General features: G+C 43.4%; 1 protein-coding gene across 2 annotated transcripts; it reads left to right on the top strand.

Moving 5' to 3' along the window:
• Nucleotides 1–8,599: 8,599 nt before the first annotated feature.
• Nucleotides 8,600–112,010, top strand: GAS7 (growth arrest specific 7). Of its 2 annotated transcripts, none has more exons than XM_065748622.1 (14): nt 8,600–8,832; nt 52,397–52,517; nt 63,753–63,824; nt 64,869–64,954; nt 67,513–67,566; nt 76,305–76,394; nt 79,061–79,176; nt 87,091–87,165; nt 91,954–92,032; nt 95,675–95,803; nt 97,755–97,878; nt 108,798–108,877; nt 111,109–111,207; nt 111,847–112,010. In XM_065748622.1, the coding sequence occupies exons 1-14, from the start codon at nt 8,650–8,652 to the stop codon at nt 111,958–111,960; spliced, it is 1,422 nt and encodes a 473-aa protein (XP_065604694.1). In that variant the 5' UTR covers nt 8,600–8,649; the 3' UTR covers nt 111,961–112,010. The 2 variants fall into 2 exon arrangements, with proteins under 2 accessions (XP_065604694.1, XP_065604696.1); XM_065748624.1 differs by having other exon boundaries at nt 111,851–111,921.
• The last annotated feature ends 12,953 nt before the right edge of the window (nt 112,011–124,963 follow it).

The following is a 124,963-nucleotide window of genomic DNA, read 5'->3' as shown; positions in this document are numbered from 1 at the left end:
CATAAAGGAAGAAAAATGCAAAGATGGGAAACAGCATCTGCACTGGAGTTTTTTTCTGCAGGAGTGGTTTAAAATGCTAATTTTCCTTTATCATGATGAGAGCTACAGGTGTGTTCATGAAGTTGAAGGAAAAGACTTGTCTGAAAATGTCTTTGCAATCCCAGAAGCTTCTAAACATGTGATGTTGGCTGTTATCTGTAAAGCCCTCTGTGTTCTTTGCTTGTCCTAGTACATCAGGAAGGGAGATGTGATGGGATGAGCAGATGTGTTACCCATGAGGCAGCACCAGCTTTTTCTTGGCATACTGGCCAGCAGTAAGAAATATATTTTGTGTGATCAGTTGTCTCTCTGTGGCTCTATTTCATTAATCAGCCTATCTGCTGTTTTGGTCATACAATAGCATCAGTTATCAAAGAGCTTCACTCCCTGGCTTCTTTTTGTGACCACTGATCATGACACCTTGCTCACTCAGTACAATTCTGGAAGAGAGGACAGGGTGAAGGGAAGACTTAGTCCACATCTATACCACTCATCACCTCCATACAGAAGCAGAGTGCACCGTCCAAGCTGACAATTGGCACAATGCTCAGGCCAAAGGCTCAAATTGGTTTTAGACTGAGAGGTAAAAAATCAGGACAGACCTTTAAATTTGCTATTACTGTGAAAATAAAAGCAAATGTTTTTCTCATCTGATCTTCAGAAGTTGCTCACTGTTCAGCTAAGTGTATCCACACAGAGAGGGACTGTGAAGACAGGACAGTGGCAGTGAGCCACACTGGACAGGCAAGAATTTGAACACAGTCTATGCCTACCAATTCTAGTGAGCAGCCCTATGCTATGCTCAGCTCAGAATTTCTTGTATCTCTGTGTTTAGCTCTTGCTTCCAAATTTGTAAGAGATGCATGTATACTAGCATTCTGAATAGAAGCGGTTTCTGGAAAACAGTATAGAGAGTAAAAGGGACCAAAAAAAAAACAAAAAAAAAAAACCACGAAACACAAACCAAACCAAATAAACAGAGAGTTGGAAGATGACTGAATGAAGACAGCTTTTGAGGATTTAAAACAGATTTTATTTATTTCTTTAAAAGCAGGAAGCCTACTACTGTTCCTTCAATTTAACAACAGGTAGTGGTGGTTCACAGATAGTGTCAGTGTGAGATGTACTTAGAAAGTAAGGACAGACTCTTCCTTTTAGGACAGTAACAAAAACACTTAGTAAGGTAGCCAGAGTTCTATAAACGTCAAGGTGTATTAGGAATAAATCCTACTACGTTGCCTATCTGTGAAGCCAGAAGGAGGATTTAAAGTACTGTTGTGGTTTTGTGGTTTTGATGCCGGTATTCCGCACCAGAACATCACGCAGGCGGTTAAGGAGTTAATGCTGTGCTGTGGGGCGGCAGAGGGGCGGAGCCTCGCCACAGGCGAGGAGGCCGCGGAGGTTCAGCACTTGTGCTGCCCGTGCAGGTTTACTAACGTAAGCTCTCGAATTTAGTTTGGAAACTTTGTCTCTCCCAATTGTTCGATTTTGTTGGATTTAGTAAAGTTACCGTTCCTCCTCAAATCATACGAATCATCTATGTGCATGTCCTCATCTCCACATGTAGGTAACTCTCAGTGGTTCAGGTTTGGGCATCAGTGCAGCTATAACAGTATGAATGCCATTGTGACAGTGGCCCAGGCAAGGGATTCGTGTTGACTTTTTCATTCACCAGTACCACCAAATCACTCTCTGCAGGGTTGCTTTCTATCCACTTGTTTACAAATCTTTACCCATATTTGAGATTGCCCTGATTCAGGTGCAGGACCTTGCTCTTGGCCTTATTCTTTGATACCAGTATGAATCACTCCTTAAGATAGTCCCTATAGCAGTTTTATCAATCTTTTGGGCAGCTCCAGGTCTAAGTATAGCTTGTTGAGTGCAAAGAACAGTGACACTAGCTTTTTCCTGCTCTCCCGCTGCAGTTTGCAGACATGTGGAGTAGTGTGGAAATATAAGAGAAATGGCTGGAGAATGTAATATGTGAGGGTTAAGAAAGATTTGGAAGGTGAAAGAATTGCTCGGTGCATCTGTAGTGGAAAAAAAGAGAAAAGAATACGTCACAGTAAGCAGTGCAGTACTGGGTCTTTGTTAGGTTTATTGAGGAGGGCAAGCAGAGGACCAGCAGTGCCAATTTGAAAACACAGTCAACTGCCAATCTGTTGTTTGTAAATGTGTGTCAGCAAAAACATATTTTAAAGATTAAAGCCATCAAGGGAAAACTAATGCTGAGTTTTCAGGAGTTTATGGGATTGAAATTCCATGTTCAGTTCTACTCAGGATGAACAGTTTTTGCCTAATTCTTAGAGACTTTCCTGTATGAGTCATTGTTCATGTGAGAATAGCAGCTTTATACACAGATGGTTGCAGAACAGAGTCACCATTGAGAAGAAAACACTAAGGCATCTATGTCCTGCAAATACAGGCGCACACATATTCAGAGATCAACGACTTTATCCACAGAATGAAGACAGTCAGTCCTACTCAGTATGTTCAGGCAGAATCTCTGCTCTTTTAAGACATAAGTCCCTGATGGAATTCAAGTCACAAGCAGAGCATGGTGAAAAGGGAAGTTTAGTGTCAGTGAAATATCAGCGCTTTTCAGGCCTGCACATCCAGGAGGACGTGGGCTGGAGGACTGCCTGGCTGTATTGCTCTTTTCAGCTGGCTAAAAGCCTAGTTCTCTGTGGGATCAAAAGAAAAGCTCAGATGCTCTGGGATCCACCAGGCTGTCGTAGATGTGTCACGGAGTTATCTTTAGATCTGAGTCTGTGACAGGGACACAAAAAAAAAAAAAAAAAAAAAAAGGAGAGAGGGAAAGAAAAAAAACTGCCCCGCCTTTTGCAGCGCTGCCGGCCCTAGTGGATCCGCGTGCTCCGGAAGAGGGGGAAGGCTAAGGAGGTGGCAGATGGGTTTACGAAAAGTTGACAACGACTTGAGGAGCAACGGTAATTTACTAAATACAACAAAATCCAACAAAATGAGAATGCGAACAGTATTTTAAAAAATAAATAATAAATAAAAATATATAAAAAAAAAAAAAAACCCCGAGATCTTACGCTCGTAGACTGCAGGTGAAACACAGGTGCTTCCCATCGTGGCAAAAAACGAAAGCAGCAGCGCACCCGAGAGAGCCTCGCTGGTCTCCGGCCAGGGCCTCCACCCCTCTTCCTCTGTCCGCCAGAACATTAACTCTTTAACTCCCATTGTTATACATGGTGTTCGAATACGGACAGCAAAAATCACAAAACCACAAGATGATCTGGCAAGTCCAGATCACATCACTAAGAATTATACTAAACAAGAGAGAAAGCTGTCTGAAGGAAGGTTTATCTGCTTTCATCAGAGACCTCTTGGGATGTTTTCCTGCTTTTTTGATGCTCCTTCATGTGATCTTGGACAGGTTCCTTAAGACGCTTAAAGCAGGTGAATTATGTATGTGCATGTCCACAACTCCACATGTAGGTAACTCTCAGTTCAGTGGTTCAGATTTGGGCATCAGTGCAGCTATAACAGTATGAATGTCATTGTGACAGTGGCCCAGGCAAGGGACGGGTTCCAAATCTGGAAAACCAGTCTACAGAATCGTATGGATACCAAAAGTTTTCATGGGCTCTGAAAATTAATACCTGGGATAATGAGAATGAGCTATTATAAATACAAGATACCTTATCTTGTACAAGGTATCTTGATACCAGGCTATCATTTTCAGGAAACTGTGGGCATATTCTATAGAAATAGCTTTCTGCATGGGTCCCTTTTCCTATTCTTCTGTTATTAGACATTACTGGCAGCAGGGTAATAAGTCAGACAGACCTGTGGTCTAACCTAGAACTATTTGTCTTATATAAAGGTATAAAGCCTAGAAACTGAAAGGCCCTTAAACAACATGATTTATAGGTAATGCCTTTCTTCCTTTCAGTGGTTTTTCAGTTTTAAAAGAAATAGTTACACTTTCAATAAAGAATTGCTTAAAATTCTGGTCATAGAGTTCATCTGGAAGAAGAGAGGAGAAGGTTATAGCATCTACTTTAATGAAAATAAATGCACAACAGTCATTGAAGTGGTCTAGGATCAGATCCCTGTGAGTATTCTCACCACTGTGAAATGTCCCAGCCCTTACCCAAAGCATATGCTTCTTGCACCAAGAATTGCAGCAAGACAGACTGGTAGAAGCTCTCTTCTGGAAGTCTGTTACCATGTGATTAGAGCATATTTTTGTGACTTAGATATTCCAGAGTCTCAGGTAGAGAGCTGAACTGCGGGAGAAGGGGCATGGCATCAACATTTCAAGCTAGGGGCTTTGCAACAACAGCATGTTACTAACACCTAACTCAGTTATGAGTCACATTCATATGACCACATATGTGCCTGCCATGTAACAGGGTGGGACCCGCTCTGCTGCTCCACAGGGAATAGGTTGACTGATGTTACCAGAACAGTTTGTTGTTCTCAGCTTTCAAGACAGGAGGTGAATGGAAGCAGTCAGTACTCCAGGTGAACTATCCTGGCAGGCAAATCCAGTTTAGTATTAGGTGAATCACCACAAACTTTGTTCACTGCATATCACTGTCCCTTTATGGACAGAAACTGTTTATGTCTGACTCTAAAATAGTAGGTACAGCTCTGGGTGATGTTAAGGGACAGATGACTAAACATGCTCTGGAACAACACAGGTTCTACAGCAGCCATAGTAAGGCAGTTTCAGAATTAACTATGTACAAGAGGAGTCAGGCTAAATGCAGACTCAAAGGTAAAGCTGTTCTGTATCACTATTATTATCGTTTTTTAAATGTGTTAAAAACACGTATTTGGTCATATTGATAGGAGTCATGAATCTAACTCCTTTCTCTGGAATGTCTGAATTCCTGGGCGCCTGAGTTTCCAAGTGTGATACTCCAGAATATTTGGCTTAGGAGGTCCCTACACTGCAGTTTGGTGGATGATGGGATAGTTTTCAGGGGAAGCACTGTTATACACTGTCCCGCTGTTTCACTCTACCTCGTGTATTCTCTAAGTTGCTTTCAGAAAGTCTGTTGACTAGATTAAATTTTGTTCTGAGCTCGTGTATCTGTTCTTATGTCTTGGCTGTTCAAAGCACTGAAAATGGTCCTTTCTCATCAGAAACTAAAGCATTTAAACATGTTAAGAAGTGTATCTTTTCTATACAAACTCAGAATGTTTCCTCTCCAACAACAGAAGTAATTTCTGCTGGAGAATTAGATTACAAAGGTCATTTAAAGATCCAGTGCTACATGTGATTTCTTTTTAGTCTCTTCTTGGCCTCAGGAGATCTGGTGTTCCTGTGCCTAGCAAACAGGAAAAGCCAATCAACTATTCATGTGATCCTGGACTGTCCTGACTGAAGAGCTTTCCAATTCCAGCTCTGTCATTTTGATCTCTGCAGGATTCTCAGCATTTCAGTTTGCTAGAAAGTTAGAAATCCAAACTTGAGGTCTTTACAACTACAGATTTTGATGGCAGACAGAGAGAAAAAGGTCCTCTCAAGGTGGGATTCATCTCATCCTAATGCAGAATGTGCTCATGCAACACTCATTCTAGAATCATCTTTTCACCACTAATTGGGAAAATCTCCCAGATCAGATGTCAGAGTATAACAGTTGTGACTGCTCAGGAAATAAAATCTGTAGGGATGTTACTGCCAGAGGTACTGTTATGATTGCTCGGTCAGACCTATAGAGCACCAGCTGTATAGAGCACCAGCTGGAGAACACCTGCATCCTGACAAGATGCTTTAACAGAGCTAGAACAGATGATAGAAAACAAGATTGAATCTAAAAGCTGACTAGTGCTCTTGCTGCTGCAAACCTTCAGAAATGGTTTCTTTATCTTTCCCACTGACTCTGGCTCTGATGTGTTATATGAAAATGCTTTCTATGCCCATAACCCTTCTCTTCCTACAAGGATCACAAGAATATCTGCAATAAAGACAACACCTGATTTAAAAGCAAACATAGATAAGATAAGCCTTTGATAAGAGCTTCTCTCTCTGCAAGAAATGAAGGCATCCTGCAAGTTCAGGAGAAGGACCAGACATATCTAAAGAGAAAATGGCTCTGTAATTATCTGCAAATTGAAATGACTGCTTGTGGGACCTGATCAGGAGACATGCACTTCCAGTGACTGAAGGGGATCCTTTGTAGCAATCAAAGCCCTTATTTACAGGTTGGACATCTGTACACAACCAAAGTGAAGTTGTATTGATAGATTTAGAAAAATATATATAAAATATGATCTTAGTGTTTACACTGTGTCTTGTCTTCTACCCAATGTGAAGTCCTGAAAAGCTGAACTTGGAATTGTTTCAGGAAATGGACAAACTCAGGAATAAAAACCTACTGAAGACTTTCTCACTGATCAAATTTACTGACAGAACATATACCCCTGGAAAAAGAGAAAGCAGAACAAGCTGGAAAGCATAGAAATAGCAGAGGAAAAAGTATCATAAACTAACAAAAGACAAAGAATGGCATTGTCAGAGAATTCTGCTGATAGATGTACATGGATATATGCCATGATATCAAGTCAATTGCTTTTTGCCAGACAAGGCATGGCTGATGTGCTAAGAACACATAATGGACCATAGTTCAATAGTTCTGAGACAAAATGCTTTTCAAAAATGATTTTAAGCTATTTACCACAAATTCAGAGAATCCAAAATAGAATTGTGGATGTTAGTCTCAAAGTATCTGAAAGGATAAGAACTCTGCTCATTAACCCTGCTAATTGAAGAATACTTTACTGAAGGACAACTTCCAAAATGCTCCTTGATTGCCCATTTCATAGAAAAAGGTACCATAGTTTCTTAAAACCAATTAAAAGAGAGAAGGAAAAATACCATAATCAACTGTCATATGAATTAAAGCCTGTGCAGCCCTGGACCAGGAGACATGCACATGGTGGTCCGTGATGGGCACAGAAGGGAGCCGTCTGTTCTGAATGTACTCCTCATTCCTATGTACTGGTTGTAAAGCAAGAACCAAATAAAACAATAAATGTGGGGCTACTCCTCCTCCTCAGAAAAGGATGGAAGAGAAAGGAAACCGAATCATAGAAATAGGGCAGACCATAGAGGATACAGTGGCCTGATCAAGTTAGTGAAAAGAACAGAGCCCATAGAAAAATGTTGTAGGTTCTGCACACCTTCAGGTGACTCACAGAAGCACACCTGTGTCCTCTCCACTGGAACAGAATGTGACGCATGAGCCAGAAGTTGCAGAAAGCAACTCACAGCCAAAGCCACACACATGGTGGTATCACACACATGCAGGAATGTCACACAAATGAAGGTGCCACCATGTGTTGCACCAGATGCACACACAGAAGTGTCTCATGCGTGCAAATCACACACACTGAGTGCATTTGGAGCAAGTGGAGTGCTCAGTGAGTGCCACAGACATACACTTGGGAATGGGTCACCCACACCTGTATGTCACTATTGCAAGCCAAAGAGGCTTGTGGTTTGTTATACTGATCCCAATCCCTGTGAATTAAATCTCGGAATGGACTCAAGATGTTGACTGAGCAAGGGTGTGCCTTTATTTATTCAAAATGGGAAAGAGAGAGGAAAAAGAAAAGGGAAGAAATGGAAAGAGGGGGAAAAAAAAACAAGTCACTACTGTGGATCTTGTCATGCCCTGAGGTCTGTCCTCCTCCTCCTTCTCTTTCTGGGCTGGTCAGGATGCAGTGAGGCTTGTGCTGCCGGCTGTGGGGCTGGCAGTACCTGTGATGCCATGTGATGGTCCTCTCCCATCAGTCCAGGAACTGCTGCCAGGTGGAGAGTTCCCAGAATCAGCAGTGTGCACATGCTGTAGCACCGTGTTTATTCCTATGCATGGTCGTCACCTCCACATCACTCACATCTGTGCATCACTCACACCTGCATGTCACCCATGCCCATGTCACCCACACCTATATGCCACATTCATCCATAGGTGATGCTGACCTGTATGTCAATCACTCCTGTACACCACACTCACACCTGTATGTCACACACACATCTGTATGTCACACTCGCCTGTGCCACTCCTATACATCACACACACCCATATGTCACTCATACCCACGTCACACTCACCCGTCCATCACTCATCCTGTACATCACACACACTCCTGTATATCGCTCATGGCCCTATGTCACAAGCACCTGTATGTCACACACACCCGTATTTCACACACACACGTGTTCCAGGTGTGTCTCTTGGTCAGGCAGCACGGGTGTCCTACACAGGTGTACTTCACAAGCACACGGGTGACGCCATCACACGCGCGCGTGTCACAACCGTCTCTCAGACAAGTGCCTCCAGGAGCGCGTTACGGCTTCCCTCAGAAGCACGCACTCTTCGCGCTGCCGCACACCCGCGGTCCCGCGCAGGCCCTCCTCCCGCTCACCGCCGCTCCGGGGCCGCCGTGCACGCCCCGCCCTTTCTCTCCGCGCTCGGTGCGCGCCGCGCCCCCGCAGCGGGCGGAGCGGGACGAGACGGGGCGGGCTGGCTCTGGGTGCGGCCCCTCCCGCAGCCCTCGCTCCGCGGGAGGGCGGCGGCGCCCCGGGTGGGCGCTGAGCTGGGGCCGCGACGCGCTGCCGGCAGCATGTCGGGGTCGCGCTGCCAGACGCTGTACCCCTTCTCTGGGGAGCGGCACCGCCAGGGGCTCCGCTTCGCCGCGGGGGAGCTGATCACGGTGCTGCAGGTGCCGGACGGCGGCTGGTGGGAAGGGCAGAAGGAAGACGGGCTGCGCGGCTGGTTCCCTGCCAGCTACGTGCAGCTCCTGGAGGTAGGAGCGGGGCCGAGGGGCGGCGGGGCTGCGCGGGTGGGAGCGGCTGTCGGGCCAGGCCGGGCCGGGCCGGGCCGGGCCGAGCACGGAGCGCTCCGCAGCGGTCCCGTCCCGCGAGGCTTCGAGCGCCGGCGACGCCCCGTGCCCGGAGCTGGGAGCGCTCCGGGGCGCTCGGTGCTGTTGATCTGCGCTACGTGACGAGGGCTGCTCCGGACGCTTCTGTTTTCTCACTGTTGCTCAATGGCAGCAGTCAGAGGTGGTGGTGCTGCGACTCCCGGCGGCCATACGTGTCGGCCAGGTGCCGCACGAATGCCTTCCCTCTCCTCTCCATTCACTAAGCGTCTCCTGGGTTGATGCTCTGGAAGAAGTAACCCAGATATGTCCTTTCTGCTGCAGCATCTCCTGGCTGGCAGGGACGCCCTTCCAGTGCATGTTGTCTTGCCCAAGCACCTCAGGGACCTGCGCAGCACAGAGGCCGTCACCTCACCACCAAGATTCCTGGAGGTGCCAGTTGTCCTCACAGCCCTGTGGTTTGGGCAGCAGCTCCATTTGTGCAGCACTGCTTGCTTCACAGGTGGCTTGTTACTTTCTTTTCTGTGTAAAAAATATACCATCCAAGTATAAAATTCGTGTCCAGCTTCACTGTCTTTGCATTTGTGAAAGTGAAATCTGCAGCATCTTGTAGTACTGCTGGAATCTGCCATGAGCCCATCAGCCCTCCTGCCTGTGTCACTCGGGTCATTGGCATGCTGCACTTCAGTGGTCAACAGCACAGTGCTTCTCAGTCACCTCTACCTTCCAGGTTTCTGCTGGGGTGCATTCCCTGCTGTACTGCATGTTCCCCAGGCCTTCCCCTCTGGGACATGGGGAGGGCAAGGATACACAGCGCTGAGTAGAACCAGATGGCCAGGTGCCTGCAGAGCAGTGTTCTGGGGCAGGTCGTTTGCTTATAGATTACAATCACCCTTCCATTTTGCCAGTCCAAACAAATAAAAAAAATTGTGGTGTTTCCATGGAGTTGCTGTTGCTCATTCTTAGCTGTTGTACAGGAAAGCAGAGGCAGAATTTCCCCACTCAGCATTACAGGAGTGAGGCCAGGGACTTCTCTCTGCCTCTGAAGCACTCAAGAACTATTGTGCTATGGTTTAGGAGCGTGAGAGTCCGTATGTTCGTCAGGTGTGCCACGTACAAGATCATTTACTGAGATACATGAATATTTGTGGTCTCACACATTGCCAAACATTCACACATCTAACCAAGAATTTAGAAATCATAGGAGGCAGAGTGGATCATCCAGTGAGACAAACCTTGCTAAGTAAAAAGTCACACTTTGACTTCGTTTTATATAATCTTCCTCTTGGAAACACCTTCCTTCCTACAGAGGTCTGAGTGTGTCACACTGCACATGGTGTAGCTGACCCAACTGAAGGCACCATGGGAACCTCTTGTCTTCCATTCTCTAATCCTGCAGACATTGGGACTGGCACTGGGGACGTAAGATTATGTGGAGGATAGAGCCATGAGTATGATCCTCTGATCAGCATCTGTGCTTTGGGTGCCTCATTTCTGTGGCATCTGGCAGTGTTCAGCACTGTACTGGGAGCAAAATTTACCCTCACAGTGCTGTCGGAAGAGGATACAAACTCCTATGGCTGTCCTAATAAGGGGCTTACACCAGCAGGTACTGTGGCTTGTATCTCTTTGCCCTGAAGGACAGCTGGCTGTGTGGTGTGCTGAAGCAGGAGGGTGCAGGTCGTGATCCTTGTCCTTGTATGCTTGCTCACACTGGGTGATAGAACTTGTCTCTTGCAAAGAAGAATAGGTGTTTGTGCCCAGTGGCTCACCAGGGCTGGTTTGAATGGCACAGGGAGGTAAGGAACTCCCAACTGAGCTCAGGAGGTTCTAGCTCTGTTGTGGGGTTCCAGATGTACTCCCTGAGGCACACAACTGGTTAGTAGCAGTCAGTGAGGCTGCTGTGTTCTTGCTGTCTGGAATATGTGTCTGGAGATCACTTGGTCTTTTTTTCTCTTGACTATGACCGACTATGAGGTTTTGAATGCATTCAAAGATTAACAGCCTTTCTAGGCAACCTCTTCTAGTCTTTTATGTTTCAATGGGATATGTTGTGTTTTAATTTGTACCAACTGCATCTCGTGCTTTTTCTGGATATCACTGAGAAGAGGCTTTTTTTTTTTTTTTTTTGAACTGCCCCTCATAGTTATTTATATGTATTGATAATATCCCTCTCAGGTCTTCTTGTCTTGAGGCTAAACAGTCCAGTTCTCTTAGGTTTTCCTCATATGGCAAGTGCTCCAGACCCTTGAAGGTCCTTCTGTGGTTATAGCCATGTCAGCAATGACTGACGTGACTGGACAGTCTATAGCATGAATGTCCAACCAGTTGGCTTGCATGTGCCACAGTCGAGATAAATTTATATTTAATAAAACAAATTAAGAAAACTTCTTTAATTTTTTAACATTTTATATTAAAACATAGAAAGAGGGTGATAAAAACATGATTCAAGTGGGATGTTTGACTTTCTTTTCATGAAATGAACGCATCAGTCTGGTTTGTTGGAAGTGGCTGCAATTCTCGGTGAGCTCTCAAAGTGTACAATAGAGATTTTGGATTAAATTTTACTGTTCCTGTGATTTGTCCCTGAAAACAATTGTTCACTGTTGCACATGCTGCCAAAAAATGCTGACATGAATGTGAAGTGAGGGATATCTTTCTCTGATAAGAGAGGGCTTGATCAAATTTTTCTTCAACTTGAACGTCTGACTGCAACTCTATACATGCCATTCAAAAATTCACAGGTAATATATTTATGTTGCCTGAAAATGGAGTTGCATATATGCAAAAAAACTGATTTTTTGGGCAATCTGAAAACCTATTCTCAAATTTCTTTATCAAAACGGAAATCAAGGCTACATATTCACTGTTCACAGGACTGTTTAGCTAATGTGTCAAAATGCATAACATTATTTTTCATAACTTGAACTTGCCACAATTTAAGTTTCATTTTGAACATTGTCATAGCTTGAAACGTAGCATAGATAAGTTGATTTCCACCTTGAAGACACATGTTTGACTCATTTAAATGAGTGGTCAAATCCAGGAAGCTGAATCTTTGCAGTGAACACAGGTGCAGAGCAGGTGGAATGTGGTGTGTGATACAGTGAGTGGCAATGTGGGGATTTCTTAACAGCTGTAGGCAACAGCACAGTACCTGTCCAGAGGCTCTGCGTCCCGCCTGCAGCAGCGATGTTTGGGATGATAACGTGCACAGACAGGTTTCTGTGCAGCTCCATACCTAGGAGCAGCCTTGGATAAGTTTCAGGTGTGTTCCAGTTTGCCACAACCAGTGTTGTTGCAGAGCAGTGGCAGGAGGGAGAAGATGGGATGGGAGGTGGAACATACTTCAGGAGGTGCTTTGTGCGGGGTCCTGTGGAAAGATGGTGGCTGCTGTATCTTGCATCTGCCTTTTCTGAGATGTGCCTTGCACAAGGATGGGGAGATGTGTCATTCAGTCACATTTGCAAGTGGTTTGTTTTAAAATCTATTTTGGGTGTTGCTTTTTGTATTTGTGGTTAGCTAGAAATCACTTATATAAGCAGCACCAATAGCAACATATGCATATTTGCTGATAATTGTCAGCAGTTTTTATAGCTGCAGCCATCTCCCAGTTGTGAGCCTTTGTGTGAAGCAGTGTGTGCTTCCAGCCTGGCTGGAGGTGGCTATGGGATCTGAGTGAGCTGGATTGAGTAGAGCTGATCTTGTCTGTGCAGCATGGTGTAATGGAATAGTGAGGCATTCTGGGGGAAAGGAGTTGCACACTGTCCCCAATGCCTGGTGCACATGCAGGCAGAATCACATTACTTCCACCACCATGCAGCATCTTAGGGGAAAGGACTCATCTCACGTAGCCCAACCTGTGACATGTAGGCATGGGAAGTGCCAGCGGCAGAGCTAGGAGGTGGGGGCATGCTCACTCTGGGAGCCGCGTCCTTCATGCCAAGGTAGTCACAGGAACAGGAGTGAAAGAGATCAATGGAAGCAATAATACCTCTGATTTATTTTGTAATGGCAGAAGAACTGTGGGGGATTTCTGCACCAAGCTGTATCTTGTTGTAAGCTGATGTGATCTGGGGAGACACTGTGCTTACGGAGGAACTGGAATCTGTGAGCTGATTAGCAAGGAGTGCATGCATCCACTGCATGATGAAATTCAACTTTCAAACATTTCCGTAAAACAGAATTTCAATAAAATCTCCACTTTTACAGAAAATAGTTTTTATTTCTCTACCTCCAGCTCAGTGTTGGAGTGTATTTTGATCAAAGACCCCAAAACATTATACCAGAAGATCTGCAGTCAGTGCTGTGTGGGTGGCCATGGGCTGCCAGCTGTGCTGAGTGTTATATAAGGTGCATGGTGCAGTAGGGAGATGCTGGCAGCTACTGGAGTGGGAAGATGATGCTGGCAACCATATACATGACAGTGAGGTTGCATGTGGAAAACACCTGGCTGGCTCAAGGTACCTGAGGCCTGGGCTTTTTATTGAGGTGTCTGATTCCTCTGTGCACAGTGATGCTGCTTTCCTTTCTAAGAAGGTCCTTCTTCATCCTGGGTATGGTTACCTGCTGCCTTCATTCCCGTATCTGTTCTCTCAAACATCAGCTTGATGTCAAAAGGCACAGAGCACAACATGGGGGATGTGTGATGGTTCCAGGGTACCATACCAGTGCTGCTGACACTGCTTCTTTCTGAGCAGTCCTCAGCACGGGGATGAACACATAGGAGGGTGTGTGCCATGCTGTAGCTGGAGGCTGCAGTGTATCAGGGGCAAGGGAAGTGTTTTCAGAACTCAGTGCTCACAGCTGTTTCAGCTGCTATAGTTTGTGTGATTTGACAGCCAACCTTTGCCTGAAATGGAATCTTAGAGGTATTTGTGGCAATGAGAACAATATGACATCTCTTCAAAAATTGAGAAAGTGACTGAGACAACTACAGACAGACGTAGAGCATCCAGCTCCCCTCAAATGCACCACAGTTCAGCCAGTGTCTTTTTGAAGTCAGGATACATGCAGCTGTGTCTTGCCCAGGCACTTTGATTAGAAAGGATCATTTCTGACATCTGTGACTATCTGCAACTTTTCACATTCAAAACTTTTTGTCATAGGAGCACTTGCATTTCTGGAAAATGAAAACAGAACTAGGTAGCCTATTTTCTCCTGCTATAAGGGTGAAGAAATGATGTTTTGCTATGGGAAGATCACTTTTTGATGGAGAGTTTGGAGATTTTAAAGCCCTGTGAGAATGTGCAGGTTGCAATCCCTTGCTTGTAAGAGTATCTGTTGTGTGTCTGGTGGAAATTATCTTCAACTGTAGAAGCTGCAGGAAGAATTTCAAAAGTGAATAGCACTGTAAATACCCCAGAATGTGTGAAAGTGGAGTTCCTGTTGGCAGATGGGGAATTTTGGTCAGCTCTTTTCCTTCTGGACAGGTTGAAGTGTTACAGGAGCTGGGCTCACAGATTCTGTAGCACATGAGAACAGTCAAACCTCTTGCCTTGCAGAAATTGCACAGAACAGAACTTTAAAAAATGTTTTTATTTACCTTCAGCAAAAAGATGAAAGTGGGTCACAGGAGACTTACCTGGAAGAACCCGTTTCTACCCATGGGTTGCAAAGGGAGTCTGAAACCCGTCACACTGCAGGGGTCTGCCTTGTAGATTGAAGATCAGAGTTGCTGTTCACCTGCATTGTAGGGTGTGGGTATTTAGTGAAGATGAATAATGTAGATCATTTAAAGACTATTTAGTTCACTGACAAATTCCCTGTTAATTCTGTGGAAGAAAACTAAGAGTAATTTCTGTAGAGATGGTGTGTCTCATTTTCTGGCGTGGATGCAAGATTAATGTTCAGTGTCATGAGTGTTGCACTGAAAACCACATCCACTGAATATATTATATGGTGTATTATACTGAATACTTTTAAAGGAGTAGTGGGAAGATGCTGAATACTGAATATTTTCTAAAATGACCTTTATTTTGATGTCCAAATTGGTAAATACCTGAAACCTGAATTGGTAAATACCTGAATACCTGAAGATTCTTACAGATTTTCTCTACTCATTTCACTTTTACTTGTGTGATAATAAATGACCAGGTGTAATTAACTGATCCTTTTAATAACTACATTAAATTCTTGTTTTGTTTTGTATTTTTTTTTTAATCTCTGGTTGCTCATGCTTTATGGACCACATTATTATCATTAATCATTATTAATGTACCTTCATTCTATGTTAATAGAGTCTTGAATGTCTGTATGTATCCAGAACTTGTTTTTGTTCTTTCACTGGCTACTGACACTAAGTACATCTTCAAAAATAGGGCATTCTCTGTTTTGAAGAAGTCTCATAATAATGGTAACAAATATATGGTTCTGCAGCATTTCAGAGTGTGTCTTTCTTTGGAAATATTTGGGACTCTTGCAGCTTTCACAGTGTCCACATTATAACTCAGTCCAGCAAGAGTGATACTTCTCAAGTTCCTTGAGTTAATCCTGTTTGGATGAGGAACCATCCTGATGGGCCTGGCAAGCAAGCAGCACTGCCAACTTGTGTCTTAGAATAACTGAAAGAAGACACTGATATCTCTGTCTTTGGTTTCTGGTGCTTCCAGGGAGCACTGGATCTATGCAGCTTTGTCATAATCCAGCACTTACAGGAATGCATTACACATACATGGCTGACTTGGTGGAAGCTTTCCAGAAGCTTGGCTTGTTGCAGTGGCTTTTCCCTACTGTGCACACTTATTGACGATGTGAGGCTTTGTGCTGTGCAGAATTTGCAGACTGGTTTGCAAACCTATTGGGGAAACCTGAAAAAAACATGATGGGATTGATGGTTCCATTATGTGCTCTGCTCACTGTCAACTGTTTACATCAGTTTGAAGTGTCCTTGGCCATGTTTAATTACTCACTGCACTTCCTCGTGTTGGTATGAGCCACTCAGTTCAGAACTGTGTAAAATCAATGCCAACCATTTCTTCAGTTGTTTTTTCAAGAGCAAGGTGCTTCAATAAGTGTTTGCATTGAAACATGGGGGTATGGTATTGCATAGCTGGAATATTTATGTCATGCCACTGCCTAAAACATTACTTACTAAGTGATCCTCTTGTAAATGAATGGTTTGTGGCAGGAAGCCCCAGCCATCAGCCATGCAGGTCTATACTGAGCAGTGCAGCACAGGGGCCAGGCCTCTGCAGTGTGCGGCGACAGTGCACTTCTTGCTGATAATACTGGCTTTGGTTCAGGGGCAGGGCAGGTTGCATACGGGCTGAAGAGCTGCTGCTGTGTGCTGTTGGCCAGAGGACTTTCTGCACACTGCAGTCACTGTCTGGGAGAGGCTCTTCTTGATTCTGCTAGTAACCCAGTTTTGCACATCATGTTGTTAAGTAGCTTTTGTATCAGTCTTGTACATTTGAGGTTAGCCTTTTTGCTGGCAAATTCTTAAAGGAGGATACCATGGGTTAGTCAGGAACCACCACTCCTTATTTTGTAGAACTATAGTAGTGACACAGGCCAGCACCTTTTAACATGTCTTTTTCATGCTTGTGAGCAGTCCCTCCAGTTTTCAGTTGCTGGTTATGGGCTGCTTTGGAATGAATTTAGACAGATTGACAGGTGACTTTCAGAGGACTTTGGTCACTGATTTTTTGGCTCCTATGCAGGCAGAGAACTGAAGGTCAAAACTACTTCCTTGGCATTGTTGGAGAGCAGTCTGGCACTTTCTTGTGTAACAGTAGACTCTGTAGTTCCATCTTGAGCCACAGATATCCCCATTGTGATGCTGGCAGCAAAAACACCATGGTTTTCCAGATTTGCTTACTGTACAGATTTCCCAGACCTTGAAATAGCCCTCTGCACCTTGCTACTGCCATCTCTAAGCTGTAGAAGAAAAGAAGTAACTTCAACATAACTCATTTTGTCTTGTATCACTGTTTTCACCCATATTGATCAGTTCTGTGTCTTGTCATTCTTTTTCCATAGGGGAAGAGAGACCTCAGTGAAACATAATTAAAAATTTGAGAAGACCTGATATGGGTCAGGCCAAGGTCTGGAAGGAAGATGTGTGAGAGAGCTTTCCATGGCTGTTTCACAGAGTGCTCTGGGGCAAGGAAAATACACAGCTGATGTAGAAGCTGTAGGATGGCTTCCTGGGCACAGTTGTATTTGCCACTCCAACATCAAATCCAGAGCTGAACAGCACTGCTGGTAGTGCTGCTTGAAGATAGGTGATGCTGCAAGTCATGTTACATAGAAAAAAAGCAAAAACTGTCTCTAGGCTGCTTTCATAACCTGTAATTGACAAGTTATATCATTAGCACTGTGTCCTAGTCTTCAAAGTATCCTCTCTCACACAGTCCAGGAATAGATAAAAGGGAGAATTGCTTGAGAAGGCCACAGAGATGCTCAGAGGGCTGCAGCACCTCTCATAAGAAGACAGACTGAAGGAACTGAGCTTGTTCAGCCTGGAAAAGAGAAGGCTGCAGGGAGATCTCATTGTGGCCTTCCAGTATTTCAAGGTAGTTTGTGAACAGGAGGGAAATCAACTTTTTACTTGGGTAGATAGTGATAGGGCAAGGGAGAATGGTTTTAAATCAAAGGAGAGAAGATTTTGCTTAGATGTTGGGAAATTTTTTCACCAGGGGTGGGGGTGAGGTGCTGGAACAGACTGCCCAGAGAGGCTGTGGATGCTTCATCCTTGGAGGTATTCAAGACCAGGTTGAATGGGGCCCTGGGCAACCTGGTCTAATACCAGATCTGTAGGTTGGTGGCCCTGTCTTTGACAGGGGGGTTGGAACTCGATGATCCTTGGAGTCCTTTCCAACCCAAGCCATTCTATGATTCTGTTAGGGTGAGGGAGAAGCACATCACAATTTAATGAAGAGTCTCAAAGTGCTCACATTATCAAGTATTTGCCCCTTTCCTTTATTTGAGACTCTTGTATGTATTCCTTGCCTCTCAGAGACATATCTGTTAGCTCGGAGTTAACTCAGATCTCCAACTGAACCTACATTTTCCTTTCTGGCATTTCAGCATTACTTGCTGCCTCTGTTACCTACTCAGGCTGATTCAGAAACATGGTCAAACAGCACCAAAACCATCAAGGAAGAAGTAGTAATTGAATGAACAGCAAGAGAGAGGTTAAAATGAGTTTCCGCCATCACCTGAGAGCTTAGTGGGCTGCCAGCAGACCATCCTTTTTAGTAAAGAAAGGGGAGGAGCAAGGATCTTTGAGCTGATGGACATGAAAGATACACGTGGAACTACAGTTATTACTCCCATATTTAATACTTCGCTTTTCTCACTAGTGTAATTTGTTTGCTAAGATGTTACCTGTTTATTGTAGACTTACCAAAATGCTTCAGGCTTTTGACTAGACTTGCTTCATATATCATGAATTCCTTGAGAAATGAGCTGCATCTCCAGTCCTTTGTGGTTGCATTGCTAAACTTTTGAGTTGATGGAGACTTTCTCTTTTGTTTCTTCTCATTGATCTCTATCTCATTATTTTTTGACTTCACACAGAAGTTTTATTGCTCTGTCACTGCTTATTTTCCTCTTGAAGTCTTCACAGAATAATGGAGTTCATTTTGACAAACCAAATTGTGTTAGTTGGTTTAATGCAAGGTACCAGCTCTCTCAACTGTACCTAACACAGATGCTTATGCCATCATGGCTACTGTATTGCTATCCAATGTGTTCTGTCATTCTCCTTTTTTCCCCTGATAGTCTCAGAAAGTTACTTTAAATTGGCTGGTTGGATCTATCCTTTCTAATTCACCTATTTAGCACTCATTTAGGTTTCAAAACAAAACTGCTGTTACTGTGTAACCACATGCTCCTTCTTGAACCACATACCACAAAGCCAGATCTACAGTGACAAGCTGCTGTTTAACAAAATCAGTTGCAAAGTGAGCTTCGTGCAGTTGCTGCAGAAGTGAGGCTGGGCTGTAGAAAGGCAGTATCATGAGCCGGCAAGTTGCTAGGAAGTGAAATGGAAATTTGGAGGGAAAGTGATTGCAGGGGATGGCAAAGAATAAAAGATTAAAGAATGGATTTGATATTGCCACATAAAAATTGCACCAAAGAGGAATTATATTTCCAAGGGGTAGGCAAATGCTCAACTCAGAAAGTAACAGCCAGAAACTGAATTGATGAATGCAGTGTATTTTGCAGTTCCAGAGAAATCATTGTACTATTTTGCAGAATTCCGTTAAAAAATCCTGCTGAGGGCTGTGTGTGTAGTTCATGGCTGAGTAGTTCCAGCACTGCCCTTGTAATGAGCTGCCTTAGCAGCAGATTTGCTTCTCTCATGCCAGCTGCTGTATAATGGGACTAATTCATTACCCAAGGCCAAGTAATCACTCTCAATAGCAAGATTTAGAGGAGAGCCCATGACTTATCTCATTGTGCTATGAACTGCTGATTATCACAGTGATAGATGGCACCAAAAGAAGACTGGTTTTGAACCTCAGTACATTATGAAGAATGGAACTTCAGGTATTTCCAAGACAACATCATGTTTAAATGATCTATGGGTCTGTTTTGGAAAATTATTTTGAAATTAAACAGTTTTGATTGCCATCTCAGCCCCAGGCATTGCTGGACTCCTTCACTCCTTTGCCTTCTGCTCTTGACCAGCTTGATCTACCAAAGTTTAGAAAAGTCCATAACATTATAAAATCATGAAGATTGGAAAAGACTGTTAAGATCACCAAGTCTAACTGTCATCACCATCGTGCTCACTAAACCATGTTCCTCACTGTAACATCTACATGTTTCTTAAGACCTCCAGGGATGTTGACTCTACTGCCTACCTGGGGCAGCCTGTGCCAGTATTGGTGGGAGACAAAGCCCTCTCTCAGTGCTGACCAGAGACATGGTTACAGAATCCTGCTTAGGGAACAGGGCAAACCAGATGGGAGGAGGTAGGAGACAACTCAGAATCTTCCACCATTTCTCTCATTACCTCCTGCTCTTGCATCTTGTGAGCTTTGAGGTGGGATCTGCAGCATCTCAGAGGTCGGAATCTCTGCTGGAGCAGGGCAAGAGATCTTCTAATCATGTTAGAGCTCTATAGACATGAAATTCATGTCTAAAGACCATCCTCTGACTGCAGGCAGCCTGTGAAAGAGTAAAGCACCTGAAGACTCAGCTGCTACCCTCACTGTGAATCAGAGACACATGTAGAGTGTGTACCAACTGAAAACTTCAACTCTTGTGATACTTTTTCATCTAGTAGGTTGGAGAACTTGATCACAGAGTTCTACTCAGTGATGCCTAGCAGTGTTCTTTATATCACAGTCTTATGTGCTTGCTCCCTACCGGATGTCCAAATGAGTACCACTTCACTATGGTTTGGGGAACATGGGGACTGCCAGCTCCTATGTGACCAACACCTGTGACCAGCACAGTGTTCACCACACTCACTTCTGCAGGCCAAGAGCTGCTCTACACAAATCTGGTCTGAGAGACAGTTTGCAGCCATGTGTAGATCATTTTAGATAAGTAGATCATCTTATTAAATCATTTGCATGAGTGTCACATGGGAAGCTGCCCACATCAGTTCTGGCCTTCAGGCTGCTGTTTGCCTGCAGACCGCTTACATGGAGAGCTGGGCTGGCCCTGGCCACAAACCAACAGTGCCACAGCCTCAGTTGCACAGGTCTCCTCTTGGGAAGGCTGCTTCTGCCTTCATTTTCATTTCTCTCTGCTGAACTTGGTGGACTTTGCATTTGGCTCAGTGACTCAGAAGCCAACGGGTCTCATTCCTTTCTCAGAGTTAATGATGAAGAGGAGTGTTCAAGCTGCCTTTTGGTGTTTTGTAAGGACTGGAGGTGCTGCTGCTGCTGACATGCATGGATGATTAGGGAAGGCCACCCAAATGCTGTGCGCTGGGTCTTGTGCAAAAAATAGGTTCCTAGACTTTGCACTTAGAAAGATTCCTGGAGCACAGAGGATGAAGCTGGCTTTGTGATGGACAAGGTATGGATCTCTGGAAGTACTTCTTTTGTGGCTCTAGGATGATAAATATGAAAGCAGGAATCTCTGTACTCTTAGCACAGATTGGTGTTTTGTGAGTGTGCATGCATGAGTGTCCCTTACTTATGCAATGAGTCACATGCCTGAGCCGCCTTCTCCCTTCCCCCTCGCAGCATGGCTGCTCCTGAGCTCTGACAGCACCACTGGGTTCAGCAGATGTGCCCTGGCAGCCGGTGAACAGGCTGTTTCCAGCCCCACTGTCAGCCTCCAGAGCAAATGAATCTCAACCCTTTTTCCTCAATACAGAAGTTGATTTTTTTTTGCAAGTGCTGGAAGATCTAGTGAAGGGGAAAGAGCTCACAAGCCCCTTTCCCCCTCCACATGGGAGAGAAGCATGCTGGGGAAGTTACTTGGAATTGCTCTTCTCTCACTGCTGGAATGGAAGGTTTCCTGCTCACCAATCCTTACGCAATCTTTTGGTGTTTATGTTTTTTTATCCCACTACAGACTTCATGCTTTACAGTCCCTGCACCTTTATCGTTAGTGCTGGTAAAGACTCAGGAGAGAGTTGTTGCACACTCTGCATTCCGCAGAAGCAGTTAGGTGCTCAAGGTGCTCTGATGCTAGCTCACCCAGCTGCTTGCACTGAGACATTCTCTTTATGCCTTCTCTAATGCCTAGGTGAACAACAAGAGAGCTGGGTCTGAATGGGAAATGATACTGCAGACAGCCTCATCTTCAAATGTCTAGGGGCCAGTGCACTGCAAAGGATTTGTGTCTAAGGTCACAACATCTTGAAAGGGCAGATTTTTGCATAGGAATTTTAATCTGCTGAACCTTTCCCATCGCACACCAAGCTGTGTGCTGTGTCTGCTGGTTTGGATGTTTGAGAGTAAATAAATCACAGGTTCTGTTTGGTACATCTATACCCTGGCCCTTTTAGACCTCTGAAAATCCAGGCTATTATCTCTCTTATGTGTTATCTGAATAGGAGAGTGATCACCCTTTGTCTTCAGCGGTCTGTTGACTACTGGCCTGGTCACCCATGCCACTCTTTAGAGCTACTGGTTGAAAATTTCGCTAAAGAGAGATTTGCAGTCCAAACTGTTTCTTCAGTTTTACTGTGTAGAGACAAATGTATTTTATTTCTGAGATAGCATGCCTTTGTCTAAAATTGTAACGCTGTGCTTGAATTATCCTCCCACAGCCCCAGCTCCCCCCACTTCATGTAACTCTGCATTTAATTTTCGCATCAACAATAGGAAGTCACTCTACAAGAGTGGCTACAGTGGAAAGACTGTCCCTGCAAAGATTTCTAGCTGCCATGTGTGAATGCAGCAGGCACTGACTAGATCTTGGCAGAAATCGGTTCAAATTTTCTCCAGGTATATTTGCTTAAGAGAGTAGGTACATGTATGCACAGGCCTTTCTGCATTACTCCGCAGCTTCTACAGCAGGAGCTTGCATCTGTAGTCCGTTCTATTCTCCAGATAACTGGAGGAAAGACTTTGTGCAGTTACATTGCCACAGCAGCAGCGAGACTACTAATACAAATGTAGGAGTTGGTCAGCAATGCTGCAGCCTTGCAGGCCTGTAAGACTGCCCTGGGCTTACTTCTCCCCCAAAAAGCCAGTGTGACCTTAACTGATTGATACTCTCTTGAAGTTATCTGCTATAGAGATGCTTGGACAAAGAACCACTGGCAACAAATTAACACTTGCGAACCAATCCAAACGTTTTTGTGTGAGTGCAACATGGCAAGAGGTAAAGGCCTTAAGTTGCACAAGGGAAGGTTCAGGTTGGCTGTTGGGAAAAATTTCTTCTCTGACAGTGGTGAGGTATCGGAATGGGCTGCCTGTGGGTGTGGTGGAGTCCGCATCCCTGTAGGTGTTCAAGAAACGTAGATGTGGCACTGAGGGACATTGCTTAGTGAGCATGGTGGGGATGCGTAGACGACTGGAGTAGATTAACACAGAGGTCTTTTCCAACCTCAGTGATGCTGTGATTCTATGACTGTGTTATCTTGCTATCCAGTGCTCATGTAGGGTTCTGTTTTGTTCCAGACAGTCAAGACCTTTCAGTCACTCAGAGACATATGCCATGTATCTCAGAACCAGAATCAACCTTTAGTTCTGCAATGGGATTGCCTGGTCACAGCCTGAAGCAGTGAATGAACATTTGGGTGACCCGAGCGGAGGAGCCCAGCCCCAGCCGTCCTCCCGCTCTCTCCCTCTCGGCGGTGCTTCCGGGAGCACAGACACGCTCAGAGCATGCGCGGGTTGCCCCCCCCCCGCCCCCTTCCGGTGCGCCAGTGTTCGAGCGAGAGGCGGCCGTGTTCCTTAACTAAACGGCCGCCGGGAGGGGTGAGTTCATTCCCCTTTTCTCTGGTATCTTTTTCTATAGCGCCTGTACCTCAAATAAAGGCTCTGTCACCGCCTTTGTTTACTTTACAAATTCATTGTTTTGAAAATGAAGGTGACGTGGGCTGACAATTTTTGCCTTGCTCTTCCTGATGAAGGGCTGCTGGATGGTTCTTCTATTGCTTGTTTAGCAGTGTAGCTCCCAGCACCTCTTGGTGGCATCTACCTGTCATCTCTGCTGAGAAATGCAGCTTGAGAATTGTTACGACTGTTCGGCTTCAGTGCAACAGGCAGTTGTCATGAGCAGTTCTACCTGCCTCGTCAGGTGACAAGAAAACATTTTTAGGTCACAATTTGTAATCCTTGCCTCCCAGCTGGAAGAGCAGCTTGTTATAGCTGAAAAGCACTACATCTAAAATCCTTATGAATACTCCCTTGTATTTTAACAAACAAATTTACAGTTAAGGCTCTGATAGAGCTGTATACTCAAGCTACGTAACTGCACTCTTTTTGTCATGTAAACTACTACTGCCTAAATTGTCTTATTGGAATATTGCCAAGGAATTGATAACAGTAACACAGGACACAATTTTTCATTTGTTGTAAGCCTTTTCCTTTGTTTATGATGTTATCTTCCATGACAATTTCTACATTTTATTCCCAATATGAGAAATTCTATTTCTAAGTTTGTAAGCACCTCTTTGATGTTGGCTCATTTTTTTCCTCTGTCCGCTTGGCATCAGCTCCAGCAGTAGGAAAGCAACTTCTTCACTTAAACGAGTTAAATATATCATCCCAGAAAAGAGCAAGCCAGATCTGAAAGCTGTTCTTGTAAAAGGAATTTTGATCTCAGCCATGCTTCTTGCCTAAACAATTTTTCTTTCAGTGCAGACCATGCTTGGAGCATCCTGAGAAAAAGGTTTTCAGCTCCAGAGATTCCCTCTTTGAGGAACTTAGAATGAAGGATGAAACACACAAGTTACAGCAAAGTTGTTCTCTATATTTTTGAGCAATTTTATGCTGTAGAGAGGTAATAGTGTCATGGATTTATGATTTTTGTTATCAGTATTCTACATCATAACATCATGTAGTGCACTGGGAATGTCAGAGTTAATGCTCCAGTTCCATGGATCATCGATAGTTCGAGATAGACCTTTCTCCAAAGACAAGAACCACATACCCCAGATGACTTTGCGTTACTTTGTGTTTCTGTTTTCTGTTCAGAGGGGAAGATAAAGCTGTTGGCAAGTCATGAGATACCTTTCTTTTCCCTTTCTGCTCATCCCTGCAGAGTCTGTGCTCCTAGCCATCTCAATAAGACCTTCAGCTTTTGGACACTCTATTTCTCATTTTATCGATTTATTAGCTTCAATTCCAATTATATTGTATTATTTTGTGTTATTTGCATTCCGACATCTTATTTAGTGAATTAGTTCTCCTCAGACCATTGATGCTGTTTTGTTTTTAGGCTCATCTCCCTACCCTTTCCCCTTTTCCAGGGCATGGGTCCATGGGTCCCCTGCCCCAGTCATCATGGAACTGGGCTGAACCAGCTCATAAACCACTGACAAATAGTAATATTAATTTAATGTTATTGAGATGACCTTCCATATTTCTCTCAAATAATGCAGGCTTTGTTTTTCTTCACATAGTGAGATCCTTCAGCTGTTCAGGATTCACCAGGGGAATACCTTCCGTAGTCACACCAGTTATTCTCTTTTAATCCAGTCAGTTACAGAAACATGCAATGGACAAGAGAAAACTTCTGTGGCAGGAGCACCTTTGCATCAGGGAAGGCAGGCAGAGACAGGACCTTAGTGTGGGGGCTGTGCGAAGGCAGTATGTATGCAGATTTGAAACAGACCTGCTGATCCTCGTTCATCCATCAGCTCTCACTGTTCTGGCTCAGCAACTGTCCCTGTGATGCTGAGTCCATTGTGAGGGATGTTGAGGCTTAGGATTTGATTGTCTCTTGGTGCCATAGCCTGAGTGGCTTTGGCAGGATGGAAGGTTGGTTTGGTGTGGCCTGCCCTCCAATCCTCTTTTGCTCTTTAATCCTATTTCTCATTTTGCAGCAGGCCTGTGAAGCCACTGCAGCCTCCCTCTGTCAGACACACATTTCAGCAGAATGTTACTATTTTCTGGGGTGGTTTTCCTCAGGGTGAGCTTGCAGGATCACCAGAGCCTGTTCAAAGAGAATGCTGGGAGTGGAGATGCAGCTCAGTGCCTGCTGTTACTGCCCATGGGGCCACACAGCCTGGACCCAGAGTCACCCAGCTCATCCCTTGCCTCTTTACAGCTGCAGTGCTGAGGTGAGTCCAGCTGAGCACACAGTCTGGGATGAAGGTGGGATCCAGCTGCATCCAGGTTCCTCTGAGGAGGAGTTTGGAAAGCAAGGGGTCCATTCTAAACCTTGTGCTAAGCATCTTCTTAACCATTTTTCCTGGCCTAGTCCTCCATGTAGTAAATAAGCAAGTATACCTTGCCATCTAAACTTAAGTCATTGACCTATGCAATAATCATGTTGCTGCTTCTCTCCTATGAGTGAAGCACATGGCCTCTTCTGCAACAGCATCCAGCCTTTTTGTGCAAATGAGGTAAGATGTGCTGGCTTCTCCAAACAGGACTAAATATTGTTTTAGCAGGAAGCCACCCAAAATTCACCGGTGGGAAAGGCCAAGTCCGAGGGCTAGTGTGAGGCCGAGCTTCTCCCAGCAGCTGTGTTGCCTGATGTGGGACTGTGCAGGAGGATTACATTGCTGAGGAAGTCTTCTTCCTCTTCCGAGTTTTTTAAGGGGCCTTCATAGGTTGTCAGGTTTAATTGCTAACTCAGGGCTAACCAAAAGTTAAAGCATCTTACTCAGAGTATTACCCATACACCTCTGGAACCCTGACAGACATGGGGTGTCAACCACCTCACTCAGAACCTGATCAGCCTTTCACCACGTTCACAGTAAAGGGGTTTTTGCTCATATCCAGTCTGACCCTGCCCTGGTGCAGCTTTGTGCCATTCACATGTCCTGTCATCAGTTCCTAATGGTTCTTCTCAGCAGTTAAAGAGAGCAGTGAGGTCACCACGTGGCCTCCTCCCCTTCAAACCGTATAACCTAAGTGTCCCCAGCCTTTCCTCACAACACGTGCCTTCCAGCTGGTTTTGTTGCCCTCCTGTGGATTCTCTCCATTGCCTTAATGTCCTTTTTATTTTGTGGAACTCAAGAACTTCACAAAATATTCCAGATGAGGCTATGACAATGGACCTTCATGCACAGCTTCAGGAGGGAAGTGGCATGAGGGGTGAGGTACCCTAAAAAGCTGCTAACAGAGATAACTGACCTCTTAGGAGCTTGCTTTTTTGCATATTTCTTGGAGGCTATTTACCTTGCTTTTGGATTAGCTGTATCAAAAGCTGTGCTGCAATGCTCCTCTGCTTTTCCTGCTCTGCACAGTACCAGGAAACTTCTAATCCTCTATTTCACGTACATGCTAGATTCAAAATAGAATATTTTTCACAGAAACATGAGTCCAGGCCTTAAGAATACCATCTAAAGTGATGATAAGTGATTGCCAGAGTTGTTAGAACTTGCTTTCTTTATATAATTACAGATTTTTTGCAATCTCCAGCTTCAGACTACCTCAACTGCAAGTAATCCTGTGCAAGTTAACTTGTTCACTGATTCATGTGGAAAGGGTTTATAGTCTAGGAATTATTTCTCTATACTTCTTCAAGATAATATGGTCCATGTAAGAGCAGAGATAGGCCTGTGGATAAAATGCCAGTGTTAGGTGTACTGGTGTGCTTTACTTCTGATCGCTGATAGCTTATGTGCTTGGGCTTCCTTTTAATATAAAATATGTCATATAGTTTTCTAATGTTAGGATGAGCAGTGGTTTTGCAACTGTAAAGATGTTCAGTTTTCGAATGTTAACATGCATCCCCACAGGTTCTTCATATCTGCACATAGGTGTGATTCATCCCACTTATATTAAAACATTTTAAAATTAGCATATATATTTCTACTAATCAGTGCTTTATTATGAAAAGGAGAAAATACCTTGGGCTATTGATGTGAACTATATTAGAAATTCCATTTTGGAGTGAACTGTATTAGATTTGGATATCTGCTTGAACTTGGGTGTACAACTGTAGACTTTTTTTTTTTTTCTGGAACTTCCTTTAGTATTTTGTTATTTCTTCTAAAGAAACAGCCACTGAGGATGAAGTCAATTTTCTTTAGGACAGGACTATCAAGGCAGGAAATATCAATAGACATTATGAATAGACAAAATAATATAAATATTTTCCTAATTTTTGTGGACAAAAATTAATTTGCAAACAACCCAAAAATTTTAATTCTCAAGTTCTGAAATCTGAAGCTAGGATTCACAAGTTTATTTTTCCTTCTATTTTTTTTTATTAGTAAAAAAAAAGATTATATTATGTATCCAGTCTCACAAGAAGTATTGTATCCTGTTACCTGAAATTATCATTTTTATAAATTTCACCAGTGTAGATTTGATTTCAAACTCCATCTGAGATTCTGGGTTAATGTGGCTGACTAATATAAATTTACAGTCACCATATAAACAATCCTGTATGTACTGACTTATTTAGCCAGTGAATAAAGTTATATATAAAATACAGTCTGAATATCTGTTTTATTATAGAAAAGCATCATGGAATGTATTCTAAAAATATAAGATAACAAACTTGCTTCTGGGTTTATTTACAACTGGATTGAACAACTGATTGGAACCAGGGGTTGGGTGCTCCTTTCAGGTTCCTTCCAGCTCAGAATATTTTGGATGCAATGTGATTCTGTGCTGAGAGTTGAGTAAGGCTGAGAGTGAGAGAATATGGCTGGTGAGCGGGTGCTGTTGCTGCAGCACTGAACTGGAAGAGGAAGCAAACAGCTCTGTGTTTCAGCTCCTACAGAAACCCTCAGCTGTTGCAAGCACGTGTGTGCTGTGCTGCCTGAAGGCTTTGGCAGAGACCACTCTGCCGCATATACTTTGTACTAATCCAAGGTCACTGATCTGCAAAATCCTTTGACTACAGCACAGGCTTGGATCTAGGATCGTAGCAACCTCAAGCTGAGCTTTTACCAGATTTCCTTTAAAATAAAGACCTTGTATCTCTGTTGCTCAAGTGTGTTCATTTCTACTGGCATTTTCTGAGGCCTTTATTTCTGTGGGCTGAGGAAGTTCTACTTGACCACTTCAGAAGCTTGTCTCCATCAGAGTGGGCTGAAGAACTCCTCTTGCATTTGGCTTATGAATGCAAGTGTAACATGAATGATCTCAGAAGTGAGTGGAGAGTAAATGCAGAGCAAAACTGAACCAAGGCCCTCTGCGTTCTTTGAATCGGGGGTGGTTTGGGTCTCTGTAGGGAAATATTACTGTTTTGGCTGATGGTAATTGAATGACTTGTATTTTGTCTTAAATATAGGGATTAAGGAAAGGTAAAGCCCATGCCACAGCGATCTCTGGGGCCTTGTTTTCTGTTGCTGTAAGCGTGATAGTTCATTACCCTCCTAATGAATTATCCACCAAAGGACAGAAATGAGGTACTGTTAAACAGTTTCTCAATAATTGCGTAACTTAGGTATCACAGGCCTATGGAAGAAAACAGTTTGTGATAATGTTATTAAAGACTGCAGTATGCATGTGGTCAGTAAGATTACATACCTCTCCCTACTCTTTAACTTTCAGCTCCAAGTCTTGGCCTTTCCTCAGTAGCATTTCCTTACATTAGATATGTTTTCTTTTCAATACACAGTCCTCGACTTTAAATAATATTTCAAATTTCAAAACAACTACATACAATCCAAGTCACCTCAGGGAACATCTGCATAGTATGATCTTTGAACACACCTGCCCAGAGAGAACATATGCATATCATACTATAGGCACAGGCTCACTCTGCTCCATGCAAGGCTTGATAATATGGTTGGACTAGGTGATCTTGCAGGTCATTTCCAACCTTGTGTTTCTATGATTCTATAATATGTGTGTCATTTCTGAAAAACAGTTATCTGGGTTTTTTTGTTGTTTTGTTTTTTGTTTTTTTTTTAAGAAAATCCAAGCAGAATGTTTCTGCCTGCAACTGAAATGCATTTGTGTCCCACCTATTATGAACAGGAAAATAAACCACGCTTTCTCTTGTTTTTTAGCAGCTTTGTGGCGTATCTGAGACGCTCTCTTCTTGTTTATTCCTCCTTTATGTTAAACAACCTTTCCTCTTTCGTTTCAGGTCATTTCTCCCAGGTGTCTGGTTTTTACTCTGTTCTGGATGATCCAGTTTTTCTTATCTTGAAGAATGAAATTCAAACCTTGGTACATAATCCAGCCTACCACCAGGTCCACATCTCGCGGGTGGCTTGTTTTTCATTCCATTAGATACTTGTCTTTCTAGAAGAGCGTACCACTGCTGACAACTGTCATGGTCTACTTCTACCTTGGGGCTACTGTTCAGGCAGGTGATCAGACTCATTTAACAGATCTATCTGTCACAAAGTGGTGTAGGCTTTTAATTATATCTTTTTTTCTCTTCTCAGGGTCCATTAAAATTAATTAACAATTAGTTTAGTTTTTGTTCCAGAAATTGAAATATAGACTGGCTCCTCCATGGCTCCATATCCTTCTTTTCCCATTTCTACAAGTGAGATTGCATGTTTTGCCTTTTCTGTGTTAACTCTCCATCTGTGATCTTCTGCAAATTCTCAGATGATCAGCAAAGGCTCTCATATTTATGAGCCGGCTCTTTAAAAGTCTGACTGTAATGCTGGATGTAAAACAACAAAGTAGACAGAGTTGCTTTGCCTGCATTGAGAGGTAGCATGGGTTGGTGACAAATCTTGAGTAAGCAATGGGTCGTAGTGTCTGGACATTGTAGAAATGTATCCTCGCTGTGGGACAGAAAAGGAGGAAAATGACCTGGGGCTGTCAGTTGTCAACTGGCTGAATCTGAGCCAGCAGTGTTCCCAGGTGGCCAAGGAGGCCAGTGACATCTTTGCTTGTATCAGTAATAATGCAGTCAGCAGGAACATCCTGCTGTATTAGCACTGGTGAGGCTGCACCTTGAGTACTGTGTTTGGTTTTGAGCCCCTTACTACAAGGAAAACATCAAGGCCCTGGAGCATGTCCAGAGAGGGGCAGTGGAGTTGTGAGAGGTCTGGAGCACAAGTCATATAGGAAGCAGTTGAGGGAACTGGGATGGCATAGTCTGGAGGAGAGAAGGCTCAGGGTGAGACCTTATGATTCTACAACTCCCTGACAGGTTGTGGCAAGGTGAGGGCCATCCTCTTTCCCAGGTGAGTAGTGGTAGGATGAGAGACAATGCCCTTAAGTTGTTCCAGTGAAAATTCAGATTGGATATTAGGAAAAATTTCATCTCAGAAAGAGTGATGAGGCATTGGAACGGGCTGCCCTGTGAGGTGGTGGAGTCACCAAGCTTGGAGGTGTTGTTGGTATGGCACTGAGGACATGTTTTAGTGGACATGATGATGACAAGTTGATGGTTGGACTAGAAGATCTTAGTGGTCTTTTCCAAGCCTAATGATTCTGTGATTCTTTAGTTCCAGGAGTAGGAACCAGGCCTCTTCTAAATGACTACACTCAGTTCACAGCTCTGCACTGAGCTTTATATGCAATGGTGATCAAGTCTTATGGGCTTGGTGCCTTTGTCTTCTTTTGTATAGCTGCAATAATGCTGAGCCAAAACTGCATTTAAACTTTGATGTGGTAATAGGTGGTTTCTGTGTTTGCTCATTCTGTAGGTAAGATGCATGGTCTGAAACTTACTTTGAACAACAAAACCTGTGAGTGCATGGAAATAATGATATTTGGGATCAACCCTGAATTCTGTAAAGCTATATCTTATTCGATGTCAAAGGGTAATAATACCAGTGACATGTATTTCATCAGCAATGCTTGTTGCTGCGTAAAATCCATGTTCACCAGTGGAATAGCTTTGTTTCAGATGGAGAGGGAACCTCTACTGGTGTGTGCAATTTGTAATCTGACCTGCTGTTTCCAGGGCCTCTGGAAGTCCTTCCAGGGGACAAGCAGTACTTCCTAGCAAAACTTACTAATTTCCTACAGATATTACTGATGTTACTAGTTGACCATTACCATATTCTGCTTTAAAACCAGTCTTTTCTCCAATATGTTCTTCTGCCCCATGTAAGCCAGTTTGGGATGAAGCATCCTCATAAGACATCCAACTGGAGACTTAAGTCTGGAAAAATTCAGTTGGGAATGGAGTGTCAAGAGGGAAGTTTTAAAATGGGGAGTTTAATTTCCTCTAACTCACTGTTAGTGGGAAGGAGGTGTGACTCGACAAAGGCGTGGTCCTGTGATGCTCTCAGTGTTCTTCTGAGGTTGCACTCAGAGTGAAGCACATCATAAATCATTGACAGTTGTTTCCACAGGGGGGTTTTCAAACTCTTTTGTTGTACTTGCAGTTTTCTGAGCTGAGTCTTGTTATTTCTTGTCCATGTTTCTCCCTGCTCCATTTCATTGTGTATGTCTGTCCTGGCTGAAGCGGATCACCTCTGACTGATGGCTCTTGCTGTCTTGGACATGTTTGGCTGCAACAGCTGGTGCTTTCTTTTCGGTGCCTTTTTCATTGCTTGTGTCTGCAGCCCTTCTCACTGTCCGCAGTGTGCTGGGTTCCATGTTATTCTGTCATATGGACTGTTCCAGGACTAAATGAATTTGTATGGGTATGGTTACCCAGGTACTTTTCTCAGATAGAATGCTTGCACTGTGAAGTTTCATTTCAGAGAGATAAGCTGTGCAAATGAGATCTGAACTCCCTTTGGAGAAGTAGCTCTGAGGACCAGAAACAGGTTTCTCACATGCTCAAAAGTTGTGCTACGAGTTAGAAAGTACAGGTGAATGGACTCTCTCATGTCAGTGGTGATATATCAGAGATGAGAGGCATCCATGTTGTCACAGACTGCCTGGTCTACTGAAATGTCAGATCACTACACAGTCCTGTGAACATGGCATATGCGAAGGACCTGGGTGTCCTTCTCCACATCAGAAGGGCCAGAGGGAGGAATGGAGCATCTGGGCAGGAAAGCCAAGGGAGACAGTAGCCACAGCTACAGAGCGCTGTGAGAGCCCTTGTGGGCTGCAGAGGTATGGCCAGCCCTCATCTGATGGCCAGGCCCTGGCTGCGCAGCATGCAGAGGGTCAAGCTCCAGGCAGCTGATGTTGCTATGTTACCTGCACCTTGTGTTCGCACTATTTTTCACATCTGTATTGGGAAGAAATTTTTAAGTGAATATAACATCTTCTCATGCCAGCCAGTGTCTCTGCCCATGCTGGTGTGTCCCAACCACATCGTGGGGGAGAGAAGGGCCTTTGGGAAGGCACTGGGAATGTTGCAAGGGTTGTCCAAGCAGAAGGGACCCACTGTGCCTGATAGAACACCTGTGTTCAAGCTGCAGGGGCAGTGGGTACTTTCCACCTCACTGTGGAACCCCAAAGCCCCAGCCCTGCCTTCGCTGCCTTTGTCCTCTCCTGCAGGCCCCTCCTGCCAGCCTCACTCCAGGGCAGTCTTTGTCTGTCAGCCTGTCTGGGAGCTGCCTGTCCATCTGTCTGGCCACTGCCCCTCCTGCCTGTCCAGTCGCAGCCCATTCTCCTGTCTGCCCTTGGTGCTGGTGGTGGGGCAGAGGCAAGACACAGCCCTGCTTGGGGGCTCTGGTTGTGGCAAGTGCTGGGTGCTGCTTCCTTGTCTCAGCTTTTGTTTGTTTGCATACTTTAAAAGAATTGTACTGTTATATATATTAGATAATATAGTGTGTTTGTTAAAGGATGCTTTACAGCAGTTACAGGCAACAACAGTTACATTCCTGGCCCCGAGAGGGATTGTGAGGGAGTGTGCAGGAATGTGCATCTGGCAGCACTTTGTCTCTTGGTCATTTCATTGTTTTCTCTGCATCTGAGATTCCTGAAGTTTCGGTCACGGAGGGCCATTTAGTCTAGGGAATATCAGGTCAGGGCTGCACAGCAGATTTCCTCTGCAAGGAAGCACCACTCCGGAAAAGTGAAGGACAATCGAAAAGAAAAAGTCCTATCCAGGCTGTATGCAAAAGTAGGTAGGAGCTTTATTTGACCTACCACAGCTACAGGGAGAAGCAGTTTTCATTTTAAAGTGCAGGAAAATGTAGTACCAGCATGCCAGAGCTTTAGTAGCTCTGCTGAAGTCCTCAGGCCAGGAAGTATTAACTATTCCAATTTTAGTTTAATTGCATTTTGAGATGTTTTTATTAAAAATGACTTTTTAAAAATGGAGATCATCAACATAGGTTTCTCTGGAACTCAGTCTCAATGTTCTTCCTAAAAGAGAGAGGATATTTACAATCTTTAAATAAGTAATAACAGAAAAATACCAACAGCTAACCTGTATTGTTATCCTTTGGACAATCTCAGAATATTCTTTAATTAATTTCTCTCAAATGGAGAACACAGCTGTGGACACCTCAGCACAAACTTTTCCATGTTTCTTTCACTCTTTTCCCTAACCTGCATATATGTTATTTACTTGCTACAAAATGTTTCTGTAAATATCCCTTCCTGGCAGATGAACTGGGTGATGTCATGCCTTAGCTTTACTGTGTGTGCATGTGCGTGAATGCACCTGCATAATTTCAGGGAGAACCCCTTCATTCCAAAGAGAACAGACACCAGCTGTGGGCTGTGACAAGGTTATTTCCTAATGTCTGGGAAGCTGCAGATGATGTCTGAGGAATGAAGCACTCAAAGGCATGCCCTGACATGACTCTGTGTGAGTGGTGTGTGTCTACCAAGGGGTGTTGCGTAGGTGCACTGTGCCCTTGAGAGAACAAATGGCTTGTGCGGTGGCAGAAAAACCTACATATCTGTCATTATTGATTTATTTTTACTTTACTAGTTCTTTCTTGCATCTTGTGCATTGCTGGAATGGAAAAGTATTCCAGTGTCACGCAAACTATGAAAGCAAATGCCTCTATTGCTAGGAACTGCTGTGGTGGCACCACACTCACACTGTCCTTCTGGACGCATGCAATACCGCAGAGTGTTTGCTGCCGGGACAGCATTCTCATTGTGCTGCTGCCATGGTGGATGCTGGGTTCTGTTGCCTGGCTTTGTGCTTCCAGGTCAGGCATAGTGCTGCAGCAGGTGCTGGTAGTTCTGGGAGCTGTCGAGCACCTTCTGGGCCAATCAGCTGGCAGGGGCTCAGCACCCTGGGGCGGAGAGAGGGGGAGGGGGAGGGTAGCCCTCCTGCCTGGGACCTCAAGCGAGGCCCTGGGGTTCAGAGGGGCAGTGCGAAGGTGTCGCCATGCAGCGGGGCAGGGCCTGAGGCCAGAGATGGGAATGGAAGAGCTGTGAAGTGAGCAAGGCAGAAGTTTATCTGCCACATCTTATTGTTTCTGTTTTGTTCAGCTTTTTCCCATTTAAACAGCTATTCTCATTTGCCTTCAGATAAAACAAGGCTTCTGTTTGCAGAAGTCATAGAATCATTTGAGTTGGAAGTAACCCTTAAACGTCACTTAGTGCAAATCCTCTGCAATGAGCAGGGACACACGGAGCTCTGTCGAGTGCTCAGAGCCCTGTCCAGCCTGACCTCCAGTGTCACCAGGGATGGGGCATCCACTCTGGGCAACCTGTGCTAGTGCATTTTACCACTGTAAAAAAAATAATGCCACTCCTAATCTCTTCTTCTTTAGGTTGAAACAGTTTCCCCTTGTCTGTCCCCTTTCTTATATCCCCTCTTTAGATACTGATAGGCAGCTCTCAGGTCTCAGTGGACCTTCTCCAGGCTGAACAGCCCCAGCTCTCTCAGCCTGGCCCCTTCCATCGCTGGGATAATTTCTGTGATTCTCCAACATGTCCATGTCTCTTATGTACTGTCGACTCCCCATCTGGATGCAGTGCTCCACGTGAGATAGTGTAGAGGGGCAGGATCCCTTCCCTTGCCCTGCTGGCCTGCTTTGAATGCAGCCCAGGATACAGTTGGCTTTCTGGTTTGTGAGAGCACATTGCTGCCTCATGTCCAGCTTCCCACCTACCAATTCCCCCCAGGTCCTTTTTGGCAGGACTACACTCAATCCTTTTGTCCCCCAGCTTGTTCTGGTAGTGGAGGTTGCTGCAACCCAGGTGCAACATGTTGCACTTACATTTGTCAGACCTCCTGAGGTTCCACTGGGCCCTCTACTCAGCCTGTCTGGGTCTCTCTGGATGGCATCCCATCCCTCAGGCGTGCTGACTGCACCATACAGCTTGATGTCATCAAATCCTGTGGCACTGTTTTGGGGTAACCGTAGCTGTTTCTGATCCCATGTCATAATGTACTTTGGCCCTGACTGGACAGGCCGAGCACATCCCTGCATGTAGGTGAGCATGAGATGCTCAGGTCCCTGTCCTGGGCTGAGGAGAGTGTTCTGTCAGGGCATATGGAAGAGCGAGCTTAGCCGGGCTGAACTTTCCCACAATGCAGTGAGTGGAGGTCCTGTATAAAAACATTTGGCATTGTTCCCAGATGTTGCATTTCTTTAGAACCAGCTGCACTGCCGGGGCCCCTGCAGCACAGAACTGTGCTGCCCAGCTCTCTGCCTGCTCTTTGCCTTCTGTGGGTGACTTCTCTGCTGCCCTTTTCCATGCTGTAGCCACAGAGCACTGTGAGTCTGTAAGAGTCATGAGCACACTGAGTTCAGCAGTGCAGGGACGGGGGCAGGCTGCAAATGTAGGCAGCCATGGAAGATTTCCTTTTTTGTTAAAATGCTTTCAGTATCCTTCCCAGTGCAGAGCACCTGGAGCACATAGCATGCCCCAGCTCCACAGCTGCCTCTTGAGCATCCAGTTGTCTTCTGGGTGTGCAGTGCTCTTGCAGTCCCTCAGAGGTGGGTTTTTCACTTCCAGCTGGAGACAAGCAGTCATGCTGCAGCTGGCCTGGCCTGCCCTTCAGGCATATGCGGGGTGACTCTTACAGTACAAGATTTTCCCAACAATAGGCCTGTTGTCCTGAGCTGCCTAGTACAACAGAGCCCTTCAGAGTGTTTGGCCCTGATGCTCTGCCTTGTACCAAATGCTGATGTCAGAGACGGAGCTGGAACATCCTCTGGAGCACAGCAAGTGGAGGAAGGCCGCAGGCTGGGCTCCTGGCTCCCCTGGGCTGCCCAAATGTTCATGAGGTGCTGGCAATGCCTTGTCCCCAGTCTTGTAGCTTCTCCTACACATTCCCACAGTGATGCAATAACCTGTTCCTGGGGAAAACAGGATTCAGATGAGCCAGCTCATGGCAGCCTGTGCAGAGCTCTGGGTCTCAATTCCTGTTGAGAAAATGGGGGTGCGTCTCAGTTAGCTCGCATCAAAGTTTGTTGGCTAAGTTTACATAACAGCATGCAGAGCTTGGGCATGGCAACATGAAACTGTGCTACAGTCATCTGTGGATCTTGAGAAATTAGCTTTGTCACAGCTGGCCACACTCTGATTCTATGATCCTGTTCTTTTGAGACAGCATGGTGGGAAGACATCATGGCTTCATTTTCTAACAACAGAAGCTTGGTGTGCTGCTTGTTGGTGACCCAGGCTGGTTGTATACAAACATAAACTGTTCCCAGATCTCCATAGCCCATACTGGCTCTGGTAGCTGGAAAATGACATGCAAAAAAAAGTAATGTAATTTTACTCTGAACATTTAACAATGCTGCTGATAAGAAAGCAAGAGGAATGGGAGAATACTATCTTTATTATTTCTATTTGAGAAGAAGAAAAAGGACTACAGGTATTTTGGATAAATTCTTGCTCGGTGTTTGAGGGATGCATTTTGACACAGCTCTGTTTGGGGAGTGGGTGAGAAGTATTACCTCCTTCTGGGCATTTTTGCACTTAAGTTCTGTGTGGCGTGTATATGTGCCAGCTTCTCACAGGTGTCCCCTGGGCCTCACAGAGATGCTCTTATCTGCCTGTTTTCTCTTGACAACATAGTGCCTTTGAGTGGACATGGTATGTGAAGTCTTTTCTTAAACCCAGCATTGTAGAGTTGAGCTTCTGCAAGAGGGAATGAATGCAAGGTGGTAGGCATCATTCCCCCATTTTCCAGGGACTGTAGCAAGGCACAGACGCACATGACTCAGCTTTGTTCTGGACAGGGATTATTCCACCTCAGCTGTCTTCCATGTCAGCAGCTGGAGCCCACCCCTGCAGGCTGGAAGGTGCATGTGCACTGTGTCAGGAGCTGCTGAGTCTGGTAGGCCAGCAGAGGTGAGGCTGTGAAAGCTCCATGTCCTCAGGTGCATGCTGGAGCAAGGCTAAGTGTGTACTCACTGTAGGTATGTAACAGCATTGCACATATATAGTACTTACATACATATGGCCAGCTGCACAGATCCAGATTGACAGAAACTCTCCGCTCTCTCACAAACAGCTCCAATAATCTCATCCTTTCCCCTTTTAGATACCCAGTCTACCTGGCAGCTGAACTGTGGATCCTTTCACCTCTCACACAGACACGCACAAGCAAATCGATCTCAGCCAATTCCCAGAACTTACAGCCCCTGCAAGGGATCAGAACTGGACCTCCTGACCCTTCAAGTAACCAACTCAAATAGCTTCTGCAATGTCTGGCCCTTGCTCACAGTTGTTGTGATACCTGGGTATTCCACCAGCTTGATATGGACCCACAGAGTACACCAGTACTCTCATGGTTTCAGTTGCTGGCACTGGCATTCCATATGCACAGTGACTCAAGGTCCCCACTCCTGATGCTGGCAGTAACTAAACTCAATACATGCATAGGCACACTGTATAGAAAGCTTCTTGTCCAGGAACACAGCTAGAAATTGAGTTTTATAAGACAGGATGGACTGCAGTAGTCAGGTGCAGGTATTTTCCTGTACTGGTGTCATGGTTTTATGATTTTTGTTATTGGTATTCCACATCATAACATCATGTAGTGCATTGGGAGTTAAAGAATTGATGCTCCAGGCTCCATGGATCATCGATAGTTATGGGTGTACCTGTCTCAGAAGAGAAGAACTACATACCCCAGAGGACTTTCCATTGCTTTCTATTTTTCCATTTTCCGCTCAGAGGGAAAGATAAAAGCTGCCTGCATGTCACAAGATGCTGGCTTTTTCCTTTGGGATTGACCCAGCAGTGGGTGCTCACTGCTGTCTCACCTTCAGCATTTCGCATAAGGCCTTTGGTTTGTCAGACACTCTCTCTTGCTTATTTTATTAGATTTATTAGCTTCAATTCCAATTATATTGTGTTATTTTGCGTTCTGATAGCTCATTTAGTAAATTAGCTTTCCTCCTCAGATTGTTGCTGCTGTTTTGTTTTTATGTGTCCCTCACCCCAATCATCACAGAACTGGGCCAAACCAGCCCGTAAAACACTGAAAACTGTTTCTGCCCCAAACCACCTGAATTCCTCCCTTCAACCACCTTTGTTCTTTTCCCTAAACATCCCAAGACTTTCTCAGTCCTAAAATGTGCTTTGCTTTTATCCCATAATGAGCCCAAACCCCTAAAGGCAGTACTAGTCTGTATGATGATCTACAGAGCCTTTCCCTTGACTTGTGTCGATGGATTTCACTCCAGACGATAGGGCTGACTGCTCTTCTACAGAGGGCAGAAGCTGAGCAGAGCGCTCGGTTTCATTTGGTTTTGGGGTTCTCCACCCCAGTGCAGCTGTCCTGTTGTGTTGCTTTTACTGTTCCTCTCTGCTCCCTTGGGCATGTGTAGCTGAATCCTTCATCACAGCCGTGTGCCTGGTGGGTTCCTCCTTGGCCATTCATGCCTATGTCCTCTCCAGACCACTTCAGAGAGGCTCCCCAAAGGAGCTTCTGCCTGCTGGGGCCTCCTGCACTTACTTTCCCATTCTGTTTCACTATGACCTGTCACTTTCTATGCTTAGCTTAGCCGGATGACACTAGCCAGGGGAGCTGCTCAAAGACAGCATGTCAGATTTGTCTGGTAGCTAGGTTACATTAGCACAGAAAGAAAAAGCAACAGACCACCTATTTGCTTAGGGGTAATTCCTGAGCCTTCTGTGGCTACATTCATTATAGTATATTCATTACTGGAATACACGAGTGCCTATAGCTGTGGTCATCATGTTCTAGACAGTCTTTTTTAATCAGAGCAGGCTGTTTTGAGTCTGCAGTGCCTGCTATGAAGGTAGTAGGTACTTTGTTTCCCCTTTCTTGGTTGATCATTTAGTGCCAGGACTCCACACTCTTGTCAGATAGCACTAAGTACCATCATGGGGAAACACTCTGGCTGTGAGCACACTGGAAAGAAAATATGGGAAAGTGATGAACTTGCTTGGGAGCACGTTGAGAGCTCAGGCAGATCAAGAAGCACTAAACCAGCAGCCAGGCTGTTGTCCACTGCAAACTGTGCTCATCTTCCCACCATGCCTGCTGCTCCCCACATCAGAAGCACCTTTTGTTGTCTTCCATGACTACTATGCTCTCCAAATTCAGGCCTGCTCCTACACTCTTTCACCACACTAAATCTCCCCCACACCTTTCTTCTTCCTAATTCTTATATCCACCCAGCTTTATTCTCCTCAGCCAAAAGACCTAAAATCTCTGCCAAGAACCTCCCTATACTGCTGATTCACAGAGAAGTGAACACTATGTGCGACAGGACCTGGGCCAGACTTGGTGCTATGTGTCCCATGAGACAGGCTCTGCTGCAATTCACTGCTGTGACTTTGTCCCCCTTGTTCTCTTCATGACTTGGTGCAGCAGATCAAACAGAAGAGAAAGGGAGAGGACTAAGCTGTGTGGGACTGACGCAGTTTTGTCAACTCTGGATTGAGAGCCCTTGTTTTGAAGCTGTCTTGCAGGGTGTTCTTGGATCAGGGCATTTCACTTTCCATTTGTTTTCATTTCCTGAGTATAGAGTGCTGTCAGAGACAAGTATACCAGCCCCCAGAGTCAAATTCCTTCCAAACACAATCTTCAGGGGAGTGCAACTATAAAGCAGATCTCTGGACACATGTCTGCACCACAGCCAGGGGCCTGGATGGGAGAGGAGGGGAATTTTGGCAGCTGTGGCTAGGGCTAGGAGGCTGTGCCCACAGTGGGGAAGATAGGACTGGGTGGGAGATGGCTTGGTAGTCGTGGTGGTGATGGGCTGATGGTTGGACCTAATAATTTAGAAGTCTTTTCCAACGTTAATGATTATGACTCTATGCAAAGCATACATGCTGGGTTCCAGAGCTGAAGTTCATAAGTTCATAAGTTCATAAGGTTGGAAAGGACCTATAAGATCATCTAGTCCAACCATCCTCCTATCACTATCTCTACCCAACTACTAAATTAAGTCCTTTAGCACCTCATCTAAACGCTTCTTGAACAGCGCTAGGGATGGTGCCTCAACCACCTCCCTAGGCAGGCCATTCCAGTGCCTGACCACTCTTTCAGAAAAGAAATGCTTCCTGAGGTCTAATCTAAATCTTCCCCGGCGCAACTTGTGGCCATTCCAGAATGGGAAACACGGGTGTGCAGAGCTTTTGGAAGGTTTGCCCCAGAATAGAACCCTGTCCACACAAACTCACTCCATGGTCCTGATGTGGTAATGCAGTGCAGTATCACAGCTGTACTGGATTGATGGGACAATGGCACAGATTGCATACAACAAACAGCAGTTGCACAGAGTTGCTAACGTTATTTAGGAAGTAGAGTTATGAAGGAGAGTTTGGGATGGCACAAAGGAGAGTTATCAGGGCAGGGAATTTGGGGGGCTGGAATAAATGAGAGCTGTCCCATTCAACTGGAATGTGGGGTATGTGCTGGGCATCACTCAGCATCAGCTCAAGCTGCCACACGCAGCACCAAGATTTCCTAACAGCTGGCATGGGTGAAAGGCCTTTTTCTCTCTGAGGAAGTGGGCTGGTGTGGCAGAAGGTGACCAGGGCTAAGGTGCGGTACCCAAAGAAGAATGGCACCCGCTGGGCTGTGGCAGGCAGTGGCCACATCTGCACTTGCAGCATCTGCTGAATTTCTGCTACAGAAACGGTATCTGCAGGGCCACCCAGGAATGGGGACTTCTCGGCAGCAGCCCTGCACTGTCAGTTGCAGCTGAACGGGAGTTATGTTGGTTGCCATAACAACTGGGTGAGGTCATATGACCCATTCCACTTTCTAAATATAAATCTGTTTCACACAGTGTATATGACACCATGGAAACGAAATGTTGAGCAAGAAAGACTGCATAAAAATGAACAAAACACAGAATGACTCAATGTACTAGAGAGACTGCGGACAGTGATTGAGGGGTTCCGAGGGGCACTGGCCTTTCTGTTTGCCAGGGCATGAGTTAGAGTGGCTGTGCCCATGCCCAGCCTGCAGAGGCTACCGTGAGGCATTTCTGGGGTGGGAGCTTCATTCTGGGGGGTGGGTGCAGGTCTCTGTCTGAGTGCAAGCATTGCTGCTGCTGAGGGTTTTCAGTGAACTTCTTTCACTAACAATCTTGTCTGAAGCATCATTTGCACTCAGATGCAGATTCAAACCCCAGTTCTTTGGCTGTACTATACTGGTCTTAATTCTGCTTCATGCCATTGGATAGATGCATACAGTTGTCAGAATCAGTGTTTATGGAAACTATAGCTAGACAGAAACATCAACTCACTAAACTCATTACAGAGCAAGCTTTTCCTTCCAGGACAGAGGCTGTTCTGGTGCAGAGTTGTGTCAGTTTTTCCCTTTTGTGTCCCTGCATTTCTTCTTCCAGGGAGCTGCCATTGCATTTTGTTGTCTGTTGTCTGCTCCAGTGATACTCTGACACCAGACAGGACACTGCAAGGATTTTGCAGCCTCTCTCTATACTCTCAGGTCTGCAGCAGAAGTACAGTATGACTCCAAGCAGGTGGCAGTATCAGGTAGGATTGCATTTAGTTCATAGAATCATAGAATGGTTTGGGTTGGCAGAGACCTTTAAGATCATCTAGTTCCAACACCCCCTGCTATAGGCAGGGACATTTCTTATTAGACCCATTTCCCATTAGGTTGCTCAAATTCTTACAGCTAGAGACAGATGTTCTCTTCATTTGCTCTGGGGCTGGTTGCTCTGCTTTAATAGGACAATAAAATCATAGACAAAGTGAAACTGGAAGGGGCTTCCAGAAATCCTTGCTCAGGATGCGTAGGGGTTGTTTTGCCTTACCTTGGGCTGTGTGTCTGGGAGAGCCTCAGGGCTGTAATCTAGAGTGCAATGTGAGGTGACACATCTCCAGAGAGAATTCTAAACACACAGGTGTTTCCTCCTGAGGATCCGTCTATGAAGGGGAAAGGGAATTTCCTGCAGTTTGAAAATGGGAAGTGATTTTCCTCTGTTGAGCGAGGCTGGACTCAGCAGATCAGTAAGACTGATGTGTGTGGGCACTTCATTCTCTGTTGCCTCATTTGGTTGCATAAATGAAATGCTGTTCTGTGGTCAAGACTGTGACTTTTGAGCAGGTTGTGACACTCTGGGGTGGCTGCTCTTCCCCCCTCCTCCCCCCCCCCGCCCCATTGTTGTCTCTTCCCTAACATCCCCTATCTGTTTCCTGTGTGTGCAGGGAAAATGGGTCACAGGTAGTGACCCTTTTTCATGTGCTCTGGCAAAAGAAGCACATCTTTCTGTCTCCCATCAGTGCTAGGGTCCTGGATTATGTGGATTGATCCTATAGAAATGATCTTTCTTATTTTTGCCTTTGTTATGCTCTCAGTGGATGCTTTGCATAGAATCACAGAATCATAATCATTAATGTTGGAAAAAATTTCTGAATTATTAGGTCCAACCATCAGCCCATCACCACCATGACTACCAAGCCATCTCCCACCCAGTCCTATCTTCCCCACTGTGGGCACAGCCTCCTAGCCCTAGCCACAGCTGCCAAAATTCCCCTCCTCTCCCATCCAGGCCCCTGGCTGTGGTGCAGACATGTGTCCAGAGATCTGCTTTATAGTTGCACCCCCCTGAAGATTGTGTTTGGAAGGAATTTCACTTTGGGGGCTGGTATACTTGTCTCTGACAGCACCCTACACTTGGGAAATGGAAACTGTTTCTGAAGGACATGTGTCCCTGAGACACAGGCATTGTGACTTGGTGCTGTGGTAGAGACCAAAATGAGTGCTTTGGTACTGAAGAGCTCTAGTGTTTTGATATTCATTTGATGTTTGATGCGTATTCCTGGTTCCTTTCTGTTTTGCATACACCAGAAGACTCCTGTCCCCATGTTCCTGCAAACAGCATTTGAAAACCATTGTCTGTCATGGAGAAGGAGGCCTGCTGGGCAGGTGGCTCCTAGTTAAGTGCTCCTGCTGAATGGTTTTCTGATCCTAGGGAATCTCATAGGAGAAAAGTGCTTCTGTTCTTGGTTTTGAATGTTTGGGTAGATACTTTGGTCCCCTTTCCAGTCAGCAAATGCAGATGCAGAAAGATTTTGCTGGGGTCACACATTCATATTGTTCAGATTTCCTATTTCCTCAGTGTTGTGCCATAGACATCCTTTCCAGGTCCAAATGTGCCTGCCCAACTCCACCGTGTCGAGGCTGGTGACACACCCAGCAGTGACAGCAAGGGGAGTGGCATTAATTGTTTCTCCCAGCTCAAAGGCACTGTGGGAGTTGCAAGATTTGAGAGACAGGAGTTGCCAGCCCACCCAGTCCCAGCTTGTGCACAGCCAGCTCAGAGGAGTTCAAAGTTCCATCTTTTTCCCTGACTGGAATCGAGCACTTCTTCCAGAAAGAGGAACTTAATCTTGATGGAGGAACTACAAGAAGTGAACAACCCCCTGGTAAGTCATTCCAGTTGGTAATTACCCTCATGACTGGCAGATTCCTTTTGATCTGGGCCTTCCCGACATTGTCTGCTGTTCCGTCTTTGTCTGCGGGTTTATAATCCTCTCTTCTAAAAACAAAACCTTCTGTCCATGTAGATGTTCTCAATTGTGATTTACAGTTCTCATAAACTATTCTTTTTGTTTTTATTCTCCTAAAAATAGTAACAAGAAATCAGTGATAGCATAGTCTTGCCTAGCTGTTCAAGGAAGATTTGTGCAAGCAGAAGTCCTCTTACCTTGCGATCCGTGGCAGGGGCGCAGGGTGTGTGTGCTCTGCTAAGAGTGGGGCTTGGGGGGAGGTTTGGAAGCACGTCTGTATGTGCAGTGTCAGCTTCAGAGCTGGGCTCTTGAACTCCATCTGCCGGTTGCTTCCTGTCCCCGTGTTGCTTTCTGGCTTTGCCTTGTCTCCTGCACTGTGAGTAGGATTGCCTAAATTACATGCTAGGTTATGAACTCCTCTTTTGTGGGTATGCAAGTATGGTTCAGGTGTAGTTGTGCTGATGCTGGAAAAAGGGAATGGCTTGAATGGGTCTGTGTTTGCTAGGCAAAATAGTGTGAGAAACTACTGTGACTCATCTCCTGGCAGAGCTGGGACAGGGCGCTGTCCCCATGACCTCTGCAATGCTTATTTCTCTATGCACTACTGAGCCAGGCAAAACTATCAACTGTGATGCATTTTAGAGTCCAGCCCCATATGCCCCTGCCCCACACCATATATCCCAGAGCTTCCTGCTATCTCTTCTTCAATGAGGGCAGAGTGCTGAGGAGTAGAGGGTGAAACCAAGTTTCATTTCTTCTTTAATTCCTTCCCTGTGCCATTTTCAGTTCCTTTCTCCCTGACAGAGTATCTGACAGGAGAGGAGCTGCTATGGGAAGTGCAAATGTGTGTAGGAGGGGACAAAACTGGGAACAATTAGTTATTCTAATACAGAAGTGGCTGTCTTAGCCAGATGCTCTTCTTTTGCTGTCCCCAAGGTGGGGTAAAATACTGCACAGTAGTGAGCTACTGTTTAGAATCACATTTCTCACAAACAAAGGGAAGAGATCCACATATCTGTAGTTCATGTACATCCAAGCAAACCAGTGTTGAATTGTTTATTAGAATGACTGCATTTGGCAGTGCTGGGGTTTTCCTATTTTCAGTCCTCTTGACTGTTGTGTTCTCAGTACTTCTGTATTTGCAGAATCGAATCAATTGTAGAAATAGTAGTAACTCCAAAATAGAATTAGTGACTGCAAAACATAATGTTTGTGTGCTTCTTTGAAGTGATGCATTTTGATAGAGGTTTCAGCTGAAACATTGGATTAATTTTGTTCTTTATACCATTTCCACCCTAATTTAAATGGTGGTCACAGTGGTGTCCACTCTGTTGTCTACCTCCATTTCTTGGCTTTTACTTTAGAGCACATATGTGGCACCTGACCTCTGCTTTTGTTGCAGCCTATCAGGGAGACCAGAAGTAACTGAAAAGGTCACTCAGAGCATGTTGGAGTAATTGCAGAGTATATCTGGATATCTGTCCTTGCAGGGTACCAGTGCTGATGGTGTGAAAGGAAGCGATATTATGGAGCAAGTTTGCTGAACTTAGTCTTGACCTTCTTGGTACATGGGTACACTATTGGACCTCATTGCAAAAGGAGGAGCAGGGATGAATGTGATTTCAGCTCCAGAGTAAGGACAGAAATGGCAAGTGTGCAAGTTTATACAGTTCTGTAACTTCTATGTTCTGGAACAGGACCCAGGATGGGATTATCTTGAATTCCTCTTCACGTGGTCATCTTGCACAGCTGAGTCTGTTGTATCCTTGTTATCTTCAAGGCTGTGCAGTGAATCCCAATCTGCTGCCAAATTCTTCAGGAGCTGGTAGACTCTTGCATTGGGGAATTTCAGTTTTCTTCAGTATTCTTTTTCAGACAATAATGAGGGTCATTAATCCTGTGGTAGAGAGAGTTCAGGAGCTTGCCCCAGAGTTGTTCCATTACTCTGCGCTGTCCCTTGGAAAATGTTTGGAGGACTGGTTTGTAGTTAAAAAAATAACCTGGAACTGTCTAGCTTTCCATTCTGATCTGAACTTCCCTATATGTTACTTGACCTCAAACCTCTGAACATCCTTCAGTCTTGGCTTTCTTTTCAAACCAAAGCATGCTTTGGATAAGGACTGTGTATGGACACAGTCCTTCAGGAGGTACTTCTGTAGACAGAAATCAGCCAGCCTTCCTCGTAGCCATTTAACAGAGTTACTAGGGTAACTGCATTGATGGGACACACTCGTTGAAGAGTCCTTTTTAGTTTCACATGCTTCATAAGTTCATAAGTTCATAAGTTCATAAGTTCATAAGGTTGGAAAGGACCTATAAGATCATCTAGTCCAACCATCCTCCTATCACTATCTCTACCCAACTACTAAATTAAGTCCTTAAGCACCTCATCTAAACGCTTCTTGAACAGCGCTAGGGATGGTGCCTCAACCACCTCCCTAGGCAGGCCATTCCAGTGCCTGACCACTCTTTCAGAAAAGAAATGCTTCCTGAGGTCTAATCTAAATCTTCCCTGGCGCAACTTGTGGCCATTCCCTCTCGTCCTGTCATTACTTATCAGGGAGAAGAGGCCTACCCCCTCCTCTCCACAACCCCCCTTCAGGAAGTGGTAGAGTGCTATAAGGTCACCTCTGAGCCTCCTCTTCTCCAGACTAAACAATCCCAGCTCCCTCAGCCGCTCCTCATAAGACTTGTGCTCCAGGCCCCTCACCAGTTCTGTTGCCCTTCTCTGAACACGCTCCAGGGCCGCAATGTCCCTCCTGTAGTGAGGGGCCCAAAACTGAACACAGCACTCGAGGTGGGGCCGCACCAGAGCTGAGTACAGGGGGATGATCACCTCCCTGCTCCTGCTGGCTACACTATTTCTAATACAGGCCAGGATGCTGTTGGCCCTCTTGGCCACCTGGGCACACTGCCGGCTCATGTTGAGCCGAGCATCAACCAACACCCCCAGGTCCTTTTCCTCTCTGCATTCTTCAAGCCATTCTGCCCCAAGCCTATAGCATTGCATGGGGTTATTGTGGCCAAAGTGCAGGACCCGGCACTTGGTCTTATTGAACCTCATCCCATTTTGCTCAGCCCAGCTGTTCAGCCTATCCAAATCCCTCTGGAGGGCCTCCCTACCCTCAGGCAGTTTGACACATCCTCCCAGCTTTGTGTCATCTGCAAACTTACTGAGGGTACACTCAATTCCCTCATCTAGGTCATCAATAAAGATATTAAACAAGATGGGCCCCAAAACAGACCCTTGGGGGACACCACTCGTTACAGGACGCCAGCTGGACTTAACTCCATTAACCACTACCCTCTGGGCACGGCCCTCCAGCCAGTTCTCCACCCAGAGAAGAGTGAACCTGTCCACACCACGGGCTGCCAGTTTCCTTAGGAGAATACTGTGGGAGACCGTGTCAAAGGCCTTGCTGAAGTCCAGGTAGACTACATCAACAGCCTTTCCCTCATCTACCTGTCTGGTCACCCAGTCATAGAAGGAGATGAGGTTGGACAAGCACGACCTGCCCCTGGTGAACCCGTGCTGGCTGGGTCTGATCCCTTTATTGCCCTGCACATGTCGTGTGATCTCCCTCAATATCATCTGTTCCATAACTTTCCCTGATACCGAGGTCAGGCTGACAGGCCTGTAGTTCCCCGGGTCTTCCTTACGGCCTTTCTTGAAGATGGGAGTCACATCGGCAAGCCTCCAATCTTGTGGGACCTCTCCAGATAACCAGGAATGCTGATAGATGGCAGAAAGTGGCTCGGCAATCACCTCTGCTAGCTCCCTCAGCACCCTTGGGTGGATCCCATCTGGCCCCATGGACTTGTGGCAGTTCAGATGGAGGAGAAGATCTCTGACCGTCTCTGCTTGAATCACAGGGGGTGCATTATGCACCCCGTCCCGGACTTCCAGGTCAGGGCAAGTACCATGTGGATAACTGTCCTGTCTATTAAAGACAGATGTGAAGAAGGCATTGAGAACCTCAGCCTTTTCCTTATCATCTGTGGTTATATTGCCTGCCTCGTTGAGTAAAGGAGGGAAATTTTCCTTAGTTTTTCTCCTGCTGTTAATATATTTGTAAAAGGGTTTCCTGTTCTCCTTTACAGCAGTAGCCAGCCTAATTTCAAGCTGGGCTTTAGCATTTCTAATTTTCTGCCTGCAGATCTTGGCCAGTTCTCTGTAGTCACCCCAAGTAGCCTGACCCATCTTCCAGAGGACATAGACTCTCCTTTTCTCTCGGAGTCTCAACAAAAGATCCCGGTTCATCCACACTGGTCTTTTGCTCCTCCGGCTTGACTTACAGGACTCCGGGACTGCCTGCTCCTGTGCCTTTAAGATTTCCATCTTGAAGAGCATCCAGGCTTCCGGGACCCCTTTACCCTTCAGGAGCAAGTCCCAAGGGACCCTTGCAACAAGTGTCCTGAACAGGTCAAAGTCTGCCCTCCGGAAGTCCAAGGTAATAGTTTTGCTAGTCACCCTCTTGACGGCACCCAGAATAGCAAACTCCACCATTTCATGGTCACTCTGGCCAAGACAATCTCCAACCTTCACATCCCCTACTAGTCCTTCCCTGTTAGTGAAAAGTAGGTCAAGCAAGGCATCTCCCCTGGTAGGCTCTTGCACCAGCTGAGTCAGGAAGCAATCATCCACACATTCTAGAAATCTCAAGGACTGCTTCCTCTGCGCAGTATTGTATTTCCAGCATATATCAGGGAAGTTGAAGTCCCCCTTCATTCCATTAGGTGAGGCTGTAGAAAGGTGAGGGCTGAGAGATACAGAAATGCAGCTCCTTCTTCTGGCAGGGAAGAGCACACAAACATTTTTATGTAAGGTTCACGTGGTTAGTGCCACAGACTCAGGCGCTGGGCATCCATGCAAACAGTGGGTGCTCCCAATGACATCACACCTTTGGGATCTTGCAGGGAACAATTTTCAGTCCCGACTGAAAGTAAAATGAAACAGAAGGTGGTGCTGGATGTTGGGTCTGTACAGCAGGTGTCATGGCTGTGTGAGCAGGTCCTTTTTATGGTGCCAAAACATGGCTGTAAGGAATTGGAAACAAGCATGTGACTGGTGGAGCTGTGTTGGAAGTGACATTAGTGAGTTAAACAAGGCATCTCTGTAACCAACCATTGTGTTGGAGAAGAACTCAGATAACTCAGAGACAAAGATGAGATACCGGTAATCCTGTCAGATTCATGAACTTCAGTGTTTTCATTAGTAGGATTTGGTGCTTTCACAAAGGGCTGTATGAAACATGGAAGTATTTAAGAGGCATGTGAGGAGGGATCCTGTCCCTGTCACCACAAAAATGTAAGCATGGTTGTGCTAGTTTGACTAAGACAGGAATTTTGTTTTGTACATTTCTAGGCAATTGAATAACACAAACAATAATGAGAACATCTGCCTTGGGGCAAGCTAACACGTAAGAGAGGTTTCCCTTGCACCCTAAGCTGAGATTGGTAAAAAGTAAATATTGAATAGTAACATAAACTGTGAAAGGGTCTGCTTTCTCACATGTTAAGCAGCATGAGTAGAGCTATAAATTGATTTTATTAAACCTCAGAGAGCAGAAGAACCGGGAACAGAAACATAAGTTCATAAGTTCATAAGTTCATAAGGTTGGAAAGGACCTATAAGATCATCTAGTCCAACCATCCTCCTATCACTATCTCTACCCAACTACTAAATTAAGTCCTTTAGCACCTCATCTAAACGCTTCTTGAACAGCGCTAGGGATGGTGCCTCAACCACCTCCCTAGGCAGGCCATTCCAGTGCCTGACCACTCTTTCAGAAAAGAAATGCTTCCTCAGGTCTAATCTAAATCTTCCCCGGCGCAACTTGTGGCCATTCCCTCTCGTCCTGTCATTACTTATCAGGGAGAAGAGGCCTACCCCCTCCTCACCAGAACCCCCCTTCAGGAAGTGGTAGAGTGCAGTAAGGTCTCCTCTGAGCCTCCTCTTCTCCAGACTGAACAATCCCAGCTCCCTCAGCCGCTCCTCATAAACAGATAACAAAGATCCTACTGATGAGTTCTGTGAAGCACTGTACTAGCCTCTGGCATGTGAAACATACACTTGAGTCATACACTTTATAGAGCCACAGAAACGGACTTACAGAATGGCTGAGGTTGTAAGGGACCACTTAAGATCACCTAGTCTAACCCCACTGTGTCAAGCCAGGTCATGCAGAGCACGCTGTGCAGGAGCACATCCAGGCAGATCTGAATATCTGCAGAGGAGAGGCACCTCTGAGCAGAATATGCCAGGGCTCTGCCACCCTCACAATGAAGAATTTGTTTCTCATGTGCAGATGGAGCCTCCTGCGTTCCAGTTTGAACCTCTTGTCCTGTTGCTGGCACCACAGAAAACAGCCTGGCCCCATCCTATTGGTATCCCTTGACATACTTGTCCACCTTAATAAGATCACCTCTCCATCTTCACCAGGCTGAACAGGACTGGTATCTCCGTTAGTATCTCCCTATCTAACTTGTCAAACTCACTTTGGGTTAGCTGCTTCTCTGAGACTCTATCTCTGCACAAGAGAGGACCTAAAATCTGAATCAGCACAAGCACAGCCTGTGCAGCGGTTCCAAGATAGTACTTATCTCACAATGGCCTTGGGTCCATATGGCTGCCTTGCAGGCTGTGACCTGCCTTTACCAGATTCTTGATGAGGCACAAATGCAAGATCATTTTTAGTTCAGTGCCTCCTGAGAGCCATTGTAATCAGTTTTCTGAAATTGAAAAGAAATGCAAAATAGACTTTTGGCTCCAAAATCACAAAATGTCCTGTTTGTTCTGGGTTGGAACAGAATTGGAATTTCATGCAGAAAGCAGATCTGTAGGAGAAGGACACATCACAGTGTGTAGTTTTTATTTGTTTCTAACAATTCTATTTATTTTGTCAATGTTTGAATATTGTATGCAGCAGATGCTGAAACTCTGCCTTCCCTCAGCATGGCTGCCTGTGAATTTAGTGCAGTCATTTCTTACCTCTTTACCATGTCAGAAGACATTTTCTGGCTGGAGATTTGCTTCTATTGAATAAATTATTCAATTTCACATGTTTTTCCTTGTTCTCCTTTATTTCTTCCTTTCAAGGCAAGCCAAACAAACAAATAAACCCTAAAAAACAGTGTATTACATGCCTGGTTTGCCTTAGGGGCTGAAGAAAGACAAAGTGGTGTTCCTGGTTGTGAGCCAGGAGGAGGCTGTTGGGCTTATAGCTGCAGCCCTGTGAGTCTGCAACTGGCAGTCTGGCCATGTATCCCAGGTGTTGTCATTCAGCGTCTCTGGTTGAAGGGACCAGACGGGATGCGAACAGCTCTTTGCTGTTCTCACATCAAGCAGCTTCTGGAATTCTCTAGCTACCAACCACCAGAGCTGCTTGGAAGAAGTGATATCACTAGTTGTTACAAGGTAGTGCCCTTCAGCTTCACCTTTTTTCTTTTCCTTATAACCTGAACCCCAGCGCACAGAGGCTCACAACTGAGTTGATGAAGAGATGTACAGCAAGGTGGCACTTGAACCATCTTAGCAGTTCTGAGTGTGCCTGAAGAGCGGGTGTGAAGAGCTGAAGAGCATGATTCCTTGCTTTTCCTAACAATGTGGATCCTAACCATCAGGCCATTTGAAGATACCATCCTGCATCCTCATGATGTGGATGCAGATTACATCTAGATCAGTAATTTAGGCATAGATAATTACATACATTATTAGCATATAATCAGCGTACTGATGAATGTACAGCATAAGCATGTTGCTCATTTTAGGCAACAGGGCTCTGCAGAGTTTCTTCTTGACAATGTCTAAAGCTGACGGTGCCCTTGTAAATTACATATGGACAAAACCTTTGCGACCAGTGCTTCAATCTGCCAGTATGTTCATGAGAATGTAAATGAGAGTGCCACATGCATGTCTTTCTTTCTCAGCCAGTTGATTGCTTTCTGCTTTGCATTTTATTATTTAATGAGAGTGCTTTTCTTGGACAGGTCCAGTGCTTGTGGAGCATCAAATACAGAGGGGTTTAATTTCTCTCCCAAAAGGCATTCTGTATCCCAGTGCTCCAAGGGAAGATTTCTAGGAGATAAATTGTGTTCTGAGAACAGAGAAGTGGATGGAACTCTGGGTGTCTTGTTCTCTCTGGAATGCTAAAGCATATGGTCTTTTTCCAGATGTGTGTCTGGTTAGACTTCACATTATCTAGGCATCAACTTAAAAGATTGTGTTTTTTCTTTCTTTTTTTTTTCTTCTTCTTCTTCTTTTTTTTTTTTTTTTTTTCCAGCAGAAGCCCAGAAAGGCAACTCCTCAGCCAGGAGAAGATAACTTGAACGGCCATCTTCCCCCAGGCTGGCAGAGCTATATGTCTCCCCAGGGCCGCAGGTACTATGTGAACACCTTCACAAACGGTAAGTGGAAGCTCCATCAGATGTGTCACCACAGTAGCAGACATCTGCTGCAAGAACCTGTCTCTCAAGTTAGTTTTGATAGTAGCTACGCCCAGAGAGTGAAAGAAATGTATGACCCTGCCTCCGTATAAACAAATTATGCTCTAGCTCTCTTTGATCTTAATTCTGACCATTCAAAGATATCTGTAAAGTAGAAAGAGCCCTGCCATGAATGAATTAGAATATGAAACATTGTAATAATGTAATTTGTACTTCATTCTTTTATTTCTTTTTCCTTCAGCTTGAGATATATGTACATACATTTAGAGTTGTTACATTTAGAATTAGAATGTCAGATATCACTAAAGCATCTTCAGGGGAAAACAGAAAGTTAACTGGGAAGTTGGTCAAGTCAGAGTCAGTCTTCCTGTGTAGTCAGAAGAAGAAAAACATAGGTTAGTAATAGCATATCAGAGACAGACTTTTCAGTCCATATTTCTGTCTTTAAATCATTGTCTTGCTAATAGAGAAACAGAATTAACTCACAATCTTATCAGCAACTCAAGACCTGTCAAACTCGTACCACTTTGGTTTAAACCATCTACCTGCTTTTTTGTTAATGAGCTTACAACACCATTGCAAAATTTGTGGCCTGCAAAACCAGATGTCTGAAATAGAAATAATGACAGGATGACGGGGACGAGAGGACAGCAAGAGCTCACTGTGTTTACAACATAGTCAAAGCCATCACCCTTTTTCTGACTCAGTGTAGAGGCAAGGAAGAGCCATGGGCTGTTAGTAAGCCTTATGGTCCACTCATGGACTGATGTATTTTGCCTCAGACGTCTCTGTCCTATAAGTCTGCCATGTTGTTATATACCTTAGCTTTATGTCACTGGACTTTTATCTAGAAAGCACATTGTCATTAAGCCCTTGCCTTCACTTTCAAGCATAGGTCATTGACAATGTACCTTACAGTTTTGGGGGTATTATTAGGATTAAGTCCCCTGTCCCCATTGCAGTTAAGGTGGTGTTGCTAAGCTCAGTCCTGAGCCAGCTTGGTGATGGACCCTTAGTCTGAGATCAGAAAAAGTAATAAGAGGTAGATGCCTCTTTTTTATGTGAAAAAATCTGTTGTCATTGAATCCTGTCTCAGGAAAGCAGATGGCCTGGAGTAAATTTCTTCATTATCTCAAGCAGCTTTTTTCTATCCTCACAAAATTTACAGATGCTATAGCAAGGAAAAGTAGCCCCATCCTGCTTCAGAAGGTCATAAATTGGGTTCTCACTAAACAGGCAGGGTAACCCTGGTACAGGCTGACTATGGAGGTGGTAGAATCTCCATCCTTGGAGGTTTTCAGGGCCTTGCTAACAGAGCTGTGGCGGGTTGTTGGCAGTGACTGCTCAGTGAGCAGCTGCCCTACAGACTTCTCACTTCCAACCTGTTCTTGGAGAATGTCCAAATCACCACTGTTTGCTGTCTCACTTGGTGCAGTGGAATTGCTATGTAGCAAGGAATATGGTTTTCAGAGTAGCAGAGAGTGGATAAGAGTGGATAAAAGAGGGATTTCTGTTTTCTGGTTCTTTCTTTAGGGAGCACTTAAGTTCTGTTTACGTTAGTGGGTAAAATATATAAATGACTTTAGAAAGACTGATGAGAGTCTAAAACTCCTCACTAGAGTAGTCCTGAGCTCAAGTGAAATTGAAGCAGGGCTTGCTCTTGTTTATCATACTGCACTCAAGATCCATGCATTCCTGAGCCTCCCACACCTTCCATGAATTCTGTAGCCCTTTCTGAGACAACAGTATTCTTCTGCAGCATGCACAGGGACACTGTACAGGGGCAACTCCAGCTTAGCTGGTGTTCTTGTCCAGCTCAGTTTTCTCTGTCTGCTGAGACAGAATATGCTACTGTGTTGATGATCTTCTGTGTGGATATTACAGTGTTTTGGTTTTTTTTGCTCTAGTTGGGATATACTGTGGTGTCACATTCACACTGTGGATGTCTGAGCTTCCTCAAAGTGCACTGTTTGACAAGGAAATGTGACACATGTAGTGTCATTTAGGCCTCAGACAAAGCAGAAGTTGGATGCAACCTCCAGATACTTCAGTTGAAGCAGGTGACAAAGCCCTTTCCAGCCCTGGGTTAAGCAGCTGTCAGGACAGTGTTTTGATTACATCTGACTAATTGGCTCTGACCTTTGTTTCTGAAAAACTGGTAGTTCAGAACATAGGCAGCTTGTTTAGCCCCATCTTGGATATGCACTTTTTTCATTGTCTTTAATGCAGAGTTGGTGATGCTGATCTACGTAGTCACCATAAAGTCACATTTGGCATTTGAGGACTGCTGTTTAACAGTGGGATAGCATCCTTACACTCAGATATTCCTCGGCTTTGAGCTTAAGGGTATGCCAGAGACAATATGCTATAAAACTGCTGTCCGTACCTTTCCTGTGGCAGAGCTACACCAGTGTGTGTAATGTTTATAATAAGTTTCATAGACTGTACATCTCACTGACAGCATCTGCTGGTTTGTCTTAACTGCTCATTCGTCTTGTCACTGCTGTAGCTGCTACTGGCAGTGTTTATCATGTGGACATGGGAACAGCATACATCTCTGTCACAGAGTTTCGTGTCTCTTCATTCTGATTTGCCACCTTGACACCATTTTTTCTGCAGCAGCACCTAGATCTATTCTCCACTGAAGTATTTTCTTTTGTGAGGATGCAATGTAAAATTAGTCTTTATTGTAGCCAAATGATGTATGCTGGTGTATCTGAGAAAGATATAACTGTTAAGTTGCTCAAGCATGGTAATGTGGAGGCTGGTAGCTATGTTCCTAGAAACTAGTCATGCTCCTGCTTGTCTTCTAGCCTCACCCAAAAAGTTGAAAGGTATATTGCTTACCATTACCCACCAGTAACAGCTGATGAGTTATTCTTGGCTTATGAGGTTGGAACCATTTTACATATCTCCCAGGAATCAATTGACTCTTTATTATGATGAATGATAAAAAACTATTTCAAGACCTCATCAAGTCTTCACAAATTCTCTCAGTTCTTTTCTTTGGACCACATGTGCAGCAGCTCCCACATAGTGACTCACAAAGGGGCTGCCTGGATGCATGCTGACTTACTACGAAACCACTAAAGGGTGACATACATTGTTTGAAATTAAATCTGGACACATAAGTGACACTGCTAACCCCAGGGAATACTGTGGATATTGCTTTCCCCTGTGATTTTCCATCTGAGATGATCTGAAATGATGCTTTGTCTTATCCACCAGGTATGGAACAAGAGACTAGGGGGGATCAGGAAATACTGCTTTGGGTGCTGATGGCAGTAATGTCTCCCAGGTAGTGTATGAGCATTCCTTTTGCTAGAATGTGCATCTACACTGCACTTCTTATCAAAGAGTACTGATAATTTCTTCCTGTTGGACAGAGATCCACCTTCAGCAAGAATGATGGAAGTGTAGGCTGTTTATTGTCAGATATATCTTGAAAAGTAACAGCTCTGGGATGCATCCATGCAGACCAGCAGAGTGGGGATCCAGAGTGCGCCTACAATAGAAGGATGTTAGAGATTACCCACCTAAGAGCCGCTGTGTTTGGTCTCAGCCAAATGCCAGACATAGTCAGTGTATATTAATCTCATCTGGATGGGTACAACAAGGCATTCTTCTTAATGCACAGATTATTACAAAATGCAAGATGCATGCCATAGTTAAACATGGCAGTAAGTCACTTGATGGAATAGCAGGGAACTTCTTGAGACAACAGTATGTTAAACAGTTGGTCGAACAGAGCAGTTCCCACCCATCTGAGGAAGGAATGTTTGCATGTCCATGGGAGTGAGGAAGTCCTTATTTTAATGAAGGCAGATGGCCAAACTGTCTCTTGGACAAGGAAAGAGTACTCTAAGATTCACAGTGAAAGATGAAATCAGCCTGAACCCTTTTCAAATAGCCTGACAAGGAGACTTCCAGAGCCAAAAAGTTTCCCAAAGCTCCCTGCTGAGTGTGTTTAGATGCACACTTTCCTGTGAAGGGCTCTCCTTAACTAGATACAACAACATATCATAGATGCAGAAAGGTATAAGGTATTCTTGGGGAAAGAAGCTGTGTATCTCCCTGCAAGAAGAGGATAGCGTTTCAGAGTGGTAAGGAAATGAAACAGAACTTTCTGGGTTATTTTTAGTTTGAGTCTCATTGGGTGTTTCCTTCCATTTTCAAGTGTAGAATCTAGGCCTTGATTGGAACCACCTTTTCAAATCAAGGGTGTCTTCTCCAGGCACTGAAGCACCAAAATTATCTGAAGTTACCATACAGTTTGTTTCCAGCTTTGTAACAGTGGCTTGTACCTTTATGTACTTTTGTTTTTTCCTACCTTAAATCTTCAAATCCACAAAGGGATTTCTGTATCTCAGACTTAGTCTAAACTCAGCTTGATGAGGGAGCAAATGGTTTTGAAGAAAAGATGACAGGCTATTCTCATGGCTTACAACAGGTGTGTTTGGCTGCTGTGAAGACTCAGTGTATTTTTTCCTCTATTTTAAATAACTTAGAATATTCCTCCTACCAAGGCATTTCTTTGTTATTTGCTCTGTGCCTCTCCTACCCACTGGTGTAAGCCTACCCACTGCTAAGTCAGGCAGTGAAGCTGAAACGGAGGGAATAAGTTATTTAATTCCGCTAATTCATACAGAAATTTCAGAGGATAAACTAATAATAACTAGAAAAAGCAAACAGCTGTTTGGTGGGAGGACTAGGAGATGCTAGTGTGCTTTCACAGGTAATGATATGGGGGAAAGTAGCCAGAAAGTGAGTGGAAGAAAAAGCAAACTCCATGTCAGAGCACCCAGGAACATCCTTAGCTCTCCTTGTCTGGAGCCCTGCTCACAGTTTGTTTGGGGTCTGCCTTTCCTGTGTTCCATATGTGCCCTGGGGAGCCTGTCCAGCTGCTTCCATCCAATGCAGCTGGTCAGCCTCTGCCTACAGGATGCTGGTATGGAACCTGTCTCTAATCCCACTTCTGACAGAGTTCAGAGTTACCCCAACATGGCCTTCCACAAAACATCTAAATGCTAGTGTTAGAAAGTGGTGGCTTTTTTTTTAACTTGTTGCATTTTTCTTGAAAAGTGCTCTACTTGGTGTTCTGTAGTATGAAGCCCACAAAGATCTCAAAGCTTCTGCTTCATTTTATATGTGTAACATATCCCTTATGCATTATTATCATGCACATGCCCTTTTTATACCCTGTCTTTTGTATACCTCTCATGCATGAGGTAGAAGACAGTCACTTAACTCAGCCATCTGCTAACTATATGTGGAAGGTCCAGGCATAGGGTTCTGTTAATTTAACTACTGTATTTGGATATCCCTGCAGTGACAGACATGTCCTTTTGCAGCACTCCAGATATCATACATGCCCAACCATTTGCCCTGTCAGATAATATTCCAGAATGGCTTAGGCTGGGGCTGTTCACCAAATTCAGGGTTGTGGCTGAGCCCTGGGATGGGTGGGAGCACAACACAGCTTCTGCCACAGGCTTGCCGTGGTGTGGAGCTGCAGGGCAAACCATCACCTCACAGAAGGTGAGCACTGGCAGAAGCAGGCTTTCTTGGCAAGGTCACAGCCATTTTAGCACTTCCATCACCAGCAAGAAGTAATTTGATGAGGTGAGCACCTTCTCAGATGGAAGGATTTTGGCTGAACATCTCTGCAGCCTCCATGCAGGGCAAAGACCCCACATGTAGCAGGGCAGCTCTGTTACAGGACGTCAAGTCTTAAAAACAGCAAGGGCAATTTGAAAGCTAGCTGGTGGGAAAGTAAAGTAAACAGAAGAAAAACATTGTGAAATTACTATAAAGATGCTGCAGAACTGCTGGGAGAATATTCAGAAGAGTGGTTCTCAATGGCCCCTTGTCAAGGGAAGTTTGCACTGAAGGAAATCCTGCAGGGACTTCCCTAGGCTTTGTTCTAGTCAGTTTTGCCATTAATGAATGGCATGTTGACATTGAAAGTACTTATTCAAATGTTAACTTTAAATGAAGATGGGAGAGAACATTGTGTACTGCGCAAAACAAACTCAGAATTCAGAATCATCCTGCCAAGAGGGTAAGAAGCTGCTCAGTAAAGAATGGAGATTTCATTGTAACTAAGTGACAGAGACAGGCAGTGGAGCACTTTACAGATGAAGATGTAGAAGCTTTGGAGGATCTGAATCTGAGTTCTGGCCAGCTGGTTTGTGCTGTTATAAAAACATCCAGTATTTTCCATCGCATAAATAGGAGTGCTGTCTGTGAGTCATGAAGTAATCTTTCAACTTTATCCAGAAATTATAAAGCCTCCGCTGGAATGTTTTATCTTGTTTGGGCTCTACACTTCAGGAAACTTGTAAGCAGGCTGGATAAAGCCCAGAAGAAAGTAGTAAAAAAGATGGAAGATGTGGAAAGCATGGCCTGTGGGCACACGTTAAGAGGTTGGGTCTGACTGCCCAGCAGCCCCTCTATCCAACTTAGTTTTATATCTTTTTCACACAATGTCATATGTTTTCTTGTTTGGGTCAGTTGTCCTGGTTCTGTTCCCTCCCAGTTCTTTGTTCCCACTGACAAGGCAGTTTGAGAATCTGAAACGTCATTGGCTCTGTGCAGCGCAGCAACAAGTGAAACTTGAATATGTCATCAACATTGTTTTACTCCTAAGGCCAAAGCATGGCATCATATCAGGCAAGATTAAGAAAATCAACTGAATTTCTCAGCTGAAACCAGGACAGTAGGTCAGGGAGCAAAAGCTGTATAAGTTTTGGTGCGGTGGAGCTCTGGGCTGCTCCCCTGCCTGAACACTTTGTGTAGTTCTGCTTCTTCCTCCTGAAAATACAGACATGTTGGATGACCAGTCCAGTCTGACAAATTGCCTTTCCAAATATTCCTTGCATGTCTGCTACACCAGTGAGCAGTCACCACTTGCTTCCTTTCTCATGCTAAGTAGAGGGTAGTTTTTAAGATTAACCAGGTTTTATTTCTCATTACAGCTCAAGCTATTCAGATATGGCAACTCAAGATAGTAATTAATTTTAGTAATTAATTTACAAATATCTCCCATGCATCCATGTCAGGGCTGTAAGACTTCCTTCTGTTCACAGAGCTCCTTCACAGTCCAGAGAGTGACAAAAACTTCTAATTATTCCTTCCACTAGTTGACTAAACAGAATAATTATCATGTGACTGATAAAGGAGAACAGCAGTTTTCAGTGTTGGTCTGCCAGTGCTACATTACACTCTCATAGAGGTTTTAGCTTTTTGCTCTCATGAAGATTGGATGGGATATAAAGTATTGAATGATACTGAACATATTCCTAAAAGGAGTGACTATTGTTTTACCACAGGACTACAGCTAGTCTTCAGATTTTCCAGAATCAAAATCTGTATTTGATACTCCAGTTCATGCAGATGTTTTGGCTGTGTCAAATAGTATGCTATCTCTAAGTCTTCTCTTTGTGGTTGTGGAAAAACATAATTTTTCCCTACATGTGTTCACTTCTAATAATGACTAAGGAGCAGAGAAATTTGTAGTGTTGCAATTTCATCTTGGCAGATGTGGTAGTTGTGTCTTGCAGTAGGTGGCAGCACAGCAGTACAGTCCTCGTTTAGGGTCATTCTACTTGTGCTTATGCAGCCGCAATATCACTATTACTGCATGCACAGGAAGGGATTTTCTTTTCTCTCAGCATTCAAAAGAAGAGAGGTCTAAAACATTCTTGTTCTTATCGTTTCCTGTCCAATAAAATGTTCGTATTTTATACACTTCTATAGATTTTTTTAATTATTATATTTCAATGTGCATTGCTCTACAATCAGTTTCTGTATTTTGAAAAAGTCCTGTAGTTTGAAAATTCTTAGTGCTTTGGATTACTTTCACAACTATGCTAACTGCTGAGCAGTGGGTTTTTATATACAAAATTTCTGCCTTCAAGTTATGCATCTGGAGTTTTTGTGTGGCAGAAGACCAGCTCCACAACAGCCAGCAGGCAAAGCAGAGTCTACTCACTAGAAGCAGCTGGGAATTCTGACCAATTAATTATGTTTCAAATTTATTTGTTAGGTTTAAGTCAATTCCTCTGTAGAGTCTCAAAAATGCTAAAGCTATGCTTGCATAAAATATGTATGAAAGTAACTGAAGTAACTTTTTACTGCTAATGCCCAAGTCAGTTAATGAAAACTGACTGTGGATTGCACTTTGGCATTGCAAGAGTGGACAACACAATTCCTCTGTACAGAGTTGCTCCTAAACCTCCAAGAACTGGTCTTCAAGTCAACTCATTACAACATTCAGTAAAGAAGTATTTATATTAGAAAAAATAACTAATAATGTGAGAAGCATATTCTATTCATTTTCAATGCAATAATCATAAATCATATTTTACCTATTTAACTACACAGAGGCATGTTTTAAACAAAGATGACTCTGAAAAGACAACTCTTAACACTTTATTTTCCTTCTGTTCAGTTAACACATTCCAATCCTGCCTCATTGGCTGAGAGTAAAATTCATTAATTTGCTACCCAATTCACAAAAAGCTGAGCATAATTTAAGTATTTCCTCACTGATTCATCAAAGCTTCCAGTTCACTAGGCTTTGCATTTGCAAGAGAAAAAAATAGTCAAAATATTTTGATTTGCAGGCAAAATAAGAAGAGAGGGGCAGAGCAAGCAGCAGAGTGTGTATCTCTGGGGATGTGAGCACCATAGGTTTGAGGGTATAGCACCTTCCCCCTTCTGGGCTCTGCAGTTCCTGAAATGAGGAATTTGAGACCCCTTTCTCTGAAATGAGGAGCCTGAAGCAGCACTTAAGTAAATGTTTGTCTGTATGTATGTGCATGAATGTGTATATGAAAAGAGATAAAACAGTGCTTTCTCAATTCTCTTAGCCTCTCGTACCCAAGAATCATAGAATGGCTTAGAACGGAGGGGACCTTAAAGATCATGTTATTCCAACACCCCTGTCATGGGATAGGGTTTTTAACCACCAGATAAGGCTGCCCAGGATCCCATCCAACCCAGCCTTGGATTCCTCCAGAGATAGAGCGCCCACAACCTCTCTGAGCATCCTGTGCCAGTGCCTCACCACACTGAGTAAAAAACTTCTTTCTAACATCTAACCTAAATATCCCCTCTTTCAGCTTAAAGCCATTCCTCCTTGTCCAATCACTATCACATAGTGTAAAAAGTCAGTCTCCCTCCTGCTTCTATGCTCCACTCAAGTACTGGAAGGCTGCAGTGAAGTCTCACCAGAGCTTTTTATTTTCCAAACTAAGCAAACCCAACTGCCTCAACCTTTCTTCATAGGAGAGGTACTTCAGCCCTTCAAGTCATCTTTGTGGCCCTCCTCTGGACCCTCTCCAGTGTACTGAGGGTCAAGGCTTAGACACAGTACTCCAGATGGGCCCTCATAAGGGCAGAGCAGAGATGGACAGTCACCTCCCTCTTCATGCTGCCACCCCTCTGTTGATGCAGTCCAGGATACTGGTGGCCCTCTGGGCTGCAAGTGCACATCGCTGTCTTATGTCCAGCTTTTCAGCTGTCAGGACCCCCAAGTCCTCAGCAGAGCTGCTCTCAGTGAGTTCTTATCCCTGTCTGCACTTATATCTGAGACTGCTTTGAACCAGGTGCAACACCATGCACTCGGCCTTGTTAAACCTCATTAGGTTCTAGTGTGCCCACTTTTTGAGACTGCCCAAGTCCCTCTGGATGGCATCCCTTCTGTTGTGTCAACTGCACCACTCGGCTTGGTGTCATCAGCAAACTCATTGTGTGTACACTCGATTCCACTGTCAGTCAATGTTAATAAAGATACTGAAGAGCACTAGTCCTAAAACAGACCCCTGAGAGACACCACTCATTGCCAGTTTCCTCCTCAACATAAAGCCATTGATAACAAACTTCTGGTTATGACCATCCCACCAATTCTTTACCCACCTTATAGTCCAGCCTTCAAATTCATAGCTCTCCTATTTAAAGATACATTGTGAGACTGTATCTGGATGGGACTACAGGCTGAATGGGGCTTTGAGCAACCTGGTCCAGTGGGAGGTGCCCCTGCAGGGAGGTTGGAACCAGATGATCTTGAAGGTCCTTTCCAACCCAAACCATTCTATGATTCTATGACCATGTTAGAGGCCTTGCACAAGTCCAGGTAGACAACATCAGCTTCCCCTCCTTTGTCCGCCAGTGCTATTTTTCCATCCCAAGTGCTGTAAAGTCTTTTATGATTTTTTTTTATATTTTTTTATTTCCTAGTCACAACCTCATGTGACCCAGATTGAATGACCAAGAGTGGATAGCAGTCCTCCAGCTTTATCATATCTGGTATCCTCTTCCTGATATCCAAAATGAAGGCCTGTTGTCATCTGCCAACTCACATTCAAAATATTGAGAGAGATGCAGGATTTCAGGCTTTTTTTTTTTCAGTTTATGTTAGATGGCTCCTAGATGGGTTTTGGGAATCACAGTTTGAAATGAAGAGGTTGATACTTTGACTTGCTTATTTGTTTAGTTGATATTGCCTGGCAGACAACAGTATTTATTTTTGTTTGATGCCAACATATTTGTTCTATAGGAATGCTGGCTTGAGCTTTATAGCTGCTCTTTTAGAGAAGTTTCTGTTCTAATTCCACTATCTGCCATTTGCAACTTCAATGACGTTTTTCAATAAAATCCTCTGTGTTTAGCATGTGACCAATGATGATTTTCTGTTTGCTAAGAAAATGAGCAAAATGAGTAAACTAGAGGAGAAATGAGGGAAAGAGCAGCAGCAGTCTTTTGAATATCAAAAGTGGTGTTACATGCATTTGTTAAGGGACTCAAGTAGAATTTGCTAGGGCAACAGCCTTCTTTGAAGCGGGAAAAATGTGCTGTAGTCTGTATTCCTGTCACTGAAACTACATCTTTTGAGTCACAGCTATGTTCCACATGGAGGGACTTCCACATGCAGCTGTGGCCCTGCTTTCCTCAAGTGCCCCTGAGGAAGACCTGCACTGGAGGAAACCATGATGCTGTTGCTAGTTGCTGTGGAATGAGTCTGGGAAGGGAAGGCAGAGGGATAAGAGAGGAGATGAGGAGCACGAGGTGGCACAGACACCTCCTCATGGGGTGCAGCCTTGGAGCAGAAAGAGTGTTGGAGCTGTTTGTGTGTCACAGGCACATGATGCTTTTGGACTCAGTCACCCTTACACTGCTGTTTCCTTCCAACAGAGACAACCTGGGAGCGGCCAAGCAGTGTGCCTGGGACCCCAAAGAGCCCTGTGACAAAGCAGAGCCCAGCAGGTACTCTGTGTTGCCATTCCTGAGTGCTGCATTGGGTGAACTGCCTTCTCTACCAGTCAGCAAATCAAACAATAATGCTGTGTTTAGATGGGATTTGTATTTCATGTACACAGTCGTACAGCAGAGTAAATGTGGTTGGGGCTCTTCATTCCAGTCCATCCCACCACTCTCTGTTTCCAAACAGTTGGCATGCCCCATGTACCTGCTCAGGCTAAGGTGGTCGTCCTGGAACACAGAGGCTGACACGGGCTGCCAGGTCTGGGAAGCACATCTGCCTCCTGCTTCCTGCAGCCATGGGAGCAGCAGGTGCAGGGAATGTGGGCTGCCTGCAGCTGCACCCTGCACAGCACACGGGCATGAGGATTGTGTTAACATGGTAGCTGCAAGGCTGTCCAGTTTGCTTCTGGGGGAATCACTAAGCAGAATCAGCTAAAAAGCTGTAGAAATTGCACTAGAATAAAAAGGCCAGTTCTAACAACTGATTGTAAACAATGCAGTCTAGAGAATGTCTTCAGCCATTTTTTTTTGTGAAACTGATGCGGGTCTTTATTGACTGAGCTGAGTGGGAAGTATGCGTGAACACTCTGTATTTTGTTGTGACCACAGGATATGCAACATAGCTGTGTATCTACTTTTAATCCTACTTTGAGCATTATTGTTTGCTCATTATTTTCCAAACATAAAGCCCTACAGCTGTGTACATGCTACAAGGCATGCTTTCTTGCCATCAACAGGCCATTTCCATTAAACCCCTGCTTTTTACATACCCTGCTCCTTCAGGCACATCATTTTACCAAACTATGGGCTGCATGAACTGTTTGGCATTTTGGGGCCTCAGTTTTTGACTCTTACAGCTCACTCACTCCTTTCATAACTGCTGATACAAGCTTGCTGCAAAATGCTGAGGGCAGAATGGGCCCATGGGCTGAATTTCAGTAGAGTACATACACTGATATTCAATTACGTGACTTGATTTTAAAATGTGTAATTATAAATCTGTAACATGTGGCAAGTCTGCTCATTTCTTACAATGTGTCCTGACAGTGAATGGCTACCACACTTCTGGGACCCCAGTACACCAACTAGACTCTGCTCACATGAATCTCCGAAAAGCAAGTGGGGACCCTCAGGTAAGTTCTGGGGAATGAAGCCCAAGCAGTGCTATCCAGACATAAGTAGATGTCTGCTTAAGTAGCTTGCTAAAGCAGGATGTCGAGAGGCATTTTCTTTAAGAAACTATCACATCAATCAGATTCATTGCATTTAGAAAAGTCATTCTTTGTATTCTTCTGGTAAAACAATACAAAATACCAAAATACTTTTAGCTTTTTTGTCCCATAACTTCTTTCTGAAAATTCCTGGAGGCCACTTTAGTCACCATTAACAACCCTGCAAAATGTCCTACCATTTCAGTCTGAACTCCAAGCTTGTCTCTAGCAGTCCTCTCTAGACATGAACATCCACCCATACCTCATTCTTACTGTATTTTCTTGCAGCCTTTCCTCCCAAAGACATTATTCACAAAGAATTTGAGCAAAGCTGTTTTCTGAATTACTTCATCTGTGTCAGCGTGTCCTTTCACAGGCCCTCCTCTGTGCCTCTCACAGCCTGTGCCGCACCCATCATCACCTCGGGATAGTGTTCAAGATGCTGACTCAATGATAGTCTCCCTCATCCATTTGTCTAAATTTTCACTCAGTAATTCTGCACTGTTGATTGCACCACCTTTTGTCTACAGGAAAGTCTTCCCTGCAGATCTGTGAATGCAGATCAGGGCCCTCGTCTAGATTCTCCCATGAGATTCTTTGTTCCCTGCCAAAACAGCAACAGCTGAGCAGTGTTTCTGGGTTGTACTCCTGGTGAGTTGAGCTTCCCCAACTGCTCGCTGGGAAAAAGGGCTCAGGACTTTGGTTCTTTTTCATTTCTCTATCAGTAGCTAGGTTATTTTGCACAGCAGCTATTTGAACACTCCATATAAAATTTGTATTTAATGTGCAGTTACCATGCTGAACTGCATTGACTCAGTGTTCCTCTGAAGTCCTATTTCTTGGTCTAAATTTGGTGTTGTCTGCCTATTGTTTCACTTTGCTTTTAGATACCGTCTCTTACCACTTCTGGGCACTGCCCCTCAGTACTGTGCATTGTACCAGCAGTGTTCTTTCAGTTGAGCCTGTATTTCTGGGTTCCTTTCCCTACAGGTTCATGGCATTTCCTGCAACACAGTCTGTCATTTCAGGCTCCACATCCATCTGACCAACATCTCTCATTTAACTAACTTGCACTGTTTCCTCTCTGAGCAGCTTTCACAGGCTGGAGGCAGAGCATATAGGCACCAGCAGAAACTCAAAACCATTTTAAAAACCTCTGTAGCCATTGGTGGACACCTCAGTTCACCCACCTTCCTCATCTCCTTCAAAGAACCCACTTCAACTTGCAGGATCTGAGTTCCTTTAAAACAAGCAATTTAAATCCCTGTGCAACAAATCCCATTTTTTGAAGGTATCTACTTTGTATACCAGCAAGTCAGATTAACTGACTTCCCTAGAACTTTATTTCTAATCTTTTGTTTTTATGGTGCTGAGTCTGATTCAGGTAAACCTTTTACACTCAATTTGCACAAATTCACTTTAGAGATACCTTTAGGGTCCATTTCCATGCCCTTCTCAGCTCTGCTGAGCTGACTCAGCAACCCAGCTCACAGAAGTCTTGTTCATTGCTTCCTTCATTCACTTCAACAGCCTCCATCATACATTCTTCCCATTCCTCTTTAATCACCAGTTTTCCCAAACTCAAGTCCTGGCTTCATTCATGCCTCAAACCTGTGCTGGATCTGCAACGAGGTACTGCTGCCATTATTTCTGAGAGCAGCCTGTTTCCACGCCCACGTGGGACCCAGCTTTTCTTAGGAGCTGTCGATGCTTTTGCAGAAGAGTCCTTAGTAAGGAAAACGTCTGCCATGTGCTGCTCGTTGCAGGAGGGTTTTTTTTTTTTTTGTTTTTTTTTTTTTTTGTAGAGCTGTTCTCCACACCCCAGATTCTGGTTCAGCTGGGCACACTCCAGTCCCCATGTGTGGGCTGCTGTGTCCTGACTACCTCTGCACCTGCTCCCAGCAGCACAGCATTATTCTGTGGGACAGCCACATCCAGGTGTGCTCCAGGACCAGGTGGCAGCAGCCATCATGCAGGCAGATGCTGGGGAAAGCTCAGCCGCAGTTCCTGGGAACAGGTCAAGAGGAAACAGCTACAACGAAACTCAGAGCAGCGCCGTGCCGTGCCGGGCGCAGGACCAGGCCTTGATTACAGCTTTCTAGATAGCAGTGACATGCTGCCCACTCCGATGAATGGTCGCAAACAGAACGGCAGAACAGCAGCTGAAGCCTGCTCAGGGGCTGCAGCAAAGCCCCGGATGACTCAGAAGCGCTCACTCCAGACCGCCCCGGGTCACTCGCAGCCGCCGGGCACAGCACGGAGCTGTGGGACCAATGCTGGTGCAGCGCAGGCCTTGGCAGCCCTGCTGTCCGCCCTCGCAGGGAGCGGCGGGGGGGCGCGGTCCTCACCGCCGGCGACACCGCCTCCTGCCCCTCCCCGCGCCGATGGGCCATGGCGTCCGCTTAGCCCCGGCACGGCCTGTGCCCGCCATGCTGGGTTCCGAGCGCGCTCTTGACGATGCCATCCTTTTCTCTCCACAGACCCCGGGGTCGCCGGCGGCGCTGCGGAGGCAGAGCAAGGAGAGCAGCCTGACGGTGAGTCTGGCCGTGCGGCGCTCCCTGGAGGGCGGCGCAGCGGGTGGGGCGGGGGTTTGGGTTGGTGAGCGGTGCCGGGCGCGGTGGCCGCGCAAGACGGAGCGGTGCGGGAATGAGCGCCGCGTTACGAGAGCTGACTCCGGTGGGAGTAATTTTGCTCTGTTTAAACACTACTTCGGGGGCCCATAAAGGCTTCCGAATCTCCATTGCGAAGGATGGAACTCCATCCCCGAGACAGGCTCGCTGATCTTGGCGGGGTCCTTTCGGCTCGGTACGTTCTGTGCTGGCCGTCCCCCGCGGGGTTCTCAGTGCAGTTCCTGTCTGATTTCTCCCTTTGATTCTGGGGTTCTGGGATGAGCAGGAGGTGAGGAAGTACGCGAAAAGGGAGCTGCTGGCTGTGAGCCCTGACGGAACGCGCTCCTCTGTGACTCGCTGCCCGGCCCTTGTCCGCCAGGACACTCAGAGAAGCAGCAAAGGGTGAGAAACAGATTAACGATGGGGGTCACTGCCCTACCAGAGCAACTTTTGTCTTCTCCTCAAAGAGACATCAAAAGATGTTTTTTCTGTGCCACAGTGTCCAGTTGAAGATTTCTGATAAAGGCAGAGATTTTAGGTACAAGTATAAAGAGATTATTATATTTGCTTTGAATAATATATAGCTGATTCAGTTGAGGTATTCGCAGCGTCAAGTTTACAAACACTGTCAAATTCCACAAGACTGGTTATCTCATCTGGAACACAGCTTACAATTCTGGACTCCTTAGTACAGGGCCAGTGTTCGAAATTGGGAAGGAAATCAAAATAAATTAATGGAAGTGACTGGGCATGCTGTGATCTATTGAAAAGGAAATAAATAAGATAGACAAATTGCAGTTGTAGAAGGAATAAAGGTGTATGCTCTACCTACACTGCTCCCTGTCTGGGTGTGGGGCAGGATGGCAGCAGGTTGTCTGGGTAGCCCAGGGGGTGCAGACATGGTCTGAGCATGCTGCATAGAGCAGCATGTAGGCAAGCGCACCTGTGTTTGTGAAAGACTCACTTCGTACCAGGTAAGAACTCAGGCTGTTAATTGGGAATGCTTTTCCATGTCATATTTGCTGACCTGTGTACTGTCTGGTAGCATATGCAAAGTTGTGAAGTGTTGTGTGTTATGCAAGGGTCACTTTGTGCCTTTCTCCAACAGAAATACAGAGCTTTCAAGCACAGTGCGTCAGACAGGCCAAGCCAAGCTAATTTAACAGCCGCTTCCTTCAAGCCACTGCCTGTGACAAGGAAGCATTATGAAAAATAACGTTCTCAGATGGAGTGTGAAACTGTAAAGCAATGTGAATTCCCTCTCAGCACACTGCTCCACCCTCCCAGTGGTTTCATTTGTTCAGTGCTTCTTCAGCTGGCATTGGGATGCTCTGGTTAACAGGGCTGCAGGGCATGTTCTTAGCTTGCTATTGAATGGCTTTCCTTGGGCTGCAGCAGTGCTCAAGCAGAACGTCTTGCAAAGCAGAGTTTTGTCATTAATTTTAGAGCTTTCAGTCTGGCAGACCTCCACTCAAACAGAAAGCCAGTAATAGGTAAGCTGCAAAGTTTGGGTCGTGACCCCTAGTCAGCAGCCACAGCCCAGCAGTCTGTTTCACTGCTTTCTGCAGGGGAATGGGACTACTTGTTACTGTCTTCATAGGAATGGAAGTGCATTCTCTACATCCAAAGAGTGTGAACTTACTATTTCTTCTGAAAATCCTGAAGGCAGGTGTGAGCTGGAGTATGTGTCCCACAGGAAGAAGTTGTTTTCAGTAAATGAGTGTTAGCAGCACTAGGAGTCTGTTTTCCCTGAAAAGGAAACCCTGATGGGTTATATCATAGGCTGTTACAAATCTGCCATTGGCACAAATTTTTGTTGCTCATAAGGAAGCAGAAGTGCAGGACTGTGGTCCACATTGATTTTGCAGTGAGTTTGAAGGTGCAGTTACCGGTTATAGCATGGATGGTTTGCTGTCTGATTTCTGAAGAGATGTCCCTCTGGACAGCAGTTTTATCTGTGGAAGCTGAAGCAGTTGGTGAGAAAAGGTGCAGTGTGATATTTTATACAAGGGAGAATAAAATGGTATTTCATTTGAAGAGAAAGAAACCTTCAGAGCGTGACTGATACAGTGATTTCTGAGTGTGGATTTCTTTGTATAGAATGTTTTAGTGCTTAATGAAGGTAAGATACAACATGGAAAATGATGGCATTTATATTGCTTATGTTGGACACCTAAATGAACATGTGCTGCATATGGGAAGAGGGGGCAGCCTGCATTCAGTAGCTTAACGTTTTGTGCTCTCACGCTTTGCATCTGACAAAAAGAAATCAATGCAGTGCAAGGCTGCCCATTCAGCAGTGTTCTCTCTTCTGCCCCAGGGTTGTGACAGCATGGCAGAAACTATCAGAAATCCACTGCTTTGGTGCACACTGAGCAAATTGTCTCTAGACATTTCTACAGATAGATGAATAAAAAGCTTCCTAAACACTTCTGGCAGATCCTAGCATTAGAAATACGAAGTGGATGAGTTTTCTTTGTTAAGATTCAGAGCTTCAGTTGGATTTTCTCCCTTCCTGTTGCAGTGCAGCTGTGACATCACTGACAGTGCACCAGGTGCAGATTTGTGATGTTGAAGTTACCTAGACAACAGCCTAGGCATTCCTGGGCTTCCAGGCCTGGGTAGAGTTAAAGCTGCCCAAGTCTTTTGTGCTAAGCTTTTCAGAGGTGTCAGCCATCCTCCCAGTTTGTCTGTTTTGTCCAAACAGCCCCATTTGAAAGGTGTTCTTTGCAGAGTTGACTGTTGTAGTTTTTGTGTTCAGGTATTAATAGAGATTGTAAAGCAAATACAATTGTTAAGCAAGGTGGCAAAGTTGTGTTGTTTTTAAGGTGCTGTGAATGTGCATAATTTGAAAAGAGCAAGTATGTAGTTGCTTCACTCAAACACAGCAGAACACAGCTCACCCCATCTGCTTGCTTACTTATGTAGCATTTTATGTAATAAATATGTAATTGATTATCTAAACCTTGATCAAATTATTCTTGTTTTATTAATGTTGCTTGGCATTGTCTCGATTACCAGAGGCTTCTGGTAGCCACTTAAGAGCATGCAGAGGACTTTGAAGTCTGTGGAATAAATGTGCTCGATGAGCACAACTGAGTGTCTTGTGCATGCTGCCCTTCTGCGTATCCTGCAAACTCACCCATGTCCCTGTGACATTTTGTCCGTATATCTTTTGCATCTCAGACATAATAATTAAACAGCTCATTTTGCCATCACTTCCAATTCACTTGTGAAGTATGAGCTGGAATGTTTGGCTGTGAAGACTGCAGCTTCTTTTGCTCATGATTAGTACACAGGCATAAGTGTTTTTGATCTGTTTCTTAATTGGATATAAAACAGACTTGTCAGAGAAAGATATCGAATAGAGTTGCTTGTCTGCTCCTTGCCCCCCTGGCTTTGTTGTCATCATGTTTGTCACTTGAAGGGCTTCCGTGTGCTTGGCTCTGACCTTGGCAATCCCGCAGGCGCCCAGACCTCTCAGACAGGTTTTATGAAGCCACCAGCATTCCATGGCTGCTACAAGGAGAGGCTGCTTTCTGCTTGTCTTTTTGCTTAGCTTATGTTTAGAGTACACCTTGCTGGTGTCTTTTCACTTAAGTTGCTTTGTTGCAAGCTGACAACAACCATTATTTTCATTAGTGAAGAGTCCACTTGAAGACTTAATGTTATGGTGAGGCTGATGATCATCTAGACTGTCATAGTGAAGTCCATGCAAACATAATGTGAGTCATAACACCTTGTTTTCTCTTAAAGCTCTGCAAGTCTGTCATTAGTTATGTCCTTTAACGTATATTTAATATACATATGGCAGTAATGACTGTAATAGGCCCTTCTGTATATTTTGGAAAGAGATTAGCACACTTGTTGTTTTTGTGCTGTGTGAATTTAGACTTTATGCCTTGACCCAGTGTCTGATACTTGATTAATGAGATCAGTGGTCCTTTGAGTAGGGAGCAGACATCACTCTTCATGCGGTTGATAAAGCTATTTAATGCCTAGGCTTTTAAACATCAGGATGCCAGTGCAAATGACTTTGACTCTATCTAGCATCAAGTAAACAGCCCATTGGCAGGATGAAGCTAGTGAACCAGTGTATTTTTTCAGCTATCTTTCATTTTAGAAGCAAGAAAAAGAACATTTCAGATTTGTAGGGAAAATGAGATACGAGGTATTCTATAAGCAGCTGGCAGAAGTTGTGCAATCACCAGCCCTTGTCCTCATGGGGGACCTCAACTTCCCTGACATTTGCTGGGAATACAACACAGCACAGAACAAGCAGTTTAAGAGAATTCTAGAGTGCATGGAAGATAACTTGCTTCTGTGACTGGTGAGAGAGCCTACCAGGGTAGCTGCCCTGCTAGATCTGCTGTTCATAAACAGAGAAGATCTGGTGGAATCCGTGGAGGTCAGGGGCTGTCTTGGACCATGAAATGGTAGAGTTCTTGATTCTTGGTGGAGCCAGGAGAGGAGACAGTAAAACTGCGTCCTTGGATTTCTGGAGGGTGCACTAAATGTTGTTCAGGAGAATTGTACGAGGGATCCCCTGTCTAGGAGAGTAAAGGGTTCTAGGAAGACTGGTCATTCTTCAAGAAGGACGGTTGGACTGTGGATGATCCTGTAGGTCTTTTCCAACCTTGTGATTCAGTGATTCTATGATATAGTACTTGTGCATGGCCTTGTCCTGTTCAGAAATTACACAGTGTTTCCTGTGCTGCTGAGAAACACCTAGAGGTTTTAGAAATATTTGGAAATTAAAATCCAACAGTTCTTTTTCAAGTAGAGGAAATGTAGGGAGATGAAAGGAAGAGTCATGTGTCTTCATAGAAAACTGTATTGTTTTAGTAGTACTTCTAGAGTTTCACATTTTTTTGTGCTCTGGTTCTTATGTAGGAAACTGTAAGCTCTTTTTACTGCACAGATAGCTTTTTGTCTTGTCTTTCAGGATTGTAAAAGCTTCTGCACTGTATTCTTTGAATTCTGGCATCAGAATGTTTCCTTTTATATATGGAGCTAAACCCAGCTGACTTTTTCCAGCCAATTCAGCATCATTTCTATACAACCAAGAACAAACTTTTCAGAAGTGAATAATGTTTGATTTATTAAGAAGATTTTTAATCTCATGATGGTCTTTGAGAAACACGTGAATTAGCCCTACCTGTTGATATTTACTTGTTATTTTTCTTCCACGTGTGTGGAAGTGCTGTCGTATGTTCAGTGCATCTTATTCAGACACCTTTAGCATTCCAAGTATGGGATTTCAAGTGACCCTGTTTATTTTTTCAGCTTATTAATGACATAATAGGAGGTCTTAAAGTTAAATAAGTAGCTTCCTGCTGACACAAATTTAGTTTTTATGAAACTTGCAATTTTTAGCAAGAAACACGAATTTCTATTGCACTTGCCCTTTGCAAATTTCAGAGTTGCAAGGAACAACAACTCACATGCCTTTGTACTTCCTCCCATCTTTCATGTCTGTACTGAGATGCATACAGTGTGGTCATGCCTATTCATCTGGTGAAGGTTGAAAAATCCAATTAGGAGGTTAATATATCTCCTCTGCTCCATTCTCATCCAGTGTGACAATACCGTGCCCTAGAAATCTGCCTTGAAAGTATTGTTATCTTCATGCAAAGCATTGGTGCTTTGGCAGATACAGTTAAGTCCGCTCAGTAGCATACAGGGGACACCTGGACATTCTTTTCAAGACCTGATTTATAATAACCTGATAGGTGGAAATCCAAACAGCAGCTTCTTTCACAAATGCTCCTGACTGGGAGACATGAATTGTTTCTGGTGTCCCTAAGGCCTGTTTCTCCAGATAACATGCAGTGTTTAATACAAGCAGTTGGCCTGTGTAATAACATGGAAAGTTGTTGTGTCTAGGTTTGGAGGCCATTTTATTTTTGTTATGGTTTTATGATTTTTGTTGTATTATTGATATTCCAAATCATAACATCATGTGGTGTATTGGGAGTTAAAGAATTAATGCTTCCTTTCTGTGGATCATCAATAGTTCTGGGTGTACCTGTCTCAGAAGAGAAGAACTGCATTCCCCAGAGGACTTTGCGATGCTTTGCATTTTTATGTATTTCTGCCCAGAGGGAAAGATAAAAACTGTCTGCGGTCACGGGACTCTCTCTTCCCTTCAGGACCGAGCTCGGCAGTGGGTGTTTGTTGCAGCCGTCCGCCTTCAGCGTTAGCGTAAGGCCTTCGGTTTATCAGACACTCTCTCTCTTGCTCATTTTATTTGATTCGTTTGCCTCAATTCCAATTATATTTTATCGTGTTATTTTGCTTTCTGATATTTTATTTAGTAAATTATCTTTCCTCCTTAGATTGTTGCCGCTGTTTTGTTCCTAGGCCCATCTCCTCCTTTCTCCCTTTCCCCCTTCCCCGGGGTGTGGGCCCGTGGGTGCCCTGCCTCAGTTGTCACGGTACCAAGTCAGACTGTCCTGCAAACCGGTGACATTTTTTAAAATCAAAATTATGATGCAGTGTGTCATTTAAGAAATGATAGGTGGCTGTGTCAGTGGGGAGCATGCTAAGGTGCAAGAGCTGTCTGTGACTAGCAGTTGCTTGGGATTTGTTAATCTGTGAAACCAGTCAGTCTGCCTGTTGTCTGCAGGGTGTGCTGTTGTCCTGGGTTGTCTAGTGCTTGTTGGGTGCTTTCTGAAAGCAACAGTCTCGCCTGGGATTTGAGGCTGTTATTTTAAGGCCCTTGGAGTGATCTCTCTGGAAGCGTCCCTGTGGGGTGAGAGGATCTGCCATCTCCTAGCAGGGTGTTGCTCCAATCTCTTCTGCCTTAGCTTCCAGTGCCCACAAGCCACTCAGCACACCGCTTTGCAGTGTGGACTCGTGTCTGGGCTGTTTCCAGGGGGTGGTGGGCTCTGCTTTGCAGGCCTTCAGATCAGTGGTCCCTGAATAGAAAAGTGAAAGTAACCCAACCTACCTAACCCTAAAATAGGATGTGATAGGCTTACAGTGCTGTTCTGAAATGACTGAGCTGACAAGGAAGAAGAAAATTTTAGCTGAGGCAGAAGGTTTGCTCAGTACAACTCCTTCTCAGAGTAATTGCAGAGACTTCAGGGACAGAAGTCAGTCTGACATCACACAGGTGCCCTGTGCTGCACCTTCCAGCTTAGAATTGAGCTGACTTTGTGATTCCTGATGCATGATACTTCTGATGGGGAAGTGTGAGGGAACTGAGTGTTTTCTCCAGTTCCTGTGGTCCAGAGTGAATGGCTGCTGGTGACCTGCATCCTGTCAGGGGTTCTGTCTGAAGTTCTGATGGGAGCTGGAAGGAACACTGACAGGAGAGAGGTGGCTTACAAAGGATCTATCAGGGGTGATGACTGGACACGGCAAAGGAAAAGTCCTGAGCCTGCTTTGAAATAGAGCTGGCAAGATCTGTAAAGAAAGAATGATCTTTCTGGAGAAGGAGGAGGAAGAAACCTGTTGGATTGCATACAGGACAGCCACTGAAACTTTGGGGCAGGTAGACAGTAGCAGAGTTGCTGTGGGTTTGCATGAACAGCGTTGTCAGCTAAAGACTTTATCTGCATTAGTTTGACTTGGTGGATTTACCCCGTGTCAGCACTTTGCAGCAGTGTGCTGTGTCCTTTCTGATCCTCTGAAAAGCCCAATGGCATATTTACAGCATATCAGTGGTACATGAGGGGCTGCATGTGCAGCTGTCTTAGCCCTGCCCACAATCCCTTGCGTTGCCTTTTAATGTTAAGTAATTCACCCTAAGAAAAAGTTAACAGTTGTGATGCTTTTCCATCCCTGATTTCTGTTGATTCTTTGATTAATGTACAGGTACCCTTATCATCCAGTGAACCTGCTAGTATGCAGGGAGGGATTGATTTTAGTGTGCCTGCCCAGCAGGAGTTTTATGAGAGCTGTATGCAGTGACAGCAGTCTCTGACTCACGCTGGTGCTTCTCTTGAGGGGCTTAGCTGCACATGGAATTACTCTACTGCACGTTCTAGAGTAGCTGTCACATCTTTCACTTAGACCATGCTTTTATCAGACTGCATTTTCTTCTGTGATAACTTAATGAGCACTTGGACATTTTTGTGCCTTTGGTTAATGACTGTGCGATGAGCTCTGTCTTAAAAAATTTTGTGGCTTTCATGCACTGAAGCCTAGCTGATTTTAAGGACTTTGTTCCCATTTCTTTCTGCATGATCATCACCTTAATGTGAAAAGATCTGACTGACTAAAGTGCTGTATGCTGATAAGACCTTTTTTGTAGTCCTGCAAACCAACATTTGCTAATTAGATAGGCCAATAGTAGTGGTTTCAGTGGTCTTAGAACTTCATGGTTTTTCTTGTGTTCAGGGCTTGCCCACATCAGGTATTTCACCACAGCTTTGTTAGGGATCTAGAAGATGTTGATGTATGATACTTTTGAATCAGGCAAGCATTCCTCATGTGAAACAAGTAGTTTATTTTCGTCTGAGCTGACACTACTTCTGGCTCAGAGGAGCTTTCTGGGAATACTGAGCTGCTGTTTCCATGCAACAACCAATTTTTCTTCAATGACATGTACTCAAAGTGTTGAGTCTGTATATATAATTTTTCATTTACATTTTTCTTACCAGCAATTTCATTGAATTTCGTTACCTTCTAACTACCGTCTTTTTTTATTTTTACAGGTAAACTGTGTAACTTTCCCTCACCCTGACGTAATGCCAGAGCAGCAGTTGCTGAAACCGTCAGAGTGGAGCTACTGTGATTATTTCTGGGTAAGTAGGCAGCCAACCATGTGCCGTATTGCAGCTCTCGAGCTTCTGAAAAAGAGAAATGAAAAGCTTGCTTTGTGGTACAAGGTAAAGAAGGATTTGGACTGAGCTGCATTTGTCTTAGAGCAGTGCAAGAGAAACTGAAGAAGCCAGTGAAGATTGTGTGGAAACCTTCCAATCAGTCTGAGATGAGGACAGTTATTAGAAGAGCATCCTGAAAGGCAGTGTGAGCTGTTGGGACATAGTTTTGTCAGGAAATGGATGGGATGTAGAACAAACTTAACATCTCAAAATTCCTCAGCAAAAAGAGCTGTGCAGGAGAAGAGGAATACAGAGGTAGGTAACAGATATTAATAACCATTATTTCAGTGTTTTTCAGAGCACAACAGCTAGGAGTGCACAAGTAAGCTAGATATATCACATTTACAGACTTTCTGCAAAACTCACTCTCATATCTGGAGGCCAGATGATAAGTTCATCTTTTAAAGGGTTAGATGTGTTGGGTTACCTGACAAAATTTTGGTAGCATGGGGTGAGCTGCAGGGGAGACCTCTGTGAGAAGAGACTGGAAGCTGCCTCATGTTAGAAAAGATTTAGTTTATGAGCTTTTTTCATTGTGTTTTCTTTCCCTGCCCTTCTGTGAGGGGAGAGTAAGAGAACATCATGGTGGTACTGAGCTACCTACTAATCATAAACTACCACAGACATTCAGTATGGGTGCTCTTCAATAGCAGTGTTTTCTATGTGCCCTCTTCTACTTTCCTTCACTTTTAGGATCAGATCAGATCACATTAAACTTGGGTTTGTTACGATAGCAGGAGTCAGTACTTCAAGTGTGGAGCTCCACTGGAAAACTATTTTTCTGGGAGGGAGGATGGGCTGCTACCTCAACAATGGAGATTTTATGAATTTCATGTTTCCGTTTACCTATTATTGAAAATGGCAAGCTGGATATGAGCCAACAAGCCCTCACAGCCCAGAAAACCAACTTTATCCTGGGCTGCATCAAAATCAGCATGGTCTGCAAGTCAAAGGAGGTGATCCTGCTCCTCTGCTCTGCGCTGTGAGACCTCACCTGGAGTACTGCATCCAGGTGTGTAGTCCTAAGTACAGGAGAGATGTCCAGAGAAGGGCCACAAAAACGATCGCAAGGGTGGGACACCTCTCCTGTTAGGACAAACTGAGAGAGCTGGGGTTGTTCAACCTGGAGAAGAGAAGGGTTGAGAAGACCTGAGGGTGGCCTGTCAGTACCTAAAGAGGGACTTCAAAGAGGGGACAGACTTTTGAGCAGGATGTGTTGTGATAGGAAAAGGGGAAATGGATTCAAACTAAAAGAGGGGAGATTTAGATTGGATATAAGGGAAAAAAAAGTTTTACAACAAGGGTGGTGAGACACTGGCACAGGTTGCCCAGAGAGGTGGTGAATGCACAGTCCTTGGAGGTGTTCAAGGTTAGGCTGGACCAGGTTCTGAGCAACCTGACCTAGCTGTACGTGTCCCTGTTCACTGCAGGGCAGTTGCACTAGATGACATTTAAAGGTGACTTCCAACTCAAACAATTTTATGATTCTATGAAGAGTTGAAAAAAAAAGAGTTTCACTAAAACGAAGACTGCAGTTGTAGCTGCAGCAACACTTGCCCTTGAGAGTGCTCAGTATTGTGTAAGGCACGTGCAGTAGGCAGTGACTAATGGCAGTAAGCTGCTAAAATACTGTATTACCAGTGATCAAATTATCAAAACAGTAGCATTTCTTCTAGTCTTCTGATCCTAATAAACAGTAAAATCTGAAATTGCTTATAGGTGTATTTTTTATGTGCATTTCAGAAGACACCACCCCAGTTGCTTCTTTCCATTTAAGTTTGATCACTGCTTGGTTTAGTTCATGTCTTTCCCTCAGTGGAACTTGACTGAAGGTTGTCTTTCTTCTGCAAATGTTTATCTTCTATTTCTTCTCATTCAGCCTTATAATCTGTGATCTGGCTATGTCTCACTCTCCTTCTTCAATGCAACTACACTCCTCTGATCTCAGGCATGTAACGCTCTGCTGCCTGGTGTTGTGGCCTTGCATTCATTCTAAGGATGTAGGAAAAAATAGCAAACGATGGAATTAATTGTGTTAAGCTACTGAACAACTTGCTGTTTTGCCCTGCTTTACAGACTGGCTGTACATTTTTTTGTGCACAGATCAGCACAGAATTTTATGGTTAATTATAGACTGCAGCAGGGTCTTCTGCTTTCCTGCATCAATTCCATTGTGATGGCCACAGGATCCTTCTTTTTTTTTTATTTTTTATTTATATTTTTTTCTTTTGCAGGATGTTTTCAGTGCTTGATTGCCATAGCTAGTCCTGGGGATTTAGCAGGTGCGAAAGGCTGAGGGCAAAGGTGAAGGAAAGGTGAAGGCAGTACTGCCCCAACAGCTTAAGATAACTATACAACTTCTTTTATAAGGGAGAAATTAGAGGGAACAAGGGAATGTTTGAACACTACTTTGAGAAAGGTTGATGTGGGGGTGTGATGAGCAGCTTTATCACAGGAGGTGCTTTCTGCAAAAGGCTCTTCGAAAACTGCGTCTGTGTGGTCAGGCTCCTTGGAGTCTGCTCTGGGAACTGCGTTGTCTTCCTTTGATTCTCCTATATCAGTTGATTGAAATTCCTTTTTCCCTTCAGGCTGATAAGAAGGATTCACAAGGGAACAATACGGTGTCGGGATTTGAAATTCTTCTTCAAAAGCAACTTAAAGGGAAACAAATGCAGAAAGAAATGGCAGAGTTCGTTCGAGAAAGGTAATTGGCACTTTGCTATCAAAGTAACTGTTTTGGACTGTATTATTTTTTTATGGTAAGAATATTCCGTGTATACATTAATCACAGACCATAAACTCTAAGCGTATCAATTCTTGAAGCATATCAAATAATTCTCTAATGTCTATCCACATGAACTCTCATTCATGTCTCAGCTATCTTAGTCATACTGCCCAGTATGCTCATTTAGATGGAGGGAACCAAGAAGTTTTAAGCTGCAGAGGTGAGGGAAAAATCTGGATGTAGGAAAAACAGAGTAGAAATATTCAGAAAGGATTTTTTTTCTGAAAAATATAAAAGCACTAGTAACATATTGTGTTTCTTCAGGGGTTGGTATCAAGACTGCTATTTAGCATTTTTGTCAGTGATAGCGCTCTCAGCAAGTTTGCCAACAATTTGAAGCTGAGTGGTATGCTTGACATGCTGGAGGGAAGGGATGCTGCCAGAGAGACCTTGGGAGGCTTGAGGGCCCATGTGGAGCTTCTGAAGCTCCACAAGGCCCAGTGCAGGGTCATGTACCTTGGATGGGGTAGTCCCAAGCACAAATACAGGCTGGGTGATGAATGGATAAAGAGCAGCCCTGAGAAGGTCTTAGAGGTTTTGGTTGCTGGGAAAACTCAACAGAAGCTGGCAATATGTGCTTTCAGCCAAAAAGCCAACTGTATTCTGGGTTGCATCAAAAGAAGTATAGCTAGCAGGTTGAGGGAAGAGATTCATCTTTAATCTGCTCTCGTGAAACCCTACTTTCAGTACTGTATTTAGGTCTGAGGCACCCAGAATAAGGACAACATGGACCTGTTGGAGTGGGTCCGGAGGAGGCCATGAAGGTGATCAGAGGGCTGGAGCACCCCTCCTACAAAAACAGTCTGAGAGAGCTGGGGCTATTGAGCTTAGAAAAGAGAAGGCTTTGGGGAGATACAGCAGCTTTACAGTACTTAAACAGGGCCTTCTTGCATAGGAAAGCTGCAAAGGTACTCTTTGTCAAAGAGGATAGTGGTAGGACAAGGAGTAGTGGTTTTAAACTATACAAGAGTAAATTTAGATTAGGTGTCAGGAAGAAATTCTTTACTGTGAGTGTGAGGAGGCAGTGGAACAGGATGCCCCATTCCTCAGTGTTCAGAGCTAGGTTGGATGGGGCATTACACAACCTGGTCTAGTGGGAGTTGTCTCTGTCCATGGAAGGGGTGATAGAACTAGATGATTATTAAGGTCCCTTCCAACCCAAAATCATTCTACTAATTTGTTGGCATGGAACAACATAGGAACAACTACTAGAAGATGTATAAAAACATTACTTGGAGTTCAGGTTGTTAATGAGCTATATTACACATACAGATATTTAGAGTGAACCTGAAACTGTAAAGACAGATGTTAATAACAAAAAATGCCATAATAGTATTAACGGTCCATTCCTTTGCTGACATGGTAAGTGTGCTGACCATCAAACATGCAGTTGGTAGATACACAGTTCAGTCAGGTAGAGGAGATGGTGTGACATTAGTTATGAGTAATGTTACTGTCATTTGAAATTGCTTGACATGTGTCCAAGACAGTATAAGTCATCGTGAGGATGAATGGTTGACTGTCAGAACATGAGAACAACTCATAGGGAACAAATTATTAATCTCAAGATGAGGTCAGATTGTGTTGATGCATGTTCTGTCTTGGAGACAGTTGCAGAAGTTGAAGGAGCTGTTATCCTTAGCTATTGCTTCTCTGTTTGGGCTTCCTGCTGAGCTGATACTGTCTTCCTGCTTTACTTCTGCAGCCACAGCATTGTTGTACTGACGGTTTGTTGCAGTGGAAGCAATGAACAAGACAAAAAACAGACACAGACACTGAAATTTGTGGGGCAGTTTGAGCAAAACTTATAGATAATTCCTCCCTCTTAGCCTTTTTTAAATAATAGAGAGGTATTACAGCAGGGGTGTGGCAAGTATATAGAGTACAGCATAGGCAATGAAGACAGCCTGATGTAGGAGGTGCAGAGTGCCTAGCATCCATATTTGGTTCCTGATGTCTTTGGTGTAAGACAGTCTAAGAGACAGTTGTATGTATTATTCATGAATAGATATGAGCAGTAGAAGGTAGAGAAAAAGATCAGCTGGCAAAGGAAAAATAAAATTGAGAAGTGAATGTGCTAAGAATACATTGCCAGTGTCAATGGTGGCATACAATTTGGCTGCTTTTGACTCCAGTTTGGACTGGTGTTTTAACATACCTGGCACAGCTGCACTCAGTGGGGGATGTGACTTTGTTCAGGCCTCGGTAGTCTGTCATCAGCCTCCATTCTCCACTGGCTTTACACACCAGCCACATGGGGCTGTTAAAAGGTGAGTGGATTTTACTGATCACTCCCTAACTCTCCAACAAATCAGCTTGTGAATGGGGAGCAAGGAATCCCTGTTGGTGCAATACTGCCGTCTGTGCACTGTCTTAATAGCTGTCGGTACCTGTTGCTCCTTCACTTTAGCAACCCCACAAGTAAGTAACTCCACAGGGCCGCACACGACATGGAGTTACTGCTATCATTCGCTTGAGCAGGGAGGTGTTTGCCTTTGATACCTGAGACTTTAATCAGTTTGATCAGCTCCTTCAGCAGATTCTTTGGATCATCCTGATCTTCATTGGGTGTTTCTGATACTTCATCCCTATTAATCACTAGGGACAATTATTCCAATAATGCCTTGCTGTCTCTTCTCCATTTTATCTAGTCTTTCTGCTACCTTTGATATGGCTCAAATGGAAGTGTGCGATGGCAGGAATTTTTGTTCAAAGTTTTGAAGAATCAGTTCAAAAACTGGTGGTCTTCTGTCTTGGTTAATACTATCTATGGAATGTTGCTTCTAGCACTTATGTACCTCTCTGGTGCTGTTCTTGAGAGCTTCCGCTATATATCAGGCGTACTCCTCACTTTCTCAGGATCACAGTTCTGCACATGGATTGTTAGTAAAAAATGTGAGAGCATACAGCATTTCCACCATAGCTGTTTCTCTCAAATATTGGATGCTTTTCTCAAAATTATTCCATCTTCTCATCTCAGGCTCCAGATTGTCTTTGTAGGGATGTCTTTCCTTCTCAGCTACTAATATTTGCCCCTGGAGGGTGGCGATTCTGTTCAGATATCTGCTAATCCCTCTGTCAGTAGCTGGGTCCCAGGCAATGCTTCCTGGTTGGCAAGCTTTGTTACCATCTAGAGAAATGCTGCTGGCCCCATTGTCCCAACACCGAAGCAACCAGGTGACAATAGTTTCATCCAGGTACCACATAGACTCCTTTCTTGAGCCTTGGATTTCAGTCATTTTCAGATGTCGATGAATAGTGGTAACAGTGGCTTCCTCCTCCTCACTATCCTCTTCATATCTCTTACGTTTCTCAGTTGCCTTTCTCAGTTACGGTGTTTTTGGGGAGGGCCCCTCATCTGAATCTTCCTCTACTTCCTCTGCTACTTCTTTCTGTTCTAGATGCGAGGACACCCATTTCCATTTCTGGCCTCTCCACAGGGCAACCAACATTGATACTGGTGCTTCCTGTGATCAGTCATGTCTGATGTTTCCCCTGGAGGGGGAACCATGGAGGTTTCCCCTTTTGGTTCAGATCTCAGTTGAAATTCTTCCTCTCCAGAATAGTATTCTATAAAGCTCAATAATCACAAGCCAAGCCCCAAATAAGCCATTCCTCCTCAAATCTTTCTGAGCTGCACCATCCTTTACTCAAATACTTGCTTAGTTTCTCAGGATCCCACAGGTGTTCAAGAGTAGAATCCCATGACACTGGGGATTCCCCACACTTCGAATCTCTTTCCTAAACCTCTCCATATTCCCAGTCACTCAACATTCTCTGAATTTGGGAAAAGCCTCTTCCACATGATGTAAATTACTATTGCAGAGAGTACATGCAGGAAGACTGATAACAAAGTCCCTAAGCTGGCATCCTGAATGTGCATAAGGAACTGAAAAAAGAACCTGGAAACCAGTCCAAACATCATATTGTCTGTTAAAGTAGCTGGAATGTATAGGCACCAGGCAGGTGTTTCCATCAGTGCCCTTAATTGGCTGTATGTAGATAGAACTGTAGAATTGAACATAATGAACTTAAAAAGAAACCAATATGTTGTAGGGAGAGGGGGAAGGGTAAGGAGGTAGCAGATGGATCTAAAAAGAAAACTACAACTATCTGAGGAAGAATGGTAATTTACTAAATCTAACAAAATTAAACAAAATGAGAGAGAATAATGTCCAAAATATGAGATCTTATGCTGCAGGGGAAACACATGCTTTTCTCTGCAGCAGCACGCATGTGGCTGGTTTCCAACCTGGGGCCAGGAGCTCCATCCCTCTTCCTCTGCCCACCAGAGCGTTAACTCTTTAACTCCCATTGTTTTACGTGATGTTGGAATACTGATGGAATACTTACAGCAAAAATCACAAAACCACAGCAGTCATGTTTTACAGCAGAGACTTCTGCAGTGCACATATTTGCAACAGCGACAGAAAGTAGTTCTGTTGTCTGATAATTTTTAATCCCAAGTAATAGTGTAAAAAGACTCCTAGCCACTGTCTTCACATAAGTGACAATTGTTTAGATGTCTGTCAGATATCCTCTGTTACTTCTTCTCTGTGTTTTCTATGTTGTCATAACCTGTTTTGTTTTTTTGTACATGGTGGTGGCATCAGATCATCTTCACCTCCCTTTGTATTTCTCTAAGATTTTTTTTTATTATAGGATGACATGACTGAAACTTTATTTGTATGTGAGCAGACAATGTACTTTAAAAAAGAAAAGAAGAAATGGGGTATAGGAAATAAACATCCAAAGAGCAACTGGAACAAATAAAAATTAAGACAGTATTTATGGAAACATACCCAGAAACTGATGTTTCTGGCTACCCAGGAAGTGAAATATTTAACATTTTCAAACAAGTTAATGGAAACAAGAAGATTTACTTTATCTGTAAGAAGCTGAAATAATTGCAAATCAATCTGGGGTTTTTCAGAGGTAGTCAAACAGACCTAAGGACTCTTGTATATCTGGTGTGTTGATGTTTCAGAATAATAACAATTGAGTATTTGCAGGGTAGGCAAATTGCCCAAGGCTGGGAAACAGTTTTTCCCCCTTTGAGGTATGTCTTTGCTTTGCTGTTTTCTTCCACTGAAGCTAAGGTGTTTAAGGTATTTTTGCCACAGGTTGGAGTGGGGACTATTTTGTCTTGAGGCTGTTGCACAGTAACCAGTCACCTTTTTATGATTCTTTGAGGAATTATTGACTCCAGTGTTGTGTTCCTTCCTCGTTGACATGGCAGACTGTATTCTTAGTAGTGTCTAATTCCTAATTATCTATTTGTTTTCTGAGACTTCAGTCCTACATTTAGTTTTGGCTGTACAATTATGCTTTTCTTTTTCTTACAAATGAATTGTTTGTTGTGCTTGGGAGGAATATTAAATAAAATAAATTTTGGGTAGTTGATATGCCTGTCTTATGCCATATGTCTATGTCTGACTTGTATTACAGTACTGAGTTTGGAGACTGAGAAGGTGCTTCCCTCTCTGCCCTAAAGTGAGATTGACAGGACTTCTGCAGGCTTTGCTTTTCTCAGTTACAAGCTGTTGTCCTTTTCAGACTCTATAGGAAATATTTTCTAGATAGTCCCTGCTTTTGCCAGGAGCTAGATGCCATTCATCTTGCTTGCAGATTTTCTCTGGCACAGTGTAACAGTATTGTTCTTGGCACAATGAGTATAGGAAATTGTTGGTGGAGTGGAGTGAAGGTGAGCTGCTGGTTAGAGCAGGGCTGCTGGGAACCAGGTTCAGGGATTAACTGACACAGAAACTAGGTCATTCCTATGAATCCTTCCAACACTTAAAGAGGACCTCCAAAAAAGATGGAGAGGGACTCTTCATATGGGAGTATAGCAAAAAGTACAAGGGATAATGGCTTAGAACTACACATGGGTGGATTTAGATTAGGTATTAGGAAGAAGTTGTTTACAGCGAGGATGGTGAAGCATTGGCACAGGTGAAAATTGTGAATGCCTTGTCCCCAGAGGTGTTTGGAGCCAGTCTGGATGGGGCTTTGAGCAGCTGTGTCCAGTGGGAGGTGTCCCTGCCTATAATGGGACACCAATCCAAACCATTGTATGATTTGATGCAAAATTAACCGTATCAGTATGCTTTCTTCTGTAATATGTTCTAAATTGATGTGAGAAAAGTGCTGGCAGATAGTGTTGTGGGTGAAGGAAGACAAGAGGTGTTGAGGCTCAGTTAGCATGGTGTGGCTGGTGGCCCTGGTTCATTCTGCTGGTTCTGCAGCTGTACCCATGGATGAGGACCAAGGTGTGGACAGTCAGCAACTTGATTGTTGACAGAAACTGTGAACTGACACCTCTTTGTGACAGAGGTTATTTTTGAGTAGTGTTCTTGTTGAACTGAATTTGAGCTGGCTGGTTTTGTACTCAGAGGATGGAGAGAAAGTGAATTCATTGTGCTGGATGAGGTTGGTAGATGCACTCCACTGTACTGCTCTGAAGAGCTGGGTATCACCTTGGTCTCAGCCAGCTGCATCTCAGGGTGACATCTAGACAATGTTTTCATCATCCTAGAATATTAGACGTATCTTACCTAGTTAGAAGGACCCCTTTATCTTGAATGTGCTACCTATAGCAGTGTGTGTTCAGCTAACTACTGCAAGCTGGTATGCCAGAAATATCTCACCTTCTGTCTCACTTTTCTTCTAACTGTGTATAGCTCAGCACAGAATCAGGAGCTTCTCCACCTGTGTGCTACACTGCTCTTCATCAGAAGTTCTAAACTTAGCAAACCTGTTTGAAAATCAGCAAAGCAGCTGTTCTCCCTAGTGAGGAGAACTTTGCAAACGTTTGGCTAGGTGAGAATGTCAGGGGAGCTGGAGTTCTGCTTTAAGTATGATTCATGTCACCTCTGAACCACTAGCTGTTCATCCCCTCCCTGTTGTGCAGTAAGAACTTACCCCCACCACCTCGCTTAACAGTTCTTCACCCTGCGGCCATTCCTACAGTGATCCTGTGCCAACAACTGCACTCTTCCTCCCCACTCATGCTGCCAAGTTCAGCTGTTACTGGCATGGTGCTGTCAAGTGAATGTAGGCAAGGATCAGGACCCTGCTTCAGCACTGTGTGGGTAGGTGAAGGGCATGGGCTGCCCTCCTGCACATCAGTTGCAGAAGCCTCTGCCATGTCTTCACCAGCTATGTCATCTGTCACTAGCGAAAGTACAGTCCAGCACCCAGGGGCCACGACTAACACGGAGAAGCCATTTATGTACTGGATACTTGATACCCTATATCCACTTGGTTTCTTCCTCTTTAATCAGAAGGAGTTGATCTCCTGCTTGCTGCTGTTGATTTTCTAAACTCTTATTCTCCTCATGTCATACCTTTCATCCTGTGGAAGACCATCCTCCAGTGGTTGACTCTAGCCCGATTGCTGATAATGTCACATTCCTCACTCTCACTCAGAATTTTTTAGTATAGATGCATTCCCTCATCTGTGGGTCAGGGATGTATGACTTCATGTTTAGCAGCACACTGGCACATAGACTTCTCAAGTGAGCCCTATTTTGCACAGTTCATGTTGTACTGTGGAAACACTTTGTCGTTGTTATTTGAGCTCCAGAACTGTAATTTTTTTCTTCCAACTTTATTGCATCTGCTCTCCTGCATGTATCCATGCTTTTGCCACTGCATTTTTAGTATGTGAAAGGGAGAGAGAGATCTTGAAACTGAAGCCACTGAAGACTGAAAGAAAAATTCCTGTGGCAAGATCCCTTAAAATACAGAAATTTTCCTTACACTATTTGTGTGGGGTTTTGGGTTAATGCTGATTTACCGCTGCCTTTCTATTTTCTCTGTATGTGTGTGTAGGATAAAGATTGAGGAGGAATATGCTAAGAACCTGTCCAAACTGTCTCAGAATTCCTTGGCTGCTCAGGAAGAAGGGTAAGTTTGTTTCTGTGACTTTAGCAGAATTTCTAACATTAAAGTCATTCCTCCCGCACAGATACGGACATTCTTCTTGAGCTCTTCCATTCAGTAGGAGTTTACCTAACTTAGCATTTTGAATGTATTGGGAAATACAGAATTGATTTGGAATATTTTTCTTTCAAAGATATTCATGGTAAATTTTTTACCTGTACCTGTATGCAACCTTGCTTGTCTAATGATGTGTTTAATGCTATCCTTGTTGGGACCAGAAATATTTCCTCTCGGAATTAGCATGTATATGTACTAAATTACTTTGAGAGTGGAGAATAAATATGCTGCTGAAAGCATATTCAGTGCTGAAAAGGGAAGTTTCAAAGAGGGCTTGCTAAGGAATACAGTGGAATGCTATTCATTTTCTTGGCACTGGGACGTCTTTGGTACCAATATTTTTTACCCTAACAAAGGCTGCAGAACAAACTGCAGCACCAACACCTGAGAAATTATCAAGAAGATAATAAGCAATGCACTTTTGACAAGACTACAGTTCTTTAGTATTAGTGAAAAGATACCACTCCTGAAGGATTATAAATAATTAGCTGTCTGTAATTAGCTGTCAATGCAAACCATCTAAGGATTGAAATCTGAGCCTGGAAATAATAGAACGGCTTGGGTTGCAAGGGACATTACAGCCCACTGAGCCCTAGCACTTGACTTGACCTACCCACGACTCTCTGGGCAGCCTGTGCCAGTGCCTCACCACCATTATAATAAAGAATTTCTTCCTAATATCTAATCTCAGTCTCTGCTCTTCTAGTTTAAAGCTGCCCTCCCCTGTCCTATCACTGTCTACCCAAATGCATGTCCTCACCCTAGTTCTCACACCGTGTTTCTTTTGGGAGTGAAGCTTTACAAGATTTCTCTAAGTATCTAAACTGATGTTCAGGTTTCAGCTGGAACAGTGTTCATTTTCTTCAGAGTCTGATATTATGCTGTGCTTTAGCTTCAGGAGGAAAACAGTGCTGATAACACAATAGTGCTTTATTTGTTGGTAAGCAGCTTCTCTCAGTGTCCTGCCAATGGTAGGCCTAGGGGGTACAAGGAGCTGAGAAAGGACAGAAACAGGACAGGTGACCTAAACTGTCCAAAAGGATATTCTATACCAAGTGACCTCATTTGATCACTATTAAATCGTGGAGAGTTGGTTAGGGATGTCAGCCACAGCTTGACTAGACACTGGTCTGCAAGTGGTGAGCAACTGTGCTGTGCATCACTTGTTTAGAGAATATATATATATTTATATAAATACATTAATATTATTTTCCCTTTCATCTTAGTAAATTATCTCAACCCACGAGTTGAAGATAATATTCAAGTATGAGCTGAAGCTCCTCACAAGGCTAAAACCACATCTTTTACATCCTCATACTTGTTACTACTACTCTCAGCAGGAGTGTGGAAGAAGGCTTGAAAGAGCAAAGGGGAAGGGAACTGGGGAACATGACATGGAATGAGAGAGGGAATGAGAACTTAAGCATGGAAATTTTAAAATTGGGCCTGAAGGGGCTGAGGAATAGGTTATGGATACAAAAGGTGATAAAATCCACAGTAATTTAAATCATCGTCCTTAGTGAAGAGATGTAGAAGATGCTTAATATGCTGAAATGCCTTCTTTACTTAAATAGATAAACTGTAATAATGCAGCTTAGATAGCTAATACCTGTGAGAAATGGATACTGGAAGGGGACCTCAGGATGTGACTAGGGAAGGAGAAGAGTTGAGACAGCTTGCATAGGTGAAGCGTTTTCAGAGTGTTTAACTGTGATGAACAACATGCTTGAGAGGACTCAACTTGCTGGAGCAATGTTAGGATTTTACAGATTGCTATTTTAAAATCGCAGATGATGAGGAATTTTTACTACTATTTTTGCTACTAGGAATGGGTAAATATGACTGTTTTTGAAAAGGAGGTGGGGGAGAGAGAGAGAAGGAGCTGTGAAATTGTAGATCAGTCAGCTTTATATAACCTTGAGTAATTGGTGGAACAAGCAGTCAAGCTTTATAGAAGTACTTAGTGGAAAACAAAGTGATGAGCAGTTATTATGGATGAATACAAAACCAATGATGTCCAACAACCTAAATCCCTCCAGTGTGAGAATAACTGGCCATGTGGAAGAAGGAGTCAACATCATAGTTGTTAATTTAGTGTAGCTTTTGACAATGGGAAATTCTTGTAGGCAGGCAGGAAAAATGGGTGAAAGGCTGATGCTGAAAACTAGGTGGGAAATTATACTCAACACTTAGCTATGTGAGTAGCTACGGGTTGAGAGTCCACAAAGCTTGTCTCAGGTCTAGATGTTTTTTCAATATATTCATTAATGATCTGTGATAAAAGAAAGAATGGGTTTATTGAAATCAGATGAAGCAAATCTAGGAGGGCTGACATGTAAAATATGTAGAAAAGATTGCGTTTCAGAATGATTTCAGTAAACTAGAGAAATGAGCTGAAAAAAAAATTGAAATTCATTTCAGTAAGGGAAAAGTACTGGGTTTTATGCTTCCACAAGGATGTGAAGGATACAGTTACATAACAGTTTGTGGGAGGAGGATCTGTTTATAGTGAATCACAAGCTTATTCATCAACAACTCCATGCTGATGTCTAAAAAAGCAATCACACTGAGATGTGCAGAAGAAAGTGTGTCTGATACAAGTTTGTGACCAGCTTAGCAACTGGAAGATGATGTAGCTTTTGTTACAAAACATTAAGAGGAATCTGGGCTGTTGGAAAGGATCTTATGAAGGCATGTCCAACCTTTGTACCACATGCAGCCCTGGGCAGCTAGTAATGCAGCCTCATAAGATCATGAACTTGTAGAATTGTTGTGAGATTTTTAGCATCAGTTTTCATTACTCAGTTGCATGCAGCTCAAGCACAGGTTGTAGGTGACAGTGGAACGCTGTGGAGGTCAGGGCACAGTGCAGAGCTGACCTAACTCTGGGGCCTGCCACACACACACAGATTGAGACCCATGTTTTGCATGCTTTACATTATCATAAAGATGTGAATTTTATGAAGTCCAGGGAACTGAATCATTACCAATCCCAGGAGTTCCTTAGAAGTGCAGTGCTGATTATGGGGTCATCATTTACTCTTCTGAAGGAAGGTGTCTAAGTCGGGTTAAAATGCTAAAAGGATTTTAGCATTTGTGAAATGAAATTGATTTATCTGTGGAATCAGAAAGAAAATTTGCACCAGAACTTGAAGACAAAAAGTGGCTTACAGGTTCAGCTTCCTGGATTTGACCACTCATTTAAATGAGTCAAACATGTGTTTTCAAGGTGGAAATCAACTTATCTGTGCTACGTTTCAAGCCATGACAACATTCAAAATAAATTTAAGTTACAGCAAGCTGAAGTCATGAAAAATCATTTCATGCATTTTCATACATTGGCTAATGACTGTTCGCAGTTCTGTGAACAGCAAAAAATACGCAGCCTTGCTTTCTGTTTTGATAAAGGAATTTGACAATAGGTTTCAAGATTGCCAAAAATATCTTTCAGATTTTCTGGCATATTTGCGCCTCCATTTTCAGTCAACATAAATACCTGTGAATTTTTGAATGGAATGTATAGAGTTGCAGACATTCAACTCACATAAAAATTTGATCATGTCTCTTTAATGGTCTTTTATAAGATCTGTCTTCCCAGAGAAAGATATCTCAGATTTCACAATCATACCTTATTCATAGAATCATAGAAAACCGTAGAATCCTTAGAGTTAGAAGGGAACTTTAAAGGTTGTCTAGTCCAACTCGCCTGTAATAAACAGGGAAACCGTAGTTAGATCAAGTTGCTCAGATCCTGGTCCAGCCTAACCTTGAATCTCTTCAAGGACAGGGCATCCGCCACATCTGTGCAAACTGTGCCAATGCTTCACCACCCTTGTTGTAAATAATTTTTTCCGTATATCCAATCTAAATCTCCCCTTATGTAGTTTTTTTTCTGACAGTATATACATTTGTGAGCAACTGTTTTCAGGTAGAGTAAAATTAGATTAAAAAAATCTCTGATAGGCAACTTGGGAACACAAAACACAAAAGCAAGGTCAAATATCCCACTGGTTATATAGTTCTGTTGCCCTCTTTTTTATGTTTTAATGAAAAATATTAAAGGAAATTGTTACGTATATACATTAACTATACTACATATTTAGTATGCAACCAGGACAGTTAATCTTCACTCACTGTGGCCCAGGCAAGCTGAAAGGTTGGACAGCAACGGTATAGAGGACTGTACCTAAGAATACATTGTCTGGAAAATAACTTGTCTGAAAGCAAAAGAGAGTGGGAGGAAGGACCTGATATCTTTCAAATGCTTAAAAGACTTCTGCACAGAGAATTTGAATAATTTGCTCACCGGCTCTAGTGTTTAAAGTAGAAGAGGTAAAGGAAAAATGCACTTTTAAAGATCTATTCTAAGTATAAGAAAAAAAATAATGTTGGATAAATATACGTTTAAAATGTTAAGGATAAGATAGCAAAGTATCTTTTTTCAGTATGCCTTGGGATCTCTGTAACTGGAGATGATTATGAACAGTATTTTCAGAGAACTGCCATGTACAGTGCAAATGTGATTAATTATTCCTTGATCAGAGACCAGTTATCTTCTCAGATTTCTGCTGTTGCTTTTCCATGATTTTGCAGAACATGATATGCTACAAACCTTTGCTGTGTCACATGAAGCTGCCTGATGAATCTTGATGTTCTGAAAACTGCGCTGATCATTGCTACATTGTCTTTTTTCAGCACACTAGGAGAGGCTTGGGCTCAGCTAAAGAAGAGTCTCGCTGATGAAGCAGAGGTTCATCTCAAATTTTCTTCTAAGGTAAATAGTTTATTTTCACTGTTGCAAAAATCTTTGCACTGTAGTTGATAATTTGCCTCAAGCTTGTACATATTTTTTCTCTAGAGAGAGAAACAAAAATAGTACTGTTTGGTTTCTCACCAAGGACCTACTTTACCTGTCTGCAAGGAAGAGAACCAGGACTCTGATGTATTCGTATTAGCCTTTCTGAAAAGGGCAGTGGGAACTTACTTTGTGTTATTCTCAGGTCTTCTCTCAAGTGATGCCCAAGGAGACTTTTTGTACAAATTATTGTTTGTACAATATGTTTGTACAAGTCTGTTTTTTTTCACACCACATGTGGCATATGCTTGCATCCTGTTGAACTGTATTAACCTCTGTGGGTGATCAAGTTTAATATAGATGCAGATATCTAAGTACAACAACCATGTTCTGAAAGAAAATTATAGCTCTGCAGTAAGTGATTATGCAGAGATTACTCAGGCAACCAGCTGCTGCCCTGGTTACCCACTGCTCTGCTTCAAACTTCTACTTCAAGGTTGTAATTAGTGAAATACTTCTTGCTCCCTATTGGTCTCCCTGGTTGATCTCCAATTAAAGGAGGTGTACCCTGAGTGACATGTGGATATAGTCAAGCGGTGAATAGGACTCTTATTGTTTTGCTGCTACTTAAATCCTCTACAAAAGCTCCTGTAGCATCCTCTGAACTCAACACCGATGCTTTACCAGTTGTTCCCCCTCCTGTTTATACACTCCCTTCAAGTACTGGAAGGCCACAGTGAGAGCTCCCTGGAGCCTTCTCTTTAAGCTAAACAAGCCCAGTTCCCTCAACCTTTCCTCATATGAGAGGTGCTCCAGCCCTTTGAATCGTCTTCGTGGCCCTCCTCTGGACCCAGTCCAACAGCTCCACATCCCCCTATACTGGGGGCTACAGGCCTGGACGCAGTACTCCAAATGGAACCTCACAAGAGCTGAGTAGAGGGAGACAGTCCCTTCCCTCTCCCTGCTGGCCACCCCTCTTTTAATGCAGCCCAGGACATAGTTGGCCTTCCAGGCTGCAAGTGCACACTGCTGGCTCATGTCCAGCTTCTCATCCACCAGGACCCCCAAGTCTTTCTTCACTGGGCTGCTCTCCAGTTCTTCCCCCAGTCTGTATAAACACCTGGTGTTGCTCCCAGTCTAAGTGCAACACCTTGCCTTGGCCCACTTCTCCAGCCTGTCCAGGTCCCTCTGGATGGCTTCCCTTCTCTCCAGTGTATTGACTGCACTGCTCAGCTTGGTGTCATCTGCAAACTTGCTAAGGGTATACTCAATTCCATCATCTATGTCATTGATAGAGATGTTGAAAAGCATCCATCCCAAGACCGACCCTTGGGGGGGCACCACTTGTGGCCAGCCTCCCCCCAGACATAGAGCCATTGATCACAACCCTTTGGCTGCAACCAGCCAACCAGTTCTTAATCCATCCAACAGTCCATCTTTCAAATCCATACCTCTCCAGTTTAGAGAGAAGGATGTGGTGAGAGACCATGTCAAAGGCTTTGCAGAAGTCCAGATAGAAGACATCCATCGCCCTTCCCCTATCCACTGATGCTGTCATAGAAGGCCGCCATATTGGTTAGGCATGGTCTGCCCTTGGTGAAGTCATGCTGGCTGTCTTGGATCACCTCTTCACCTCCTAAGTGCCTTAACATAGTAACCAGGAAGATCTGCTCCATGATCTTTCCAGGCACAGCCTGGGAACTTACTGATGATGCATTTCCCATTGTTTTGGGGATCTCATGATTTTACGATCTCATTATTAAATGCATGTAATAATACTTTAATTTTCTGTTGGTCAGGGATGGATACCTCTGAAATTTCTCCTGTTTGGTTTCTCTGGCTCTGGGGATTTTCATGAGGGTTTTTGCAGCAATTCCTGCTTGGATTAGATGAGTCAGGTTTCTATCTTTCTCACCAAGGCTGATTGAGTCATCTTGGCTTGTTTGCTCAGGTTAACTCATCCATTGATGGAGAAATCTGAAGGGCTCTCTGCCTGTTCAGCCACTTCAAACTCAGACACTGATATCTCTGTCACTTCTAATACATTACATCTTCACTTGCCACCAGAGTCATGAAGAACTTCTCTCTGAGACAGTTCTTATTTTCACTGAGCACTGGAAATACTACTGGCACAGATACTCATTTTTACGTTAGGTATTGAACTTATACAGCTATGCTGGACCACAAGGCTGTGGACAGCTCTTTATTAGCTTGTCTAGGACCATCATGAGTAGAGGGTCATAAAAATATTGCCTGGAGTTTTCTAGTCCAAATTCCCATTGAGAACAAGATTATCACCCACAGTGGATCAAGTTAGCTACATCTTTGTCTAGCAAAATCTTAAATATCTTTTAAGGTCAAAAATTTCACAACCTTTCTGCTTAACCTGTATCAATTTTCTACTACCATTCTTGTGATATTTTTTTAAAACAGTATTCTGTCTGAACCTTCCAAAGATATCATTTGTGGCCACCTGTTGTGACATTGCCTTGTCTTATGAAGAAGAATTTAGCTCCTTGACTTTTGGGTAATTGTAGGCAATATTAAATTACCTTGGTGCTACCCTTATCCTCTTCAGCTTTGTTAACTTCTCTGGGAAGTGCTATGGGGCCTAGGCTATCTTTGTAGCATCTCTCTTATCAAAAAGCTGTGTTGAACTCAAATGAAATGTCTTTCTCAATTAAAACAGTTCTACAGGAAAGCAAAAATTACTTGATTTTAGGGACTATTTAATATTACTCCACTGTGGTCCATGAGAAGTGACTGAGGACCAAACCCAACTGCATAAGCAGAGCATAAGCACCTGCGCTGGAAGGATCATAGAAAAAAAATACTGGGTTGCTTCTGGTGGGATGAAATGTCTTTATCCATTCAGATTGCATTTCCAGAAAGTCAAAACTATATATATATGAGAAAGTTAACAGAGCAATGGGATACAGACTCTGTCAGAATTGAGTATTACTAGCTGTAAAGTCTGCACTTTACAGTCCAGAGGTAACTACCTGTACTTGCAGTCATGTGTGGACTCAGTGGGTCTTTCATGAGTCCATTTCACAATGATTTTCTTACTGTTTTTTTAAGGGGCTCAACTAGCTGCTCAGAGTTTCTTCTCTTTAGGCTCCCTTACATCTAGCAGAAATAAATAAAATGTGCCATTATTGGATCTCTTTTCCCAGTACATACAGACGTGTAACCTCGGTGTGTTGAGTCATTTCACTGCAGTCAGGGTTAGTGGCTTTTGTTTGTGTACTTTTGGGTAGGTAAATTGCATCAGTTAGGTCAAAATTGGAGAACTGCAATTAGTGCTATAATCATTGCCTGAGGTTTGATCTTACATATAAGAAAAGAGAGGATTTAACAGAGACAGAAAAAAGCAAAATGTATGCCTTTCTGCTTTCCTCAGTAAATATTCCCTTAGTGGAGCTGTCCTATGAGGAGGTGATGTTTGTAGTAGCATCAATTAGAGCTAACTTGGGTAAGAGAAATGTTGCAGTGTGGTGCTGCCTATGTCTGCAGTGTTTGTATTGTTTACTCTGTCTTGTTCTCTGATAAGCAGAAAAGCCAGGAATTACTCCTCAGCTCTTCGTTAATACCATTTTCCCTTTATTTTTTTTTTATCAGCTTCAGAGTGAGGTAGAAAAACCCTTGCTCACCTTCAGAGAGAACTTTAAGAAAGACATGAAGAAATGTGACCACCATATTTCGGACTTAAGGAAGCAACTGGCCAGCCGCTATGCAGCGGTTGAAAAGGTGGGAGTCAAGAACAAAATGGAGAGTTTGAGATACTGCTGTCTAGAACACAGAAACAGCTGCTCCAGTGAAAAGTTTCTGTTCTACCACAAGGAGCCTTAAAAATTTCTCCTGAATACTTTCTGCTATTGGTTATGCTTTACTGGACTCCAGGTGTGGTTTGGGGCTTAGCTGTATTTTGGGAAGCTAGGACCTACAGCCAGTGCTCATGTGTTACACTGGGCTAGCTTTTTGTTACGTCTTCTCTTTTCCAGTTTGGGATAACATATTTTCAATACTTTTGACAGAAATACTCTTAGCTTGTGTATGTCCAGAAGTCATGTGTATTACCCTCAAAATCTAAGAGACATTGCATTAGAATAGCAAAGACCAAGGGCTCATCTACTTCAGTATGTTCTTGTACAGTGGAAGCAGATGGCCAAGAAAGTTAGATCAAACTTGGCATGGTAATTTGCAAACACTCTCCTAGTACCAGTTTGCCATGTCACAGCAAACTGCAGCACCCTAGTTTCAGGTGCTATTTTAAGATAAGCATCCAGTAGGTAACTGAGGTCATGATTATATAGTTTTATATAGTATATATGCCTATGAAAAGAGCTTTCTTGTGAGTAGCTGTCAGGAAATAGGATACGTGTGGCTCAGCAGCTAAGATACTTGGGCTAAATTGTGTGGTTCTTTGCTCTTTGAGTATGAGCTGGAGAAGAAAATGTCTCACTCAACCCAAAAGGTTGTTTGAACTTCCATTAAGGATCAGAGTGCACAGGAGAAAGTTATCTCAAGGGCAAAGTAGTAGCAGGATGGACAAGATTATTGGACTGTATATATTCAGAGAAAGCACTTTTCTTTACAGTCTTCACAGTAGGGATACTGAAGAAGATTAATCAGAAGACAGTAGGGATATTGAAAAGGATGGATCAGAAGAAGTAGGCTTGAGAATAAAGAACGTTTAAAAAAAATGCTGTCTGCCATTTGCCAGATGAAGCACGTAGCTTCTCACCAGATAGCTTTCCTGCAGCTCCCTCTTGTGACCTGCCAAACTAAGCCTACTGTCTTTAAAACTGAACTGAAAAATTAAGGTAACACTGAGAATGTTTTAAGTTACTCTCAGGTGTGACATGGAAAAACTGCAAGATGCTAATAAATCCAATCATCCAAATTTAGTTTTTAGCACTCTTAGTTTTAACTGGAAAAAGAACAGAAGAACCTATTTTATAACAAGTGGAACAGTTGGGGCAGAATAAGTTTTCCCTATGTATTTAGGCAACGTAAGCAAATGAGAAGATGACTTGCGTTGGTATTTCTGATCATTTGTTCAGACAGTTTGGTGATTTGCCTGAATAAGTAATTGCACTGATAAATCAGGTCTTAAAATTTTGAAGAAATTTAAGATAATTTAAGTAATCAGTTGTAAACAGGTCTCCGGTTATTGATTTCTATGTTATGAACTGCTGTTGTCAGTTACCTGAATTAGTTTTTCTAAAGTAAGACTAAAATTTCCTATTGTTAAAGTTCCTGATAAATGTATACTGAAACTATAAGGTAGCTGAAAATAAGTTCTGTAATGTAGTTGAAACTCGATTTGTACTGAAGAAAAGCATATGTAAGAGGCGTCTGTTAAGAGACTTGGAAGAAGCTTCAGCTCCTTTTTGTTTTGGAAAGAGTGAGAAAGTTCTAAGAAACTTTAGTCTAATGATACTTTTTGATACTGTAAGGCAGATAGAGATCTGAGAGTCCAGATGATTTTGCAGTTTTGTCAGTGAAAAATTGTATATCATTGTAGGATCCTTTCTTAAACACTATATGATGTCCTAGTAACTTGAATGCCAGTTAGAACCCAGTTTTATGCAGAATCCCTGACTTCTTACTAACACATGTTTGAAAAAGTCATGTATGGCTGGAAGCAGCTAGAAGCATTTTTCATGTAAAGCATATGATCTCTAATTACTCCAAGGCCCGGAAAGCCTTGACAGAGAGACAGAAGGACCTGGAAATGAAAACACAGCAGCTGGAGGTGAAGCTCAGCAACAAGACAGAAGAGGAAATTAAAAAGGCAAGGCGGAAGTCTACTCAAGCAGGTGAGTATTTGTGATTGTGTGCTAGTGGGAGGTATGTGCAGCACTGGGGAACCAGCTAGGAGGTTGTGGGATGGATAATTGGGATGTAATTGACCATTCATCCATATGTTTCTTGCTTTTTAAGATTGCAGCAATGAAATCTAAATCATAGAATCATTTGAATTGGAAGGGACCATTAAAGGTCATCTAGTCCAGCTCTCCTGCAATTAACCTTAGACAAGGAGGATTATTTTCAAAGAAAAAGCAAAACCAGTTTTTTCTAATATAACATCAGAAAATGATGTGTGATACTGATAACTAAAAGGAAAGTGTTTTGTAGAATTTAACATTTTTTTGTCAGTTCTGCTGAGAGAGTGTTTGTGAAACTTTAAAAAGCTAAATAAATTTGTCATAGCCTGAAGTGTTTCTGAAGTGGTATTAGTGTCCAGTCAGTGTAGTTAGCCTGCTTTTGCGCTTTAGTTTTCAGACAGAAACATTTGTGTTGTGCCTTGATGTTGATTGTGCTGAGATAGTGAGATGCGTGTCTCTTATCTGAGATCTCTGTTTTTAACTGCTTTGGGGTTTTCAAAATATGCTTGTAATTTGCTCAGATACTTAGTTCAGGTGAACAATCTGCCAGCACAAGACCTATTGTTACCACTCATGTAGCAGGCTGGTGCTTTCCTAGAAAGCAGCAGATCTGTGGGTTAGGCTCTCTCACATCAGAGATCTAAACACAGCTCTCCAGTCACAAAGAAGCGTAAGCAAACTATAGGGCATTCGGGGGTAAGATTACTCTGCATCGTTCCTGTTGAAGCTGGGTTACTGTGCAACCAGGAAGGCGAGTTTTATGGGTCCAGATAAAGAACAAGAAAGGAAGAGCCTGATTCCAAGGGCAGTCAGGGTTACCAAGGGCATCAAAATGGCAGCAAAGAGTCTGGGGTTTTCCTTGTTATGATTACAGACCTGCAAATTCACTCTTTTAAGTATGCTCAAATACTCAACAGATGTACTTTTAGGCCCTGGAGATCTCAGACAGACTCACTGCAGTCTTCCTTTCTAACCGTCATGTATAAGGGATGAAGGTAGCATGGCCCTTCCCGCTATTTTTTTCTCAATTTATGGCCGAAACAGCTCTTTTTACTGCTCAAACTAAGTGCAATTTTAGCTTTTATTCTTTTTCTAAGAACCACTAGTACTTGTAAGATAAGCAAGCTATCAAGCCCTGTATGGAACTGTTGAATTGTGGCCTGAACCACTGACTGATCACCTGAGGCAAGTACTAAGTCAGCCATAAGGAGCACAGGGGAAGACAGTTCACCTGTGTGACCAGTAAGGGTAGAGTATGGCTCCACCTCTTCTAAACCCCATTTAAGTGCTGACCACCACTGGGAAAAGATCTCTTTCTGGAGATTGCTCCTTTGGAGTTTCCTATCGCACTCATGAGAGAGGAATATTTTTCCCCTTTATTTTGATTGTCTCTTTTCCATCACAAATAACCTGTCTAACTCTACCATCTATAAAATATCTTGGCTATTATATCATTTGGTATTATTCATTGTGTTAACCTCACACTTTACATTTGGCAAGCCAGGCAGGCTTGAGTGCTAAAATATCCTTTTTATGGAATATCATTAAATGGGGTAAGAGGAAGCACATTACTCCCCTAGATCAGACCATTGCAGTTTAGATCTCAGGATTTCTGGGATTACCATTACCACCATCACCATGGGCTAGCTACGATAATTGAAAAATGAGGTCCCCTGTGGGTTGTGGGAGATATTTCTTCTCCATCCCGCATGACAGAATATTTTCTTGGATTAAGCAAGGATATACTGATTACAAAAGACCGATAGCTAGCCACGTCTACCATGACATGGCCTCTATTGGTGGCCTTAAGTCAAAAAGAAACAACAAATAATAACAGCAAATGAAAACCAACTTTTGCACAGTTGAATTGAGAAATTAGAACAACAGCTGGGCATATTAACAGCAAAGAAGCCAAATCCAAATTTCACAGTAAAACAACTACATACTCATTTCAGTAGAGGCCACGCAGGTTTCTGAAACAATGGACCTGGGTGACCTGGAAGATAAACCTTCCAAAGCAGATCTTGAAGCCCCATCCTCAATTCATCCCTTTGAGATCTGTCCCATAACAACTCAATAAACAAAGAAAGATAGAGGATAGACCAGCAGAGGTGTCCCCTGATCAATGGACCCATGCTCAGACGTATCTTGCATGTTACAGCGTGTTCATATGCAGCTAATGAATTAATGGACTTAGTACAGCAGTTTCATCAGAAACCCAGAGATAACATACCATCTCGGTTATTAAGGCTGTGGGATTCAGGAGCAGAAAGTGTACTAGTCAGTGCAACAGAAATGTCTAAATTAGCATCTATTACAGTACACTCGGCCCTTAGACAGAGATTGTGTTCTGCTGTTCAATATTCTAATGAAAATCATTCAATAACATATTGGCTGATAGCAGCCTGCCATTTAGCATGGCCTAACAAAACAGACATACCATTACATACAGGTTTACGGTTCTCTGTGGAAGACCTTCATACCTATATTCAGGAGCTCAGTGTGAGGGAGGTGATACATGCAGAAGCGTTTGAGAGCCCAGATTTAGAAAAACTGATAACAGGAGTGAGAAACCTGATCCTGAAACAGGCTCCTTCCCATCTTTATGGAATCTTAGTTTCCATATTAAATCCCTTAGTGGCTTCGAAGGCTGTTATTCAACAAGCTGCTCAGTTGCTAACAGATTTAGGGGAAATGGAGAGCTTAAGAGCAAAGTGCAATGTTCACATAGTAGAATAAGGCCAAGGTACTACTGATTAAAACCAGGAAGGCTGCCCCACAGGCACCCCAATCAGGCTCAATATGGATGTCCCAAAGACAGATGTTTAGTGATTTGATATGAGCAGAGATTGCCTTTGCTAAGATTGATGGGCAGCCTAATCACATCCCACTCTAACTATGGAAACAACTAAGGCTTTAACAGAAATGTCAAAGTATTCCCAGAAAATTTGGAGTATGACAGAACAACCACCAACAACAAACACCAACTAAAACTTGGAAAACTTGCCTCCCTAATGGACACACTGAGAAGGGAAATAAAAACCTACCGTTGTGTCCTAGATTTGGCAGATGCGTTCCAGTATTCCAGTTGCGGAGGAATCACAAGATCAATTTGCATTTACATGGCGAGGCAGGCAGTAGACCTTTCAGGTCCTGCCACAGGGGTATGTCCATTCACCAACATATTGTCATAACTTAGTGGCATGTGACCTAGCTAATTGGGGAAAACCTAATAATGTTATCTTTTTCCACTATATTGATGATCTCCTCTTAACATATGACTCACTAGAAGTGGTAGGACAAGAGGCAGATTCATTGACTGCCTACTTGCAAGAAAGAGGATGGGCTATAAATCCTCAAAAGGTGCAAGGTCTGGGCCTGTCTATGAAATTTCTGGGAGTAGTTTGGTCAGGAAAGACCCAGTGCCATCGTAGATAAGGTTCATGCATCCGCAGTCCCTACAACACCAAAGCAGCTGCAAGAGTTTTTAGGTGTATTGGGATATTGGTGTTCCTTTATACTTCATTTAGCACAGCTGCTGAGACCATTATATAGACTCACAAAATGGGGACAGCTATGGGACTGGGGGAGAATGGAACATGGTGCTTTTCAACAGGCAAAACAGGCGTTTAAACAAGCCCAGGCACTGGGTATATTTGACCCTACCCTCTCAGCTGAACTGGATGTTCATGTCTCTCAGGATGACTTTGGCTGGTGCCTATGGCAACACCAGAGTTCTGTTTGGACCCTAATTGGTTTCTGCTCTCAGGTCTGACATGGAGCGGAAGAGATACATAGTGTGATTGAGGAATGGTTATTGGCTGCCTACTCTGCAGTACAGGCAGAAGAGCCAATAACCCAAACAGCTGAAATCGTAGTTAAGACCACCCTGCCAATTCAGGGGTGGATAAGAGACCTCACCCACTTTCCTAAGACAGCAGTGGCCCATGCACAAACAGTGGCACGATGGGTTGCCTATCTAAGTCAGAGAAGTAGTCTGTCTTCATCACCACTGAAAGAAGAGCTTCAAAAGATTTTAGGCCCAGTGACTTATCATGGTGATCCCATTCCTGAAGATGCCTGGTACACAGATGGGTCCAGCAAGGGCAACCCAAGCAAGTGGAGAGCAGTGGCGTACCATCCTGCCACAGACACAATCTGGTTTGAGGAAGGGGATGGTTAGAGGGCAAAACTGCAAGTAGTGTGGATGATAGTAACCAGGGAACCCACTGATAGTGTTCTGAATATCTGCACAGATAGTTTGGCAGTGTACTGGAGGCTCACTGTTTTGATCATGCAGTGAGCTACCCAGGACTGGACTGTGCACACCTGACCAATCTGGGGCAAAGATATGTGGTTAGACATATGGAGTGTAGTTAAATACAGGACTGTACATGTCTGCCACTTTTCTTGGTCATCAGCCCCTACAGTCACCAAAAAATGATGAAGCCGACACACTGGCCCAAGTTCAATGGATTGAGAATTCACTGTCTGAGAACATCGCCTACTGGTTACACCAAAAGCTGCGGCATGCTGGGCAGAAGACCATGTGGGCAGCTGCTAAAGCATGGGGACTGCCCATACAACTATCTGACATTGTCCAGGCATGCCGAGACTGTGACGCCTGCTCCAAAATGAGACTGAGATCTCGGCCCAAAACAACAGCCCGTCTTGCTAGAGGACACAATCTATACCACTATGGCAGGTTGATTACACTGGGCCCTTCCCTCTGTCTGAGGGGGTGAGATATGCCCTGACCTGCATTGACACCGCAAGTGGGCTAATGCAGACCTATCCAGTGCCAAAAGCAAACCAGGCATATACCATCAAGGACTCACTAGATTGTTGGCTACCTACGGGACACCTCAAGTCATTGAGAGCGACCAAGGGATTCACTTTACTGGTGCAATGATGGGCAGAAGAAAACAGTATCGAATGGCGATTCCACCTGCCATATAATCCAATGGGGGCAGACCTTATTGAATGCTATAGTGGTATTCTCAAGGCTGAGACTCTTAGTCTCTGCAGGGGTGGATGAAGAGACTCCATGGTTTGTTAGTCCCTCCGGTAACTGGTACATGGCCTACTGATATTGTGGTCAACACTCCAGTCTTTATTGCTAGAGGGACCCTTACTATGTCCCTATGACAGATCAGGACACCCCCTTTCATGCATGATACACTTGTACAGCCGCAGATATCTGGCCGACAAGTTTGTTACAGGCAGCTGGGGCATGCCTCAGTACAAGCTGAAGTGTTGTCCTAAGATAAGAATACAATCTGTATCTTGCCCTGGGGGGCAGATCTTCCCCTCTTTGTACCCCTGAAACGTCTGTTTTACTCTCTGTGAGTCTTTGAGTGTTTAGGATCACCAGAAGGACCAAAGTGCTATTGAAGTGTTCCAGTGTTGCTGTGAGATCATGTGTGACACTCAGTGATGGTCTACCTGGATCTGATGCAGTGTAGGATGGACCTGCACCATGTGACAGCATGCCTCCAATACCACCACCGAGCACTGGCCCATGAAAGAACATGAACCATATGCTGATCATCCTAGATTATATCAACATGCATCGTGATGGGCAATTATATAAGCGGTGTGATGTGCTGGATCCCTGTCTTGGGGAAGACTAACCCTGTAGTCAACATTAGTTTATGCTGTGAAGGGGTGGAGTGTATGGGAACTGTTGAATCACGGCCTGAACTACTGATAGATCACCTGAGTTGAGCACTGAATCAGCCACAGGAGCACAGATGAAGGCAGTGTACCTGTGTGACCAGAAGGGGTGGAGTCTGGCTCCACCTCTCCTAAACCCCATTTAAGGGCTGACCACCACTGGGGAAGGATCTTTTTTTGGAGATCTCTCCTTTAGAGTTTCCTCTCGTGAGCCTGGAGTGTGGGTAAGCGTTTTTCCCCTTTGGTTTGGTTGTCTCGTTTCCATCACAATAATCTGTTTAACTATACCATCTATAAAATATCTTGGCTATAATGCCATTTATTATTATTCATTGTGTTAACCTCACACCTCACAAACCCATTGGATTGATTCTACATACACTGTTTCCTGGGGGTCAGCATTTTAATTCTTGACTTCTCTGAAGTTTCTGTCAAAGGTAGTTGGAGACCTTTTGCTCAGTTGGGGATGTTTATTCCTTAAACTATAGTTCCTTCCTTAGTTATTCACTAAATCACAGTTACCCACAGCTGTGTGGGTGCTTGCTTTGCTGCCTACTTCTTTCCTTGAAAGTGAACTTTTTGTCTTATTAACTCAGTGATTTAAATAACTTCTGTTCAAGGCATACTGAGAATATAGTACTGTGTGTTACACTGTAGCAAAGAGAAAACTTACTTGATGTTATTTGTGCGTGCTTTCTGCAGAGGCTAAAATCATTTTCATGAGGTCCATTAGGAACTGTTTTTCTTGAGACCTGTAAAGCTGATATATGCAGCACTGTCAGAAACATTACCACAAATGCATTTTAACTAGAGTTTCCATAGTTCATTCCTTTGCAGTCTGTCCTTATAGGTTCATAGGTTCATTGGGTTGGAAAGGACCTACAAGATCATCTAGTCCAACCATCCTCCTATCACCATCCCTACCCACTGAACTACTAAATCAAATCCCTTAGCACCTCATCTAAACGCTTCTTGAACAGCGCTAGGGATGGTGCCTCAACCACCTCCCTAGGCAGGCCATCCCAGTGCCTGACCACTCTTTCAGAGATAAACTGTTTCCTCAGGTCTAATCTAAATCTTCCCCGGCGCAACTTGTGGCCATTCCCTCTCGTCCTGTCATTATTTATCAGGGAGAAGAGGCCCACCCCCTCCTCACCACAACCCCCCTTCAGGAAGTGGTAGAGTGCAATAAGGTCTCCTCTGAGCCTCCTCTTCTCCAGACTAAACAATCCCAGCTCCCTCAGCCGCTCCTCATAAGACTTGTGCTCCAGACCCCTCCCCAGTTTTGTTGCCCTTCTCTGAACACGCTCCAGGGCCTCAATGTCCTTCTTGTAGTGAGGGGCCCAAAACTGAACACAGTACTCGAGGTGCGGCCACACCAGAGCTGAGTACAGGGGGATGATCACCTCCCTGCTCCTGCTGGCAACACTATTTCTAATACAGGCCAGGATGCCGTTGGCCTTCTTGGCCACTTGGGCACACTGCCGGCTCATGTTAAGCCGAGCATCAACCAACACCCCCAGGTCCTTTTCCTCTCTACATTCTTCAAGCCATTCTGCCCCAAGCCTATAGCATTGCATGGGGTTATTGTGGCCAAAGTGCAGAACCCGGCACTTGGTCTTATTGAACCTCATCCTATTAAGCTCAGCCCAGCTATTCAGCCTATCCAAATCCCTCTGAAGGGCCTCCCTACCCTCAGGCAGTTTGACACATCCTCCCAACTTGGTGTCATCTGCAAACTTACTGAGGGTACACTCAATTCCCTCGTCAAGGTCATCAATAAAGATATTAAACAAGATGGGCCCCAATACTGACCCTTGGGGGACACCACTCGTAACAGGACGCCAGTTGGACTTAACTCCATTAACCACTACCCTCTGGGCACGGCCCTCCAGCCAGTTCTCCACCCAGAGAAGAGTGAACCTGTCCACACCACGGGCTGCCAGTTTCCTCAGGAGAATACTGTGGGAGACCATGTCAAAGGCCTTGCTGACGTCCAGGTAGTCTACATCAACAGCCTTTCCCTCATCTACCAGTCTGGTCACCCAGTCATAGAAGGAGATGAGGTTGGACAAGCACGACCTGCCCTTTGTGAACTCGTGCTGGCTGGGTCTGATCCCCTGGTTGCCATGTATGTGCCATGTGATCTCCATCAAGATCATTTGTTCCATAACTTCCTCTGATACCGAGGTCAGGCTGACAGGCCTGTAGTTCCCCAGGTCTTCCTTATGGCCTTTCTTGTAGATGGGAGTCACATCGGCAAGCCTCCAGTCTTGTGGGATCTCTCCAGATAACCAGGAATGCTGATAGATGGCAGAAAGTGGCTTGGCAATCACCTCTGCCAGCTCCCTCAGCACCCTTGGGTGGATCCCATCTGGTCCCATGGACTTGTGGCAGTTCAGATGGAGGAGTAGATCTCTGACCATCTCTGCTTGGATCACAGGGGGTGCATTATGCGCTCCGTCCCGGACTTCCAGGTCAGGGCAAGTACCCTGTGGACAACTGCTCTGTCTGTTAAAGACAGATGTGAAGAAGGCATTGAGAACCTCAGCCTTTTCCTTATCATCTGTGGATACATTCCCTGCCTCATCAAGTAAAGGAGAGAAATTTTCCTTAGTTTTTCTCTTACTGTTAATATATTTGTAAAAGGGTTTCCTGTTCTCCTTTACAGCAGTAGCCAGTCTAAGTTCAAGCTGGGCTTTAGCATTTCTAACTTTCTGCCTGCAGATCTTGGCCAGTTCTCTGTAGTCTCCCCAAGTAGCCTGTCCCATCTTCCAGAGGACATAGACTCTTCTTTTCTCTCGGAGTCTCAACAAAAGTTCCCGGTTCATCCACACTGGTCTTTTTCTCCTCCGGCTCGACTTACGGGACTCCGGGACAGCCTGCTCCTGTGCCTTTAAGATTTCCATCTTGAGGAGCATCCAGGCTTCCTGGACCCCTTTACCCCTCAGGAGCGAGTCCCAAGGGACCCTTGCAACAAGCATCCTGAACAGGTCAAAGTCTGCCCTCCGGAAGTCCAAGGTAGCAGTTTTGCTAGTCACCCTCTTGACGTCATCAAGAATAGCAAACTCCACCATTTCATGGTCACTCTGGCCAAGACAATCTCCAACCTTCACATCTCCTACTAGTCCTTCTCTGTTAGTGAAGAGCAGGTCTAGCAAGGCATCTCCCCTGGTAGGCTCTTGCACCAGCTGTGTCAGGAAGCAATCATCCACACATTCTAGAAATCTCATGGACTGCTTCCTCTGTGCAGTATTATATTTCCAGCATATGTCAGGGAAGTTGAAGTCCACCATGGGAACGAGTGCTGGCCATCGTGCAACATCTACGAGTTGTTTATAGAACACCTCGTCTATTTCTTCATCCTGACTAGGCGGTCTATAACAGACCCCCACCACGATGTCACTTCTGAAGACCATCTCCCTGATCCTTATCCATAGTGACTACTTTATCATTTCCAACCTCTAAGCTCTTCAACATCAAAACACTCTTTGTCCTGTGGTAGAGCGGTCCTTTACAGTTTTAAAACACTGAGGTTTCTTAGCCTATCTGGGTTTTGAGGACACTGGTAAGAGTCTCATTTGCAGGTTGTATACAGACAACCATTTGAGTAGAAACAAATCATAGGATTGATTCATTAGTGACAGGAGGCTTTTGATGAATATTGTTTGTCCACCTGTAAATTCACAACCTTTTTTCACTTTGGTCATCGGAAATTGTTTGTAATAACTATTTAGTAGTTGATTATTGAACAAACAAGGGAGAGCTGAAGATCACATTAGAGTCACTAGTAGTTTGGCTTGAGTCTCCTCCATCACTATACCAAACTTTGTGCTGCTGTTGTAGTGCATGGAAGTGGGAGGACTTGTCTTATCCCCACATGTATTGCTATGCAGCAGCTCAACTGGGGTACTTGGGGTGCGTGTGGCATTACTGATCTAGCTTTGAACTTAGCTCTGCTGCAAGTGGATAGTGTGACTTGAGACTTCCAGATGCTGCATAAAACTACACCCTTTCAACAGTGCCTCAGTTACTAACTAGTGATGTTGCTTTTTTGCTTCCATGTCAGTTGCTTTGTGACTTTCACGTTCTTGGCTGTGTAGTGTCTCAGGCTCACCCAGGTAGGTGAAGAATATCCGGAGTCTGATACCCAAGGAGTCTCCTGGAGCACACTCAGTTTTCCTGAAGGCCTAGCCTCTAAGTCCTAAATCCCAATGCTTTTTTTTGTTGTTGTTCCTTTTTTGTTTTTTAATAGACTTTGGTTGCTACCCTAAGTTCTGAGTCCGTGCAAGATTTTTAAGATACATTTACTTCTTTGACATTTGCTTGGTCTGTGTAATCCTGTTCTTAATTCTTCAGTATTCTCTTGGTTTTGTGTAATGATCTGTTTGCACCTAAAAGGACAGTAAGAATTTGAATTTGACCAAGTCATCAAAGTATTTGCAAAAACATAACTAAGTCTCATTTAAGGAAGAAAGAATTTACTACCCAGAGAGCATTAATCTCTGAGAATGACAGATTTTCTACCTGCATTACCCTCTACATCAGAGCAGATTTCTGCAATGGAGAAAAATAGCAAAATTGCATCTCACTGTGGTACTGCCCTGGGCAAGAGAGGAAACCTGGTCTGGAACTGTGCATCTTCAGTAAAAGGAAAATAAATGATTGTGCTAGGTTCAGTTTGCTGCAAAAAGAGCTTCACTTGATCTTAGACATGTACAGTCTGATGTTTCTCTCCTTTTTTAAGCCTATCTTAGAATGTAGTCTTAGCTACAAGGTTACTATCCTATAGCTCCATGACTAGTTAGTATTAATTTCCAGCTTTAATTATTTTGCTGATACAATTTTCTATCTGTGACCAGCTTTAATTTAACTGTAGTAACTCTTTCATAGTACAGGTTATTTTGTAAAATACTACTTAGTATTCATATTTTTCTTCTTAAGTAGCCCACTTCCCTCATCCTGATCACCTGATCTTATACTAAACATCAGTTGCATCCAGTGCATTCAAGAAATTGTTTCTATTGTGCCAAACAAGTACCACATAACAGTCGCATTCAGCTCTGCCTGAACTGAACTTCAAAACTTCAGGATGTATGTTTGAAACAACTTCCTTCTAAGCTTCCTAATATTGGCCAGAGAGAACTAATATGCTGTTGTCTTGAACTTTTCAGGAGATGATCTGATGCGTTGTGTGGATCTTTACAATCAAGCCCAGTCCAAGTGGTTTGAGGAAATGGTGACCACCACTCTGGTATGTGGTAACTCTGCGTAGCATATTAAGTTTATAACATTGTCAGGTTGTAATAACTTGAACAAGTTGCAGGAAAAAGTATTGGTAGAATTAGATGATCAGATTAGATATATCCAGTGGTATATTGTATCTAAGGAAAAACTTGCATCATTTGAAGGACTCAGAAATAATTGTTTCTTTGCTCAAAACCAGTTCACAGCTACTTAGAGGCCAGAATGCTGGAATTGTCCCCAGGAAGGATGAAATAATGACTGAGAAGAAAATGAAAAGACACATTTATACATAAAACATTAATTTTACAGTTTCTTCAAGTGTCTTGCCAGAAGGGACATTTCCTATTGCTCTACTTCTATGAAGGTTAACACAGCTCACGGTGTTCACCCAAAAGGCATATACCTTCATTGTTAGTCTCCAAAATAGTAAAATACTCTTGTAGCTTCAATGTGCAGTATTCCTTGAAATATGTATACTTCAGCATGAGGGCTTCTCTCTCTCATCTAATTCCTTAGAACCTTTCTAGAAAATAGCCAGTTATTTTCTAAATTGGGAAATAAAAACATCTTTTACTAGTATTTTTCTCATTGGACAAACACAAAACATTGAACTCTTCGTAATAAAGAAGCAGAGTGGTACATTGCACAGCATTTAGAAATGTGTCATTGAAATATGTAATCTGCAGTAAATTAATAAATGATGGATGCATGGAAATTTAGGAGACTGTTATCTTCCCAAAGGCAGAACAAGAAAGGAAAAAATTGGTTCTTCCTGTCCATAAGTGATCTGATCCTCCTCTCTCCTGCACAGGTGTTTTCTCACTGGTAGGCATCAGAGACATGGCTACATGTAATTTGTGTATTTAATCTGGTCAGAGAAAAACAGAATGCCTATGGAGGGGACCTTAAAAATCACATTGTTCCAACTGTCCTGCTATGGACAGGGTTGCCAGCCACCAGAGCAGACTGCCCAGGATCCTGTCCAACCCAGTTTGAAATGCCTCCAGAGATGGAGCACCCACAACCTCTTTTGGCAGTCTGTACACATGCCTTGCCACTATCTGAGGGAAAAACACCTTCCTGTCATCTAAACTAAATCTCCTCTCTTTTCAGTTTAAAGCCATTGCCCCTTGTCCTGTCGCAGTCAACCCATGTAAACAGTCGTTCCCCCTACTGTTTTTATGCTCAGAGTACTGGAAGGCCACAATGAGATCTCCCTGAAGCCTTCTCCAAGCTGAACAAGCCAAACTCCCTCAATCTTTCGTTTCATATGAGAGGTGCTCCAACCCTTTGATCATCTTTGTGGTCCTTCTCTGGGCCCAGTCCAACAGCTCAACATCCCTCCTGTACTGGGGACCCCAGGACTGGATGCAGTATTCCATATGAGATCTCAGAAGGACAAAGTGGAGGTGGACAGTCCCCTCCCTTTCCCTGCTTGCCACCCCTCTTTTTGTGCAGTGTTTGATTCCTGGAGAATCTAAAGCTTTGTTCCCTCAGTTTAGATGGAAGTCATGGCCTCTCGGCTGCTCGATAGGTTGGTTGGGAAATGCAAGCTAAGAATCATGTAAAAATATGTCTTGATATAAATCAATATAAAACCCAATAGCAGTATTAGAATCCAGGAGGCATACTGCCCTTCCACAGCCCTAACTGGCCCTCAGGGAGGAGAGGGAGGCAGAAAAATTCAGAAGGAAATTTATAAACTACCTTCCTTTACAACTGAAGTGTTGCTGGGCTCTTGATGCCAACTGAGCTCGGTGGAGACCTGTCCCAGCCCATCATCTGGTGAACAGATAAAACTGATCTTTTAGGTGTCTGGTTAGATTGAAAATAGCCAGGCACTCTGAGTCATACATCCCAACATAGTGTCTTGCTTCTCTGTCTATTTACTGTAACTTCTGGTGCTACCAACATAGCATGCAAAGCTTTTTTGCAGGAAACACATTCCCTCTTGTGTGCAGTATCCCTGAACACAGTTTCTCCTATCACTCCCTAAGTGGTCTCAGTTTTGAAAAGGTTTCAACCTTTTTTTTTTTCTGTCCTTTGGATCAGGATGAAGTGAATTCTTTTGTTTGCTGTCTATGCTTCTTTGCAATTTGGAGCAATGTGCAAGCAGAATTCAAATGCAAAGCATGACTGTGGGGTTGTATTGCACTGACAAACTTCTGTATATCATCCTTTCTTTGGGTCTTAAAGTTCAGCTTCCAAAAAAGGTGTCCTTGATTTCTTCCTCTTTAGGAGCTTGAGAGACTAGAAGTCGAAAGGGTGGAGGTAATTCGTCAGCATCTTTGCCAGTATACACAGCTGAGGCATGAGACAGACATGTTCAACCAAAGTGTAAGTCTGCTCCTTGTTTATGTTTGGTCTTTGTTGCACTTCAGCTGTGCTGAATGGTCCCCATCCTGATCTGAGTAACTTCCTATCAAAAGGAGATGTGAAAATTATATGTTGTCAGCTGTTAGCTTTCAGCAGTACTGTCCTGCCAGCCTGCAGTCCTTATCCTTCTAGACTCCCTGACCCATTTATATTTTGTACTACTGGATCACAGCTTTTTGATGGGGTTTTGAATTCATGAATAGCATGAACTGTTACCAGCTCTTCTAGCACCTCAAAGTTATATATTTTTGCGAAGAAATATAGTAAATACACAGTTTCACTACTGGAGAAGGGAGTGTGTGTGTGTATATATAGTTATTATTAAAAAAACCAAAAAACTTTCTAGTTTTCAAATCATAAAATGTACACGCTGACCTTTAATGCATTTTTTTTTTTTTGATGCAAGGTATAGTTTGTGGAACAGGAATCTGAAGACGGACTGGCTATTGCCTGGAGTAGGAAGCTTGTCTCTGCATGGCATGGCAAGCCTGCTTCCCATTCTGGCTGTTGTTCACCTAGCCTGAAGTACATGTAGTTCTTAGTTGTCTGCAAGCTTGAAATGCACCCTTGACTTTTTAATTCTTGTTTTGTTTATTTCAGACAGTAGAGCTTGTGGATCAGCTGCTTCGGAAAGTGGATCCTGCCAAAGACAGGGAACTGTGGGTAAAAGAACACAAAACTGGAGATATTCGACCTGTGGACATGGAAATATAGACTGTTCTTACAGTTGTGATGAGCTCACTGAATTAACCAGACTAATGTTTATTTTTAGGGGTCAGAAGAGCATACAGTAAAGGTTGTTCCACTACCACACTCCTTGTAGTTTATGCCTGTATAGGCTGTCTGTTAAATTTAGTTATAAAAATGGTCCTCGTTGTGCTAAGCCTTAAGCACCAAACATTCCAGGGTGGAGAAAATAGATCTGTGCTTCCCACCAGCAGTTCCAAATTGCACTCGGCTCCCAGAAGAAATCTGCTTTCTGGTGCAGAGAGAGCTCTGTTCTTCAGTGACTTTTGTGGCACATCCCTTGCATGACTATCATATATATTATGTTAGAGCAACCACGCAGTACACTTCTGGCTGGCCAGTAAGTATGTAACTGAACACAGTGCAAGAGGCAAGGAAGTGCTGATCAAGAGTCCCAGGTCTGTCACTGACTGCTTTCATAACCATAGACAAGTCAATAAACATTTCTGGCTCTCCCTTCAGTAAAATATACATATCTTGCATCAGTATTGTATGAACACATTTATTTCATATAACACAGTTTCTCAAAGTGGCCCTTTGGAAATACCTATGGAGAAGAATCCTTCCTGTTTTATACTCCCTCTCAGGGATATATAAACCCATTATCATCATTTTTGTGCTAGGCCAATCTATACATTTTAAAGTGTTACCATCCCTGTTATTTAACAGGAATGATTTGATTGTGCTCTACCTACCTCATTAGCTGTTGAAGTGCCCTCAGTTACAGGAAATCGCCTACCAAGGAATAAATTAGTTATTCTAAAGCTTTCTGCTTATGCAGGATGTTTTCTCATGTTATTTTCTTAAAGACAGCCCTCTAAGATTTTGTTTGGGATCTAGACTTAACTTGCTCTTTGTTGATTTCTTCAGATGAATATCAGAGCCTTTAGCTATATTAATGTACCAAATTTATGTAGCTAAGTTGTGACTTTTATCTTTTTAGAGCCTGATTTTCAAAGGTGCCATTTATCTGTGATTCTAGACTGCATCAGGTGTAAATGTAGGTGCCCAGCATTTCTGAATCAGATTCTTACAGGTTTTTCTATTCTTAATGCAAGCTACCAAAAGTTCGGCACAGCTCCTGCTGCAGTGTTGAGTAGTTTGGAGTCTGCTTTTCAAAAGGTATTACTTTTCTTCTCCCGCTGTTATTTCAGATTGTTGCTCCTAATCTATTTTTCAGCTTCCCTTACTCAAGATTCTTTCTTCATATCCAGCAGAAACAGACATTCTGGGTTCTCCCTCTTGGAGATTTTCAAAACTTCCTGGTCAGGTCTTGGACAAACACCCTATGTGGTCCTGCTCTAATAGTGGGTTTTGACCAGATGATCAAATGAGGTCCTTTCCAAATTCGACCATTCTGTGAGTCTGTGAAGCCTTTCATTCTCACCACCGTGCCCTTTCCTCATCGTGTACTGTGGTGTTAGCTGCTGTTTCCCAAATAATACTATTTCATTTGTTCTACATTTTTGTTCCACTTTTATCTCATGTTAACATTCCTTTTTCTCCATAATGAAACTTCTGCCTTTTGTTTGTCTACTCTTCAAGGCTTTTCTTCATCAATCTTAAATTACTGTGCTGTTAGAAGTTCACTGAGAATTACAAATACAAGCTGAGACGCAGAGAAGTCTTACTGAAGTACCTTTTTAATATTGCTGCAAGTTATTATTTTTCTGGCATGTCATTTCAAACTTGCATTTTCCTGTTGTTCCTTTTTTCTTTCCCTACCATTTCTATACCCAGAAAAAAAGGTCAGTCACCTTTTATTCACTTAAGTTATTCCCATCTTGCAACTTTCTTCAGCTCCCTTCTTTGCAGTGTCACTAGCTTTATAAATTTTTTCATAATGGCAGATGCAGCATTGTGACTATTGTATGCTTAGGATCATGGTTCCTGCTGTTACTGATTGTTGAAGCTGACACCTCCTATATTGTGCATTTTGTTACACACTTCAGAATTTGCAGCTACAATTTTATTCTTAGTGTTGGAAGCATTCAGCATGCTGATACTTGTAACATAGTTTGTCTAAGTGTTGCTCAGTCCTTGAGCTCACTGAGACAATGTGCTTCTTTTCCGCTTGGGGGAGGTTTTGTGCTAATTTGTCAGTCTTCGTATTCATTTACACTCTATCCTCAGTGTGATTCTTACTAGCATACTGATGTGTACTTCTATGTTTTCCTTCATAGGGCAGGTAGTTTTGGTTTGTTTCTTGTTTTCTTAAAACTGCAGATGAATGGTGAACTTTCCAAACTTCAGTGACCAAAATTTAGTGATGTACTTAAGAGCTGTATCTAAGGTTGACCCCTGAATTTTAAGCCATATTGCAAATTAGAATGAGTGATCTTGGTGACCCATCACCACATTCATGGTTTGATTACGAGAACAAGCTAGTTGTGAACTTTATGTGGTATTCTCTTTATTAAATATCTTAAGTATTCTGTTAGCAATTGCAGTTTATTTTTTCCTCACTTTTTTTTCAGTCATTTATTATTTTACCTGTTTGGGCCTGGAAATACTGTCCGTTAGCACAAGTTTCACTCTGGACTGAAATATACTTTGTTTCCTACTAAGGTGTTCTTAAGCTGCTCTCAATTATCAGTTGAACTTTCAGATGACTTGGGGTTCATTGGTTTTGTTTGTTTTTAATTATATTATTTCTAGACAGTTTTCCTACTTTTTGATCCATTCAAAATGTTGCAGGAAAGCATAAGCTGCATAAAGTGATCATTCTTTTGGTGGAGGCTGTATGTTTTTTCTTCCAAGATATGAGGAGAGCATTTTTTCCTAGCTGCTACTTACCTTTACTATGCCCAGCAAATTCTCACATGGAACTACTCTGCAGTGGGTGAAATGCTTCCTGTACAATAAGACTTAGTAATAATTTTATAGTTGGTGAAAACATTAGGAATGTTTTGGTATTGCTTGTAAATAGTTTGTTTTATTTCCTGGAAATGATAATCCTTCATGGTACCACACTGCAGAAAGTGGGTTCTGTGATAGTTTGCCCATTGCATTCTCTATCTGATGATCTTGGACATTGCAAGGCATTAAAAATCAGGGAGTGCTGGAGACCTGGTGTTTCTGAACAGACTGCTTCTTTAAAACTGGTAATGGTGTGTTTGTTCTTAACAGGTGACTCTGGGAATTTCAGCATTGCTCTATTCACCTTCCAGTAAGTTGCAAAAAACACAGTTGTACTCAGTCTTTACTTCTCCTGACAAAGATCTTGCTTTATGTTACACTGCAGCATGCATGTGGAAGTATGAGGATGTTTTGATTTAACTCATTAATAGGAACAGCAAAATAAGTCTCTTGCCTCCATAGGTCCTGATCCCAGGTGTGATCTTGTTCTTTTTCTGGTGGGCAAGTACACACATGATATGAGTTTTTACTGTTTGAGTCACTGCAAGTAATACACTTCTTTGTGGTTTGATGTGGCTGTTTTGCATTTTTACGTAGCTCCGTGGTCACAGAGCAGAAAGGGCTTTCGATTAGCATTGATTCTTTTTACCTGAACAAGTACAGTTCATGGAAATTTGTTTCTGATTCCCATCTTGTAGGCCCCCTTGCCTTGGTCTTTTTTGAAGCTTCCTGAGTTGCAGAAGCCAACTTTTCATGTGCAGCTCCCTCTCTACCCAAGTGGTGTACTGATATTCTGATCTCATGCTGCCAAGCCTATGGTTTCCAGTGATTGATCTCTGTTTCAACAAGAGATTTTGAGTTCTTGTCTGAGCTAGAGGGCTTCATGAGCTCCCGTGGTTTTGAATCCTTCTGAGTGTTCTTAGTCAAAACAGATTAAGTTTTATGCAGCTGTAACCTCAACCTCACAGAATGCTAACATTCATTGTTCCGGTCTGCCTGTGTGTTTTATTTACTGGCTCAAGGCACAGTTAACTCAACAGAAAGTCCTTTCTGTAAGTCTTTCCTTGAGGTATTCTTTTACTATTAGTTCTGGATCCAATGCTGTTGGCTGATTTCTGTTTGAATTAATGAGCTGAAAATTATGAGTTATTTGCCACGTGAACCAATTTCACTCTTCTCCATCGCTGGCAGGGTTCCGGTTGCTTTCATAACGCAAGATCTGAAAAGGCCTAATTCTCAGATTTCCAAGCTACTGCAGATTCTCTAATGTCCATAACCCATGTCAACTAGTTACTTCTGTATGTTGATCCTGGTGAGTCTCATCCAACTTAGGATGTTCCATGATTCTGTGGACTTCTGTTGAAAGATGGCGGTTGTTCTCTTGTAGGAAATCTATTTCATTTATTTGATACCAAGATCTTTAGACGTGGTTTTAATTGATTTTTTTTAATGCTAAAAGATGGTAACAACATCGAATTATGTTGGAATCCCACTTTCTCAGAATATTTTTTCCCCTCTGCAGTCCTGCCTGAACTACTGTTGGCTGTTTCCTTCTTCTTGTACAGTTCCAGTATATATTGAAATTTTCTCCTTTCATGTGTAATGAGTGGCATGCAAACTTTTTCCCTGCTTTTCTTTGCACTTCATATGCACCTTGAGTTTTGTGTTAGGGAGTTAACTGTTGTTAATAACAACCCTGTACTGTAGTGACAACAAGTATAGCTATTGTGGGATGGTGAGCTGCATGCAAATTACCTTCTTTTTTTCTTTTTTTTACTCTTTTGTTCCTAACAGGAGGTTTCTATAAAGCATTCACAGGAAGCATTTACCTGCTGGTAAAAGTCCTAACTGCCCAGATCTTCGCAATGTCTTTACATTTGTGTCTTTTTTACAGTGTCTTTCAAATACTTGCTGGAAACAAGCCTCTGTAGCCTTCCTATAGAAATGTGCTTTCTTGACCTTCTGTTTGAAAGCACTAAGCACTTGAAGGTTTCTAGGAACTCAACAGAGTGTGCATGGGTGATAGCAGAGACTTTCAAAATCAGGCTACTAATTAAAAATGCACAGGATTTTTCTTTTTTTTTTTTTCTTAATCTTTCAGTACATATATAAGGAAATACTGAGAAATGAGATTCCCCAATACTTAATGTATGTTGTATGCTGTTCTCAGTAGCTCTGTGAGTGACACTGTAAGCTGTGGTTGGAACACAGCTCTGGGGCATGGGTTGGCAGCTCTCCTGTTGCAACTCCAATGATCCAAATCCCAAATTAAGTGAAAAAGAGGCTCTGGCCATCTGTTTCTTCAATCAGACACAGACCGAAGAAGAGTATTGCTTACCCATGTGGATCCTTCACAATGAAGCACCTTAGAAATCCCAACCAGCACCTTTAACTTCACTTTTGGAGTGAGTAGATGTGACTTGGAATGATAGTTGTTTGTTTTATTCTGAATAGAAAAGGAAGAACCTATTTGCTATACTGTAGTAGTCAGCATACTATTTTGCACTAGTACAGCCTGCTGGGCATGTTCCTAGAGATGGGGTTCAGACTTAATTGTCTTGGAGGATCAATGTGTTGTTCACTGATTGCTGAGCTTTCTGGAAAGTTTGTAGGCTTTTTGCTACCAAGCAAGTGTTGAATGTGTTGAAATAGGAGAAGGAAGTCCAGGAAGTGGTGGTTGCCAAAGCATCACTGTGAATAATTCTTGCTATCTTCCATTCTTGCATTCTTTCTGTTCTCATGCAGTGATCAGTAGGAAGTGGCTGGTGTCCTTTGGTGCATGGTATAGGCAAGACAATTCACAGAAAAAGCTGTTGGTCCTGCTTAACCAGGTGGACAGTAGTCACAAATCGCATTGTACGTGCAAGATAGTAAAATATTTAGCTGCCCCAGTGAAATTTGAGCTTCTCAACTGTAGGAACTCATCTTCCACAGAGCCCTCCTGTCTCCAGTGCACGCTCATCTCTCTCTGAATTTTGTTTAGTGTACTAAAATCAATAGTGTTCCTTTGCACATGTTCTTTGGCAATGGGCTCTCTGCCCAGCACCTGGTTATACCAGCAGGAAACCGGTAGGTGGCAACACCACACTGATGACTGAAGAATGTTTTTTGGATTTGGCAATAGCATCATGTCCTGTTCTGCTGCACTGAACTGACTCTAAATCAGGCTGTGTCAAGCCTGGCGTGCTGGTGTTCTCCAGGATTTTGGAACATGCAGTCTTTCTGTTGCACAGTGGCAGTGTCATCTTTCACATCAGTGAGTCCTTGTCTTTTCACGAGAGAAATTGTTTCAATCAACAGTAGACGTTATTCACATAAGAGTGTATCAGTCACTTTGTACTTCTTCAGCTTCGTTGTTACTGTACCCACCGTTCCATTACTGAGATACAGCACTTTCAAAGATGTTTATAGAACATCTCTTTTGCTTTAATGTGCTGCCTGAACTTCATGCTTTGTGATATTTTCTGAGACTAGAGTGCTTTTTTTTTTTTTTTGGCTTGTTTTGGTTTCTGTTCTGGATTGGTCTTCCAAGCCACTGGATTTGGAAGTGCAATTACTCTTTATTGTGCTAGTCACAGCGTATTTTCTGGATTTTTTTTTTCTGAAGGAAAACGCATAGCACAGTTTGACTTTACTTTCAAGAATACGGGATTAGAAATCTGAAACCTTTTATGCCTAATGAAACACTTGATTCTAACAATTGTACATAGATAAAGTCTTCTAGAGAACAATATAAATTGTCTTATAGCATAATAATTACCAAGAAAAGTATATATAAATTTCAAAAGTTCAAATTTAATTCTTTTAGCTTACATTAAGTTAAATTGTTCCAGGTGTACGAGAGAAACTCAGTGGATATTCAGAACAAAACCTTTTAAGCTGCTGCATTTAGTGAGTAAACAAGGCCTTCATTTTGAATACATGCAGTCTTTCAAAGCTACTGATTTCACAAATAACAATGGTTTTATCACAACCCTATTAAAATTCAGCCAGTAATTCCACTTAAAGTGCCTATTTAAATTGTATCTGCTACAATCATATTAAATAGAAAGATTGATCCTACAGATATTCAGAACTCAGAAGCAGACAGTATGCACAAATCTGTGCAGGATTCTCAACCCTCCCTCTTTGTTCTGTACTGTGCACTCTTTTTAGGGCATCAATATATTCACAGATCTGCAATTATCACACTGATATCTCACTGTAGTCCAATGCAGGTGTCATAAATTCTGAGTGCTGAAAATGAAGTAGGAAATGTTAAGCCATATTAAACTTAGGAGTACCTGCTTTGAAAGACCGTTACTAACTTCATTTGCTGATACATCCTTGAGTAGAGGGGTCTCAGTAGAAATTCTGCATAAAAATAGTTGAGTAAGTAGCATTTGGAATTTAACTAGTGCTGTTTTGTAAAAACAAACTGTAAGTCTTCTTTAAAGCGGTTACTTAGAGCAATTTTGTCTGGTACTGGAAGTCTAAAGCTGAATTACTTCAGGGATCTCCTATCTGCATGACATGACAATTTTAGTCATTTGAATTTGGGAATGCTCAATGTGAAATCTCATGTTCCTTTGAATATTTTTTGATGTGGTGATAGAGATTTTCAAAATAGCATAAGGAATTTTGATATCTGTTTACCATTCTGTTATTACACTATGGCAAAAACACCCTTTATGGAAAGCTAATTATATCTGTTTTGGAAAATAGCAGGTAGTAGTGTTGGGCAAATCTTTTTTTCTTTTTTTTTTCTCCTAAATTTCCTTCTGGCAGCACAAAGAAAAGGAAATTTCTCCCAGAACAGTTTTGCAGGCATTCTAGCAGCGAGGATTCAAAGGTAGGCCAGGTCACCAGTCATACATCTAAACAGAGTTTTATACTAAAATAAGGTTGCTTATTTGGTCCTTTTTGTGTAATTTGCTAAATACTTTCTACGCTTCCAGAAAAGTTGTCTTTCGACAGTACTAATTACTTCTTTTTAAAGATGTTTAACCAATATTTTGTAACTTTCCATTCATTCTGGTTGATGAGGCCCCTTTAAAGTTTACATATCATGCAGCCTCTGTCTAGGTAATTAGTAAATCTTGGGTTGTGCAAATTACAAGGATGCGTTTTGTTCCACAAAGGTGCATGAAGGAATCACCAAACTGAAGAAGTTGAATGCAGAAAAGATTTAAGGGGGAGATCTTCAGATTGAGTGAACTGGCAGAGTTTGGTGGAAGATACTTGATGTCAGTTATCGATCTTGTCCTTCAGTGTTGAAGGCATTTCCTCTACGTATTTTCTGTCTTAATGTAAAACTATTTCATATGGTTAAACTGTATTTTGCTATGTTGTTCTGCAAGTTTATATATACCACAGTGCTCATCTCATCTGTAAAATAAACTGTACAGAGACATACTGAGCATGGAATTGTCTTTACTAGACTGTTTTCTTCTGCCAAAGTCACACAACTTTTGAATGCAGTGATCTTGAAGAAGTATACTTGGGGTGTCATATGCACATTTGCTGCTTTGCTTATGCTAGTATGATGAAGCTTGAATTCACACTCACATCATCACAGTATAGTCTGTTTGTCCATACCCTTTTCAGACCTTTGTGTGATATTCAGATGAGTACAGTTGCTAACATTTCATTTTTTATTATGAAATCAATTTTAAAACCACCAGGAGTTAAGTGGGTTTGGTTCTTAAACAGGCAAAGTAACTGATCACTGTGGGGAAAAAAAGGCGTGACTTACAAAGTCTCGTACAACTACTCCTCTTCCACTAAGCTTCAAAGTGCATGTGGAACCTGCAGATGAAGAAGACACTGTTGTCAGATGTTGTTAATAAATTCTTATGTCTCCGATATGTAATACTGCTGGAGACCACAGCACAGAACAAGGAGGTGTCAGCAGCTTTGCAGAACATGAGCATACTTGCCCAGCAACACAGCAGCCTTGGAAGCCATTATCTACACATCTCTTAATCCTCAGTGCAGCTTTCTCCTAAGAACTTTTCCAGTGTTGAACTCACATAAAAACTTATTTTCTTCACCCACCTGCAGAATATTGCCCTGCAGCTATGTGATGGGCTTGTAAAAGGAATACCGGAATTGCTAGTGAAGGAAATTTCTTAAAAATGGATGTGGTAAGTAGTGGCAGAGTTCTCTGCAGTCAGAAGAGGAAGAGGCAGGTAAGACACTGAAGAAGCTGTACAAGAAGTTTGGTTTTCACAGCAGTATATACTTAGCAGTTCTCTTCATGATGATTTCACTGCATCTTATCAGCAAAGGTAAGATAGTGTGGAGGGCTATGCTTAGAGCTTTGAAACCAGAGATGAGGAGATAATGTATTTGCTATGCTGATGTGGTGCTCTTAGAGGTGCTGCAGGACCAGGATCAGAGATGATGATGGCAATAGCAGGCCACCATCCTATGTCTATGAAACGTAGATGGAAAGAGCAGAATTTTTTGCACCATTTTGCATGAGAACAACTATGCTAGAATTTTGCAACCAAGATAATTAGTTTAAAATCAGAAAATTGGTTTGGACTTAACAGTACAACTCAGCCTTTAACCCTCTCATTCCTGAGAAGTGGAAAGAAAGCTGAGGGGCATCAGTGAAGGGATTTGGTTTCAGAATATTTTTGGATCTAATACATATTTTATACCTCAAATTGTTTTCTAATGCTTCAGTAGTTCCTGTTAATTATGAAAAAATCCCGTCAATTCAGTCTACATGTTGCTGTTTCTCTTATCAGCAATATGAACTCTCCAGGAAAGTTGTCCTCTCTTAGACCTCATTTAAGGACTGTCTGCCACTGAGGAAGGATTTCTTGTTGGAGATCCCTCCTTTGTGGAGTTCCTTCCTTGTGAATCTAAATTTTTGGAGACTGGTGCATACTTGTTTTCCTTCTTTTGTAACATCTGTTTGACCACACTGGTCTCTGCTTTTACAACCTTTACACTGCCCTTCATATAACCATTGTTCTGTTTGAGCATGGTTCCTCCATGTCCCTGAGTCTTACTGAAGGCAGAATTTCAGAGTAGTTTAATTGCTAAGCAACTTGAGAACAGCATGCTTCCCATGATGCTGTTTCTGGGCATGTGCCCAGCCCCTTCATAGGCAGCTTCTGACCTAGTGGCCCCACTGACAGAAAAAAGACCGAACACAGTTCTGAAAATTCTTGTGAACGTGGAGGAAACTGCTTTTAGGTTTTTATTTCTGAATGATAGAAGGTGGTGTTGTGCCCAGCATAGCTTTCCCACAGATATTTCCCTCCAAGCAGCTCCCTCCCTGAGGGGAATTCCAGGAATACCTGCAGGAGGGCTCTTTGGCTCTCCCTCACATTTCAGGTTTTGTTTTTTGGAGTGTGTGTTTCTGTCTTTTAGCCTGGATGTCACTGTGTCTCCTTTTGTCTTGCTACAATTCAGTCTGAGGAAGCTGCAGCTGTGCTGAGATCGCCAGCTGTTTTCAGGACTGTTGATGGAGCATGTACAGACACAGGCCTGGAAGCACAACAAGCCACACATCTTAACTGCGTGTGTCAGCTGCCTGCTCATCAGTAGTGGCATTGTTGTCGTATTGACTCTGGCTCTGCCAGAATTTGTAGTCATGCCGTGTATCCTGACTTGGAATGGAAAAAGGAGAGAGGAGCCATGTGTAAATCCATCTTTTTCTTTCCAGCCTTAATGTCTGGTACGGTCAGCAGAGGGCAACACCACATTAGCAGCTGCACTACATACCATATTTTGAGTGTGGTGGCTCAGCCTTAATTTTCAAATCCTTTTTTTGTTTGTTTGTTTTTGTTTTCATGCAGAGGTACATCAGTTATAGTCTCTCAGGGCAGAGCAGTAGTGGATCAGCACAAGAGTATTTTCTGAAGGGGTAGGCATAACTTGCAGCTTGGGAGAAGGGATCATCGTCAATCTTCTTACCACAGAGAGCTACAGTCTTGGAAATACCAGTGCACCCAACAGCTTTGCCTGCTTGGTGGAGTCACAGTTGGGTTGGAAGGGATCTCAGAACCCCCAGGCCCCCTGCAGTGGACTGGCTGCTTCCCCAGCTTGGGCTGCCCAAGGCTTGGGCACCTCGAGGGATGGGGCACCCACAGTTCTGGGCAGCAGTGCCAGGGCCTTACCGCTTCTGAGTAACAGATTTTTCTCCACACATCCAATCTAAATCTCCCCTCTTACAGTTTAAAACTTTTCCTACCACTACATAAAAGGTCAGTCTCCCAGGATTCACCTGTTTTCACCCACCTGTTCACTGGATAAGCACAAGAAGAGGCAACTGTTCTGTGGGGCTTACAGTCGACAGAGTAACAAATCAGGATGCAGACAGGCAAGGATGCCCATAGTGATTTGCACTGCTCATGCTGGAATTCATACAAGATCACAGAGCAGGGACAGTCATAACTAATGCTGGGAGTCAAAAGAAGAACAAGGAGCTTCCTCTGTAGGCAAAATAGGCTGAAAGTGTTTATGAGGTTGTAGTGACACATTCCCTTTGTAAGGCTCTTAAAAGAAAAACATGCAAAATTAATGTGGATGCTTTAACACAGCTCTAGTATTCTTTCCAGGTTTGCTATACAGGTCCCAACTACCATTGCTCTTGCATGGTTTCATAATTTCTGAACTAAAGGTCAAGACAGGATGGCCTAAGGAGAGCTGTTTGTTCACCTTACTCTGAATCTGACCACACTCGAATGAAGTCTTGGGAGTCAGGCTCTTCTATCTGGAGTCGAACCATAGACATACTAATGTCACATTTGTTACTCAAAGAATATTTCTTGTCTAAATTACTGTCTCAGTCCTTATACAAATAAGAGAAAAAATTACGAACATGCACTTGTGAAGTATTTATTATAGAGACAAACAGTTCAGATTTGTTGATTAAACTACATGCTCCGTTCTTTTTTTTTTTTTTTCCTGTTCATGTCCCTGAAAGTAGATGAGAACTTCTAGCTCTAATTTAATTTGACTTCTTGTTTTATAAAGCAGAAAAGTGGACGCTCAGTCTCCTGCAGCTACGGCATAAATTATAGTCATTGTATTTACAGACCTATGATTTTTCGTAGAATTAGCTAATGCTTTAAGATTATGTCATGTGCTTCTGCTCACTGCATGAGATGGGAATGTTATTTCTGAATCAGCTCACCTCTGTGATGTGGCTGCAGTCATTCTCTGCTCACAAGTTCAGGATTCGGGAACTATTTTAAAGCCCCTTCACTTTCTGGCAAACATTTATAGAGGGGGAAATGTTTCTGTATTTATAGAGGGGGAAATGTTTCTGATTGTGATGTATTTAAGGTGAAAGCAAATAAAATAAAAATTAATACTAGGTCAAAACTATACAGCTCAGTATCTTGGCTTAAACAGGGACCAGAGTACTGGTTTCTCAGGGAAGGGCACGAGAAGAAAGCTTTATACTGAAACACATTTTGATTCTTTCTCTTCCAAATGTTTCCTCCCATGAGTTGATCTCTGAATTCATATAAACTTGCCTTGGTATTGTGAAGAAAACAGCTGCAAAGCACAGTAATGTAGCCTGCAACTATCTAAATTAGTTTTTTGTCTTAGTGCTGGTATAGAGAACACTATTTGCCTTTTGTAGTATGCTCATAATCTGACAGCTCATTGTCATATTCCTCCTGTCATAAACACCCAGAGTCCAATCGGAGATTTTGCAATATTTAATTACAATAAGAAGACGAAAAGCAATAAGCAGGCAGCACTAGTTGTGCCAGGGAGTCTCCGCTCCACCGACAGCGCACACTGAGAAGACCTACCCCCTTTCTATTACACATAGTTCCACCTGATTCCCCCAAAGTCTCCTCCTTCCTTCATTCCATGTCACTTTGTCCTTCTGCGCTTGCATGGGCTTTTACTAGGGGGTGTGAGGAGGAAGATCAGTCATCTTCCTCAATGTTCTTTTATTCACCCTTGGTTCCAGGCATGCACACATTGGGTTAGTAGTGCAAGGTTAATTGCTCAAGGTTCAGGCTTAGTTAAAGTATGCTGATGCAACATTTTTCTCTGGCTTATCTGGGTCCCACACATACATCCTGTTCTCTGTTCGTCTCCTTTCTATCTTATAAGGTAGTGTTTGGGCGTTTGTGATTAATGCCCGTTT

The sequence above is a fragment of the Cyrtonyx montezumae genome, unplaced genomic scaffold (genome assembly GCF_038088225.1).
Source record: "Cyrtonyx montezumae isolate F1298 unplaced genomic scaffold, pur_monq_1.0 scaffold_50, whole genome shotgun sequence".
In the NCBI taxonomy this organism is placed as follows: Eukaryota; Metazoa; Chordata; class Aves; order Galliformes; family Odontophoridae; genus Cyrtonyx; species Cyrtonyx montezumae.
The sequence above is the reverse complement of the archived record's forward strand: the minus strand, read 5'-3'. Positions and strand labels throughout refer to the sequence as shown.

Excerpts from the sequence above, each read along its gene's own strand:
- GAS7 (XM_065748622.1), top strand. The coding sequence starts at position 8,650 with ATGTCGGGGTCGCGCTGCCAGACGCTGTACCCCTTCTCTGGGGAGCGG. Across the intron at positions 67,567-76,304 it reads GCAAGGAGAGCAGCCTGACG|GTAAACTGTGTAACTTTCCC; the intron begins GTGAGTCTGGCC and ends TTATTTTTACAG. Across the intron at positions 76,395-79,060 it reads GCTACTGTGATTATTTCTGG|GCTGATAAGAAGGATTCACA; the intron begins GTAAGTAGGCAG and ends TTTTCCCTTCAG.